At 32.0% G+C, this 118,195-nt stretch overlaps 13 protein-coding genes, 2 long non-coding RNA genes, 1 other non-coding gene and 2 pseudogenes across 26 annotated transcripts in view; 9 read left to right on the top strand and 9 right to left on the bottom strand.

Annotated features, from left to right (window-relative positions):
* Positions 1 to 4,633, bottom strand: part of LOC114408653 (J domain-containing protein required for chloroplast accumulation response 1-like) — an 8,195-nt gene extending 3,562 nt beyond the window's left edge. The window contains exons 1-3 of the mRNA XM_028371781.1: positions 4,008 to 4,633; positions 388 to 1,016; positions 1 to 258 (exon numbers count right to left, since the gene is read on the bottom strand). The exon at positions 1 to 258 is cut by the window's left edge and continues 71 nt beyond it. Coding sequence (XP_028227582.1) covers positions 1 to 258; positions 388 to 1,016; positions 4,008 to 4,426 — 1,306 coding nt within the window. The 5' untranslated portion in view covers positions 4,427 to 4,633. The remainder of the gene's footprint in view (positions 259 to 387; positions 1,017 to 4,007) is intronic.
* A 418-nt stretch (positions 4,634 to 5,051) lies between these two features.
* On the top strand, positions 5,052 to 6,067 carry LOC114408654. The gene is made up of 2 exons (XR_003665923.1): positions 5,052 to 5,381; positions 5,450 to 6,067. It is a non-coding gene; the product is annotated as an uncharacterized LOC114408654 (long non-coding RNA).
* Positions 6,068 to 15,227: 9,160 nt separating this feature from the next.
* LOC114408652 lies at positions 15,228 to 18,556 on the bottom strand (annotated as a pseudogene).
* An 8,216-nt stretch (positions 18,557 to 26,772) lies between these two features.
* LOC114408651 lies at positions 26,773 to 35,726 on the bottom strand. Of its 3 annotated transcripts, none has more exons than XM_028371778.1 (16): positions 35,537 to 35,722; positions 34,633 to 34,841; positions 33,950 to 34,086; positions 33,766 to 33,876; positions 33,540 to 33,641; positions 33,330 to 33,438; positions 33,033 to 33,233; positions 32,267 to 32,435; positions 32,094 to 32,175; positions 31,911 to 32,004; positions 31,518 to 31,614; positions 30,628 to 30,721; positions 29,733 to 29,805; positions 27,857 to 28,030; positions 27,618 to 27,740; positions 26,773 to 27,414 (listed from the first exon to the last, which is right to left on the bottom strand). In XM_028371778.1, the coding sequence occupies exons 1-16, from the start codon at positions 35,547 to 35,549 to the stop codon at positions 27,253 to 27,255; spliced, it is 1,950 nt and encodes a 649-aa protein (XP_028227579.1). In that variant the 5' UTR covers positions 35,550 to 35,722; the 3' UTR covers positions 26,773 to 27,252. The 3 variants fall into 3 exon arrangements, with proteins under 3 accessions (XP_028227579.1, XP_028227581.1, XP_028227580.1); XM_028371780.1 differs by having other exon boundaries at positions 35,416 to 35,537; XM_028371779.1 differs by having other exon boundaries at positions 27,392 to 27,504; positions 35,537 to 35,726.
* A 677-nt stretch (positions 35,727 to 36,403) lies between these two features.
* LOC114408650 (glutamic acid-rich protein-like) lies at positions 36,404 to 41,181 on the bottom strand. The gene is made up of 11 exons (XM_028371776.1): positions 40,509 to 41,181; positions 40,359 to 40,413; positions 40,159 to 40,258; positions 39,913 to 40,063; positions 39,446 to 39,499; positions 39,221 to 39,363; positions 38,242 to 38,809; positions 37,948 to 38,059; positions 37,789 to 37,838; positions 37,379 to 37,522; positions 36,404 to 36,825 (listed from the first exon to the last, which is right to left on the bottom strand). Exons 1-11 carry the CDS (start codon positions 41,052 to 41,054, stop codon positions 36,583 to 36,585), a joined length of 2,166 nt encoding a protein of 721 aa, XP_028227577.1. The 5' UTR covers positions 41,055 to 41,181; the 3' UTR covers positions 36,404 to 36,582.
* Positions 41,182 to 42,968: 1,787 nt separating this feature from the next.
* Positions 42,969 to 43,748, bottom strand: LOC114408302 (transcription repressor OFP7-like). Its single transcript, XM_028371334.1, has one exon. It carries the CDS (start codon positions 43,746 to 43,748, stop codon positions 42,969 to 42,971), a length of 780 nt encoding a protein of 259 aa, XP_028227135.1.
* Positions 43,749 to 47,750: 4,002 nt separating this feature from the next.
* On the top strand, positions 47,751 to 50,263 carry LOC114408649. Its single transcript, XM_028371775.1, has 2 exons — positions 47,751 to 49,216; positions 49,402 to 50,263. The coding sequence occupies exons 1-2, from the start codon at positions 48,971 to 48,973 to the stop codon at positions 49,504 to 49,506; spliced, it is 351 nt and encodes a 116-aa protein (XP_028227576.1). The 5' UTR covers positions 47,751 to 48,970; the 3' UTR covers positions 49,507 to 50,263.
* A 4,018-nt stretch (positions 50,264 to 54,281) lies between these two features.
* LOC114410981 lies at positions 54,282 to 54,371 on the top strand. Its single transcript, XR_003666370.1, has one exon. It is a non-coding gene; the product is annotated as a small nucleolar RNA R16 (small nucleolar RNA).
* Positions 54,372 to 56,927: 2,556 nt separating this feature from the next.
* LOC114408648 lies at positions 56,928 to 58,057 on the top strand. 2 transcript variants are annotated; one of them, XM_028371774.1, is made up of 3 exons: positions 56,928 to 57,399; positions 57,490 to 57,705; positions 57,796 to 58,057. In XM_028371774.1, exons 1-3 carry the CDS (start codon positions 57,202 to 57,204, stop codon positions 57,847 to 57,849), a joined length of 468 nt encoding a protein of 155 aa, XP_028227575.1. In that variant the 5' UTR covers positions 56,928 to 57,201; the 3' UTR covers positions 57,850 to 58,057. The 2 variants fall into 2 exon arrangements, with proteins under 2 accessions (XP_028227575.1, XP_028227574.1); XM_028371773.1 differs by having other exon boundaries at positions 57,096 to 57,399; positions 57,766 to 58,057.
* A 586-nt stretch (positions 58,058 to 58,643) lies between these two features.
* On the bottom strand, positions 58,644 to 67,718 carry LOC114408647. Of its 2 annotated transcripts, none has more exons than XM_028371772.1 (9): positions 67,494 to 67,718; positions 65,928 to 66,016; positions 64,854 to 65,771; positions 64,642 to 64,771; positions 63,226 to 64,011; positions 60,326 to 63,026; positions 59,636 to 59,829; positions 59,495 to 59,554; positions 58,644 to 59,346 (listed from the first exon to the last, which is right to left on the bottom strand). In XM_028371772.1, exons 1-9 carry the CDS (start codon positions 67,561 to 67,563, stop codon positions 58,982 to 58,984), a joined length of 5,313 nt encoding a protein of 1,770 aa, XP_028227573.1. In that variant the 5' UTR covers positions 67,564 to 67,718; the 3' UTR covers positions 58,644 to 58,981. The 2 variants fall into 2 exon arrangements, with proteins under 2 accessions (XP_028227573.1, XP_028227572.1); XM_028371771.1 differs by having other exon boundaries at positions 60,326 to 63,074; positions 67,494 to 67,717.
* Positions 67,719 to 70,015: 2,297 nt separating this feature from the next.
* Positions 70,016 to 78,670, bottom strand: LOC114408646 (glucose-6-phosphate isomerase, cytosolic). The gene is made up of 23 exons (XM_028371770.1): positions 78,494 to 78,670; positions 78,323 to 78,399; positions 78,138 to 78,219; positions 77,976 to 78,023; positions 77,303 to 77,458; positions 77,122 to 77,218; positions 76,906 to 76,948; positions 76,669 to 76,736; positions 76,502 to 76,586; positions 76,188 to 76,236; positions 75,669 to 75,741; positions 75,509 to 75,569; positions 75,060 to 75,126; positions 74,214 to 74,270; positions 74,058 to 74,111; positions 73,846 to 73,974; positions 73,100 to 73,163; positions 72,927 to 73,000; positions 72,640 to 72,693; positions 72,476 to 72,544; positions 71,526 to 71,615; positions 71,262 to 71,369; positions 70,016 to 70,509 (listed from the first exon to the last, which is right to left on the bottom strand). The coding sequence occupies exons 1-23, from the start codon at positions 78,542 to 78,544 to the stop codon at positions 70,459 to 70,461; spliced, it is 1,707 nt and encodes a 568-aa protein (XP_028227571.1). The 5' UTR covers positions 78,545 to 78,670; the 3' UTR covers positions 70,016 to 70,458.
* A 1,988-nt stretch (positions 78,671 to 80,658) lies between these two features.
* Positions 80,659 to 83,474, top strand: LOC114408645 (annotated as a pseudogene).
* Positions 83,475 to 84,878: 1,404 nt separating this feature from the next.
* LOC114408644 lies at positions 84,879 to 89,606 on the top strand. Its single transcript, XR_003665922.1, has 2 exons — positions 84,879 to 85,139; positions 88,931 to 89,606. It is a non-coding gene; the product is annotated as an uncharacterized LOC114408644 (long non-coding RNA).
* LOC114408643 lies at positions 85,144 to 86,579 on the top strand. The gene has a single exon (XM_028371768.1). It carries the CDS (start codon positions 85,778 to 85,780, stop codon positions 86,150 to 86,152), a length of 375 nt encoding a protein of 124 aa, XP_028227569.1. The 5' UTR covers positions 85,144 to 85,777; the 3' UTR covers positions 86,153 to 86,579.
* A 585-nt stretch (positions 89,607 to 90,191) lies between the features above and the next one.
* On the bottom strand, positions 90,192 to 94,619 carry LOC114408642 (DUF21 domain-containing protein At1g47330-like). Of its 2 annotated transcripts, XM_028371766.1 has the most exons (12): positions 94,318 to 94,619; positions 94,130 to 94,206; positions 93,965 to 94,048; positions 93,764 to 93,877; positions 93,425 to 93,511; positions 93,046 to 93,185; positions 92,873 to 92,960; positions 92,165 to 92,238; positions 91,837 to 92,021; positions 91,308 to 91,519; positions 90,782 to 90,828; positions 90,192 to 90,607 (listed from the first exon to the last, which is right to left on the bottom strand). In XM_028371766.1, exons 1-12 carry the CDS (start codon positions 94,493 to 94,495, stop codon positions 90,430 to 90,432), a joined length of 1,464 nt encoding a protein of 487 aa, XP_028227567.1. In that variant the 5' UTR covers positions 94,496 to 94,619; the 3' UTR covers positions 90,192 to 90,429. The 2 variants fall into 2 exon arrangements, with proteins under 2 accessions (XP_028227567.1, XP_028227568.1); XM_028371767.1 differs by lacking the exons at positions 90,192 to 90,607; positions 90,782 to 90,828; positions 91,308 to 91,519 and adding an exon at positions 91,527 to 91,653.
* Positions 94,620 to 99,970: 5,351 nt separating this feature from the next.
* LOC114408640 (putative S-adenosyl-L-methionine-dependent methyltransferase Mb1758c) lies at positions 99,971 to 102,004 on the top strand. The gene is made up of 2 exons (XM_028371760.1): positions 99,971 to 100,525; positions 101,107 to 102,004. Exons 1-2 carry the CDS (start codon positions 100,135 to 100,137, stop codon positions 101,757 to 101,759), a joined length of 1,044 nt encoding a protein of 347 aa, XP_028227561.1. The 5' UTR covers positions 99,971 to 100,134; the 3' UTR covers positions 101,760 to 102,004.
* A 911-nt stretch (positions 102,005 to 102,915) lies between these two features.
* On the bottom strand, positions 102,916 to 107,237 carry LOC114408641. 4 transcript variants are annotated; one of them, XM_028371765.1, is made up of 7 exons: positions 106,920 to 107,237; positions 106,732 to 106,839; positions 106,527 to 106,657; positions 105,900 to 106,000; positions 104,459 to 104,572; positions 103,699 to 103,844; positions 102,916 to 103,396 (listed from the first exon to the last, which is right to left on the bottom strand). In XM_028371765.1, exons 1-5 carry the CDS (start codon positions 107,119 to 107,121, stop codon positions 104,509 to 104,511), a joined length of 606 nt encoding a protein of 201 aa, XP_028227566.1. In that variant the 5' UTR covers positions 107,122 to 107,237; the 3' UTR covers positions 102,916 to 103,396; positions 103,699 to 103,844; positions 104,459 to 104,508. The 4 variants fall into 4 exon arrangements, with proteins under 4 accessions (XP_028227566.1, XP_028227564.1, XP_028227565.1 ...); XM_028371763.1 differs by having other exon boundaries at positions 104,513 to 104,572; positions 106,926 to 107,237; XM_028371764.1 differs by having other exon boundaries at positions 104,513 to 104,572; positions 106,732 to 106,836; positions 106,926 to 107,237.
* A 3,990-nt stretch (positions 107,238 to 111,227) lies between these two features.
* On the top strand, positions 111,228 to 117,837 carry LOC114408639 (5'-nucleotidase domain-containing protein 4-like). Of its 3 annotated transcripts, none has more exons than XM_028371759.1 (18): positions 111,629 to 111,764; positions 111,960 to 112,024; positions 112,201 to 112,517; positions 112,737 to 112,814; positions 112,937 to 113,157; positions 113,474 to 113,566; positions 113,757 to 113,840; positions 114,204 to 114,314; positions 114,728 to 114,833; positions 114,904 to 114,966; positions 115,066 to 115,119; positions 115,307 to 115,364; positions 115,650 to 115,726; positions 115,898 to 115,968; positions 116,051 to 116,111; positions 116,192 to 116,251; positions 116,372 to 116,434; positions 117,353 to 117,837. In XM_028371759.1, the coding sequence occupies exons 3-18, from the start codon at positions 112,233 to 112,235 to the stop codon at positions 117,488 to 117,490; spliced, it is 1,623 nt and encodes a 540-aa protein (XP_028227560.1). In that variant the 5' UTR covers positions 111,629 to 111,764; positions 111,960 to 112,024; positions 112,201 to 112,232; the 3' UTR covers positions 117,491 to 117,837. The 3 variants fall into 3 exon arrangements, with proteins under 3 accessions (XP_028227558.1, XP_028227560.1, XP_028227559.1); XM_028371758.1 differs by having other exon boundaries at positions 111,631 to 111,764; positions 111,839 to 112,024; XM_028371757.1 differs by lacking the exon at positions 111,960 to 112,024 and having other exon boundaries at positions 111,228 to 111,764.
* Positions 117,838 to 118,195: the final 358 nt, after the last annotated feature.

Genomic DNA, 118,195 nt, shown 5'->3' with positions numbered 1-118,195 from the left:
TGGGTTTATTTACAGCTTCTTGGTTGAAAATTCGAGCAAATTCTTTGACCTTTCCTTTCACTAGGCCTTTCCCCAAATTTTCGCCTAAGCTTACCGAACCCTGGGAAGTGGCTTTGCTACGTCCTACATCTCTCAAGGGAACTGCCTTTTCTTCTTGTTTCATTGGATTCACGGTAACATCAAAAACAGCAGACGACTTTTTTGTGCTTTTCATCATCCTGTTTTCTTCTCTCTCCCTTGTAATCATCTCATCATTATCTGACATATGAAATGAAGGACAGTATCACAGGCTGGTAAGGTAGTAATGTGTGTGTAAACATACATATATATAATGTAGAGAGAGGGAAGGAGAGAGAATGAAATGCTAAAGAGTGAAGATGGCTTCACCTTGTTTCTTATCACTTTCTTTGAACAGAAACTGTAATGGTTTGGGCTCAAGCTTCTTATCACTTGTAGAACGAATACTTGATTCTACTTCTCTAGTGTCACGTGAGATAGAACTAGCAGGAACATCTTTACTAACAGTTTGAGGGCTGGTTGATGTATCTAATTGAGTTTTGGCAGAAACTATTTGTTCTACAATCTGATTGGAATCTTGTTTTCTATTGTATTCTATAGGATTCTGTGTGGTAATTTCACTGACTATCCATTCCTTAGCACCTGAGCATCTCTCAAGTTTAGCCTTATCTTTATTCCTTGAGTTTCTCTCTGTCCTAAGAGGCATCACCATTGGCACCCCTTTACTTGCCCATTTGTATATTGAGAAATGGAACTGGCCATTACTAGCACTAGGCAAAACTTCACTAATAGATATGTCTTGTTTCATAATGCTTCCTTTGTCTGTTTTATCAAATGTGCTCGAGTTTGAAAACTCCTGTGATAAAAGACTTTGTCGGTAAGGTTTTAATCCATTTGAAGCAACAATGCCATCGTTGATGTTGTTGAGGAGGTTCCTACTCCTAGTGGGGGAACCAAATGTTGGAAGGTCCGCTCCATTTGTCAATTTGGCAGGAAGGCTGGTCAGTTGAAAGTGGTAGGAGTAAGCATCAGCGGCAAATTGAAGATGAACAAGAACAAATCATTAATGAATTGCTTGGACATTCGGAGCAACTAAACCATGAATTTCCCACCTTAATATGTCATGTGTAACTAAAAAGTCAATCATAGAGTAAATAATTTAATGTTCCAATCATGTTTGGGTTTGAAATAATCCGATTAGTTCATCAAACAAGTAACATATCAACTTTACCATTGGTGTTAATGTTTATATTTAAACTTTTCAATTGTAATAATATGATTAGTTCATCACACAAGTAACATATTTATCAACTTTCTCATTGGTGTCAATGTTTGTATTTAAACTTTTAATTGTGAGCATTTTATTTCTGACGTGGGTTCTTACTTCCTATGATGTTTCTATCAGACCTAACTCGTGGATGTCCATATATAAATATAAATGCGTATATAAAGTGTCTAGATCAATCTTTATTGATATGATGTTATGTAACATAATATATCTACACACGTGTGTGAGTTAATTTATAGAAAGTTCGGTGGGGTGTAAATTTCTCGTGAAAAGCCTCTCTTACTCTCTTTTTTCCCAGAATGTCTCTTGCTCACTTCTTTCTCATTTCAATTTATAGTATTTTATCTAACTCAGTTTTTTAATTTTATTGATTCGAATAATTCTTTTGAATTTTAATTTTAAATCCCTTCACATTCCCATGAGACTATTGCTTACTTTTGATAAATTTCAATGCTTTTTGTTTTAGAGTTAATTTTCAATGCTAATCTGTTCATCTCTTCTATCATTAAAGAGACTTACGGGTAAACACAAATTTTGTGGGTTATAATAACTGAAATGCCCTGTTTTATTTTATTTTTGAAGCAGTTGAAATGTCCTATTATGCAGTATAGGCGTGAATCAGAACTTGTTATATCTAGATTGATGGAATGAAATGAGAGAAAATAAAATGAAATAGAATATTATGAAATAAAAATTTATTACATTATTTAAATTGTGAAATGTGAATGGCACTGTGGATATTATATTTTTAAAATTAATCAAGTAAAATTACTATAAAAAACTAATTTTGGCTACAAAAAAAATACGATTTTAAATATCACCAATAGTTAAATATGCAAAAGGATAAAAATATTTCTTAGATATTTAGATAAAGATAATTAATCTGATTTAAAATGTACTTTTTTTTTGTATTTGGTACATAACAACATTGAAGATGTACTCTTAAATGATTTTAATCACTAAAATAGTATCATTTTTTGAAAAATATATGAGATATTTTATTGTTCAGCAAAAAATTGGAGTTTCATTACCTTAATCTATATACTTGAAGTAAAGGATTGAAAAAAAGTATTTTGTTAATGTTTTTTATTCATGAGAGAAGTAAAATTTACTTAAATTTTATTTATTACAGAAGTTTAAAGATCATGTTAAAATATTTTATGCTAACGTATGATGTAAAATATGTATTTTAAAATAATCCATAATTATAAATATTTTATTAATTATGATATAATTATTAATACTCTTAAACTTTGCATTAGCATTTTACATCTATTTATAGATAAATTATTTTCTTATTATTATTATTATTATTATTATGTTTTTATCTTATATTTATTATATTTTTATAATAATATTTTGTTTATTAAATTTACAAAAAAATAAAAATAAAAATAGTTTTATTAATTTAATTTAATTTAACTTTACAATAATGCATAGACAATACAAACTAAGATTCTAACTTATTAATACAAATTCGGTTAACAAATTTTTATTAAAAAATAAATGATCATACAATACAAAAATAGTTATAACTTATAAATACATTTATGATATGAACAGACAATTCTAAAAAAGCTTTTCACACAATTGGCTCAATTTATTAATAAAAACTTATTTGATAGTATAATAATGAATTAGTCCATTTAATGTTTAAAAGTTAAATTTTTAATTAACAATCTCAAGAAAGTGATAAAGAGGAAGTATTTAATATTTTCAATAGAACAAAAACTTGATAGGTAAAACCAATATAACTTTTCTTCAGATCCATGATTGATTTAAAATCATGATAAAATATCAGTTAACTTAATTCTATATAAATATTTACATATTTAATTTTCTGTTGAGTATTTAATTTGATATTAAAACAACGTTAAATAGTTTTTACTTTTTAGATCAAATCAACTTATTAGTCTTATGGTATATTTAATATAGAAAATGAGAACGTCGTTGGTTGACAATGAAATATCGAATCAATTTACTAATCCATGCTTTCGTGAAAGTCTCACTTATCAAGAAAGTTTAACTAAGAAAGTTTATCCCTAAGGAAATCATTAGCATCTCAGTTTATTTTATTTAGTTCGTAAGAATCAAATATAAATATTAAAAGATTTATAATTAATTGAGTTAAACATCTTGCTCATCTAAGCTCAGTAAGCATAGAAATAAAGTCAGTTTAGCTCAATTGGCTTTCTTATAGCTATACTAGGAACCCAAGCCTACCTCTTTTGGTTGAAGTTCTTAGCAAAGATTATAAAAATAATATACTAAAGTTTATTATTAACTTTCTTTTAAAATAAAAGATGTAAGCATAAATCAAACCAATTTTATAAAATTAATTTTGTATGCACTCGATTAAACACACACGTGTATATATATATATATATATATATATATATATATATATATTTTTTTTTTCTATTTTCTTTTGCTTTCTGTTTAAACACATATAGCATTACATACGTGTTCGGCTAAATACTAATTTTAGAAAATTAATAATAAGTTATAGAATTGGCGGAACAGATACTAATTTTGATAAAATAGTAAAAAGTATTTTGATATCTGAAAAAGTAGAGTAATTACTATTTAATATATTAAAAGTAAAAAATGAAAGGAGTTTCATGTTTTATTTTACGTTTGTTTTTAAAAATTGAAGCAAAGTGAACCTAATGCTAAGTAGTTAGGTGGGAAAGAAGAAAACCTGAAGGTTGCAGGGAGAGAGCCAAAAACGGGATCAGCCGCAGGAGGCAGAGGGCTGGATACTCGGGACAACGCGAAAGCGTCCCCAACGCGCTTCTTTGGCGTGGAACACACGCTCGCTGATTCCTCCCCTCCGAATATGTCATCGAAGAAGTCGCTGTGATTACGTCTCCGGTTTCCACTATCCTCCCCAAACACCGGTTTCTCACGCTCCGGCGGCCACCTACACCAACCTCTTTCCTCTTCACTAAACTCACCCACACTCTGCCGCACTTCATTCACCGACGACCGCCGCGGCGGCCCCCCAAACACGTCGGTGAAATCAACCTCCAAGTTCGACCCTTGAATTAGAGAATTATTATTGTCATTACTATACCCTAAAAGAATGCTCTCTCGTTGAGAAGAATAAAACCGCTCCATTGAAGAACGATTCACACTTGAAAGCTGGCGGGAAAGGCAACTAACTATATATTGAAGTGGAGTGCAGAGTTATGCGTTTGTGAGATGGAAGGGGAATTTTTTAGAGGAAGTTGGACTTGTAGGGTGGAGGAGGGAAATCTAATAGCAATTCTGAAGCCACAAATTATGAGTGAATGTGGATTGGCTGCGAGAATTTCAAACGAACAAATCAAAAGTGGTGATGGCGATAACCCACGCGCTCCACTCCATGTTTTGGATTGGCCATAATTTTATGTGGTACTAATTAAATACCATGTCTAAACTATGATGACATGTCCCAAGACATTTCTACTTTTGTCTTTTTCTTTGACATTTGCATTTATCAACCCAAACTAAAACATTACAACTAAAAAGTATTCATTCTGACCCCTTTTATTATAAGATTAAATTAGAAGCTTGATTTGATGTTTCTTTTATGAGAACCAATTTATAATATTTATAACAAAAACATTACAACTAAAAATTCTCATTAATTTAAGAATTACTTATGAAAATTAATCAACAATATAAAAATCTCTATGTGAAAATTAAACTCATACTGTGATATTACTTGCCAAATACTACAGGAAGATGCTGACACGTTGTAAATGGTCCACTGCACTGGTCCCCTTCGTATTTGGATAATTGTTCGGTTGCTTCTGGGTTCGTCGTTGAGCAGGAAAATGGGACAATAAGGCATAAGCAATCAAAAAAAGGAAATGGCATCACAATTAACGTTGCAGTTGCAGTTGCAGAGCAGAGGGTTGGTGCCTGATCTGGTACGATTTGGCGCTTTTCTAAAACATGTTTTCGCATTGCCTAGTCTCGCCTTTAAGAAACAAATTTCATGTATAAGAAAAAAGAAAAAAAGAAACAAATTTCAAAACACGGGAAATTTTAAGAATTCGGAACAGCTATCTGAAGTTCTGAACAGAAGGTAACTATTTTTTTTTTCTTTGTTAACAGTATCACATTTTTTTTATTCATAATCACCATACGCTGCAGGAGGACAAAAGGGTACATAGAGAGAGACACGGAAGACATGTTAGGCATCCTCAGACCTGGGTATCAAACTACAATCGAAGTATCATCAAGCTTGTCCCGCTTCATGAATCATGAGCAGCAGTGGAAAGGTGCTTGTTTGATGGTCTTTATGCGCCTAATTGCATGTTACGTCCGTTTAGTTTAGACAGTGTGTAAACACATTAGTGTGGCTATTGTTTGAGGTTGCTCTGGACCGGACCTGATTAAGCAAGCATGGGTTGAACCAAATCCGGAACATATCGTTATTATACAGGTTGTCAAACAATGCATCAATCCGTCCCAATTTTAACATTGGAAGGCAATTTGAACCCTGCACCTCCCCTTTTGAATCTTTCACCTCCTGATTTTTTAATATCCCCAAATTACACTTTTCATATTATACCTTTTCTGATTTTTGTGTTGACTCCCCCATTGATTTCTTTCAACTTCACAACTCCAGAGAGGTTGGCTCGACATGCAGGTGTGTTTTCTCTCATGTTTTTTTTTATTAAACTTTTGTTTCATGGACAATCCTTTCTGTAAGGGGAACAATGACAATCATATTCGAAACAGTTATTCTAAAAGCTTTTATTTTGATTATGGAATGATTGTTATGAAACACAATTTTCGGTTTGGAATAGGGGTGTTTCATAATAGTAAAACAAAGCTTCTGAAATACTTATTCTGAAAATATGTATATTTGTTTCGAAACATGCAATCTAGAATGTTGATAGCATTTTTTGGAACACTCATTTCAGAAACATATTTTATATTATTAGAAAGGCGAATCTGAAACTCAATCTGTTTTCTAAAATGTTCATTCCATAAGCTGGAATAGGAATAAGTGTTCCAAAAATCTATTGAATAGCTCTTCTAGGAAGTAAAAATTACCTTCTATAATGATCACTCCAGAATGAGAGTTCCTAGTAAGAAAACTATTTTTGTCCCCACAATAAAATAAGAAGTATATGATACAAGTTAAGAGGAGCAAGATTTAAATGCTGATAGCAAGATGGAGCAACCGGTGTTATAAAAAGTAAAAACCTGTCATGAACAAGGCAACCCATCTAAACATTTAGCAAAAAGCAAAGGACCACATGCATAGCCCAACCAAATACTCAACAAGTTATTTTCCAATCTTATTACCAAAAATAATTATTAATCTTTAAATGACCGATAACAACAGTCAATGTGTAATTCTCCAGGGAAATAAAACAAGATGCATATTAGGCAGAATGTAATAATAATCATCTAAATTTGGACATCTTAATTAAGGGTATTTTGGGTTCAATAACATTAAATATTGTTTAATTAGTTTAAATTTGATTATATTTTAGTTAATTAGGATGTTTTTTTTCCTTCTTTTTATATTTGAATCTAGAGGAGTATTTTAGATAAACATGTTTGAAAAACTAAAAATCATATTGAAAGTAATCTAAATGAAAATATATTGAAAGATAAAACCAAAGATTGAACAAAAGTTAATTAAAACACGATTAATTCAATCACATAATATACCATTTATTTATTTAAAATTAAAAGTAATATATGTTATTCAACAATATTTCTACAAAAAATCAAATGATTGGTGCTATCATCAATTTAAAAGAATATTAAGTATGATTAATTATGATAGTTGGATAAAGTAATCTTATATTTAAAAACTTCAAATAAAATTATAATAATTTTAATATTTTTATGAATTTAAAAGACTTTAAGTTACCCTCTAAATTTAGATAAACATTAGTTCTTGTCATTTTTTTGTGTACAATAATGGTACTAAAAGTTAAAATCTACTACCTCACTTGGATGCAGGGCGGTTTTGATGTACTGTTTGTGCAACATTTTGATATGCAATGCTTGATCATGTAGGTTTATGTATTAAATTTCAAATGCAAGTGGTCTCGTCCCATTTAGAGTTTTCTATAATTTCTCTAGGGTGTAGGAAAGTTTTGATACCACTAGATCGACCCTGGGTTATTAGTTTTTGTCCTTTGGTATTCAAGTTGAATTTTTTTCCTTTTAATTATTTTTTCTTATTTTTTTATGTTTATTGAATCTGAGAGTAATCATTTAAACAAGAATGATATGGTCGAAATATGATAGTTAACGTTATTAACTGATTAAACGGTTGGATTGTGTGAATTATATTAACGTCGTACACCAATATTAAGTTTATTTGGGTAAAGGTGAACTCTAATTTCTTGAATAAAATTTTGTGTTTGAACTTTGGATGAACAAAAACTTCTCAATACATATAATTCAGAAACAAACCCTCAAATTCTGAAAACATGTATGTTTAAGAAATTTAATTATCTATCCATTGTGTTAAATATTGTTGGTAATAGGTATGATTTATAGATGAATTTTAATTTTTTAGACATGATAATTCTTTTAAAAAAAACATGATAATAATATTTTTTCCTTTTTTATTATTTTAACAATAAACCCAATAATCCAACCTCAATTGATCTGGTTGTGTCAGGTAAAATTGATACCTAAAATTAGAATATCTCGAATGAGCCTAAAACCAATTTTTTATGGGCTTTGTTTCATAGTTTTTTCAAACCCGATCTGATATAATCCAATCCATGGTTTTTTAGTTTTTTGTTTTTCCCATGTTGGTCTAGTATCTTTTTATCTGTTTGGATATAAGCTTCTCTAGAAGCACTTCTAAAAGAAGAAAATAAAAAGAAAAAAATGAAATAAGATTCTCAATTAGTTAAAATGAGTTTTCCATTAATTAATTTGTAGATGTCATTTCATCTTTTAGAGAAGTTATATTGGTAAACTTCTAAAAATTAACTCATGAAGAGCTTATTTTTCTTATGAAAAAGTTCATCTCATTTTTTTTCTTTTTATTTTTTTCTTTTAGAAGTGTTTCTAAAGAAGCTTACCCAAACAGACCTCATATGCATTGCAGCTAGTTGCATATATTAGGATGCTGGAATCCTTGTTGGCTAGCTTTTAGTTCATATGATGTGTTTCGGGCATCATGTAATCCAACAGGGGATGTTTTGTAGGTGGGAAAGGTACTAAGATCTTGTATATGTTTTGCTGAGCACTTCTCGTGCTGTTAATAGTGATCTTTTCTTTGCCGATAAAAAAAAACCCTACTAAGTTAACTCATCTTGCTACCGACACAACATAATGTGGTTCATTTCATATATGACAGCCACAGGTTGATTTAATTGCTTTTGAAAACGGGTTGAAAAAAATTCAACTTATCATAAAATATCAGTACTCTAACAAGTTAACTAATCTTTGGTACCGACCCAGCATAATGTGGTTCATGACATGTTGATTGGATTTTGAAAATGGGTCGAAAAATTTAGCTCATCATATATTTATGACAAATTGGTAAACCAACTTTCTTAAACGATAAAATGAAGAGGAATTAGAAAATATAAAATATGTATTTTTTTTAAGTGAATAAAACGAAAGATGGGAGTATAAATGTGAGTAGAGATTAAAAAAAGGTTACAAATTAATTTTCATACTTAGAATTTTATAATATAAGAATTAGGGGTGGACCTTTAATCGATCAACATAGTGCATGTTTGATTTTATATCCATTATCTATGTTCTTATTTGATTTTCATTTATTTTTACGAAAAAGAATGGGTTACACACGTTATATATATATATATATATATATATATATATATATATTCAAACACACGATTATTTATTTTACTAGAATTCTCCAATTAAGTGGGACAAGTGAGTTGACATATGCTGCTCAACTTGTTAAAAATTCAAATAAATTGACTTGGATAATTAAACTCATACACTTTTAAGAAAGAGATGAGCTAAACTTAACTTTGTTAGTGAGTAAATTTGATTTAAAACCTTTTACATTCATAAACAAAGGACCTCACTAACTATTTATAGTTTAATAGTCTTACATAATGAAGTTTTTTTGTGACTCTTATCAAAATAAGTGTCATAAAAAGTAAATAAAAAAATTAAGGTTATGTTTGTAAAAGTAGAAAAATTAACTGAAAGTAAAATATTTAACTGGTAGTTAAAAGTTGTTACTTGAAAATTGGAAATCATTGAACTATTTTATTGACTTATATATAAGAATTTGCTAAAATAAAATGATCTTACATTTGATGATAAATATATGAACATATTTATATAAATTTTAATTTATAGATGAAAATATATTTATTGGAAATTATAATATTAGTTCTTTTAATTACTTTTTAACTAATATTTTAATTTAAAGTTCAATTATAATTTTTAATTCGATTATTTTTTATTTTTGTGCATTATACTATTAAATTAACCTCATATTATATTAAAATATTCTCAACTAAGTTTAAAATGAAATAAAAATAATATTCACTCAAAACAATCACTAACAAGACCCTTAAAATAAAAAATTTGCATTGTTCATTCGTTTCGAACTTGTCTCATCTTCAAAATTGTCGGAGACAAGTTTGAAAGTTGCATTGCATTATTTAGGTTCGTACAAATGCAGAAGCCGGACCCGCTGCAGAATTGACTACCGCCACCGCCACCCTATCCATTTCCAAGCATTTAATGATGCCAACCATACAAATGCAAATTTGAAAAAGAAATTAAACCTAGCTATTATTCGGTTCAGACTTGTCTTCAAGGTTTTTTTTTCAATATTAATTAAAATATTATAATTTTATTTTTTTAAAACAAATTATTGTGAAATTATATTAAAAGCAACGATGAAGTGTGTTAATAACGATTTTTCATAAAAACGTTATTTTCAATATTTAACCAGTGTATTATTTCTATACTTTTCTTCTAAGCCATGTTTCGATTAAGTAAAAATTAAGCAAGGGAGAATGAAATAATTAATATAATTAGTTTATATTGTTTGAAATTAAAAATATAAAACGTAAATTTATTTATTATGGATTTAAATTCCCTTTATTCTTTTAATTTGTTATGTTGATCACACTTTCGATTATAATATATATAACTAAATATATTTATATTAAATTATTGTTCTTTGAAATGTTAAATTTTTATTATAATTTAATTTAATAATATTTAACATTAAAATACCATCCCATATTTTCTTTCACCAGTTATACACTATTTCATCTAAAGACAACCCAAACACGAACTCTGTCCCGACCCGTAATATTTTTACATTGTCTTTTGATAAAATTCAGGTAAGAACTTGAGCAACCGGGATGCAAAACAATATGTTATTCCTAGTTTGGTGAGCACCAACACTACAACATTTTTGCAGAACAATATGTTATTTTACAATGTCGTTTGAATTTATTTCAAAGGAAATGAGTGTAATTTTTTGTTGTTGTTTAATTTCAATTCATAATCTCTTGCAATTCCCTTTTTTGTTTATTTCATTTTATTTATCAATTGACTTGTTACCTTTTATTTGTGACTTTAGTTATATAAATATCAAAGACAGGTAATTTAGGTTAAGTATCATTCTTCAACTAAACTCGTTAGATTATCGATCACCACTCGATAGATGTTTGTGGGATGGAAATATTTTTGCTTAATAAGATCGATTATATAAATTTAATAAGATCGTTTATTTTGGATTTGTATCTAACTTTATAATTAGAGTAGAGTATTAACCTTTTTTAAATAATTAGAGCAGAGCAGAGTATTAATTACCTAGTTTGCGTAGATTCGATTTGCGTTGGTACTGTATAAGTTTTAGTTGGAATAAATTCATACTAAATAACAAAACACATGGACTCTTATTAAAACAGCAAAGCTTACCAAAATCATTTGAGCAAATTACATATGCATCTTATGAGATTAATGCTTATTATACTTAATTTTATGGATCATTTTTTTATCATATACAAGATTTTCTTGCATTTTTATCATCCATTACATTTTGATTCTCAAACCCATTAACACGATCAAAGATAGCAAGAAAAAAGAAAAAAAAGTGAGGATCTAGCGACATTACCATCACATCCTCAACCCCAATGAAGGTGTCATTGTCGTACTCGACGAAACAATTGTGATTTGTGAAGTTGCAACACGTCGTCGCAAGAGGTGAAGCAGAGGTTGTTGAGCTGGTGATCGCATGTGATACGCAATGAGAGCACTAGTCGTTGGCAAGGTCATCATGACACTAAAAGAGGCCGCAGACAACGTCGAAAGAGGCGGGGACGGTGAAGTTATTGTGATTGGTAAAGGTGACAGAGATGACGAGAGAGGTGAGGAGTGAGTTTACAATGATTTCATAGGGGAAATCATACGTGAAGTTGGGTTGGAAGTAGACTTGCATGAAAGTAATAGGAGTTCTTAGAATATTTCACAAAAAATTAACACAGTTAGTAATGATAATTGTTCAAGGGAAACAAAATAAAGATAATTTTAGAAACAGGATGTAAGTGTAATAAGTGTTAACATTAGAGAGTGCAAGTGTAATTTGCTCAAAACATTTAATTCTTGGTTCGAGGAATTGTTAATATTTTCTGAAAAAAAAAGTAATTATCAATATTTTATTGAGTTTTGTCAACGTGATTATTAACTATATATGTTAAGAAATTAAAAAAAAAGTTAATGTAATTATACATATATGTGATATTTAAAAATTAAAAAAATATTATTTAAATAATTAAAATAATAATATATGTTATTTCTACTTCTTAACATATGATTCAAAACATATTATAAAAATGTTTTTATTTGTTTATAAGAAAATGATAGTAAATAAGAATATTATAATAAATATTATGGATACCTTAAAAAAAATATTATGGATGAAACCGTGACACACACGAAGTGACATAAGCTTTTTGGTAATGTAATGGAACTATAAAATCCGAAAAATAATCTAATAAGTATTTAAATAAAAATATCTAAATATCTTTTTTTAAGTAAAAAAGAGATTAAATTATTTTAATATATTAGATTTTTATTTTTATTTTAAAAAATATTAATATAATAATATATTAGATCAGTTAAAGATAATTATAATTAAAGATAATAAAAATAGTAAATAAATAAAGTTTGATTAAATAAATTTCAAATTACATACAATTTTTATATAAGAGTAGACAATTATTTCTCTTAGAGTTATACACATAAACGGTCTCTCTTAGTATTAGTTGGTTGTTAAAAAACCGAGAAAAAATAAAGTTGAAAAATTCTTTTGACGCGATTAGTAGAAGAAAAGAAAAATAACGAAGAACATGAATTTTTTACTTAAAGAGGTGAAAAAAATACTCATCTTTTAAAACTTTGATGGTATGATTGTTAGAGAATGAATTTCGTATTCTGATATAAAATTCGAGATCAATAAAATTCTAGCTATTAGAGATTTCGAATATTTCCTATTACGACTAAGTTACCTTTTTAGCAGAGTTTGGTTATCATGATAATTATTGTTTGCTACTCTTTCTTGTACATGAATTGTTAGCAAAAGAATTATGAGTTTTTCTTGTTATAAATACAAAGATTTTGATGAAAGGGAAATGGTATTTGAGTGAATTATTATATCTATTCTTTTTTTATATCTTTATATAATCATAGATAGGTAGAATGCATTGTTCACACAATAAACTGCTTATGAGGATCCTGTACGATATTGATATATATGACAAGAATTCAATAACTTTGATACATGCAAAGTTTTTAAAAATTTATTTGATAATTATCTAGAATGATAGTTGATAGTTATACGTGCCTTAGACATTATTTTTTGGGAAGTGGTGACTATATATTATATTATAAGAATTGATCATGAGATACCTCTATATGGGATAAGGATGTGATTTGTTATAGATACCTCAATCTAAGATGAAAAAGAGATTTTGAATACCTCCATTTATGACAGGAAAGACAGTAAAATTTCATTGCATGAAATATAAGCTCATAGACCCTTAGAAAAATCTAAGATCTAGACTGATTCTAGGAAATAAAGAATTGAGTCTTGTGATTCTTGGAATCACTAAGTTTTGTCTATTATATTTATTTGAATGCATTGAGGTGTTGTTATTTATTTAAATATTTTATTTACTCAAAATTTCATGAATTTTGGTTGTTTTAATATGATTTTTATTGGTGTGTAAATATATACATATATGATCTTATTTTAAATTCATTACAGATAACATGATTGGTCTTTTGGATTAACGCGCCTCAGAATAATAATATTTACGAACTTCTATTAGTTGTTTTATTCGTTGGGACTATCATTTCATTATAAGTGTTGTTTGTAGAGCACATATATAAAGTTATCGAGTTTGAGGAGACTTCAAAACACAATTTTCTTAATTATATTTATTTTTGTTCGATTAATACTTCAGGATATGATGCCAGATATAACCACTTTTAGTATATTTTTTATATTCATTTAGTTTAGATATCCATACTTTAAGAATAATATTTTTACTTCTGTAAAAAAATTATTTATTTGACTTTACTTATTATACATGATATATTTTTAGATTATTATAATTTTGAGATTTTATTTTTTTTTCAGTGATGGTAAATGGTAAACAACCTTACACATACTAACAACCAATTAAATTAAGAAAGTGATATTGTTTGAATTTTGAAATTTTTTTGCTTCCACTAAACGAGTGAACTACAATTAAAATCCTCTCCAAGCATGATATGTAAAGATCTAAGGGTAGTTATACGCTGATTGTCAACCGTTGGAAATTTATATTTTCTAATTTAATGTGGGTTGATATTTTAATTACAATTATACTTGTTATCTACATTTAGTCGGTTACATTTTAAGTGAACTAGTTAGACTACAAAACATCAAACATGTGATATGAGAATGGTTGAGAAAAAATTATGAAATCATCGGCTCTCTCATTCGTGACCTTGGTTCAAGTTTTTCACACTAGTAAGGTGATCAATAGTTATGGATCTAATTATATGTTTTAATTCTTAATAATTTAACATGTAGTAGATGCTAATTAGAAAAATCCTGAATTGTTTTAAGATGTAAAAATATAAATTTCTGATTTCTGCATATAAAAAAAAGAATTACAAATAAAGATTAAAAAAATTCCAACAACCACAACAGTTATGCTGATCAGACATAGTTGAGAGGGGTGTGTTGCTAAAGTTTCAAGAGACACGATTCCATGGCACGTGTGGACTTTACAGATCGTGACTTTTAGCAATGATGAAATATGGGTTAGATATTTGTTTGAGCATGGAGGTTGATTTGAAAAACAAGAAGATCATCATGGTGGTTAATGGTTCAACAAATTCGTTATTATAAAATGTTTTATAAGATTATTGGAGTAAAAGCAAATGATCAAATTAATGATATTCGACCAAGAGAACGTTCAAATGAAAAATTCAACCAAAATAGAGAAAAAATAATGATGCACAAGGTTGTACAAAGATGCAACAAGAATAAAAAATAGTAAAGAAAATAAAAATAACTAATTAGAATAAGCTTTAAATTCAATAAACGTCATATAAAACACCTGGTAAGTTGAATGCAGAAGTGATAACGAAAATTCGGAGAAAAAACTTAGATTAACGTAAATAAAAATATATAAATTAAACTTAAGAGATGAAAACAGTCTTTTTTTTACGTTTTAATTAATTTTTGGCAAAAATACTTTTTATTTTTTTATTTTATTTTAAAAACAAACTAAATATAAAATAGGACAATACTTTATTTCCGATTCCAATTTTTTTTTATAAAGATTTCCGATTCCAATTTAATTAAACGCTCCCCAAATAAAAGATATGTTCTAGCTCTAGTCGCGGTAAAATTCAACATGGGATAATAAATAAAGTAAGATAAAAAATAAAAAACGGCAGTGGCCAACTGGCCATATCTACATTTTGATAACAGCATGAGCACACTTATTACAGAAAAAAGAAAAAGTAAAAAGACATTCTAATTTTATACATATAAATATTCAAAAGGTAGATTCTAACACATTATACATGTAACTTTATCCTATCATTTTCTGCATAGCGATAATTTTAGAGTTGGCTGATTTACCCGTCACAAAAATTCCGGGAGTGGCCAAAATTAAAGACTGAAACTGAACCGCTTTGTTGCGCAGATGCAACTAATTAAGGGCGCGTTTGTTTATCCGTTTGAGCAGAGCATTGGAAGCAACTGAAAAACAAACACACATTAAGCATTACCCAGTTTTCTACCGGTGAACTCCTCCTTCACCGGGTGAATCAAAGTTTCCTCCAAAAGAAGTGAGTAAAGCAGAGAGACCACCCCTGCTTCCTCCGCCACCGATGCTCAGACCAAGAAGATCACGGGTCATGGGCTGGCCCACAAATGGGGTAGAAGGGGCCATCATCACATCTGGCACACTTCCACTCCCACAGAGAAGCCCAAGCCCAAGGTTATCCACCACTGGATGATTCTCTTGCTTCACTTGTCCGTTCCATTGTAGTGTTGTGGTTGCATTAATGTTAAAACCCTCGTCTTTACCGAAGGATGATGATGATGATGTTGTTGTTGCTAAGCCTAGGCCACGAAGAAGGGATGCATTTGAAGCACCCATTTGCGCTGCCTTCTGGAGTGTGCAGTGGCAGATAGTGCAGGTTGGGGTGATGCAGTGTAATGAAGAGGGTCATTGTTGGAGAGATAGAGTGGTGTGGAGAGGGAGAGGGACGTGGATTCTCTCATAATGGTATTGGGGTTCTGCGAGCGAGCCAAGTTTGAGATGAGGTTGGTGAAAGAGGAAGTTGAATTTGATGGTGATTGTGGAGTTGATGGTGTTGTTGGGGACGGTGCCAACACACTAGCAAAAACAGTGGTGCAAGTAGTCGAATTGGAAGGGGTGCTGCTGCTGCTTGTCACGAAACACGCTGTTGCGTTTGGAGACGTCGGTGACAGCTTCGTTGATGGGTTTTCCGGAATTTCTAGTGCCAATGTCGAAAAAGGTAAACAAAGGTGAAAAAAAAAAAGAAGAAAAAGTTCGAGAGCATAAAACAAGGAAAAAGACATTGTCAGACATATAATGCACCAATCAAAAACAGAGTTACAAAAAAAAAAAGTAGGAAGCTGTTCATATGATTATATAATACTAGTAATTAAATATAACCTGAAACAGAGTTAAAAAGCTTGAAATTTAATATGTATGGAGCAAAAAGGAATGCAATAATAGAGGTCTTTCTTGTTATTCGCATCTTCAACTTCAAAGCTAGTTTTCTCCGCCCTAACGAACAAAAAGCTATACCCCTTATACATATAAATATACACGAATAAATACAGCTTTAGTGCCTGGTTACTAAGAATTTGAACGTTGAACAGTGATTTAACCTTGGCATATTGTGTATCAACAACGTGAGTAGCATTAATTTTTGCAAATGAAATTAAAGTTAATAATATTAACTTTCAAAGAAATCATGTTTTAACGAACATATTTGTATTTTATTATACTACAAAAGTAATTTTCTTTTGTTGTCCAAATAAAATTCATTTTTGTAGAGAAAATTTCAGATATAATTAATGTTTAAATCTAATTTCTCTTAAAAAATTAATTATTAATCTCAGTAGATAGATCTCTTCCCTATCTCTTCTGAAGAGTGCAGGCCACAGCGAATCGACCCTTTAATGGTATTGGAACTACCAACTACGACTTGTCGAGTTTTCGGACAAGCAGAAGAAAACCAAAAAAACTAAGCTGCATCGGAACGAGACAAAAAACACATCCTCCAAATTCAAATCATGCCTACGTCATGAGTATAACTTATAACCTCCATTTTATTTATATAATTAAAAAGTTGACGAAAGTCGAAAACGTATCTGAGAAATTCACGCAGCTTGAACCTATGAAAAATACGAAACGAAATAATTAATAGTAATACCTGAGCTCTGAATGGACAAAGTTGGAGGCACCACAGACGCGGAGGGAGTAAGTGGAGGCGTAGGCGGCGAAGAAGCCTCAACCACTTTGCTATTGCTACCACCTTGGCCTTGGGCCTGGGCCTGGGCCCTCGCGCTCTCTTGCGCTAAGACATCGCAAAATGCTCTGTGCGTGATGAAACTATCCCTCCTTTAAGAAAGATACACGTATGTATTACTATTAGCTACATCACATTATACATTGAAGAGAAAATAAATAAAAGAGAAGCAATGAAGTATTTTCATTATTATTTTGATTTTGATTTCGATACCTAGAGAACAAGGTTCCGCAGTCGCATCGGTATTCTCTGCTGCCGCAAGTTTTCATATGAGCCTTCCAATCGGAGTGTACGGCGTATTTCTTAGAACAGCGTTCGCATTGCCACTTTTTCTCACCGTGTTTTCTGCAGAAGTGCTTCTTGATGCCGGTGAGGTCGCCGAGCGCCCTTGCGGGGTTGTGGTGGACGCAGGAAGGTTCGGGACACACGTAAGCTTTCTTCCGCGGCTCTGTGCTCCCTCGCTGCCGCAGCTTCCACGGCAAGTTGTGGCCACGCCGGTGAAGCTGTAGGTTCTGGTCGCGCTGGAAGCCTTTGTTGCAGATCTCGCACACGAAACGGTTCGTCGCCAACAGCGTCTTCGGTGACAAAGCAATCACTTCAGCATCTGGATCTGAAAAAAAACAAACGCAAAGTCCAAAATAATTAAGTACTAACATTCATTCAATAATAAAGAATATTCATAAAGTCACACAAACTTAAAAGAAACCGGGATATATTAATTATGGACAATAAATAAAATGGAAGTGTGTTTAAATGCAAAAAAAAATAAAATATACCTGGCATTCCAGGGAGGCTTCGTTTCCTTTTGGGAGGTAGCAGTGGTTGAGGTGTGATTTCTAACGCTGGAGAATGTGTCAATGGTGAAGGATTCTGAGGTTCCGTCATGGTTTATTCAATGAAACTTGCTATCGTGAACTGAACTCCTCTATGTGATTGTTTTTAATTATTTGCTCCCTTTAGTGGGAGTAGGGATTTGGATTTTGGGGAAAATGGATTGGTTTGTAGTTTGTAGAGTGAAAGATGAAAGATGCTCCTCTTTCCAATAAAACGGCGATTCAACGTTCTCGGCCGGTGTGTGTACGACGGTCCTATTAGGCGGCGCGGTGGAGCAAGTTAGAGTGCAGAGAGAGAGAAATTATTTCAAACGAGGATGATATATGTCATATGTAGTATTGGAAAATATACTAACCAGGCTAAAGCGGCACAAGCTAACCATGGTTAAGTTACGAAGGAGACAGAACTGCTCAGAAGGTTTATATATATAAACTTTAACCAATGTCCTTACTTCATTAGTTAAAGGAATTAATAATATTTTTATCATTAAAAATATATAAAAGAATTACGATTTAACGTATTAGTGATTTTTTTTAATAAAGATGTTTTACTGTTATTAATATTTATCTTAAAAAAATAGAGTGAGGATATAACGTAGGCGCCAAGTTTTCCGTTGCAAATAAATAATGCGAATCTCACCGTCCACGTGTTAGAAGAACCGGGTTCATGGCCTTTGTCGGGAGCAAAACCATCGGGCGGTGCTTGTCGTGTAGTCCAGTTAGTAACCTTATTTATTTATTTTATTTATTAGTATTTATTTTATTATCTCAAATTAAATACACGCACAGTTAGGAATAAAAATCAACATCATCGAATATTTGCCAATAAATTTTCTACAAATTGAATTTGGAGAACTCAAAAAATATTTGAAATTAAAGAAAAAATATTTTTTTTTTCTCTATCTCCCTATTAATAATAATGCAGGAGCATGTAATAAGAGACTCGTGTTTATGTTTGAGTATCCACATTTTAAATTATTTAAATGCCTCAAATTATACGTAAAGTAATTTGTCATAAAAATATATGCCAATTTTTTTCTTTTTTTACTTTTTAAAAATATATTTTAATAAATATTTATAAATGTCACGAATATTAAAAAAATTTATAATACTCGTTTAATGAGCATTATGTCAATGTAAGATGAATTTTCATCCAACAGAACAGATGACGAAGGAACTATTTGTGTCTGACTCATGCCATTATCATTCCTATGCATAGTAATCAATTTAATATATCGAATCATTGGAGATAATTCAATTAAAAACTTTTTTAAAGTGCTGTTAATTTTAAGCTTTTAATTTACAAATAAAATTTATTTAAAATATATTATGTGAGCATTCAATATATTAATGTATGTTTGGATTGACGATAACAAAATTAATTTTAAATAAAATTGATTTTAATAGAGGTAGAAGTTACTTGTATTTGTTTCACCTCCATCATAATTTTTTTCATCATAATTAATTCTATCATAATTTTAAAAATAATTCAAAAACATCTAACATTTGATCAAAATCAAAGTTAATTTACTTTACCATAATCTATCATAATTTTAGAGACAGCACACTTATTGTAATAAGAAAATCGACTATGGCATCAGACTCTATGTAGTATTAAAATTCACCGAGTAAAGACGACAATGGTAGTCACGTGCAAAAATTCTTAAACAATTTATGGTACGTGGAGGAAAACATTTACAAAGAAAACTATATAAATTGTTGAGTGTTTACAGGTGTAAATAGAAGTGAGTTAGGTATAACTATTTTGAATAATTCACGCGTTTATCATAGGTAAAGTTTTATGTCACTCATTAGTGATAGGTAATTATTTTCATTCCGTGGGTAAGTGGTCAAAGAGCACAACTGATCGTATTAGTGTCAAAATCCGCTCAACTGTAATTGGTGCTTTTATAACGAAATAGACTTCAACCAAAATTAATGTGTCATGATCCATAATGTCAAGATAAAGCATTATGTTATATTGCATTTTTTTTAATCCAAAATGCCCGATAAATGAGGTGACATTGGGAGAGTTTCATGTTTCTCATGAGTGACTTTGTGAGGATTCCCATGTTTGGATAAGTGATCGTAGAGCACAAGTGATCGTGTTGGTATCAAAATTCACTCAAGTCGGATTAGCATTCTTGAAAGATAGTAGACTTTGACAAAATTAATGTCATGATAAATAATGCCAAGATAAAAGCATTACGTGAGATTGTGTTGTTTTTTTTATCCAAAGAGTGGTAGATAAGGTGACATTGGGATAGTTTCATGTTTCCCGTGAGGATTCTCGTGTCGTGGGAATGTTGGTGTCAAAATATGCTCGACTGTGATTAATGTTTTTGTAAGATAATAGACTTCTATAAAATTAATGTCATGATCCATAATGTCAAGATAAAGCATTTCGCAAGATTGAGCTCTTTTTTAAATCCAAAAAGGTGGTAGATTAGGTGACGCAGGGAGAGTTTCATCATGTTCCTCTTGAGTTCTGATCAATAATGTCAAGATAAAACATTACGCAAGATTGTGCTATTTTTTAAATCCAAAAAGGTGGTAGATAAGGTGACGTTGGGAGAGTTTCATGTTCCTCATGAGGATTCCCATGTTGTGGGTAAGTGGTCATAAAGCACAAGTGATTGTGTTGGTGTCAAAATTTGCTCAATTGTGATTAGCTTTCTCGTGAGATAGTAGACTTCAACAAAATTAATATGTCATGTTCAATAATACCAAGATAAAGCTCAAATGTGAGATTGCGTTATTTTTTTTTATCCAAAAAGGTGGTAGATAAGGTTACAATGGGGGAGTTTCATGTTTCTCGTTACTAATATGTGAGGATTCCCACATTGTGAATAAATGGTTATAAAACACAAGTAATTGTATTTGTGTTAAGATTCATTCAATTGTGATCAACGTTCTTGTAAGATGCCACAATAGAGCATTATGTTGGATTTTTTTTAATCCAAAAAAGTGATTAATCATGAGACATTGGAAAAGTTTAATGTCCCTTGTCAGTGATACACCAGGATTCTCATATATTGCAATTATATAGTCATAAAGTACAAGTGGTCATGTGGGTGTCAAGATTCACTCATTTGTTATTATTGTTTTTGTAAAAAGTAGACTTTAACAAAATTAATGTGTCATGATCAATACATGTCAAGATTGAGCATTATTTTGACTTGTATTTTTTATTGAAAAAAGTGATAGATGAAAAGATACTTCCAATATTATTATATAGGCATAAATAATATGTTGGGATGGTCAATATTAACTCATTAAAAAAATTATCATACAAATCTAAATCACAAGTAATTTTATCTAATTGTAACTACTAAACTAATTTTAGTAGATTTCTTTAAGGAGAATTGTCTACTAATTTTTTTTTCAATGGCTTTAAAAAATCAAATTCGCATCCATAAAAAAAAAGTAAACTTTGAATACTTGACTAATTGTATCAAGCCAAATTTACATCCAATTGTATATGCATTTATACCAAATTGTAATTGAGCCTCAACCAATAGGAGGATCATGTTAAGTTGGGAATAAATCCAAAGTCGATTCAGAACATTATAATGTTTTATCATGATTAAAATAAAAGGGAATTAAAATATATTATTGTCATGATAATAAGAATGATATGATAAAAAAAAATGAGTATAAATAAAATTATGGGATACGTAAAACGTAAATTGCCAAGGTGAAGGGCGTTTTGGTCTTCTTGCATGCATACGTACAATTAAGCTTCACTGGCCTGCACTGCACCACACTCCAGATTTCAGAGTTAAATATTGTCACTGGGACCCGCCAACTGGAAAGTCCAGCCTCAGACGTGGAATTAGGCATACAATTGCAAAGCATATCCAACACGCTTCAAATGGATTTCTAGCTCTACCGCGTCAGCATTTCAACATTATTTTATTTTTTAAAAATAATTACTTTTATTTTTAAATATGTAATTAATTGACAAATGTGAAAGATAAAAATACAAAATTTAATCCTTAAAAGTGTAAAAAATACGACAGATATATTTGACCGTTAACTTTCATCTATCACTATTAATAAAATAGTCTATGTAACATAAAAGGATAAATTTATAATTAAAATGATTGTTGATGTGATCATCTCTAATTGCTAGTATAAGAACATATTTATTATATAATATTTTTTTTATTTTTTGTCTTCTCGCTCCGCTGAAAAATATATCCTTAAAAGATAAAATGTAAAATTTATTTTTCAAAAGCGTAAAAAGAACAATAAATATATGATTGGATTTTTTTTTTGTTAGCCTTGTTGGATCATATGTATGGGAATTTTTTAGGTGGTTAATAGGCTTAGATTCCGTCTTGATTCTAGATAAATGGGACTAAAAACCAAGTCTAGTGCATTATAAGTTCATAACTTGAAGGCACGGTTATGCCAAAAAAAATCTAAATACATAAAAGCAATCCATTTAAATGGTTTGATTTTATATTTAAATTTAATTTTTTAGATTTTAAATTTGATCCAATTAATTGGATATTTGTTTAGATTTTAAAATTCAATCCAATTTTTTAGACTATGATAATTAGGATTTTTTGATCAACTTTGATAGGAGTTATTTTTTGTCATGTTGTCTGGAGTTTTTTTAGCCGACATCAACCGATGATGTTTTTAAGTCGTCATAGCTGATGTCAGTCAAAATATTTCTCAATTGACGTTGACTCAAAAAATCCTGATTGACAATAGCAAAAAAACTAGCTGACATTAAACAAAATAAATAGGCATGATCGATGTCTACCAACAAACTCTAGCCAACGTTAACAAAAATATTCTTAATTGACATCGATCAAAAAAACCTAGTCGATACTAACAAAAAAATAGTTTCAACCAGTATTTGTAAAAAAATCTTAACTGACGTTGACCAAAAAATAATCCTGACTAATGTTGGCCAAAAAAATCACCGACCAATGTCACAAAAAAAAATTTAGCCGATATCGATAAAAAAAACCCTAACCGACATTGACAAAAATAGTCATAGTCGACGTTGACTAAAAAACTCCTAATTGGTGTTGGCAAAAAAATATCACCAATTGGCATTGATAAAAAAAAATCCTAACCGACCTTGACAAAAAAAAATAATCCTACTTGAGATCGGCAAAAAATTTTTTGACTAATGTCGACCGAAAAATACATTAGCAAAAAAATATTCTTGGTTGTCATCGATCTAAAGATGATTGGGCCAATGCCAATTAAAAATTGACTCAATTGAGGTAGACCAAAAATACCTTAATCAAGATCCATAGAAAATAATTATGTTTAGATTGGTTGAAAATAGCTTTAATTGAAATCGATCAAAAACTACATTAATCAATATCAATCAAAAATTATCTCAATTAAGTTTGGACAAAAATAATTTTTTATTTGAAAAAGTGGATTTAAAATGTATCCAAAAATCCAAATTATTTTTTTCACAAAATATGGATCTCAATTTAAAATGCAATCCATTTAATCGAACCCGGATTGGATTTTCCATGTCCACCCCTACTTGAAGAGGTTGATTAAGTAGAGCAACTTAGCAAGACATACTATCATACGTGAAATAAGTTGTAGGTTTGAGTGTTGCAAATATAGCAATTAAGATTCATCTTTTAAGAGATTTGGCTTCAGTGAACGTAAGCATAAAAGAACAGATATTTTAAAATCCTGAACAAGTTCATAAAAAAAATCATAAATAACGAAAAAATAAACGATTAAAATTATGATTAAAAATGTTCATATAAAAAAATGTCTACAAAATTCAATATCCTGAAATGATCTTCAACTCCAAGCTTAGCCCCAAAGTCAGCACAGGAATTCCTTTGACAAAGGGTATGCTCATTGCTGACTTGAATGTTATGATTCATGAATATTCGTAAAGATGAAGTTCGTTCACAACAAAACAGTCTTCTTACAATCACATTAAATCCAAGCTCCCAAACAAAATTTATAACCGTAAATTAATTTTATTCATATGATAGATAACATCTTTAAATCAAACAATTAAATGTCGGGAAATCTTGATTAAAGATGGTTGGAGTATGTACTGTAATTGATATACATACTTAATGAACTATATTAGTTTATAAATCCAAAATCGTATCAGCTAAATTTAGTAGCCATCATGAGGAGAGTGGGCCTTGGCACTTGGCATTTGGCATCAATGAGAAAAGGGTTGAAGAGCATTACCAAAAAGATAATCAAAATTGAAATGATTTGTCACGGCCATTTTTTCTTTTTTCTTTTTGACATTATGCAATCTGCAAGCAAGCGTAGGGTCCCAAAAACCCACCACACCTTACAGCTGGTCTCATCGTCCCATCACCTCTCTCTCCCTCCCTCTCGATCTCTAAATATATATAGATGAAAAAAAATTAAATTATATAAATATGATTCATATTTATTATTATATTTTTTAATATTATTTTTTAATTTATTAGCAGATAATAAAAAAAAAATTATGCATAGAATTAAGCCATTCATCCACAACTATAAAAGAAAATAGCAATCATTTAAACAACCAAAATTTAAAAGATATCTACAAATTTAGTAAACTATTTATCATGTTGAATTTAGACGTAATGTAAATATGATTATTTTCTTATTGTATATTTATATATATTTAAATAGATTATTATTTTAAGTTTTTTTAAATGACTTAAAATTAATCTTTCAATTAATTATGATTTTGAATTATGTTAACTCAAGTTATTTAACAAATAGACAAAATGTTAAGTTAAACAGAACTAGATTCCGTTTGCTTAAGCAAGAAACACTTCTTGTTTAAGTCTCCTGGATGAAAAAGAAACATAAATAAGAGAAGAAAGATCACTACATATATTTAATTAAATTTTTTGATAAAAATTAATCATCAACAAAATTAATAAATATTTTAATGAATATCATGGTGATAAAAAAATGTAGTAAAGTCATACATGTTTTCATTTCTAATCATATATTAGAGATAAAGATAATGTTTGACTTTAGATTAATGCTAGAATTTAAGATGGCTATAAATGATTAAAAATTAAGATATTAAATTAAATATTTATTTTGTAATATTTTTACTTTTTATTTTGTAATATTTAAAAACTTCTTAAATAAAATTCATTTACAGAATTTTATAAATGTGGGCTAAATTTTGTTATGCTTCATGAATATGCATTTTTTATTTGTTTAATTTAAAAAAAATACAGTGTACACTATATAAGTATTCATGTCAAATTATTTTATTTATTTTTGTAAAAGAAAATGATTTTTTATTTATTATTGAATGACTTCAATAGTTAATGGGCTTATAATAATGGGTGGACTAATTTTTACAAAAATAAGTAAAAAATGAAATTTAAATTTTAAAAACTATAATAAATGCATATACGTAACACAAACGTTATCTGAACCGTAATGTTTTTCATATTATTGCCGTATTTATCTTTAATTTTAATTAATTGTACTTGACAGACAGTTGTAGCCTGTAGGTATGTAAGAAGCGAAAAAATAGCTTTCCAAGTGGAAAACAATTGGAGTTCTGAAATTATAGTATGGTATACTGTAGATGTCTTTCTTTGGACTTTTGGTTCCTCTGTTTCACACACCAAAAAATAATTCATAAATGCAAATAATAATTAACACGGTTAAAGTTTAAAACTGTAATAAATTTATTGAAAATTAGAAAATTTTGAGTAAATCTTATTAATTAAGGGTTAAACCCACATAATTTTATATATTTTTTTTACAAATTTTAATAAATAGGAAAATATGTTAAAAAGAATGTAGTAATGTTAGGTTTGCTAACATTTCTCTATCTTCGTATACAACCCCCACCCCCTCATATTCTTATCCATTTCATCACAAACAAAATCACATTCTTATCCATTCATAACATGTTACATGGCTCGATGTCATGTTCTCACCTTTACCGAGACAGGAGCAAGCGCAAAATTCCTTCAGTCTTGTTCTTCACCAATATTCTGATAAACCTTTGAAAGACCCGTTTAAAATTAATCCACAGGATTTCCTTACTCTAATCGCTGAAAAGACTTGTAATGTTTTCCATCAAAATTTTCAATAAAATGGTATGTGAAATTATTTTTTTGAAATTTTACGATAGATATTCAATCATTTATTATTAAAAGAAAATGCCTACTTACAATCATTTAAATAAAATGAAAACTGATAATAAGAATATAAAAATAAAAGAATCGATCTAATTTTATTCTAATCTTTAACCCAATTGTCACCCTCCATTAAATATCTAGCTCGAAGGCAATCAATTTATACCGTTCTTATTAAGGATAAGACTTTTAAGAACAACTTTGTTACATTTTTGCCATCAATTTTTTCAATAAAATGATGTATTTTTTTTAAAAAAATTTGCAATGCACATTTAATAAGTTATTTACTATTAAAAGAATTCCTACATATCATTTAATTAAAATGAAAATTTTAATAGTAAAAATATGAAACTTTTTATCCAAATTTATCCTAGTTTAACCTTATTAAGGCCCCTGCATAAAAGATCTAGCTCGAAGGCAATCAATTTATACCGTCTTCCGCCCCAAATTTAAAAGAAATCAACATCCGATGTACCAAGTATAGACGAACTATATCTAGGTAAAGATTGCTAACATGGTCTTCAACATTCTCTTCAATATTACTACTACTCTAGTTCAACTAGTTTACAGTATTACTCCTCTCGCGCATCAACCATGTTAAAGTAGTAAGTCTCCGAAATAAACGATCCTCACACTGCAACATTAACTCTAATTGATTATGATCCTATGTACGGTTGAAGGGCACATTTCAGCATGAACAACAGATTTCTCATCTAACTACGTTTCAGATACTATATATATATATATCACTGTCACATTCCATATCTACACAGTTCAAATTGTGCAGCATTTGGGTGATATTCCACGGATCTCACTCGATTACTGTCAATTGTCGCATCTTTGAAAGTTAGATGCTGAAGCCTGAATTTTTTAGCTGTCAACAAATGAACCACTCGACCAAAATGCACAGCATCTATAACATATCAATTCATGAACGGCAGGCATTAAATATTTGTCCTCTCATTGCATCAATTGGCATGTGCTCAAATGTGTAACGCTCAGGACCAAAGTACACTCCCATTCTTTCTAAAAGTGCAATACTCTCGTCCCTACCGTATCTTGAAGCATATAGTCTCAGGTACTCAGTGTCCTAAATAGAGGCACGGAAAACAGAATCTACGATCAGAATGCAAAGGAGAACCACTTGCAACTTATGCCAGCACATGACATGAATATAAATCTTCAGGAAAGAAACAGAGATGGGAAAACCATGTAAATAAGACTACTATTCTTCAAAATACAAATATGTTGAGAATAACTTGCAAAATTAAGAAGAAAAGATAAATGTTCTACCTGCAAGCCATTAAGTATGCGCTCTAGTCTAAGAGAAGCCACTGGCTGATGAGAAGTTGAGAACACCTCACCAGGATAGTATAGAACTCCATCTCCAGGGGGAAGACCATGCCTGAATTTTATCTGTGTCCACAAAATTATTTTGATTGTCAGAAAATAATCAAAATATCAATGCAGTATAACAAGTTCTACCAGCCCCATTCTTTTTAGAAGATAGCATAAACAAGCTATACAATCACCTCTGCACTGGCTACAGTTGCCTTCTCATAGCAGTTGGCTCCCCAGTACAAAAATCCTGTGCCACCCTCTTTCCACACACGCCACATGACGGCACGGTGTTGGGTACCTCGCATTCCAAGATGCCAATTTGGATGAGGATCTGATGGTCCCATACAGACATATGTCCACCACTCCTGTAAAAAATACCACCTGCCCCTAATGAGCAAATAAGAGTATATGCACCAGCACAACATTACTATGCATATTATAATGCATAGCTTGCTATTCTTCGGGTCTAGGATATTCCATTACACACACAAACATCAAACATTTCTTCTATTCAGCTCTCAGAATCTTTTTTAAAGAGAAATACTGAATAAATATTCGGTGTAACAGATTGACTATTTCAGCAATAAGTACACCCATTTATAATGATTTACAATTTTAATCCATTGCTGATGAATATCACCCTCTTTAGCAAAAAAATGTCTAAGAGGAAAAATGTTGAAATTGCATCAACGTAATCATATTGACTATTGAGAATCAAAGAAAATGGGAGCTCATGCTCAACTAAATAACTCAAATCCTCCAAGGCTTTGCTAGGCAGTGTGAATGCCTAATTTGTCTGAGCTACTTAGTAAATAAAAACACGTTCAAATATTTAATAAATCAATATTTATCTTAGAGTATTGTAGAAATTATCTCTTAGGATTATTTTTTATTTTTTTAGTTAATATTTCGTGATTTGTTTACTTTTTTACTTAGAATTATTTCTTAGTTTCCATGTTTTATAATGCCTTGTGATTTGTTTACTTGCTTGCTTAGGACATTTTTTTATAGCAAAAAGAGGATCAAGAGAGAAAGGAAGGGAACAATAGAAAAAACACAAATTGAAGTTGAATAAAAAGGAGATAGTTCAGAATAAGAAGATAGGAAGTTCAACAGTGATCAAGGATCAAGTCAGAAGAGGACAAAAAGAATTACCCAGAGCTCACAACAAATAAGACACGTTCATAACTTAACACAATCAAATAGAATATATTACATTGTCAAATTTTCTTCTTTTTTTTTACCTCATTTTTTCTTCTCCCGGTCAACTCTCCTCTCTGCCACATCATCACCTAGCCTGTTATTCTAATGCTTTCTTTCTCTATGTGATTAGATTTAAGTCCATGTTATTGGTTTATTTTAATCAATTGTTAAAATTAGCTCACTTTATTTGTTTCTAAATATGATTGAAGACACAAAAGACTAATTTAAAATTTATATAATTTTGAAACTAATTAAAATAAAATATTTTAAAATAGAAATAGAAAAAAAAGTCAAAATTAAGTATACCAAAATTCATTGATTCCATATACATAATAAATACAAAAACTAAATTGTTTTTAAATAAAAATGGATTATCAGGAGCAACTTTCAAAATTACAAATTAGGTTGTCAGATCTACTTTTAGTTTGATTATCATAAGCAACTTTTAAAGTTAAAAGTAGATTGTTAGAATGTTAGTAATATAACTGTTTTGGATCTATTAGTACTTTTTGTCTTTAGTTAATGCGAGTAACTTACAATTTTGGATCAGGTCAAGGTCATAATAATAAGTATAAGAATCTATCCAAAAACGTTGATGCCTAGTGCTGTTTCCAAAATCCAGAGCATGACAGACACAACAGGGAAAAACAACCATGAAAGAAACATAGAGCTGAGCCTCATGTAAACAGGTAGACTTAGGTCATTATTATGAAAGATCATATACCCAATAAAAATGCATACTTGTGTTTATGAGATTTGTTCAACCAACATTGATGAGGAACAATAAATATCAACAGCTTCAGCAGAAATTTAATGCACAAACCAAATAACAAATACAGAAAAACAATAAAATTATAATATTACCTCGCCATTCTCTGGTTGTAATTCAGCAATAATATCCTTAACCAGGTCCTCTTGATTGCCCAGAACCCACTCACTGCAAAGGCACATTCAATTTCTTAGCATGCTTAATGATAGAAGACTTCTGTTTTTCTTCCTTCCCTATTTTATTTTCACCATTGTAAAAATGATTTTTTCCAGGGCACATAAAATGAGACTTGAGAAATAAGCCCCATCAAGGTGTCCAAAAAATAACACACTAATTCGGTAACCTAACTGAAATTCAACTCACTTTTAAGTAATGCAAATGGATATGAAGGGATCCACATAACAAAAGCTTCAAAATACAAATGTGGTCAATGAAAATGGAGAAGGGTTGTCTCTGGTCCTCTAGAAGGCACAAAACCTCTCACCCAAACAACAAAACACAACCAATTTACACAACAAAGTCCTTCAACAAAAAATAGTAATCTGTTTTTAATGAAAGAACATCTTAGTGTCATTGACTATAAATAGAGATCCTGAAAATTGATTCACCAAGTAATCCCATAAATTGAGATTCCGAATATTGCTTCACCATAAATTGAGTAATCCCATGAGACCTCAAAATGACAGTCCTTATGTCCTAAAGTAGGTCAAAAACCAAATAATAAAATCGACACAGAAAATCCTAAAAAAATCATAATGAAACACGATAAAAATTATGGTCTTCTAAGTGATGACATGGTCATTAAAAATTTATGTCAATAACATGAAATAACTTGAAGAAATGGAAAGAAAAAAAGAAAACTTTCAGTATTTCTTTTTCCATACCCTTGGTCAAAAATAGGCAAAGCCAAGCAAAAAGTAAATCGCTCAAAGTTACATGATAAATAAAGTGTACTAAACTTAGGTATACAGTTAATGTAGAGAATAATACCTAGTACAATAAATTTGATTATGAGGACGCAGAAAACTTGGAACTTTTACAAAAGCGTCAAATGGAGTAGGTGCGAGAGGTGCATCATTTGGTCCTACATAAAACAAGAATCATACAATAAGATAATTACATTAGGACAAAAGAATAATCAACTACAGAAGTTAAACTGAATGGACTAGGTGGAGAAAGCTGAGTAGTTTGAATTAATGGAGTCATCAAATATTATATGAATTAATTGTGGAAGCATGTCCTACAAATACAATCATTGGAAACATACAGCAAAAGCAATAATGAACAAAGCAAATTTGTGATTGGTATCATATAAACAGAGTCACAGATATAGATTGAGTTATTTATTTTCCATGCTCACAGTCACACAACACTGGGTGTAATACTGGTAAGTTCAATCTGACTGATGTCAGAATTTGCCAACTGAGAAGATTTAGCGACAGCTAAAATACCCCAAGGCCGTGCCAGCAAAAAATTATACCATATTACCTAAAATCTTATTATAAGGTTAAATTTGCCAAAAGTGAGAAAATATGTTTTTTCATATAGTAAATTAGTAATATATAGGAACAAAGATGGGAAATGTTTAGCAAAAAGAAACCGAAGTCATGGCCCCGGCAAAACTATTCTTAGATCAAATAACTATAAAGAGCACCTGGATGAAACCAGTTCCAACTATCCAATTAACTAATTTAGGATATGATTACAGTCAGCAAATACAACCATGTGAAAAACTTGAAGTCATTCTGAACAGTGCATTTGCTAAATAAACCATAGCCATTGCCAAGATGAGAAACAACCAAAAGACATCATAAGGGAGAGATTATCATGTAGTCTACACAGAGATTAGGTTAGGGTAATTTAAGGTAGCTAACACATACCACAATAGTAAGTAGTTAAAATACGAGCATCTGGAGCATAAGCATGAATCTCACTGGCCATATTTCGAACAGAATCATATTGTTCCAAATTCAGTGGCTGGAAAAAATATGAAAGTAAATCAGCTTATCAGGGTCATAACAAACTGGATCTGGTTCATGGTTATACTAACCACACATGACAGTAAAATATAATGAAGCTATTAAAAAAATTATTTACCAGGAAAGCATGAAAACAATTAACCAATGACTACTGCAAGAGTCACTTGACTGATTTTTTTTTTTTTAAAGTAGCACTATCCAATCCAGAGATAGAATAAAGGTAGAACTAAACTAAGATGTCATCCTAGGGAAGAATTTTCATATTATTGCAAATGATAGCACACATGTTTATACCTCATCCCACAAGTAAAAGTAAGCTTTCCTCCAGTGATTCTTGGTCCTCAATATCTCAACTTGTTTCTGCAAGTAATCCTCCGCCGAATTGTTACTGTGGCACATCAACAGGTGGGTTGAATTTCATCAGTTTTCATCGCAAATATACCTGATAGAAGCGAACGGGGACAACTGACTGTATACCCGGAGACTACTTGTTTATATGGTACAGCATATGCTGCCAACCGTGGATCTGAAAAATATTCATCCGACTTTGGATGATCCGCTACAATGTCAAGAAGAGGAGAATTTTCAGCAATGCTATTAATTCTTCTTTTGGAGTTGATTTTGTCAAACTTATTGCCTCAAAAAAATACCTGGCCATGGAGATGTGTACGTCAAAACACGCATACCATCAGCCCATTTACAAAAATAAGGGCTGATTCTATACTGAAGAAGCCATTTGAAATGCTGATCCAATGCTTCATACCACTCAGCTGTCCCTTGTTGAACACCAAAGCGATCCTCAATTACAGTATCAGATATCTAGTGTATAGTAAAGGAAACAAAATAGTGTGCAACAAATAAACTTTCCTAATTTCACAAAGATATAGATCCAAAGTGCATCAGTGAATGGAAAATGTGAAATATGCAGAGCACTAATCGAACAAAAAGCAGCAATATCATGATTCAGTCAGAGTTTGTTTGAAGTAACTAAGTTGGCGCTTGGTTTAAGTGCTTATTTTCTGTTTTCATTTTCAAATTTTAAAGATTTAGAAAACATGTATAGAGAAAAAAGTACTCTAAGGTGTCACTGCGTTTTCACTTCTTCAAAAAAACTAAAAATGATGATTTGTTGTTTTCAGCTTTGGATCTGTTTTTGAAAATATTTTCAGAGAAAATGTTTTCTAAATTTAAAAAAAAAATGTATTTTCACTCTAATTTTCTATTTTCTTTGAAAATGAAAACAGAAAACACTCAAATCAACCGTCACCTAAGTAAGCCATAAATTATTTAGCATTTTAATGACCCAACTGAGACAATATAAATACCAGTTACATTTTCTACAACTACAAGCATTAAAAAAAAAATCAAATCAAATGGATTTACTTGTTTGACATTTAATGTATGGGAAGAGGATACACCAAATACAGCAGGGAGCGAAGGAGTTTCAGGAAGTACAAATTCCCAAACAGTCAGATTTAACTTCATCCGTAAAGAGAGACTTGAAATGGCATCCTCATCCATTACGTCTACTGGTCCATTATCTGAAAAGAATTCAGAAAATGATGGAGACAGAAGAATCCTTCTCAAAGATGTAGTTGTAGATTTCACCCTTTCAACCTAAAAAAGAGATGCTTAAATAAAAAAACCCATAATAATATCAAGGTCAGTGAGAGTATCAAAATGAGGAACACTGATTGAGAAAACAAAACCCACCACTTCATCTAATGGTTTTCCATCAATGGGCTCAACAATGTCAAGACATCCCTTTAGGTCCCTATACAGCTGATGTTTCTCAACCTTGCTTATACTTTGAACAGGAGATCTGTGCAGTGGTTAAAATTGACAAAGTCAATAAACAGAAGTTGTAAATTATGTCTTACACAAAATAGGAAATAACAGAATCATTAACAGAAAAAGGCTCACTCTGCATCTGATTTTATAGCAGTAATGACAATCTCTCCTTCATATTGTCCTGGAGGTTGAGAACTTGGAACGTCAATGGATATCCAAAGAGCGGTAGTCTCCCTGAAGAAGCAAATGAATGCCAAAAACAGAGTGAAAACTGAAAAGTAGTCAACCGTCCAGCAACATGCAGACACAGCACTAGAACTCAAGAAGAAAACATTAAGAAAGTTAATCAGACAAGTACCCAGGAAATAGGTTTATTTGACTGACTGGAAGATCAACGGGAACAAGAGCATCAGGTACACCTAAAATGGGCACCACCCGCCGCAACAGCAGTGATTGCCCAACAATCAGTCTGCCAAAATTGATGTCAGCATAAAATGGAAGTAAATCACGTATTTGTTCCATACAATATGACAAACTCCAACCTGTCTCCAGATGTGGAACATAGGTCACTACACTGAATCTGCACAGTCCCTGCAACACTAGAACCACCCCATGAAACCTTTGGTCGGATAGCTATTTGCACACTCTCCCTCTCATTTCTAGCAGCCAGCAGGTTTATCTACAAGATAAAGCAAAAACTTTAATGTCAGAAGCCAAATAGCAAATGTTTCAGGATTCATAATTTCTTCAGTCCAATATGATTCTACAACTTTTTTATACATAAACTCCACCCACAAATCTAAGATGGTTCCAAAAGTGAAAGTCGTAAGTGCATCAAACTCGTGAAATATTCCATCCATATCCCCAACTCATTAGAATTAAAAATTGGCATGCCAAACTCTTGCATCAATTAACCATATAATAGCAAACCATTTTGAGGCATGCATCAAGTGCGGTTAAGCATGTAATTGTGCAACTATGAAGGCAAAAGTCAATTTACAAGTAGATATCACACGTAACAAATTGTGAGATAAAAAAAATTTCAATTATTACTTGTGCAGTTACTATTCATAAACAACAAACACTAGCAAGGTCATGCTGACAGAAAACATGTAATTATGTACATTATAGCATGTTACAAATTATAGAAATAAAACACAATAAGATTACTAGAAGATGAATAGGAATATAGACCACCAAAATGAGATACGACAAAAATACTAACAGGCTCCAAATGTCTGGGCATATCTTGAGGTCCAACATTTGCTGTGTTTGGCATGCACCATACATGCACTAAATCCTTAGTTGGAATTTCTGTGGGGTCAATTGGTCCCTTGACATTCAAGCCATGTGTGCCACCATCATTCCACCCATAAGCCGTACCACCTCCTGCAACACCTTCAACAGGTGGCACAACCACATCTTGAGGATTTCCTGCCAATTGCATCGACCAGTTAAATTGTAACACCCCAGAAGTCATTTAAAGATCAATGTACACTCCACAATTTTTTGTTTAAAACAGAACAGCCCCTAAAAGTCCACTGGATCCATTCCTCAAACAGGTCAAAATAATACAATTTTTCAACTACCACTGAACCAGGTGAAAGACAGCAGCTAGCCAATTGACACAAGATACACTATGTGAAACTCATTAAATGCATGTTTGGAAAAACGTCCAAAGGGCATAGACATACGTCAATTGCAGCCTTTGATTCAAAAGCTAAAATGACTAGCATTAACAGGGACGCGCATTTAGGACATGGCGGTCGCAGTTCCAAACAGGATATAAGATTTGTACAGTTCTACTCACACGTGATCCATATCAAAGTAAAAAGAAAAGTAATCGAAAGGGGCGGGGGAGCAAGGTTGCACATAAACAAAACTTTCAAGCCTCTCACAGAAGTCATACACACAACTCCTAACTCACATCACACAAATTCAGTTCAAGTTACTTTCAGAACAAAGCAATTTCTTCGCACAAATTGAAGCGTAGGGAACGAGAACTCACAACAGGCGAAACCAGCAAGGTTTTGTGGTTAGATTCGAGTTGTAAACATTAAAAGATTTGCGAAACGGAGTAACTGTGAATTGCGAGAGTGAAAGAGAAGAAAAGGAGTGTGAGGACAAACCGGAGTTGTCCATAACGGAGTCGGTGGAGTTTGTTCCACTGCTACGGCGGAGAAATGATCGCGTTTTGTTTTGTTTTGTTTGAGAGTAAGGAAGATTTTTCTTTGTTTTGTTGGCAATTCAGATATTAGAAGGAAGGAAGGCAGAGGAAGGGAAACAATGTTAATAGTGTGACTAGTAACTACTTCAGGTTAATGCTTTACGCACTCTTTCGCTTTTCTTACTTTAACATTTTATCAGTGAAATTCATTCGTCTTATTCTCACCTGATTGTCTTTCTATTTTTATTTTTTTATCTCTCTTCTTTTCACTCAATTCGTCCCAAAATAACTACGTACTCTTTATCAATACCACTACTACATTACGATATCACTTTGGTTAAGGTTTTTTTTGGACAAAATTTGCAATAAGTTAGTTATCTTTTAGTTGTTTTTCATTAATTGAAAATTTACTGTGTAATAAAAAACGATAATATCATTACTAAAATTCAGAAATTAATTATTATACCTTTTATTTTTTAAAAAAAGTGGAGCCAAGTATTAGTTAAATAATATTTAAGGAAAGTAATGGACAACGTTTGATTTTAATAATATTTATTGAAAGTAATTACTAATTAGTTCCTTAAATAAAGTCCGTACTTTAAAAAGTGATAATTTTTTTTGGAAAAAAAACAAATAAAAATTACTTAAATATTTTATCCACAATTAAAAAATATTGAAGTATATTCTTTCATGTTATTGACTTCTTTGATTGTAAAATTATAATTAATCCGCAACTGTGCACCTATATTCGCATAAGGCAGTTGCTGCAACTTTTTTTTACCTTCCGGATTAACCAATCCATTTACATTCTGGATTAGTGACTTCTATATAAATGGAAAATAAAATATTCTTTCAAGAGTAGACAAAAAAACAATGTTACTTGACTCTTCACATACACATACGCCACCAAAGATATATATTTTTTTCGATTATTTCAAGGATCGAAATAAATTAGATAATAATTGATGAAGGTTTAAGGTTTAACCATACAAATATGGCCAAAACTTATCAAACTCTTGCCTCCGCCTTGGTTGGCTTCTTCATTAACTTGAATGCATCAAATATTGATGTCTTTGGTTGAACGTTGGCATTCTGGAAACTGTGATCTGCATGATGTGAAGACTTCCTTAATATATCCAAAAGCGACACATTTGACTCCTTAGATGCAGAATTCATGGTGGTGTTTTTGTTCTGCGTATTTCTTTGAAACTTGGCAGAAGCCGCTTTTGGTGGTTGACTCTCCGTTTGAATCTGTTAAGTTCATCAGGAAAGGAACACATTACCCACATTGCCAAATTGACAAAGAAGCAAATACGGCAATGTCAAGTGTCAACCATCAAGCACATAATGTCTCTTCTAAATCAACGAAGTGAGGACGATTAAAACGTGCACGCTTATTATCATCACTATTATCAAGTCCACTCAACATTACTAATGTTCTGCTAATTGCTAAATATAGATGCAAAACAAAGGTATTGTAAAATATTCTTCTTTTCATATGATGAGTCATTGGTGGAATGTTGAGCCTCATAGTAAAAATATTTGGAAGAGTAGTTGATATGCATCATTGAAAAAAACCATCCTATAATCCAATCATGCATGGTTATATTATTAAAAAAAATAGCTTAAATATAATTATTATTATTATTACTATAGTCAAACTTTTAATTATATATGTCAAATGATTTTACACTCATTAGTTTCAAATCATCTCTCTGAAGTCCAAAATGGCAACGATTTTTCAAAGAGCACAAAAAGATTTATGGTGTACTGCGCTAGCTTTATGATTTCAGATAGTTGTTACCGTATCTAAAGAATCCTCTGAGATCAATATTGAACTCCTGCTGTTGCTGTCATCTCGCCCAAATATATATGATCGGACCTTGCATGATCCCTGCTTTTGAGAAGTAGGCATAAAACGATCTGAAGCCCTTCCAACAAAAGATGACTGCAACATTTACAATACAATAAAAGAACTAAGCAATGACACCTTATATATAGCTGAAGATATTGACGAAAACACATTCCTGCGATTCAAGTATATCGTTGAAAATGCTCAGATAAGTATCTAAACAGAGTATGACTCACAGCAAATGTTTTTTATAGTTTTGCTGGGTAAAGGGGTGTTTAATAAGTAAAATAGCTTTCTCTCCAAAAAAAAAAAAAGTAAAATAGCTTCATTTGTTCCACATCTAGCAGTTTAAGCTAACCAACCTTTGATGATATATTTATGTTCTGTCCAATGCTTGGCATAGCAAAGATGGCTGCAGCATAAATTAATGACAAACCGTTAGTATTCTCACAACCTAGAAGCATGATTAGCACAGATTTTGCTCACTGCAATGAGGTGTAAGTGAAATTAATAGATCTTACAAGTAGTTTTTCCTTTTCTCTTGGTATCAGGCACGTTTAATTTCTTTATGAGACTGAAAACTTCCCTGCTATTTTCGTCCTCAGCTGGTGAAAAGAATTTAGCTTTCTCTTCCTGTTGTACATTACAATATTTAGATCAGTTCCTATTTGATCACATGAGCATCTCAGTACACACAGATGGAAATGCAACGAACTTCAGTAAATAAGCAATAGTAAGCTTCAGCAGACATTTTATAGAAGAGATAATACACTTCAGTATACATTTATTAAGGTTGCTTAGAAGTGAGAACTCACAGTTTTATAATAGAGGGATTGTCTAGCTAGCTTGTCCTCAGTTTCTTCATCATCAGATGATACATATTTATCATCTTTATCTGAAAACATCTGTGGGATCATCTGCTTCACCTTTTTCAGAGTGGTCTTCAGACTTTCTGATGGTGCTGCGTATTCTTCAACTTCATCATCATTTTCAGTTTCTCTGCTTTCCTCATCTTCCTCTTCAGTTGATGGTGTTTCATTCAATTTTGAACCACCATAGAATTTCTGACGTAGATTATCCACTCCAGCTGCATCCCGTTGCTCATGCCACTGCTGGTGGAGTTGCTCACGCTTTTCTCTATCATCTGGCTTTTCTTCATATTGAGTTGCAATCATGTCATCTTCCTCAATATCATCATCATCTTCACCTTCATCATCTTGGAAACGCTGTAGGTCATTATCACTGTCATCTTCCTCTTCAGCTTCTTCATCAACAAAAGCCCTAACAGGGTCACCATCTGGTGATAAAGTCAAGTCAACTGATACATGTACGTGTGGCTCTATGTTCTCCTTGTCATTGTCCTCCTCCTCCTCATTGGAAGAGCTGGAAAAAAGCAGTTGTCATTTTATTTTGTTTTTTTATTTTTAGAACAAGGAGAAGCAGAAGTGACCACTAATCGGTCCTTTGCCATAACAAAATTAAAAAGTCATGATTTGTCGAAGAAAAGGATCCACAGGTCATCATTACATATCAATTAGAAGCTTTCACGTCTTAACAAGAGTTTGCAAACATAAGAACACCACATTGTTATTTGAATTATTCCTATGTACTTGTTTTGAACACAAAACAACTAGATAGTTAAGATAAGCTCAGCGTAGAATGCTAGTTTCATAGTAGTATTAGAAACACTCACAGGTGGTTATAATGCACAATTGAATATTGAAATTGAACACGATGAATTGTCAGCAGAAGCAAATATATAAAAAAAACAAAAAGAAAATATTAAACACTTACACGTCATCATCAGGAGGAGCAGAATCAAGTTTCAAGTTCATTGCAAGCATTGACGGGGCAAACACTTCTTCTGAAGGGTTGTTAGACTTGTCATTTACAGCCTCATCTTTAGTATCGCTTCTTTCAGAATCAGTGTAGAGTTCCTAGAAAGTACAGCCAGACAAGCAATAAATATAGAATATCTACGGTTAAGGCAAGCATCTTGGTAAATGGCTGGCGGAAAACCTGAGTATCACCAATAGGAGCTCGAAATGCATGCTCAGATTCTGAATCCTTGGCCTGAAAACTCAACAGATACAGTGAATTAGATGGCAATGGTATCTCAACATGAGGGAAACACATATAAGATAAACTAACTAAATATTAGAACAGTTTAGAATTTCAAATGTTCCAATTTACACAATTTTATTGAATTTATTTAATCAATGATAAAAAAAATAGTTACAGCAGATACAAATACCACCCTCAAAGCACATCACCAATACTTTTTTGGTGTACAATGGCAACAAAGTTTGAATCTACAACTTTGTGCAAACTAACCAAACCCCACTACTAGACTAATTCTAGTGGGTTACTAGACCAAAACTAATGCATTACATTTTCTGCTGTTTTTGAACTGAAGAAAATACCTAATGGCATTGTAAAATCAAAATGGAATATTACCTCCCAATAAAATACACAATTTGACTTACCATGGGAGAAGGAATGCTCTCAGAGTTAGAATTAGCTGCAGCATCATTAGATTCTTCACCAATATGTGACGTGCCCAAATTACATTTAGTGGCTGCATGGCAAGAAGCTGGTGTTTCTTCCGGTTCAGCCTTTTCTACATTATCAGCAGATCTGCAAACCAAGTACACATGAGTATGTTTTCTAAGGTTTTTTTTTTGAAAAAAAATAAAGCCTGCTAAGCAAAATCTTAACGCAAATCAACCCACTTCTTTAAAATCTCCAATTTCCGCTGCCGAATTTTCTCCAATATCGAAGAAATTGGCTTCTGAACCAGAGGAGCAGGTTTAAAAGCCGCATCTCTAGTTTCTATTCAAACCACGGTGAACTATTAGGGTTAGAAAAAACTCGAGAAAAAAAAAAAAAAACTAGATCGACCATCGAATAGAGCTTAAAAAAATATTCATACCTCGAAGAAGTCTCTGAGACTCCGCTTGAAGCTGTTTCAGAGTATCTCGTCGTTCCTGTTAGATCACAGAATCCACAAATTGGTAAATCCAAATCCAGATACATCAAAATTCAGAACAATTTAACAGAATGTACATATGCAGTTATGCACCTTCTCGGCCTTTCTCTTATTGGTGGCAGATACTTTAGGCTTCTTCTCGCTGCTGTCACCGTCGTCATTGATTCTCTTCTTCTTCTCGTTCTTCTCTGGCAAGTCATCTAAACCTCGTCGTTTCCTCTCTACTTCATCAGTATTCAAATCCCTGATTTCTTCGTAGGTCTTCAGATCTCTAACTTCTTCAGTCTCCTCTACAACCTTCCCTAGTTCCTCACCGAAGGAATCAAAATCCAGAACCCTCTTCGCGCCCAAACCATCGTCGTCGACGGTTACACCTTTCGGAGTGTCAGATTGAGGGTTCGGGTTCGGGCTCGGGCTCGGGCTTGGGCTTGGGCTTGGGGTCAAAGTTTCAAATTCGGGCCCAGATTCGCCGTTTGGCTCCGTCAAGTGTTCTTCGCCGTTTCCCGATACGGAAAAATTGGGAGGAGAGATAGGAGGGTGAGAAGGTTCGGGAACCCTAGCTGCTTTCTTCAAACGCTTGAGCTTTCGTTCTTGGACGGGAGAAGGAGGCAAAAGCTCGAAGTCGTCGTCGCTCTCCATGGCTGATTCTGAATTGAATTTGGGTTTGATTTTCGCTTTGGAAACCAACGCCGCTAGCCTCGGGCTATTAAGAACGGATCGTTACATCAGTGTAACCTAGAGAAATGGCGGCAAATGCTTTCGAAATTTTGGGGTAAACGCGCCAAGGGGCATCGCTTTTGTAACTCTTTTTTTTATTATTATTTAGTAGTTACTTAAATTAAATTATTAAGTACGGCCTGAACTATTTAGAAATATTTATGATGGAATGAAATTGTTAAAAAAACATATTGTGATTTTCAAAATTCTAAAGACTTTGTTAAAGAAAATTTACATGATCAATAATTCAATTACAAAAAAAATTAAAAATCTATTTGGAATTTCTTAAATAGTTTATGGACAAACTTAATAATTTACTTATTTTTCCTTTTCTTTTACTGAGTTTGATTTTCGATTTTCATGTGTTTACATTTTTGCCTCTAAAATTATTGAAATTTGACTCAACTTTACAATTTTTCTTAATAATTAGGATCCAATTATACAATTTTGAGAGAAAAAAAGAAAGCAGATAATCCAATTATTTTATATGTCTTGATTATGCTTAAATGTTTAAAATCTAGATAAATACTAATTTAGTCCTTTTATTTATTTATTTTATTCAATTTGGTCTCTCTTATAAAGATATAATTCAATTCCTTATTTTTCAAAATTTGGTCTCTCCTATAATAAATATATAATTCAATTCCTTATTTTTCAAAATGCTTCAATGTAATCTTTTTTTACTCATTTTAGTCTCATATTTTTAAAAATACTTCAATTTAGTTTCTTATATTTTAAAAAATACTTTAATGCATTGGTCTCAGTTGGAAAAAAAGTTATACGTTGAATTATTTTTTAAATACAGAAGGTACTAAATTAAAACTTTCATAAAAAGAGAAACCAAATTAGATAAATAAGTAAAGAGATTAAATTAATAATTTAACCTTAAAAATAATATTACCAAGTTTGAAAACACGCACAAAGAGCTAAGTAATCAAATCTAAAAATCAAATTCAACCATTACGGTTCATAATGAATGACTCTTGCAAAAATTTTACTTTCTAAGCTCCTAATTATTCGATATAGTCAACAAATTTTATTGTTACTTATTATTAATTAATTTTTTATTAAAATATTTTTATTTATTTTAATTTATAATTAAATATTACTTTAAATTATTACTTTCTTTTTCCTGTAAAGATCAGAGAAAATGAATAGACTTTCATTAATGTTAATAACAAATTTTAAAAAATATTACGATAAAGACAAATTTAATCCTAATACCTAAATTGATTAATTTTTCTAATAAACATAATTTAATCAGTTATATCTGAAATAGGAAGGAAGAAAGTATATCATATTATCCAATGACTTAGAAGAACATTGTTATTTAGACATCTCATAATTTTAAATATTTCATATATCATTCATTAACATTTCTATTTACATCATATCAACTATTATATTTATATTTTTCTATTTTTTCTCTCTTCTTCACGGGCTGTTGAATAACATTTCAAATGTTATTAATATGTATTTTTCCTTTTAAAGAATTAAAGAGAACGTCATCACTACTACATCATAATATTTTTTTTCCCAAGAAAAATCCAAATTATACATGATGCACTAACAAGCTCCCTTTGTCAGTTCTCACATAGGACAATACACATCAAAAGCAAAGAATAATTATGTATACATAATTATTTTCTCCAACAAATATGTTATTAACATTGATACTTTCTCACAATAATCTTTCTTTCTATCCTATCATATCATAATCTGAAATAAACTAGAGGTGTAACAAATAATTTTTTGAAATGAAATCAAAATTAAATGAAACCAAACTATCCCAAGATTCGCACATTCACATAAAAAGCACCCAAAAAAAAACACGATTTACTTTTCCAGATCTGTTTGGAGATTTTTCATTGACGTAGGGTTCCAAAAGAACATTTGTTGCCAAATCTCCATGAAAGCCCGCACAATAACTGCATGATGACTCCGAGAGTTCAAAGCCAAGAAACACTGCAAAAGCTGCTCCAAATCTTCGGCCTCAGACATCTCCATCTCCGTTATCATCTCCATCATCGATTTCTTGAAGTCTTCATAAGGATCCTTTGACTTCTTCACTACCGCAAAACTCTCCCTCACCTTCCCCTCCACACTTTTCCGTGTCACCGTCGTCTTCTTCACCTCCGCTCCTCTCCGTTTCTCCGAACTCTGAAACCTCACACTCCGAACCTTCTTTACGCTGCTCATCTTCCTTCTCTGGCTGCTACTACCAGTACTTAGCTCCTTCTCCTCGCCGAGACAAAACTCGTCGGAGAAACTTGTCATGCAAGAAATCAGAGTCTCGCTCTCCTCTTCCTCGATGTTGTCGATTCGAAAATCGCTTCGCCTCGACGGAACGCTGGACGTGCTTTTCCGGCCTCTGATGGATTTCAGTTTCTTCAAACTCTGCTTGTCATGGCACATTTTGCATCCCTGCGCGATGGACGTTATCTTTGACGGTGACGGAGAAGGAATGCTTGGATGTCTCGTGTGACGCGCGTTGTGGTTAACGGGAGAAAGACGGTATATGGCAGGAACGGGATTTCCAGGGAAAGAGGAAGGGTCTTTTGAGCGACACATTTGAAATGAAGGGATATTGAACTTCAATTTGAAGCGTTTGGCCATGATGTGGTAATTAAGCTAATTAAGAAGATGGCACAAATTAAACACTTTAGGGTCAAGAATATATTTATAGGGAGAAATAAAATACAAGAATGGCCGGCATGTATGGAGTATGATTAACTATTAATTAAAGTGGGACCCAAATTCTATTCGTGAGAATATGATGATGGTCTCTGACTGAATCCAAGTAATTAACCTAACCTTAGAATTCCATCGCAATGTGCTGTGAAGTAGGGGTCCAGTTACACAATGAAGACACACACATAATTGCCATAATATTACGTTCGCAGAAACAAAGGGATTAGCATCATTACTATATATTATACACTTATTGTCGACAATTGAAAACTTAGTATGCAAAATGTTATGCGAAAGGTGTTGGTACGTGGTGTAATCAACGCCGAATGAATTTAACATTTTTAAATGGATTAAGGTTTATAATCACTCCCTAGCTTTTGTTATATTCTAATGTCAAACTTCTTTGTAAATATTTATAGAAAAAAAAATATAAAATGAATTAATCTTTTTTATAATTAGATAAAATTAATTTATGTATGTTAGTTTCTTGGAAAAGTTAGGTGAAAATACATTTATAAAAGTTGAAGTACATCACTTAATTATAATTCATAGAAAAAAATATAAGAAAAATAATTATATCCTCACTGTGTAAAAAGTTTTACTTTTATTTATAAGTTTGTCGACTTCTAAAATTATTCAAATAATATTTTGTTATTGAATGACAATTTAAAATTATTTTACATTCTCAATATATAAAGGGATAAGTAATATTTTATTCTATTGAAAAAAATTATTTAATACTTTTATTGTTTTCTCTGGGATAAGTAATAAGATACGTAAGACTTTTGAGTTTAAATCATAAATTATTTTATGATTTTATTTTCACCAAAGTTGTAAATTTTTTTATAAATTTTTAATTTTTTTAAATACAACTTCAAAATCATATTTTTGATAGAATTTATGATTTAGAAGTTATATATATTTTTTATCTAAATTAATATTTTTATATATTTTTTATATTGTTTTATTTAAATCAAGCACTAATAAAATAAAACTAAGGCTGTTGTTATATATACGACTTTAAAGTTGAACTCGTGGGAATATATTATAATTAGGAAAAAATATAGAAAATTAATAAAATAATATAAAAAGCAAAAAAAAATATTAAATAAAAATAATATAAAAAATATTAAATAAAAATAAAACTGAAAAAAATGTAAAATGATTTAAAAAAATCATGAAATATTCCATTACTTATCACTTTTTAAATATTTATTTAAAATTTATCTCTATTAATAGTTTAAAAAAATTACTCCTCAACGATCATGTCACGTCACGTGATGTCTCCAATATTATATGAAAGGCTCAATCTTGATGGAAAGCAAAACAAGGCGGGTCCAGCAATACATTGACCAGTTCAACACAGCATATCCCCAACCGCAAAAGAATGAATCCATCCAATGTCCCCTTATCATCACTCTTCAACCTCTCTCTATATATTTTTATGAATAAAGCACTTACATTTCGACGTACTGGGATGGCATTATATTTTGGCACCATAGCTCCCACCAGGTGCACAATGGGACAAAAATTCGCAGACTTAGTAACCAAATGGGGTCCGACGTATCATACTTCATACCTGGACAAATGGACAAGGATTTCCAAACAACACTGAAATTTTATGCCTTGCCACACTCTTGGGGTAATTTTGTTGACTCAGTCCACACCTGTTTGCCTCATGGAAAGAAATTATATTATTTTAGAGATAATTAATTAAAACACGTCTTCAGTAGTGTGTATTTATATTAGTTTATTTTACATTTTCAGAAACATTTTGATAGAAATATCTAATAAATTATTCATTTACGTTAACCAATTTTTTAAACAATCATTTGAAAAAGAAAACACAATTATTTCTCATAATTTTTTCTCACATACAACTGCTACTCACTTCCAAACAAGTGAAAAATCCACCTGACTTAGGAAGCTTTCGGCCTTTGCACTGCATGCATGTGGTCTTATCCACATTCGGTATTTAAATATTTCTTATACTTTCTCTTTTATTATTTTATACAAATCAACAATATATGTTATACCTTTGGTACATTTATGTTAATTATTGAACGGATTTTTGAGGTGACGAACAATGGATCACTACGTGGAATTTTTTTATTTGTCAAAATCCAACTCATGCACGATTTTTAACCATTTGAGTCAAATCTTTGATAACTATGGATACTAATGAGAGTAATATTAGGAAAAAAAGTTACATATCTAATAATTTAGGTTCTATTTTTGGTGATTTTTACTTTTAAGATTTAAAATTTTAAAAGCCAAAACTTCAGTTTTTAATTTTTAGTTTCGAAGACTATAAGTATATCCAAATTTGCTAGGCAGAGATTAATTTTACTCACGGCGCATAACAATTGTTCATTCAATAAAATTTTGAACACAAAAAAAATCAAATACAAGTTCTCTTGCTAAATAAATTATTCTCTTATATGTAAATGTAATAGATCTTACATCATTGTATGATTGCATCAAAAGGAGTTTTTGATTTTCAATAGGGGTGACAAGTAGACAAATCTATCCTATCCTACCATTAACCCACTAGAAATAAGTTGGCCTACCCCGCCTCACATAAAGAAAAATGGGTTAAGAATTGAAGTTCACTCCATTTACACTTAGATTTGCGGATTAGCCCGTCAAAAACAAAAGAAAAAGAACAAATAAATAATAAATATATTTTAATTATTTTTATCTTTTATGAATATTAACAATAAATATTTACTAAAAATTAAATGTATTATCTTAAATTTTAAATAATAATAATAATTTATTTAGACAAAACATTAAATTAAATATATTTTTTAGGAAAAAAACAAGTTGATAATTCATCCCTTCCCACTTTTTCCTCAACCTCTTTTTTTAGGGTCAAAATGGAATGGTTTAAGTGGGTTGTAGCATGAAAACCTCAACCCAACTCGTTAGAAAAGCAATTCAAAAAAGGTTGATTTGACATGTCCAATCTATTTTGTCATTCCTAATTTTTTCCAATCTAATATATATAATAAAAATTATATTTAATTATTTTGCAGGTCCCATACTTTTACAAAAAATCCAATTAGGTCTTGAACTTTTTTCTTTTAATCGTGTTCTAGTACTTTTTTTTTAATTGAGTCCTCTATCTAATTGTCATTATGGAAAAATAATAACAAACACCTCATTAGAGGTGTAATTGATAGACCGGTGCTTTTAGAGTGTGTTATGATTATGGCTAAGTAAATGATGATAAATTTCTATCTCTGCATATCTATTCAACACAAATATTCCTTCACAAGTCCCTCATGCATTGTCACTTTCTCCATTTTAACCAACAATGTATACTTAGAATGAAAAACATGGAGAGTGATGTGTAGTTAAATTTGAAATGTAACCGTCATAAGAAACTTAAACTGAAGTTATAAAATTAAAAATTAATTATAACTTTAAAAAGTTACCAAAATATTCCCTTAAGCTTTGATATTACTCATTGAAGCATGATCATATTTTTCTCTTGAAATACATAAAGAATTGGGACACAATCTATATTATTTTTAAATATATAATCATGTAAATGGTGTAAAAGTAAAATTTCATTATATTCACACGTAAGGAAACAATTTATTTAAGATAAGAATTTATGTTTGATTTTCATCATAAATAAATTTATTTGGACCTACAATAATTATATATTATGAGTGAGATTAATCTTTGATACAGTGGATTGAAAGACATTCATAATTCTTCATCCAAAACTAAAAAATATATAATCAGGCATGTGCAAAAATAATTAAAAAATATATAAAGAAAGAAGACACTATCATCCTTTTTGTGCATGCTAAATTTACTTAGAAAAGAGAAAAGTAGAAAACTATATATATATATATATATATATATATGTTGCCAAAGGCACCTAGCACGTACCTAGGCCCCACGGGCAAGGAACGGCTAGGAAAGAAAACGCAAGACCTCGCTGTGTGTTTTGCTTCCCCTTTCGCTAGGAACACAATTCCATAGACACAAAATCATTTGGTCTTAGCAAATTAACCCTAAGCCTTTCCAGGCACAGGGGGTGCCCACTGCCCAGAAAGAGGAAGGGTTCCGTTTTTCTCAAAAGGATTCCTTTCCTTCTTTCTTCGTCATTTATTTATATATATTATTCATTTAACTGGGCCAAATTAATATTAGTATTCCTTCCAAATTAACCACGAGGAAGTTGTGTCCTAATTTTGACAAGGAAGATGGGTTGGATACGGTCCTTGAGGTGCCAATTCCTGAGGAAATGCTGATCAGCATGGGCACCAATGGGTTCAATAGTTGGCAGAACCTGCGAACTCTCATGAATGCTCAATTTGTTGATAAGTCTTCCGGTCTCTCAACACCATCAAACAATGAATTCATGGTGTTGCTTAAGCTTGTGGGTGCTCCCCTTATTCCTCTTCAGGTTCCATCAGACCATACTTTGACTCGCCCCCTCAAAGATTGTTCCATTGTAAGCCTTACCAATCATCTATATATTAATTTCTCTTTGAATTTAAGTTGAATAATTCTTCTTTGAATTAAACAAGAATATAAGAGGGGCGAGTCTCATAAAAAATTACAAAAATCCTCTTCTATATTATTTCCATCCTTCATAACAAACACAACCTTATAACATATAAATCTATAACGGTGATGAATAACTCATATAAACTACATCACGCAATTATAGTTTGTGTCTTGGTTAATTCTCTATACATATGAACCTTGAGTATGTAAGTATGTTTTTAATGTAAAAACATTTAGGTAATTTTTATAAGAGTGATGTTACATTGTGTTATGAGAAATGTATCACGAAGTTCTGTACCGAACATATTACTTTTTTTATTAGTTAAAAGTTAAATAAATAAATAAAATTAGAAAGAGAGTTTTTAACATAAATTATGGGTTACCGTTCATTTACCGTTTGATAAATTTCCTCAAGTGAAAACTAACAATATAGAGAGGGTGTTAGAATTGTGAATTACCTGCTTTGTTGTTGTTCTTTCCTGAATTAGTTAACAATAGTTTCATTAATTAAATAAAATGGGGAGGCATGCCGAGAGATTCTACTGCAAAGTACATAGTTCAGCAGTACGTGGCGGCGACGGGAGGAGTAGCTGCATTGAATTCACTGGAAAGCATGTATGCAATGGGATGAGAATATACTTCAAGGTGATGAATACGATGATAGCGTTCAATCAAGAGGCAAAACTGAAGTTGGAGGCTTTGTGTTATGGCAGAAGAACCCTGATCTATGGTGCTTGGAATTGGTTGTTTCCGGTTTCAAGGTCGGTGCTGGCATTAACGGTAAGCTAGCTTGGAACCACTCTTCTTCTCAACCTTTTCATGCTAACAAAGGCCCTTCTAGACCCCTTCGCCGCTTCTTTCAGGTAAATAATAATATGCATATATATACTTAAAATTTAATTCTTCCACTTTCATATAAGATATCTTCTTCTTACATGATATGTCCTGGTTCACTCATAACATAACTATTAAAATGAAATATTCACTTGATCAAAAAATTATAATTATTAACAAAATTAATCATGTGTGTGCCTTTTATTATGATCAGGGACTGGACTCAAGTTACAAACGTCTTCAAGCACAGAGCACGTCTAATACAGAAATTGTAATGCACACAATATTGGGCTACTTCGGCCAACGCACGGGCTACTAGTCAAATTTGAGGACACCAAGTTGGTGAAAATGAAGGCCTTTAAAGGAAAAGGGTCAGTGTTTTGGGAAACAAGCATCGAGTCCATGATTGATGATTATAGATACATAGACGGCATTAACATAGCGCACGGTGGGAGGACAATTGCCACGCTTTATAGGTACGGTGTGGCGCATAATCACAAACATATGATTGAGGAAACATGGACGATTGAAGAGGTTGATTTTAACATTGTTGGGTTATCTATGGATTGCTTTCTGCCTCCCTCCGGTGGAGAGCGAGAGCACGAAGGTGCAGAGCAAGCATGGGATAGGATTTTGCTTCGGTTTTCCTTGTTTTGCTCCCCTCAGCCATAGGAAGTGTGAATACAGCATAGACATGAATGGTTTAGCATCCGTGATGCGCAAACACTCCAATGCTTAAGTCAGTATGCAATATGCATAAGAGGAGAATGAACAAGAATGAGAGTAGAAAAATAGGATTCATACAGGAGGTGCCTATTTATATACTTGAGTTTGGGCGGAAAAATTAATTAGGCAACTAAGGTGACCCATGTCGCACATCATGTCAGTGCACCATAGTTTTCGATTTACCAGTCTAGCTGAAATAGATAATATGGGAGATCCCGTTCTAGATTTAACCAAGATACTATTCCAAAACAGGTTGATTCAAAATTTTTGTTTTGAAATAACTAAATAACCTGTCAATTGGAATTTAGAAATTGTAATTTGATTACTGAGTTGAGGATTTCAATTGAATCGAAGAACGAACGCGTAAAATTTATAAATACTAACTCTTTAAAAATATTAACTCAATTGCTCATCCTATGTTTCACTTATAAATGGGATTGGAGGTAGTATTTTTTATGTTAAGAAAATAATAAAAATAATAGCCTTGAATTCGTTAAATCAAATTTATAATAATAATGATGTGACACAACATATGCTTTTTCTTTGAAAGTGACACAACATAAGCTGTATGTGGTAACAAGCAGGAAAAACTAAAGCATAAAAAAATATCGAGCATTAAACTAGTGGTATGAAATCTCAAAAACTGTATATAATATGTGGAATACCAGCTTTGGAAATCAAGCTATATGTGGTGTTCTAAGTTTACCCCTCTCATCTTCATTCATCCATCTCATATTTACCATAGCCAGTTGCTGTATCGGACTCAAACAATTATGAAGAAATAAATCTAACTTCTAATTACAGTATTAAACGCAGCAAAAATCAACAAGAAAAATATAGCACCATGATTGAACTGAGTCCAAACCTGACACTTTCTCGATGCTGCCAAATGTTCAGGTTTTATAAGCAATGGAATTGTAAGGAAGCAGTGTATACAAAGTAAAAATCAAGCAACCAGATATTCACATATATTAAGAAGTCTAGAAAAAAGGGTTTCGTGCACTTTGACACTCATATACAGCTAGTCATTTCAAGTAACTCTATTATCACTTTGCCATCATTGATTTCTTGAGTAATCCCGCAAAATAACTTTAATAATTAATGACACCACACAATCCCACAAAAGAAGAACCTAGTGATCAAAGAAAGATCCATATTTATCTGTTTGATTCATAACGAGTTGTCCCACAAATTAAAAAATTATATATCAGAAAAAAGAAGAAGGAAAAAGCAACAAATTGTCGTGAAAAAGAGGCATAAGGTGCCACAAAGGAGTTGCCAAGTGAAAGTTGACTTACCAGATAACTTAATGGTAAATGTTTTGTTCTTAAAAGTAATTAAAGGGCTCAAGATAATGAATCTAAAAGCAGAATCTGCATATCGGTAATTGAATTCCAACAGCTTCTAGAGCCAAGTCTTATATATAAATATTTTCTTTTGCTATTTTGTTTCTATATTTTAACAAAAATTGTCCATGCATGGATGGCTGCAAAAACAGCCAAGTCTTAAAGTGTGAAGGCATTTAGACTTTCATATAGTAGTTACAATAACATGATATGTGAATAAGCTAGGTACAAAATTTATCTTCAATTTGACATCAAGACATAAAAGCCAAGATGTAATCCTCCTTCTCCTTCAATGGAAGAGCTTTTAGAATCACTAATTTATCGGGATTTTCTGTCAACCAATCAATTACTTTATATCGATTAGCACTATGAAGATTGAGTATATTCTTCAACTCATTCAGCACTTCATGTACAACTTCTTGAGCATCTTCTATCTCCATCTCCTCTTTAGTTACATGTAGTTATACTAATTTTTTCAATGACTCGGCCACTACTTTCATTAACAACAATACTAACAACAATAAATATTGTTTGCTCATCAAGTTCTTCCTCCTCTTCTTTTACCTCTTGTACGAATTCTTTCAATGACTTAGTCACTTCTTTCATTAAGAAAATTATCCTCTTTTTATCTCTATTCTTGCACCCAAAAGTCATTACACCAAAAAGTATATCAACAGCACAAGCAACAACGGATATTGCTTGCTCCTCTAGTTCTTCCATCTCTTCTTTGTTTCTTTTATGTTTTCTTGAAGTAATTAAAGCATTACTAGTGACCATTTCTTGACTATTCATAACATACAGCACAATATTAATAGCCATTAACAATTCATAGCATATTCAAAAGAATAGATAGACGAGACCACACTTGCAGTTGTTATTATAAATTGACACATAGCAACACACAAAAATTATCAATATAAAAGAGTCTCAATTGTTGCTGGCTGCTCACAATATATTTGTAAGAATACAATTCAACAATTATGGCTATTAAAGGAGGGAGTAGTTGTTTAAATTGAGACTTAACTCTTGGTTAGTGGAGTTATAATTTAATCGGAAAATTATGGTATGTAGTTTATGAGAAGAGAGATGGAAATGCGGCTAGGAGCAAAGAGGAAACAATGGTTAGGAAGTATAACAAAATGTACATGTGAAAGTGATAGTCAAGAATTAGAGAAGACATGTGCAATGATGGAAGAGTGATCAGGTCGCTTAAGCCTAGGCACAATGGCAAGTCAGGTGTTCAAATTAAACAATTTCCAATAAAATAATTTCAACTTTTCGTAAGACCTAAAAGAGTCACGGACTTTTATATTCTTGAAAGAAACTGGCATAGACACTCCCCACTGGGTACATTGACCGTGTCATTTTTTTCCTGCGCAAATCTTACAATAATGCTCTCACAATCACAATGTGAAGAGGGGATAGTTGCAGATACAGTTCTTCAAATTCATTTCCAGTTCCTCTTATGTTACTAGAACATATACATGTTAGAGGTATTTTGATGAGAATCCCAAAGCTGTCCAAATACAGGAACCTAAAACAGTCAGAAAATACCTTCCAATAAATGATATCAGTCATATTTGACAAGACTCAAGTGAAGATGAATGAAAGCCTACAATTACTCCTAAGAATCTTGATTGTTGAAGACCCAACTTAATTTGAAGGTTCATGTCAAATATTTTTCTATTTTTTTGTCATTTTAATTAAATAAAATTGATGTTTTTTCAGCTGCACCTCAACTACACTATATGTATTCAACTCATTTTCAAGAAAAGAGACTTTTGACATTTTTGAGAAAATACGTGTGTATTTTACTTTGTGAGATTTTTTTTTTTTTGGATTTCTTGTTGAACCAATATCAGATTTATCAAAGTTAGAATTCTTGTGGTTCCATATGAAGTTGCATCATTTGATTCCTTGACTTGTACCAAACGACGATCTCCTTCTAATAAGAATCACATCATATTTGAAAGTGGAAAAAGAATTTATCAAATGTGCGAGTCCAAAGATAAAAATATAAATATGATGGCAAAAAGGATGAGAAAAATATATGATAAGTACTTGGAAAATCTCAGTGGTCTAAACATGTTATTGTTAATTGCTGTTGTGTTTGATCCACGATACAAAATGGAATATGCAAATTGGTCGATCAATCAGAGTTTTTAACCTGACAAGGCAACTAATTTGAAAGAGAAGCTTGGATCTTGTTTGAAGTCACTTTTTGAAGAATATAATGGTCCAAATGGAGGGTCTCCGAGTGGTTCACAAAAAACATAATTTAATGAAGAAGGCAATGATGATCCATATAATTGGAATAAATTTTTACAATCAACTGGGTGCAAATCAAATGCCAAATCTGAGCTAGATAAGTATTTGGAGAAATCCATAGAGACCTCTTCAGATTTGGATGTCTTAAATTGGTGGAAGTTCAATTCAAACCGATTTCCGATCCTTGCAAACATTGCTAGAGAGGTGTTGGCCATACTAGTCTCCGCAGTAGCCACAGAACATGTAATTAATATCGGACGAAGGGTGCTTCATTCTTATCATAGTTCCTTGACACCTAAAATGTTGGAAGCACATGTCTGCTTACAAAATTGGCTAAAAGGAGCACCTTCCTCATTATTTTCAAATGAAGATTTTGAGGTTTTAAAAATTGAGCAAGGTAAGATAACATGATGTTTATTTTTGGATGTTATCACTTTTAATCTTATGATTTGATGGGAAATCAGATGTTCTTCTTTTTTGTAGACATGGTTTCCCAACAAGATGTTGCTGGTTCAGCCTCTTAGTCTTGATGATTGATTGAAGGGGAACTTGTTAAGTGGTTTTAGGATCGCCTTGTTTTGGCTATGCAAGGCTCATTGCTTTTCTAGTTATAAATTTCATAGATTGATGTCAATTTGCTAACTTTGTAACTGTTATACTGGGAAGCACGCTTTGTCTTTTCATGACTCAAGCTGTGATAAGTTTTAATCTAACCCCAAATTCTTTGTTCAAGACTATGATAAAAGTGACAAGAGATGGCAAATGATGTTAAAAACTTAAATTTTTTAATCCTTACGCTGAGTTCTGTGAAGACTAAAAACTTCACTTATTGTCTGATGCCTTCCCTGCCAACTGTATCAATTTTCAAATTTAGCATAACAATTGTGTTGATTGTCTGCAAGTATCTATTTGTGAGATGCAACAATAGAGTATAAGGCTTTCTTTTTGATGGGGGTGGGTGGGGCCGTGGGGGAATGTGTGATGTCTTACACTTTGTCTATGTATGCCTTTGAGTTTTACCTGATAGTTATGATTGTGGTTCTGCCTTCTCGTATACGAAACTACAGTGCCCTTTAAACTCCAATTCATAATTATAACCAGTTAATTCTTATGAATTTATTTACTTCTATTAGTTAATTTGTAAGTAAATTCTTTTTTTATACTGACTTTATAAAATTTAAGTAAACTCGTTAGATTATCGAATTTATCACCGAATTAGCAAATTAAAAAAAAATAGACAAAAATATAAATAATGTTGGGTTATTTATTATCTGGTTAGTATTCAGCATACTTCAGTGTATTATTTTCAAATAAATTTTTTTTATCTTTAATAATATCAAATCTTTTTTCTCTAATAACATTAAGTTCTCGGTTATAAAGATTTATTATTATTATAAAATCCGTAAATTATTATCAATTGACTTATTTATTTAAATATTATGAAATTTATAATTTATTGTTTTATTTTATTATATTATTAAAATATTTAATTAATATGTTATTTATAAATAATTTATTATTATTTTTATATGAATTAGACTCTTACTCTATGAGTCTGAGTTCACAAGTCGGAGTCCACCATCCTTCACTAACACCATCGTCAGTGCAATCCAGCGTTCTTGCAGGCAGATCATAACTCAGCGTCCTAGTTGCAGTCTCGGAGACCTCGCACCAAACCACGCCGTCGCAACTCGCACATACGCACCAGGTTTTTTTTTTCTTTTTCCTTTTGTTTCTATGTGCGTTGGGTTCGAAGTTCGAACCCCTGTTTCCATGTGCGTTGGGTAGTGGGGGGTAACTTAGGTTTGTTACCCTAAATGAATATGATAATTTTTCTTTATAGTATAGTCAGTTTTCAATTGATTATTTTCTTAGCATATTATTCAATCTCTATTAATTAATTAAGAAGTGTGATTGGATGATTATGTGTGGTGGTTATTGCAAAAATTTCTTTCGTGTAGGGCTCTAGCCTTTGTTATCCATATCAAAGGTAACAAGTTACAAAATAATGTAGCACTTGATATTTAATTGTTTATCAAGTTTTTGAGGTCGTTTCTCTATTAATGTGCAAGATTCTTAGTGCATGTTGAGGATTCATTGTTTATCTCTAATGGTTTTTTTTTTTGTTGAGGTTTTGTTTGTTTTTCTATTTTTTCTAATGCACCACCAGTCTACCATTTTCTGGAACCAAACCTTGGTGCAGAAAATCTGGCAAATAGGACAATTAAAAAGTATGCACTTCCTCGCTCGTTTTGTTATATTAGGCAACTTTGCTTTATTTAATCACACGAATCTTGTCTTTATGTTACTCCAAAAATGTATTAGCCCAATTTATCAGTTTGTCCCCCCTTAATAGTTAATTGTCAACTTCTACAAGGTGTTTGATTTCAACTGCTCACAAAATCGTTGACATTTGACATATGACGAGTACAACTGCAGGTCTACATTATACTGCAATGTTTATGGTTTAATTTATATTTCCAGGGAAGAGCATGTCTGTTCTTATTCTGCTTGTTCTATTGCTACTTCCTGTCAATGGAATGGCTTTGCAGTGATTTTGAATGTTGAGGGGAAAATATACATGAGATGCTAAGGTTTTCATGTTTGTTTAGATGAAGTGGAGCGCAATCCTGAGGAATGATATCTGCATTGTAATTTCGAGGTACGGATTGCAATGTGCTGATTTAATGGAAGTCATAGGGGAGGGATCTAGAGTGAGTTTTGTATACATATTTAAATCTTTTTATGTAAAATATGAAACTTGCAAGTTGCAAGTTGCAAATTCAATTTATGATTATCTTAATGATTCCAATTGTACGTTAACATATATTGGATAAATTCAATTTAACATAAAATATATTTTTTAAAAATATTAAGTATATTTTGTTATAAATATCTGATTTATCTAAAATTTAGTATCTAAAATGACTGAGTTAATATCAAAATATGCAGCAGTTGGATTAAATCATGCTTAGTTCTTAAAAAAAAAATTCCTCTAATGTGTAGCATTTTTTAAGGTTATATTATATGTTCGTATATTTTAATTTTACAACTGGAATGTCAAATCTGAATAATAAAGTAAATAATCAATGACACGGTGGTTGGCGAGTGTGAACATAACGAGTTATTCCTTGAATTTGGGTTTCGTTTTCCAGCGTGGGTCGTCAAATGGAGAAGAGCAGATGAAAAATATCCATGTCTGACTTGCGACTTTTCATCAGATTATTCCAAGTGCCAAACCCACTAACCTCTTCCCACTACGACTTTGCTACTAAAACATGTTGCAATTATTATTAGAAGAAAAATGCTAACCACTGCTCTAGCCCTAATTCTAAGTGCATTAGTTAAAGAAATTAAAATAAAATATTTTTATTCAGAGAAAAAATTGTCAAGAATTTTTTTTATGCTCCTATAATTTACTCATTAAATATTTTTTAATTCCTTAATTAATGTTTTAAGGATATTGATTATTAAAACTATTATTATTATTATTATTATTATTATTATTACTTCACCACCGTCCTGCCTATAATCCACACCTTAGTTACCAACCAATACCCACTTTGTTTTCGTGGCTTCGTTCTATACCAAAACCACTTTCCAAAGAAATATAAAACAAAGTAGAAGTAGTAGTAGTAAGTACTATCCATCACACCTCAGGTTTAACCAAAAGCATGAGAAAGAGAGGGAGCCATGAATATGATGGTGATTCTGGAAACACCAACAGCAAGAGGCACTTGTTGTTATGGATCTTAGCTGCGGTTATCCTCATTGCTCTTTGGTCCATGTTTGCTGGCTCCGTCACCCTCAAATGGTCCTTGAGCAACAACGATGACTTGGATTCTACCATTCTTGAAGACCTCGATGTGCTGGTACGTATGAATATTACAATCAAGAGATGTAATAAATGATATTGTATGAATGAATAACACACACACACATATATATATGTTGGAAAATAGGAAGTGGAAGAGAGAGAGAAGGTGGTGAGGCACATGTGGGATTTGTACAGTCACACGAACACGAAGTCCGTTGGATTACCCAAGTTTTGGTGGGAAGCTTTTGAAGCTGCTTACCAGCAATTGGTGAGTGATGTCCCTGCCGTCCGAGACGCCGCCGTTTCAGAAATTGCCAAGATGTCTCTGCGATCTCTTCCTATTCAAATTCAATCACACTCGGTATAACCAATATACTCCTTTACTATGTATAATAATATCTATGCCTCTCACTTAAATCAGGTTTTCTCTTTTCATGATGAGCATGTGCAGAGCATCACGGCTTCAAGAAAAATAAAGCAAGCAAAGAGTAGGACAGGACAGTGACCAATAACTAGAATCTTTCGTTTTGCTTGTATACTGTTGGGCTAGCTGCTTTCACAGTGAAGCAAGCATTCCAAATAGTAATTGCCTTATAATCTTACCTCCCAAATGAATAATAAATATCTTCATAGGTTTCAGGATTGAAAGCAAAGTACTTGCGTAATTCTTTACCAGTGCTTTAAGGGGCAGCTATTGATCATATTTTTGTGTATATCGCATTAGTGTTGTCATGCATTTACCAAACATCTAAAATTTCTTATGCTTAATCGTCACAAGCGAACATTCTATATCCATCTCTCAAACCCGAGAGGAGAAGCATATGAGAAAAATTCTGCATTAAGAATAATGGGAAAATGACCTGAAGATACTGTTTGAAAAATATTCATTTTCTAGTTTTTATTATTTTCAATCATACAAGAAAAAAAAATTTCATTTTAATAAGAAAATAACAAATGAACATGCTATAAAGTTGCCCATTCTAATATCAACTATCAAGTACTTAATGGACGAGAAAAGGGATTCTCACGACATTAATCAGTTTACATGCTGATCTGTTTACATGAATTAAGATAAATTATACTGATCTGTTTACATGCTTCCACAAATTTCATCAGCCTGCCTATCTGTCATTTTAGGGTGTAACCAAGAAAACACCCGAAGACCAATTTAGCAATCACAAATAAAACATCTCAATGAAACATTTTCTATACGTGCTATTAGAGATTAAACTTTGTCGATATCAACTATGTTTTGCATTTTTGCAAGCAATTGTAACTCCAACCATTACTACAAAAATATTATAAAAAAAAGTTAATATAAAAATAGAAACATAACAGTTTTCCAGTAAGGCCTTTACATGCAACAGACTCTGCCTACGAATCAATTAGCTTGCTTACAAAAGATAAACAGCAAATTAATTGAATCAAGTTAAGGCTGACAGAAGATTATGTTTGTCAGCGTCATCAAACGTCAAAATTTTCAACATTTAAGACAACAAAACTGATTGAGCAGATACAACTGATGCTGCTACTGTTAGTGTTAAAAAGTTAAATAAATAAATAACAGAAAATACATTTACAAAATACAAAGTATGGCCAAAAAATATTTACACATTCGGCAATAAACTGTGTTAATATTAGTCTTCTACCGTCTGGATCTCACCCATCATGATCCTGTTACTCACGACATTGAATCCCAAAACTGAAGAGCTGACCTTTTTTCCTTTCTTGCCGCCTTTCTTCTTTCCAACTTTTGAGAAGGATCCATCAGTGTAACCTAGCTCCTGTACATCCGTATTTGCAGATATCATGCCTCCAGCAGCTTTCTGATCATTCCCAGTTTGAAAAGCTATTTCCAAAACATCTGATGGTAGCAAGTCCATGTAATTGAGGAATTTATCAATGAATTCACGATCAGGGTCATATGATCCCAGGTTTTCTGTGAGAAACATCTCTGCTTCAGATCTTGTCTGCTTCAAGCAAAACTCAAGGAAACTTGTATCTGCCACCCCAAAAATAGTCAAAATGACATTAAATACAAAGTTCAAGATAATGTGACCAGTAAATTCAGACGAGTATTGAATTGTTCTTTAGGGGACAATAACATTGGTGAAATATAGCATGAATAGCAAATCTGAAATCATAAATACCTTTTGTCCCAACAAGCCTCACACATTCATTCTCACACCAGACTCTGAAGTCCATGGCTTCTGAAATTTATAGAAGGAAGAAAGTCACTATTTAAACTATCATCAATGACCCAATCAAAAGGATGAGCAAAATATCTTTACCAGAATTCTTGGTCATGGCATTTTTTTTCAGTTTTAGCAGCTTTTGAGAAGAGGCAGGTGATGATGATAGAGATTGCTCAGTTGGTTTGCCACTCCCAGATTTTTGTTGACTCAATGATCCAGGTGAATTACCATTCATGGGAACACTTTTAGAACCCCAGCTCCCCAGGCTAGCAAGCTGAGGGAAACCTGACCTGCTTACAAAGAACATAATAAAACATCGAATCAACTTTATCATCAAAACAGGATTATTAAGGAAACAATAAGTCAGCCACCTACTGTTTCGTAGTTACTTTTAAATGCTACAACTGCTCTAATATAGGACTATCAAGTATTCCAAGTTGGTTGTCCCAGATCTTAAAAGAATCAATCAACACTTAGTTTTTCAGAACTTTTTGTGATGTCCTAGTACTATTTAATGCTCTGAGGCCACTATACAAGGAATGGTGTTAATTTGATGTTATAAAGACTGAAATTTTGTTGTCCAGTCACAAAAGCATGTCCTTTCTTACATCCATTGTTATGAACTTGGCCAGATAGTTGCAATGTAGAACAAAGTCTGGTAGCTTACACACAAAACATGTAAAATTAACAGATGCCAAAACTAACAATTTCAGTTTAGGAAGTAAGATAAGTCGAGCCAATATATAAAGCAGAATCATAGGCACAATGAAGAGACAGAATTCATACTGCTTATTTTCTTGCTTAGATTGCTCGACTGGACCCCAAAACAAATCATCATCCCCTCTGTATTTTGACAGAGAAGCTTGGGAGTTTATCTGGCTAGAAGGTGCAGTTTTTGATGGAGATGAAGCTGAAATTGGGCGTGAAGAACCACTATTCCGTGCAGCTTGGGCAGGCTGTGATTTTTGAGGGGTAGGCAGTTGGTTTGGTAGTACTGCATAGGACTTCTTCTCCTGCTCCTTTAAAATGTCCCTTAATGATGTTGGTTTAGGAATCCTAGCAGAATCGGTAGTCCATGCTGGAGGAGGAGATGGGCTTGTTGTCTCTCCTTTCCAAAGAACAAAATCTCCCAAAGAGGGTCCTGAAGGAACGGAAGGCAGTAGTTCTTTCTCCTGCTGAACAGAACGGGAGCTTTTTACCTTTTCAATGTGGCTTGAACTTATGGGCACTTCATTAGAAGCAACTGGCATTGAAACCTTAGCTCCCGAACTCTTCAACTTCGCAGATTTTTTCCGGCTTCTTTTAGTGTCTTTAGCTTCAATAAAGTCTCCATCATCTACTGGTTCTGAGTGAACAGCTATATTTTGTGGGGGGAGCATACTGTCTGGAACCTTGTCATCTCTTTCACTAGATTTGGGTACAAGATCTTCTGCCAATAGATCATGTAATGGGCTTTTCTTGCTTTTACTATTTTGAGATTTTTCAGCTTTAGCCAGATATTCAGTATTTTCTGCTTCTCTGTTACTATCACTAGACACCTTCATAGAGTCTGGATTGGCCACAACTCCAACCCAGGGAGTTGAGCTCATGGAATTGACAGGAGTAGCAACCTCAGATACAAGCTTTTCTGTCTGTACCTTTTTTTGTTCTTCCAATTGAATTTCTAAGAGAGATTTTGCCTTGAAACCAGGAGCAGGTTTCCAAGCTCTCACTGAAGGTAATTCAGTATTCTGTGTGGCAACAGAACTGACTGCCTTCAACTCATTCTCAATAACTGTTTCAGTGTTGCTTCCTTGAATGTTAGTAGGGAGACCACTACCTTCTTGATGATCATCTGTTTCTGCAGTAGCAGTTGCAGATTGTTTACCCTTATCCATTGTTTGTTGCAGACATGTTTCATGAGCTGGTTCACCCTTGTTGGCTTCACTATAATTTGACTCCCAAGATTCTGACTTCTTTGACTGCTGCAAAATCACATTTTTTAGCAATCCCTTAACCTTATCAGAAGACTGAGATTTAGAAGATTTTTGCTTCTTAGATTTCTTCTCAGTAGTCTTTTTGGGTTCATGTACTTCAACACTTCTTACATCCACCACAGAGGGCCTTCCACCCTGCTGCTCTTCAAGACTATCTGAGTTAATCTCTAAATCTTCACTCAGTTGACTAACTAGTGGTAACTCGGTACCACAAGATCCAGCTGAAGACATAGCAACAACAGGTGCAACACACTGTATCGGCTGAGAATTCTCACCAGACTCAGAAGTTGCACTTACAAGAGTATCATCATCCCTACAAGTATTGTCTGGCATCTGCTCCAAGGTTTTGGCAGTATAGTTAGAAAAAGGAAGAAGTTTCTGGGCAATGGCAGGTTCCTCTTTAGCTCTGTTCTGCTCAAGCAATAGTGAGCCTTCAACAGAAGCTGATACAGGCAATGCTTCCTTCTGGTAATTGTCATTAATTTGCTCAGGAAGTGTAGCACTCCAGCTTTTCTGATGACTAATATTCTCAAATAATTGGTCAGACATCTGGGCAGAAGATTCACTGCTTATATTATAGCTAGTGTCCTGGCTTACTTGCAGAGGCAAATCCAAAGAATTAGTAGTAAGCTCACCCTGAACAGTGGGAATTGGTGTCTGAGAGCTCATGGGAAAAATCTCTTTCGGTTGTTGAATTTGAGAAAGATTCACATGCAAATTCCCAAGGGGTATTCCACCTCCCTGCAGCTGTTGATGAGATAAATTGCCAAAGCGCTGGTGAGACTGATGCTCCTGAAGCACTTGAGAAAGCAGCTGCTGTTGTTGGCGCAATAACAGCTGTTGCTCCTCCTGCTGTTGTTGTTGGCGTAATAACAGCTGTTGCTCCTCCTGCTGCTGTTGCTGCTTCAGCAATAGAAGTTTATCTATCAAAGGCATTGGTTGTGAAGGAGCCGCTGCTGCCTGAGAATGCAACTGCAGCAAGTGTTGCTGCTGCAACATATTCAACATTTGGGGATCTTGGGATAATCCAGAAGAAAGCAACTTCTCTGCAGTCAAAATACTAGACGGAATATCTGAAGTTTGAGCAATTAAGTTATTTAAGGGCAATTGGTTCGGTGTTTGGAATCTTTGTTGTTGAATTCCAAATGGCATTTGAACATAATTTTGATCATGATGCAAGTCAGTCTTATTCTGAAGGGGATCCAATCCACCTTGCAAAGGAAAATTTAGCCATCCAGCAATGCCACTATTTAAGCCTGTGGACGACCTATCAGATAATCCTTGGATTATTGACATCAATTCGGAATTTTGGGACTGAAGCTGACGAGAATTGTCACTCAAAGAAGACAAGATATTTGAATGTGGTGATGCATCTGGAAAAATATCTGATTTTGGTGGAAGGGATCCTGCATCCCTTCCTGGCCAGTATGGATAAGCATTGGGCAAGGATCTTTGACGTTCAAGTGCCATTCTCTTGGCCAGCAAGTGAAGGTTGTTTCCGCTATCTACTCCTGATGGGCCCAAATTACCATAATTATTACCAAGAAACCCTTGTAAACCTAAAAATACATATCATGGATAGAGTAAAATCAGACCATCTCAAAACATAATCTACACCGTATATATAAAAGATATCATGAAGAGGAATGATAATGCATGGCAGTACATTTATGTTTATAAAATAGAAAACAAAAAAATAACATCATTAACCTTCTGATAATGTGAGACTATCAAGTGGGGAACTGCTCTTGGTACCAGACATGAGTGACTCCAAAAACCTATTTTCAGCTTCTGTACTAGAACTCCTATGCATAGAATCATTTCTCATCATCTCAATCTCACTTAAACCAGAATGCATATTCCCAAAGGTACTGGAATATTGCCGACCAGGTGTCTCTGTAGAGTCAAGTTTTGCTGCAGAAAATCCAGGTGGTGGTCGAGCCTTAGCTCGTAAATGGGGCATGGCATCACCAAGTTGTAACCATGGTGAGTCAAATGCTGCATTTTCCAGACGAACAGGTAAATCTATACCAAAGTATCCAGCCTCAAACCAACTAATAATATCAATTCCTTTAAATGGGCCCTGAATGCGACCCTGAGGATCTTTATAGAGGAGCGATAACTCCTCTGGACAAATCTGTTGAACTTTCCTAGATTCAAATTCACTGTCCAAAGTGCCAGATAGCTGCCTCTTAATGGGATCTCCACCATCGTGCCACTTAGCCACATCTCTGGTTTCAGATAAATAATCCAAATTACGCTCCCACTGAGCATGAGTATCTTTTGGCTGGTGTGACCAGCTCATATCAGAGTTTCTTGATTTGATATCACTGGACACATCTCTGCTATCATGCATGAGTGTGCCCGCATGTTCACCCAGTGGCGTGCCAAGCCATGTAGCACCATGATGAACAGAATGACTTTCTTCAAAGGTTGATTCCCTATTACTAGGCACCTCATCAGCCATTCTGTAAGAATCATTATCTTCAACTCTATCTGAAAAGATACAGTATTAGAAAAACTCCTAGAGACAGAAAAATTAATCTTCCTAGCTGTTAAATGTAGCAAAGTATAGTGCATTTAGGTACCGAGAAAATTAGTCTGGTTACACATGAAAATTGAAACAAAATAAGGGATGTAGACAATGTGTAAAATTTGGAGAGGGGGCAAGCAAGAACCACTAATAAAGATATAGTACAACCATGCAAATAATTATACTCATTACTTAATATTGATATTAAAAACAAAACATTCTAGGCTCCAAACAATTTACACTACAACTAAAAAGCAATATAAAAGATCACCTACAAAATCCAGATGGAAACAAAACTTACATCATGGTCGTGTAAGTTGGTAATAAAAATACGAAATTCTGAAGGTTTCATTCATTTAGTTTTCCATTAGCAACATGTTCATTTCTCAACCACTTAGAGGATGTCTTAGGATCCTTATTGTTTTCAATTTTTTAGATAGCTAAAAATGTGTTATTGCTTTTAATTAGAAAAGCCTTTTGAGAAATTCATGAGACCACTTTCAAATGATCAGAAACTCCCTGCCAAAGCAATCAGATTATAAAAGAAACTAATGCACTACCACACTATCTGTAAACTTCTATTCTTAATGTACCTTGGAAAGATGCTTTTACAAGCTTCATTTGTCTTGAATGCGTAAATTCTGTCGAGTTCAGTCCATCTTTTGGCACCTGAGGTGCACTGCTACTAATTATTTCCCCTTTGTCAATATCCTTTAATACAGACTGTTCAAACGGAAAAACAATGTAATAAACCACTAGAGATGACAGTGGCATCTAGAACAAAATATACAGTAACATCAATTACCAGTTCCTCCGAATTTGGTGCGCCAAGAGCTAGAGGCTCCAATGGTTCATCCTGAGTAACAGAAGGTACCTGCACAAATTCCACTAGTTTTCTACTTGTATGCATATCAGCAACTCTGTACACATCAAGCAAATTTGCCCTACTATATCTAAAGGGATGAGCTTCTCCCTGTTCACTTTCAACTTTATCCAATAAAGTTCCAGGGTATTGAGAATGCATATATGTGCTATTAATGGAGCTACCACCAGAGCTAAGCCGAGCACGCCCGAAAGCAATGCCTGGAGTTGTATCTTCCCCACGGCCCCGCCGATATGACAATGCAGACACTTGTTTGTTTGGCATCACATTCTGGTGGTGGGTAGGCTCTACCCTTCCACGGCTTTGTGAGGAGTTGGGCCTCCATGGCCGATAATGATCCCCTTCCTTTTCATCCTTAACAAGATTGGAAATGTTAGACAAACCTTTGTCTACATGCAGATCACTATCTTTACCAGGGTCGTTCCATTTTTCACAAAGACCTTCTGGCGCCTTATCATCAGGACCCCAGCGTGTGTTCCACTTACTCTCACGCCGCTGTTCAAAGTTTGTATCTCTATTGCTTGAACCATTCCATCTATCAGATGTGGCACGACGTGCTTCTCCAAAGTGCCTCATGGATACATTTTCAGTCCACCGATCCATTCTCTGAGTGTCACTTAGGTTTTTATCTCCATTCCTCCAACGATCCTTGTGTATGGAAGACTTAGTATCTCTCTCTTCATCGCGCCAACGATCACGGCGTCCACTTTCGGAGTCAAGCATGGATGGCCGAAAGACATCCTTTCGCTTATGGCCATCATTCGCATCCTCTCCATCTCCAGATGTCTTAACAGTCTCTGAGCGATTGCCATTTGGTGGAGTTGAGATTACATGGTTTTCCTGAGTAATGAGAAATAGAGAAAAGAAGTGGGTTTTGAAACAATTATAAATTATTTATAGATTGATAGGTGCCAAAAATCTGATTACAACATATACATTTTACAGGAGTGCAAACAGACAAAAATAAAAAACCAGTAGTAAGTAATCATTACACACCACAGTTCCTATTGCAGGTTTACTCTCCCCTGGCTTTGGCAGAAGCCACTGTGGTGAGAGTGGAATTGGATTGTCAGGGCCATGAAAATCTGCAAAAAAATGAGGATATGCTTACTAAAAAAGAATTGAAAAATGTTAACCAATCTCAAAATTTTCCCAAAGCAGAACCTAGGAACAGTGAATTATTGATGTAAGTTTAACAACAGACATGAAGAGCACATAAGATAGAAGCAAAACTTAATATGCTTTTGACCAGTTAAAAAATAGAACACTATTTGTAAAACTCCTTTGTTCTAAAAAGTAAAAAAAAATCAGCAATTGGCATAAGCAATTAAATATTTTTTTTATCATCCGCTGTTCTTTGAAGTTGAACATTTAGTAGATAGAAAGCACACGCAGACCAAGAAAAGTAAAGATGCGCAGACCATCATTATGTATGTATGTTTGTATGTATTGATGGTCTCTCACAATAAGAAGCTACAATAAATGTTATATTAAAAAATGAATACATGAAAAGAAATCAACCCTTTCTAAGAGTTTTTTGTGTGCACTTCTAACTGAAAGGACAAATCCATCACACGTCTGATTATGTTGACTGCATTAAGAGTTATTGCTAGTAGAAAATGCCAGTGTAAAAAATACAAGGGGCAGCAGAGATAAAGATACACAAATTTGCAAATAAGCAACCAGACGAATCTAAAATCAGTGTCAGAAATTATGCATATCTAGTCTGTAACCTCAAAGTTGGAGAGAAAGCTAACACATGTGCAAATGTCTGACGACCTCTAATTCATATTGTATTGTGATATTATACAAGTGTAGACAGAATTTCAATTAGTTAAAAAGCCAGTACTCCATCATCACCTCCCGTGGAGTGGGGCAGCTCTATACCTCAGTATATCAAACCAAATCTGACAAAATCCAAAGGCAACACCATAATATGCATCAGGGAAGACTTGATCCACATTCAAGAAGAAGCTACAAATAGTGGCTTCTGTGATTTTCTTCACGATTGACGCAAAAATATGGGGAGACTTGCATTTCCAATGTATCACCAAACACACATAATAGTGTTGCCTATTTAGGTAAAAATTACTTAACAGTTACAGTAAACGAAGATCTAACACTTTCAAATTTCAAACATCATGAAACCAAAGTTTCCCAGGATAAAAGACACATTTTTATTTCAAAAGGCAATAACGTTTAGTGCAGTACGAAGATCTAAACTTCTATTTCTCAAGTTCACAAAGAAATCCAAACAACTGAACAATAAAAACCACTAGCACAGACAAATAATTAAGCCTTGTCTGTTCACTGTTTTCAAACTTCAAAGAGCAAGAAATAAGCGGAATGCAGAGCAATTCATCAATGCCACCTCCGAACTCAAAATCGAGACCTAAAATTAATCAAACGGACTTCGAAATGAGTTAACCACTCGGAGACGAAGCAAAACCTTAAGCTCAAACAGAGAAATGAAGTGGCTGGCGTAACCTAATAAGAATAGCGAAAGTGGCGGAACGACGCTAGGGTTTAGGAGAATCGAAAAATAGAGGCAAGAGAAGGGACCTTTGGAGATCGGAAAGGGAGGTGCGGCGGAGATGTGGAGGCGAGTGGTGGCGGAGGCACGGTCAGCCATGGTTGATCGGCGAGTCTCTCTGATGATTGCGATTGAACCAACAACGGTGTGAGGTGAGTGAGGGGAACCGAAACGAGGGGCGAGAGGGGTGAATATAGGTTAAGCCTCAAATGGAAGATAAATGTTGGGTGCACGTTAGCATGCTGCGACCCACAGGCTCACGTTAGCGGGCGAACCCCCTTGTGGGGTTTAGTTCCCTCACTTGTGATGCTGGGAAATAAATATTTACGCGCTGTTAGCGGTGCGTGCATGCCACGCTGATGATCCTTGCTGGAGGTGTTGTTCACGCTGACTGATGAGCCCGAAGGATTTTGTGCTTACCTCGTAGTATCTTTTTTCGTTTACGTGTCGCGTCATGACCGAAACGTCCCTCGCTGAAGTCGTTTCGTTGATATGTTAAAAGTTGGCCTAAAATACAACTTTGATGTTTTTTCTTTTTTCTTTTTTGGAATCCTGTTAAGAAGTTCTTTTCGTCCAAATCAATAATAATTTTTTGTTAAAGACTGGAAATGCATATAACATGAGTATTTTTTTCTTCCAACACTATTTGTTACACATATAAGGGTCAGTCTAGTATTTGAGCTCTTCTCAGAGGGACAAAAATCGTGCCAAAAGTTATTGGTTCTACTATCATATTTTTATAATTTAATTTTATCTTATCCGCAAATTTGATCATCTCATTTTAAAATAAATATATTTAATCTTTTAATTTTCAAAAATATGTAATTTTGATTTCATTTTTAATTTTCCTTATACTTTATAAAATTGATTTGTGTAATTGTGTGTGTTAATATGACACACTTGTTCTTTTTTTTTTTTATAGTGCATAAATAGAATCAATATTGATTACAATAATCAATCAATTACTGATTTATAGAAAATAAAATATATGACTATTGTCTAATAATAAATATAAGATAATAATATATCTCACATTTTCCAAACTTGTTATAAATATGGTCTACACAACAAGCTTTGAGGGGTTTAATGAACATGTCTACAAATTGGTCTTTAAAATTGACAAAATCAGTAGTAATTTTTCCTAGCAGTATCTTCTCTCTCACAAAGTGACAATCGATCTCTGTATATTTGGTTTGCTCATAGAAAATTGGATTTAATGCTATGAAGAGAGTAGTGGCTTGAGTGTCTCCAAATTTGAGTTGTTGGAGAAGTTGTTTAAGTCATGTGATCTCGCAATAGGCCACAACCATCGCACAGTGTTCAACTTCAACACTAGATTTGGTAACTGTGTTTTACTTCTCCATGAGATCATATTCCCTCTAATAAGAACACAATAACTAGTAATGGATCTTTTATCTAATAGTGACCCTGCCCAATCAACGTTAGAATAGGAAATGATCTTGATATTGCCTTTGTTTTCATACAACATTCAATGACCAGGTGCATTCTTGATGTATCGGAAGATCCTTGTGACAACATTCCAATAGCTATCACAGGAAGCATTCAAGAATTGTGTGTAAATCAAGACAGAGAAAGTAATCACTCTGTATTTTTTTCATATACTTTAATTAATTAAAGTATTTTTTTAATGGTTCTTTAAATAAATATGTTAGAACTAGGTTCAATTACATCAAAATTAAAAACAAAGCACATGCAAAATTGAATATTTGATCAAAATTACTATTTTCTTTATTCTTATTTGTAAGATTTAGTTACCTTTTAGGATTAAGAAAAATGATTAATTTAATTGATAATAATAAATTTATCTTAAAATTATATCTTTTTCCAAAACTACACATGTGGTTAATACTTTTCTTTCTTTTTTTATGAACTTTTCTCACTCTTTTAATTAATTGTTTCCAGTACAATTAATTTAAAATATTTTAATTCAAAAATAATTAATTCAAGAAATTATATGAATTGTATTTTATGAAAGGAAACAAGTAACATTTTTAATTGGGATCTTACAGATAGAAACAAAGGAAGTAATTTTTAATAATTTGGAGACTAAAATTAATTGCAGATTAGACAAAATTGGGGTCCAAAGTTATATTTTAATGTTTTAAGTACATACGAAAAATACAAATGAATCTAATTGCACATTTTTACCAAAGTTACATTTTAATGTTTTAAGTACATACGAAAGAATCTTACATAGTGAAAAGTAAATGAAGACTTTCAATTTAAAAAATAGACATGAAAATAAACAACATAATTTTTCATAGGTGGTAAGAATATTTTGACTATTTTTAAATTAAGGATTGAATATTAGATGTACTATTCACTCCATGTATTCATCCTCAAGGATTGATTTTTTTTTTCTATTAATCGTTATGGAAAAACTTATCCAAATACATCAGAAAGAATGAACACAATGCCCAGGTTTTAGAATTCTAGCATTTTAGAAGTTAAAAGGGTTAAAAAAAAAAAATCAAAATGTAGGCCTAACAGCATAATGTTAAGACACCCCCTTGTGCTTATAGTATTAGAATGATATTAAAAACATGTTCATCTTGAGCTCAAAATGACTGAATATCTACCAAACCAAGATGTGTCTACAAGTCAACAGCACAGTACATAAGCTCCACACACACACACACACACAAAAAAAAACTAGATTCCAAAACGTTTTTTACTTTCCAGCAGGACAACACAACGCCGATAGAAAAGGATGATCAAGACATCAAGTATCCTGCTAAACCAGTTTTTTTTAAAAAAACAATGAGGATATCGAAACATGTCAGAGGACAAGCTCCAAACAAAATTTAGAATCCAAAATGCTTTCCACTTTTCAGCAGAACATAACTCAACGGCAAGAGAAAAGGATAACCAAGTATCGTGCTAAACCAGTTAATAAACATGTCCGTGGTCATGCTATACAAGACCAGATTATTTTCTTCTTAATCATCAAAATAACAATCTGCAAAAAGGTGCTTAGATCTTCGGTAAAACAGTTGGCAGATCCGCTGGGACATCTGAACTTGCCTGCCACGAGAATAAAAAGTTTTGCCATTAATTATACTGGCAATCTATATAGATTAGATCAGTAACAAGTGAATTCAGTAATCTACTACCATTAAGCATAAAGATGGTGATACCATTCTCTATCGGTTTGTATTATTTACCAGCCAAAAAATTCCATATAACAGACACTTTAAATGTAGTGGCAGTGGGTTTAGTTTGTCAGTCAGTAATAAGACTAAGATACCAAGTAGATAGCATTAACCTTTTTCAGGAATAATATTTTTAATATGGGTTTTCTACTGCATGCCTTATGTGTTTTCAGCACATGACAAGAAAACATTAAATACATTCTATTAAATTATTTTAAGTATATATTAAATGACCTTATGTATTTTCAATAATACTTTATTTTCCAAAAGAAAGAACTTTCTTTGTGACTTCTTATCCAGATGTGGCTAGATAAGAAATCAAATAACAAGGCTTTTATTCAGGCCATAAAATAGAACTCCAAGCCTGGCCCTAACCTATTTTATATTTAAATAAGCCAGACTAGCCTGAACAAAGAGAAGCCCAGATGGGTTGGACAAAAATAGTTGGAATTAATTCAGGCCTATAATTAGAGCCCAAACCCAATGTTTTAGCAAGCCTAATTGGGCCAGCTCATTTTACCACCTCTTATCATGTGTTCATAAGCACACAATAGAAAAACAATTAAAATATTTCATTACAAAAAATATAAAGTTCTCTTTTTCCTTCCTTTTTAAGCAGGATACCTGAAGATATCTTGTCAACATTGTTGTAGTACTGAAATTAAAGCCCTGAACTGGTTCTCCTTTAGTACGAGATGCATTAAGTTGCTTTCTGACTTGAGTAGCCAGTGACTGCAATATCATTAAATATGATGAGAATGAACCAAGAAAAAGAAGAAAAAAGAAAACTAAGACTGAAATTGCACACATATTTCTCAGACAAGAGTTGGAAGTCTGTTAGAAATTTCTTAGATAGCAACAAAATAACACCACTTCTCTAAAACATACCTTCCCCAGCTCTACTCCCCACTGATCAAAAGAATTGATTCCCCAAATGAAACCCTCTACAGCAATTCTGTGTTCATAGATTGCCAACAACTGAAGAACATAGAGCAACAAGAAATTAGGACGAGTAAAGTAATTTTCATAGACCCTCATGCAAGAAAGCATACACCAACTTTGACGAGTGATCAGATCATGAAAAACAAAAACTGACAAATCAGTCTTCATCATGAGAAAGGTAAGTGACTTGTGTAGAATATACAACTTGATCATGGAAGACCCACATATGGAACCTTTATATTCTATCAATAACTGCATACAAAAACTGAAGCAATGGAGAAAGCAATAGGAACACAAGGAAAAGTTAATGAAGACTATTTGCCAGACAGATATATTTTGCTGCAGTTATTCTGATACTGGGCTAAACTGTCAAAATATTATGAACAATGAAGGAATAATAGACAATAAAGAACAAAACTAAAACACTCCCTACAATCTTTCCAAAGTAAATGCTTCTTTCTCATATTAAATCTCCAGTGTGAATATGACAAATAGTTTTTCAAGAGAGCAAAAATAAACTAAATGCCCAAGAGGAAAATATTATTGGCCACTGAACTCAAGGTTACAGTTTGGTATTTATAGACTAGACTGTTAGTTATGACAGCTGTCAACAACTGTCATTAACTAACACACTAGTATTAACTAGAGTAAGCTACCCGAGAGTGCAGTTGAATAACTGCTACTCTCTTACAATACTCTAATACCCATCCATATTTCAACAATTTGAATATAAAATATATTATTGTGCATAACTCTCATATGCCATAACTCATAACTACCTAATTTTCCAGCCAAACATGCTGAAGAAAACAAGTAACTGACACAATTAAAACTTCCGCAAACAGGAATTAACCATTTCCCTCTAATTACTAATTACAACCTTGTGAACTTCATACCTGCCCAATATTATAAGCATTCAATGATGGAAGCAGTAGGCTGAGAGAAGGTCGATTGCCGCTGAATGTCTGTAGATTTTGTTATAAAAAAATAAAAATTGAGCTAAGGACTAAGGATTCAACTATTAAATCTGTAAGTTGCAGGGAAGAAGAATGAATATCACCTTGTGAGGAATAAGGTGTGGGGAAACATTCTCCTTTTGTAGCTGCTCAGCTGTCTACAAGATTTTGATAGATGGTCATATTCCTTATGATAAATCAAGAGAAGACTACCATAAAATCTAGTTTACAAGATGAGAAAAATAGCTTTTTCTATAAGTTTGGTGCTGTCCTAACCTGCATCTCAGTTACCGCAAGTCGGTAACATTGACAGATTTTATTACTGAGTTATAGTCTTAATTCACTTTTATCTGAAATATAATTTAGAAGAATAGTGCAAAGACAAATGTACCTTCCCATATGCAAGGGCATCAGACTGTGCAAAATAGTTGGACATTAGCTCATCATGGTTACTCACCACTTCACCTGGTTATAAATTGTATTGCTCAAATATTATCAGAGAACTGACTTCAAACAAGAAAACTACCATGATGAAACTTGATATTGTTAATTTGTACTCCTTACCTTTTAGAAAGACAGGTTGCTGACTTTTCACAACTCCAATAAAATCACAAGGAATTACACGCCCCTAAAAGTAAGAAGATACAAATTTCTCAACAAAAGCATAGTTCGTAAATATTTATATTTTTCATACCTTCAAAATATTAAATCAAAGAAAGCAAAGCTAGCTACTTAAAATTCCAATAGAGGCAGCAAGAAGAAAATCAGATTTTAAACTGCTAAAATCTAAATACCTACTGTTGGTCGTACTATGTTAATTAATAGGCCAATAACACAGCAGAAAATTCAGGTCATCAGCTATGAAAAAAATTGATCTAGAAGAAATGTGCTCTTGGACTTTAAATATCCTAGAGAAAAACTCTAATTAGAGATAACCATAAACCATTATATCATAGCATAGTTGTGCTGATATTGATTTGAAGGACAAAGGAAGGGTAAAATTACACATGCAGTTTCTTCCAAATTTATGCTGATATCAAACTCTCTAATTTATCTCAAGGATTAGAATCCAAAACCAGTAAAAATTGGGATTGAAATATCAACCACAACATGCAATTGTAGACATTATTTCATTAAAATGATTTTTAAAACCAAAAACTTTCAGTACAGTAGTAGCGTAGGATTTTGACATTATCAATTTTAACATTGTAAACCCTTTAGACAAGTAGCATTTTCAAGTAAATTTTTTCACAAAAGTTCATTAAATATTCTAAAAGTTCAAACACCCTATTATAGTCCAAGTACATCACCTGATGTATGAGCTGATAAAAGCTATGCTGCCCATTAGTTCCAGGTTCACCAAAATCAATTTCACCAGCCTCAAATGGTAGAGGGACGCCATCAATCGAGACACCCTTTCCATTACTCTCCATGCTAACCTAATGCAAAAAATTTTAAAAAAATATATATTATAAGAACAAAAAGAAAATAATATTCAAGCACAATGCTGCAACAAGCTTGCCTGTTGAATGTGTGGGGCAAACTTCTCCAGAGCTTGACTATAAGGTAAGATGGCCTGTAAGAGTGTACCAAACATTTCATTTTTTGAACAAGGCCAGTTTAGATCAAAGAAACCTATTAAATATTTCTGAAGAGAACAGGCCAAATAAGTACTCACTCTGGCAGGATATCCAAGAAATGTAACATTCCATATGCTCAACAAACCCAGAAGCACCTGGAGTACTCATAAAATGTAATTGAGAATCTCATCATGTATTTGACAAAAGTACAAAACATCTTAAATACAAGAGAACCTAAGGTCCCTGAACCAAGGGGTCTGAAAAATTGCAACGAACCAAATTCCTACCCATCCCCACAATTTCATCTATTTTTTCCAAAAAAAAGGAATATATTAAGGAATATATTAAGAGAGAAAAGGTCCAGAGCTAGGGAATTGGTAATGCTCCAAAGAGTGAAAGAAACAAGGGAGGAAAAGAGAGGAAATAACAGCTAGAAGGAGCTTCCCATTTCCTCATTAAATCTGTCAGAAATCAACATTTCTTTTGATTTAAAATCTGCCAAATTCCTATACATACTCAGATACTTTTTTTCCATTCCTAAAAAGGAATATGTTGAGAGAAGAATAGTCCAAAGGTAAGGGATCGGTTGTTCTCCTAACAGCAAAAGAACCATGGGGGAAAAAACAGAATAAAGCTGAAAGAAGCTCCCATATCCTATTTATAACTGTAAAAAATTAATATTAGTTTTGATTAATAATTGAAGACATATCAATAAAAAAATATTTGAAGCATTTAATTTACAAAAATAATAGATCCATATGAAACTTTCAAACTCAAAATTAATACTGTTATAGAATATAAAACTATCTGTTCTGAGATTCCTTCACAATATTGGAAGGATAACCAGTATGCAGTATGACAAACTAAAAAAAATGCTTCAACATGAAGAGATCCGCATGTACAATCATACTCAAAAGCATATAAGGTTAGCAAAGGGCACTTACAGGTATATTGCTTTCAAATGGCTGCGAATAGAAATGTTGATCAATGCTTGAAGCCCCCCTTAAGAACCTTTGAGGAAAAAGACACCATAAAAAAGAAAACATAGAAGTATGTGTCTCAATTTGTTACCTAAGGGATATTTAAAACTAAGTTGTATTTTATAACCAGTGTCAATATTATGCAGAAAATATCTCATTCAGGAAAGGTCACGAAATAGCATATATATCAAAAGAATTCTTATCTACATCCTTCATGTAATCTATGAAGTTAATTATTTCCTTAAAGGAAGAAGGTGAAGCATAATAAAGCCAGTCCAACCTATTCTAGGGTGCAATAGACAAGAAGCACCTAAAGTTGAGTCAAACCACAACAAATTAAACTATTTCTAGGAACATTCTCCTCTAGAAGAGGTGCCTAAAGATTAGAATTATACTAATAATAAAGGACTTACTTCTCTATCACAGAGAAACCGTATTGTAGAGATAATGGCAAAATTCCAACAGCACTGCAAACTGCAAGCCGCATTTCAAGTCATCATAATCAAATCTGTTGAAAACTTCAAATGTTCTTTAACAGTAGCAAGAGGGGGAAATAGAAGAAACATTACTCACCACTATACCGACCACCGACCCAATCCCAAAATGCAAAAGCATTTTTAGGATCAATACCAAACTTTTCCACAAGCTGCATCATGAATGAAAGAAAAAAGAAAAAACGTTAGAGATACAGCCATATTTATAAAAAGAAAATGCATGTTTTAAGATTTTTTTTTTCTTATTAAAGAAAAAACAAAAATGTAAAAATAATACCAAAGAAATTTGAACTTAAAGAACTTCACCATTCTGTAATCTGTCCTTGTTACAGTTATATTATTCAATTATTATCTGTTATTGCGCAACTCTTTGGTAGAGATAAATCCACCAATCATACACAATTGAGCAAAACGTTTTAATAGCACAAGTGATGGCAAACAATGCAGAGTTAAGGATTTAACAAAGCAAGTTAGCTACATGTATCAGGACAAACAGTTGTGATCAATCATAAACCGTCATGATTCATTAATGAACAAAGAGTTAGACATTGAAGAAAGCTCAATCAAATGATGCCAGAAAAAGGAAAATATGGTATACCGTGAGATTTGTGCTAACAGCCACCATATGCTTTGCAACTGCAGAGGGCCTGTAAGTAATGATATCATGAGACAGTCTTCAATTCATCATCAAAGTCCATTTTGAATATTGTCCATTCTCTATCCTTTGAAAAATCGCCGAATATATTTAGAAGGTGGGGGCCAGGGGTTGGGGAGTATATTACAACAATTCAGGAAGTATAAGTTTCAAATCCAGTTCTTCAAGTTTCCACATAAAAAGAAAGAAAACTACAGAACCCCCAACCAATGCCTACACTACTATCCTTGAAGAACTACTCTTAATATTGTACTTACCCAAGTGCTGATGAAATCCATTCTCTAAGAGTTCGAGCATTCAGCATAGTCTCAGCAGTTGTAAAAGTCTTTGAAACAACCACAACTGCAATTATTACAAACAACAATTAGACATACAAGATAAGCCTCCACATCTATATATTCATCTGTTATATATGATGATTTACCAAGTGTTGTTTCAGGATTTAATCCTGTGATATTTCTAGCCACGTCAATAGGATCAACATTTGCAAGACTGCAGATAGAATCAAATACAAGATGAGATTGATTTTATGGAAATGGTACAGCCAGCTTCTAGACATGTAGCTATAGTAAGCTAGATTCAGAAAAACAAATATCATACAGTTGCTGTCAACTAATCCTTACAATCACATTTGCAGACTTCACTAACATTAGATACTTACAAGCGCAGCTGACGACCCCTTGCAGATTCAACAGCTTCGGGGTCTGCAAGATGATTATATAAATATATATTCAGCAATTTTACTCGCTGTCAACTAAGGACAGTGGTTCTGCAAATTACTACGTGTGTGTGCACACACATGTATTATGTATCGACACAAATAAAAGGCCAATTCTGGTGGAATTGCTACTAAAGAGACTAGCAATAATCATCCAACCTGTTTGAAGTGCAGTGTGTACAAACAGTGGACCTAAGAAGCTTCCCCCAATACCAATTGCAACAACGTCCTTCAAAGCCTTTCCTGTAGCACCAACCTTTTAAAAAAAGGCTTAGTAATTAATAACCTCTAGTTCAAATGGTCAAAAAAATCCACACAGAATATTGGAGTAGCACATTACCCAAGAACCATTGCGAATCTGCTCAGAGAACTCCTGGATCTTGTCAAGAACTTTCCAAACTTCAGGGACAACATTCTGCCCATCACTCTGTATGACAGCATCCCTTGAAGCTCGAAGAGCGACATGAAGCACTGATCTATTTTCTGTGCTATTTATCTGATAGTGAATCCAACATTACCCAAAGATGATAAACATCAACATCATAAAAAAAATTGCAGTAAATATTGTATGCATTGACAAAGTAAAGAGTTTGGGGAGTGCTAGCAACACATTCTATTATTAGTTAAAGTTTATTAAAAATTACAAAAAACAGGAGGCAGAATCATTAATTAAGACATGGGACCCACAAAAAATTGTAATTGCCAATAAATTTCGGTCAACAATTGAGGGTGTGTGTTCAAAATAGTGTGTTGCTAGCATTTCTCAAAGAGTTTTTGTATTGTCATCTAATCACAAACTGTCAGGTAAGATGAGTACTAAGTTGGTTGACTTTTACAATAACCATACATTAATAATCATGTCAACTATGATTTCTGATTGGATGACTTGAGAGTGTAAAACACTGACATGCATAAAAATTAAACTCAAAAAATTAACACAAGGTAATAATGGCATCGGGAGTGTGTTCATGTGAGTGCAGTAATGAACTGTTAGTTTGTAAACAATGGCTTACATGTTCCCCACTGTACATGCGGATAATCTTTTCTTTGAGCGATGCAGCCTACAAAACATTAACACCAGAAACAATAATCGGAATTATAAAAGTCCTTTTCGTGTTTTACCGATTGATAAAAAAAAAAGGGAAAAAATCAGGCACGAATGAGAAACTAGCAACCTCCGCTAATTCAAATAGCTTCTGGATAGTTTCAGGAGTGGCTTGTTGCCTTGAATAGTCCAACAGAATGTCATCGAATTCACTAAATAGCATACAAAATCATAAACTTCAATTTCCATCGCATTGCAAATAAGAATTGAAATTTAGGAATCGAGCATGAATAATATAATGATAATATTGCTTACACGAGCATGGACTGGCACCGCTTATCATCGCTCAATAGATCGCGAAGATGTGTTTTATTGATGTCCTCCACATGTGCCTGCTCAAAGTCGAAACGCGTCGCGTTTAATAGAAAATTCGGATTCACGGTAAGAAATACTAACAATAACGTGGATCCGATTCCGTTGCGTTACCTTGAGGTCCTTCCATTGCTGGGTGTCGGAGATGAGAGCGGAGGATGCCATGAGTGAGTGACTCGCTTTGTGCGTTGGATGTAAGTCGGAGCCCAGTGGCAAAGGTTACAACTTACACCTTGACGGAATAAAAGTACAAAATATTTGTTAAAAATATAAAAATTATTTCACATTTATTTTTAAAATATTCTAGTACTTTTTTCAAAACAAAAAGAAGGGAAACACTGGGATAAGCGGGAGAGAACATCCTAAATAGGTTGTGAAACCCTCACTCCCAACAAACCAAACAGCACCCCCTAAAATATTCTAGTACTTGTTGTAAGCAACTGTGGGGAAAGAAAAACACTTGTCTAGTTGTCTACATTTTTTATTTATTTTTTAGAATTAGACTTTAAATGCAGTTAGTTTGTTTTTTTTTTTTTTTTGTATACACTTATGCATGACAACGAGTCTCGCACAGGTGACACATGTCTAAATCTATCTTGATTTTGACTGAAAAAAATTGAGATGTTTGGGTTCAGGTATCCCGTTTGAATTATTCCTAAATATACTTCTTCTTTATATTTTAAGAAATCAATAAATTTTAACTTTCACGTAATGTGACTTTAAAGGGAGACGTGCATAGACGCGCCCCTAACAAATGCTAAGAAACAACTCAATCTTTGAAAGTATGTGATAAGTTCCTGGTTACATATTAAACAAGGATAAATGAATTTTAAGTGGGTGAGAAAAAGCACAATGCTCCTTTCTAAATAACTGTTTATACATGAGTCTGTTATTCTTTTCTTTCTAAGGCAAATAGCTAAATTTATTTTTGGAAGGATGAGATAATAATAAATTATTTAATGAAAAATTTAAATTTAGTTATAAAAAATGTAAAAATTATAACAAATTAATTTTTGAGGCAATTTAATGTTAAATTCATCCTAAAAAATATAACTTATTGTCAAATTGATCTTTAAACATTACAATAAAAATGATCTCACAAATTTAACGACAATATTAATTTGTCATTTTTATAGAGATTTAATTTGTATTTCTCATCTCATAAACTAAATTTATTATCATTTTACACTATTGGAGATAAAATTTAACTACTTATCGTTTTTTTTATTGAAGATGCTCTTTTGCATTTAATAAAGACAAACAGGAAGACGTTTTAGTCTCAACAAAAATATTTTCTCCTCAGCTATATATTTTTTTATTGAAGATCAAAGAACTGAGTAAAAGATGCATATGAATTGCATTCTTTCGTGAACTATTGGACAATACTGAATTGTAATTTTAACTTTCATATTTCTTGTATTTGAAGTTTTGAAATTTTGTGCTAAAGTTTTATACTCTTATGAATTGAATTCTTTTTGTAGAAATGTGTTTGTTTTTTGCGGAAGTTCGATGGGACTTAATAACAAAAAATATGTGTGTTTTTAACCTTGTGTGAAGACTATGTTGGTGTAAGCATAGAGAGACACTTCAGAATACTTGTTGAGGTATTAGTGGAAATCCTTCGGGTAAAAAGGGAAACTCTTAGTATCCGTGAGCTAGGAAGCTAAGATGGATACTTATTCAGTTCAGATGATTACCAACTGATAGTTAGGTTCCAACATGAAAATCATGAAGTCATTAGGATTTTATTGTGTTCAATGATTAAGAAGGAACTTGGAGTCTTTTCAAGGTACTTATAGAGTATTAGCAAGAGGATGTATTATGTAATGAGTGTGAACATCTAAAAAATTTGTGAAAGAATTGTATCACAATTAATACTTTGTAGGATAAATTATGTTTTTCAATTTATGATTTTTAGGTAATACTTAATTTTTACGAATTAATTTTGATCAATTTAATTCTTAAATCTTATAAAAGTGATAATTTTTGTCTCTCTTCATAATGAAAGCATTGTCTACAATGAGAAACAAAAATCATTATTTTTATAAAATTCAGAGACTAAATTTATCAAAATTACTAATACTAATATTCAGGAAAAATCACATATTTTTGTTCTTGTGAACCCATCCCGAAATAGATACATAACTTAATTAAAATAAAAGTGACTTTCACATGATATCCCCATGCTTTGGTAAATAAAAGAGATTCAGAATTGTAAACTTGTAATTAAGTTACGAGTATGCTTACACATGATATCCACAGGCGTCGCTAAGTACAACCTTTAATTTCAAGTACATTTTTATGTAAATAATTGCCATGAACCGATTTGGTAGCTGGAACCATTTTTTTTTTCCTTTTTCTCTCCCTTCCCTATTCAAAGAGTAATTGTTTTGTGTGACGTGTTTTTTGTTCAATCGCTTATAATTATGTTGCTTCTCTCTTCAGTCTTCGTAGTTTGATGGCTTCCACACACAAACACACTATTGGATGAGACCCCTATCCTGTTTCTGCGTTTCAACTTCTTCCTTTGCAGGTTAATTTACGTTCAATTTCCAATGTCGTTTGTTTTTCCCTGATCTTTGATAATGCGAAATTGATATTTTTTGTTCCCTTTTCTTCACCTCTTATGAGAATCTGTTGTAACTTGTAACGCAGAGAAAATGTTCCTACTCCTTAATTATTATCTCCGTGTCTCTGTATTTGTTTATTTTTTTATGTCACTTTCAGAATCGGTTGTGTCAAATCATTAAGCGTTTCCGAGTAGCGGGAATTTTCGGTCGCAATGTTTCAGCGCAGGAGCAATTCGCAGCCTGGACAGGGAAGAGAGGAGCATTATAACGAATCGAAGGTAACGATTTTTTTTTTTTTTTGCTAAGCATTTTGTTTGGTTTAATAGGGTGGTTGAGTTGTTGTATATATTCTGAATATTATTATTGGCAGATTAAAGAGGTGAAGGATGCAACTGGGCCCTCAGCTGGACGAAGCTAGAAGTACTGAAGTGATAATTGTTTGAGGAGATATCTGGAAGCTCGTAATTGGAATGCGGACAAGTCGAAGAAGATGTTGGAGGACACACTCAAGTGGAGATCAACGTATAAGCCTGAGGATATTCGCTGGGTAAGTTTTGCTTTGTTATCATTTGGTGTGAGATGCTGTGATTATTAAGGTAATGAAAGAAAAAGTTTCAGGATGAGATTGTGGTGGAAGGGGAGACAGGGAAGTTGTACAGAGCTAGTGTTCATGACCGTGAAGGAAGGATAGTCCTTGTATTGAGGCCTGGAATGCAGGTACCATGGGTTGGTTTGGACGTTTTATGTTTAACTTTATTTCGTGAAAAATATTTACTGTGGACTAAGGTGTAAGTGCTTTTTGCTTTCCAAATCAATCAAATCATTGGGGAAATTCTTATATTTTACTAGGAGTAAGAGATTTTTCTTACTCCTTACCGCTAGATATGTGCTTACATGCCCACATCTGCGATATTGATGGCTCACATGGCTAGGATGTAAATGGTTTTGGTATACTTAAATTCAACAAAATAAAAAACAGTAAAATAAGGGAAATTAGTACAATAAAATATCTTCCAAATATATTTTTCTGCCTTTTTAAACTTTTCTAATTGAACTTTTTAAACTTTTAGTGTCCGCGTGATTGTTTTCCTGTAGAGTGAAATTGAATGAAAGTTTTTAAAATTGTGTCTCATATTTTCATACACTACTTTAATATAGATATTTTTTTCTTAATTCCATTCTCTTTCACTCAATCTATCCACCTTTAGTATCATCTAAAACTATAGTTTAAAAATTGAGTAAATAGTGTATAGGTTAGAGTTTTTATATGTATATTCAATGGTATATATAACAATGTTAATTTTTACAATAAGTATTTTAAATTATACTAATAATAATTTTTATTTGTTGACCGTGTAAACTTTTTTTTATCTAAACTCTTTAAAAGTTCACACAAAATTGTTTTCATTTCATTTTGTTTTCAAAGTCAATATTAAGAGTTCAAAAATAGTTGTTGTTGTTGAGAGTAAAGAAAGAAAATTATACGCAAAATTCATTTATATTAAAATGGATTAAAATATAGTCCATGTTAAGGACTAAAGTATTTTTTAGAAATAGAAGAAATGGCTAGGTTACTTTTTGTTTTTTCTTGGGTATTGAAATTGAAAACTAATGTGTTAGTGGTTGTTGCTGAACACATCTTCAAAAGAGAATCAGATGCGACATCTGGTGTATATGCTGGAAAATGCTATGCTTAACCTTCCACATGGTCAAGAACAAATGTCATGGTTGATAGACTTCACTGAGTGGTCGTTTAGAAATAGTGTGCCCATTAAATCAGCCAAAGAGACCATTAACACCTACAGAATCACTACCCTGAGAGACTTGCCATAGCTTTTCTTTACAACCCCCCTCGGGTTTTTGAAGCATTTTGGAAGGTTTGCTTTCTTTGTGCTAGCATTTCAAAAACCATTCTTGTCTCATGGGCCACGAAAATCAACATCATGAATAAATTACAAGCATAATTTGAAAAAATAAAGAGGCATGTCTTGTACACCACTATACTAATCCCATTTAAGTACTATGATGTTACCTGTTTTATTATTATTATTATGCAGATAGTCTCAAGTTCATGTTGGATAAGAAGACAATTCAGAAGGTGAAGTTCGTCTACCCCAACAACAAAGATAGCGTGGAGCTGATGAAATGTTATTAAGATGAGGAAAATCTTCCCATAAAATTTGGAGGAAAAGGGATACTGAACTATAACCATGAGGAGTTCTCCATATTAATGGCTCAAGCTACGTTGGTAAGGGTCTTTCTGGAGCAGAGTTAGCCCCAGAGTCAGCTTCCTTTGAACCTGGGGAGATATGATTGTAATTGTATGAGCTATGAACATCAACAATAGTCAAATTTGTTAACTTTGATTCTCTGTAAGGATTTACTTCGTTCCTTATATTGAGAGAGTAAACTTGTTCCTGAGCTATGCTGATTTTTTTAAAACATGGCAATGTAGTGGTAGAGTAGTAGTTCATTACAATAATACTTACTGAGGTATGAAACAAACCATTTCGTCATTTTCCAAATACTTGTCTTTGCTTCACAGAAAAGCATTCATCTACATGAAAATACATGTCTTACAAATGTGTTCTGTGCAATCCACAGAATCATACGATTACATCAATGTCGTTCTATCCTATTGGCAAAAACAAAACATCTATGACGGCAAAAACAGATAAAGGGGAGAGAAGTTAGGGCGTTTTAGAGTTAGCAAAAGCCGGTAGCTGAACAAAGATAACTACCAAGGTACAACAAACAGTTGTTTTCCAAATATAGGGGTAGAGATTCCAAAGGGAATTATAATTTTTAGGATTATTTTTAGTCCTCGTCCGTTCGATAAAAATTAATAAATAATAGGTTTCGTTCTCTATTATAGGCAATTTTAACATTGAGGAGGGTCAATGTCACTGCTTTTTATTTTTAAAATTTAGAGACCTTTGATAATTAATTAAAGTTGAAATTTGATAATTACAACCAAATTTTACCAAAAGTTAAAAAATATCTTACTCTAATTTTTATGAGCTATTGTTTGGCATGAGTGTAATAACAAACACAATCAAGTCAACTCCTATACTTAGGCTAGTCATGACATCTTAGGGACTCAGGGTAGAATACTAATTAGGGACCTTATATATAAATATTAAAAAATATAAGTATATATTGCATAAAAATAAATACACAATTTCATTAAAACAATGTGTTTTCTTACATTAAATAAATAATAATTTTAATAAATCTAAAGGAAAATATCATATTTTTATTTAATTTACTTACATTACATCTTATCATCTATCAATCATTTAGCTTATATCTTTAAAATAAGTATTCATACACAAATATTTATCATTTAGTTTTTATCTCTAAAATAATTATTCATACACAAATATTTATATATAAGTGTAACTCTATAAAAAAATATACAATATTATATATATTTTGAATAATTTTTCTATAATAATTTTATACAGCTAATAAGTTGGTTCAAGTGATATTAAATTCGATCTTCTTAAGTAAGGTTTAAAATTTGAGTATTTGTGAATGAAAAAAAAATTAATTAAAAAAAATAATTTCATTAAAAATGATGAGTCAAATTTTTCAATAAATGTTAATCATCGATAAAATCAATGGATAATTTATATATAACATGATTAAAAAAATAATAAGTTTATACAATTATTCATTTTAAATGTTTAAATGGTTAAAAAAATTAGTCATTAAATAGGACGGGGTCAGGAATGTTGACCCTGTACTTGTACTGTAGCTGGCTTTTACCCGAGGCAACAAGTCCATAACTCCATATTCAGTGTAACAGTGTTACCAAGAGCTTAAACTTACACAGACACAAATTGATCAACGGTAACTGATTGATGCTTTGCTTAGGATGTAACGAAGGGTAAAAAATGATAATGGAAAAACAGAAGAAACAGCAACAAGTAAAAAAGCCCGATGAGTGAGGACGCGAAACCCGGGAAGCGACACAAGTGGTCAGACTGCACTGCAACACTCGGTCTGAGACTAACCAACCCTTACCCCACTCCCACTTTGCTTTGGTCCACGCCCCCAACTAACCATGGTTAGTTTATCCAGTCAGTCAGTCAAACTCAAACACCCAACACCTCCCTTTTTAAACCCTCCTCTTGCACCACATCCCATTCTTTATTATTACAGAACACAGAAGAATTTTAGTTCGAGTGAGTGATGATACGTTAATATCTATATTTTTTTGAATATTTAACAAATACCTGTTTTTTCTTTTTATCTCTCTTTATATCATGTTTATAATACTTGTATTTTTTTTTTAATCTTATTTGTGTTTTTTTCATCAAGTGTCCATTCACATATTGAGTGTTGATGTATAATTTTTCTACTAGTATATTTATCTATATGTATGTGTGTACATGGGAACGGCAAAGATTGGACTGAATGAACAAACAGAGAGGGAGAAGATCATAGATTATTTAAACGGCTCTTGAGTTTTTCTGAATTGTTTATTCCATTGAATGAAGGACCCTAGTTATTAATTTTATATTCCACTATATAGTTCAGAAGAGAAGGGTGCTTGTTTATTTTCATAATAATAATGTTTCCAGAATCTGGATTCTGGTCAAAGATATATCACAGACCACTACTTGCTCTTCACATATTCAGATAGAGAGAGAGAGAGAGAGAGAGGAAGGTTTTGCTTCTTAGTACTAGTACTTTTTAGTATTTTTTATGTTGTCTTCCCCTAGGTTTAATGATGTATGAAAATTTGATGATTTAGAGATATTATCGGTGACAGAGTGGTTGGAAGTGGTTGCTATTATTATTGTTTGATAGAGAAGTATTTATGGGGAAAAAGAAGCGCCAAAAAACGAAGGAACTTTCGGTAGCGATAGCTGAGGCTTCATCCAAAGGAGGTGACACCCAACAACAACAACAACAGCAACCACAACCTCAGCCTCCTCGAAAAAGAGGAAGACCTCGTAAGGTTGTTGTTGTAGAAACGGAAAGCGAACTGAAAAAAGTGGAACCAAAAGAGGAACCAGAAGCTTTTACTTGTTCAGCAACGAAGAAAGAACAACAACATGGGAAGCAACAAGAGGAGTTAACATCAGAATCGGTGGCATGCAAAAGAATCACAAAGGAAGAGATTCAAATCCCAAAAGGGGAACCGTCGAGAAGCAGGGCGAGGAGGAAAAGCAAACCCAGAAAAAGCACTTAAGAATCATTGATTGCTTTTTTTAATCTTCCTTTTTTTTTATCTTTTTATGATTAATTCCTTTCCCTTTCCAGAACAAAGTAATAGAAAGAAACCATTGGGCAATCAGAATGAATATTCTTGGGTTAGGTTCTTCGGCTTGTCATCTTTTATAAGGATTGATGACATCGAAAACGCAAGCATCCAAAGAACTTTTTCTTCAGGTTCTCTCAGCTTGTCTACTCCCTGTTTTAATAGGGTTATATATATATGGTCCACGAGAGAACTTGAATACATCAATGTTTCATTCACATGCAGGAAAAAAAAAAAGTTTGGGTAAAGCTTAATTAATTAATTATAAAGCTAAGGCTTTGCTGTATGTATTGCTTTAACTATATGTGTGTTGTGATTTTGTGAATTAATATGATAATGATTACTATTATTGGGTGTTTTTCTTGATCTCCCAGTGCTCGCCTTTTACCCTCTCTTGATCTTTAATCGCTGTACTATTAGTCTATTACAATATAATTCTTGGATGTACTTTGATTGTTACTAAATATCGTTGTCTCTTAATAGTGAAAATATTGCTTCATTGTTTCTTTTTCCCTTTCTCTCAATTCTTAGCTGTAGCTAGCTTGTTTTCTCATAGGTTTCGATACACATAACGTTTCTTGCTTATTTTATGCGGGGATCATTCGTTTCAAACAACGAGATAGAGAAATATAAAAAATTAGTAATATTAATCATCATTATTATACACTACTTTCTTTTTTCTTCATCTCACTTTTTATTATGTATTTTGTTGTACATATATGGAAAACATATCGTGAATCCATGATCATGAAGCTAAAGAGTGTGTACTGTGAATGATGCGGGGGAAAGGAAGATACAGCGACAAGCAGGAAAATTGGGGGCAAACGGGGATGATACTTGATTAGGGAACAGGGAAATGCAGATTCTCCTATTGAGAAAATTATATATATATATATATATATATATATATATATATATATATATATATATATATATATATATGTATATGTGTGTGTGTGTGTGTGTGTGTGTGTGTGAAGGAATTAAACTAAATAAGTTACACCTTTAAAGTTATTTTTTATTATCGTTATTTATTTCTTTAAAATCTAATATGAATAATTAATCTTAATTATTATATTTTAAGAAAACAAATATTGAGTTTCTCTTTAAAAAAATTAAATATCAAATTATAGAAAGTTTGTTTCTTTAGTTAATTTCAGGGTCCAACAGTCACTAACTCAGGGTCTAAATATTTTTTAGTTATATATTTTATTATTTAATGTGTATAATTATTTTTAGGGTTAAGATTTTATATCACTTGTAAAGAATCTATATGCAGAAGGGTAATGCTACATGAAGAAGTTCACTGTCTATTCTACTCAAGATTAAGATAAAATAAACGACTAAGAAAAATACTAACAAAACACTCAAATATACTTTTTTTAATACTACATACAGAAGGGTAATGCACATTTATCTGTCATAGTTGCTTTGTAGTATTTTGAGAAAGTTGTCCCATCTTGTAGTTGCAGGGGTCATTGAGAAGATGCAAGTCATTATAGAGTTGTGTATTAAAATAACTGTAATTAAGCTATTCTTTACATAAGATGTAGATAGATGTATTCAAGCCTGAGCAAGGTGATTAAAAGGAATGCAAGAAATTTCTTAAGGATGGCAAGAGCACATTTGACAGCATGTCAAATATGATCCTTCTGCAGTGTATGCTAGCTATTACTTGGTATCTGTATAATGAATAGCTTTAGATAATGAGTGATCTTTTGAGATGAAATTCAACCTTCCCAAGCTTGCACATTTATCTTGACGGTATAGTACATTCTCAATATATAATTTGGATGCTGGGAATAAAAAAATATTTTAAAGTATTCTTCTATTAATTAATATTTTCTTTTAAAAGGAAATGGTGGAGGGAAAGGCAAAGCAGAGCAATTATATACCAAAATTTCACTAGCTGTTTATAGCTGTATCCAATCTTCACATTGTGTGCCTCATACAGAGCAACCTACACATTTAATTTGCTATGCTAAGAATTTGCCATCCTTTTTACTGATAATTTCTAATCTTTTTAGCAAATTCTGTTGTACATTGAACCTTCTGCTGCTAATGCATTCCACATTTCCACTTACCTATAAAGAGGGCGAGTGTTGATTCTCTGTTGGCACATGTACTTCGGTATAATTAGGGATATAGATGACAATGTATGACTTTTGTTTTTTGGAATATATTTTGGTTGAATAAACTACCTAATTGCATCCCACAAGCCAGCACCATTGATATCAAGTAACTGAGTACATTTGCTTATTTTGACATGCTTTGATATCTGCCACCAAGTTAGGATACATTTTTATTATAGAAAATGTTGGATATTTTCTGCTTTCAATAATGATTTTGCATGCTTCTAAATGTATCCTAACTTACCCCATTTGTGCAATTCATATGCATATTCAAGTCCCAGGCTGCTTAAAATAATCAGCAAAATGCCAAAATGGATTTCAAATATTGTAATTACAATGAGATTGTTTCATCAAATGTCATCTATTACTTATTTCTACTTATACTGTTATAAAGCAATCTTATAATGCAGCAGAAGAATTTTAAGCCACATGATTCAACTCTAGGAATACTTTCAATCACTTGCAACAAATCTTAATTTTCCATTTTCCTTTTGATTTCCTAATCTTTCTAATTTTGTTAGGCACGGTTCTATGCATTTAATGTTGTTTGCTAACACAATATTTATATATTTGGCAGGTGAACTATGATTACCATTATAAGGAAAGCACATGTTGCTATTTCCTTCATAGACTCAACTACTGTGTAAATTTGTTCTATTGTTCTCAATCTCTACTAAGCAATAATAAACTTTTTAACATGAAAACATCCTATTTAATGAAAAGAGCGTATTGATGTTACATGTTGGATCCTCCTCACCTAATAAGGTGTTTCAGGATGGTTGGAGCTGGAGAGGATTAACAAATGAAGGATATACTGTGTGTAATACATATGCACTTCTGCATAATAATCTCTTATCACTGAATTCTGATTTGCTGAAAATTTTGTGGAGTGTAGAGGCTCCGTCTAAGGTGTGCTCTTTTGGATGGAGGGTTGTTTTGGATAAGATTTAGACACAAGATGGGTTGTTAAAGAGGAATGTTATACATGGAGCAGATGCTTCAATCTGCTGCTTCTATCATCAGCATCTTGAGACATTTGTGCTCCTTTTTTTGGGTGTAGTTTCTCATACAATGTATGGCAACTGTGTTATGAATGGATTGACACACAACAACCTTTGCATATGGACTGTAAGTAACATTATATATATATTGCAAAGTAGCATTGGACATTTGCTTAGGCAACACTACAATTCATCTTATAACACAAGTGCCAATATTATGTTTAATCCACGCCAACTTATTGCATTATGAAATAGGTATACACTTTAAAATAATTATAATTCAATATTGTCAATTCTTAATATATTCTAAATTCATATTTATAGTATTTTAATATTTTAATTTCTATTTTATCATTGACTAAATGTACTCCTATCAATTAGGGGGACAAGTTTGATATGTTCCACAAAATCAAACTGAATCTTCATTATATGCTATTAATTATCTTCTATTTAGGATTTTTAAATAATAGTTTGTAATATAGTAAATTTGAATTCCATTTATGACTAATGTGCTTTCGTATGATATCCTGTTTTCTAATGCTAAAATTTGTATCATATTTACTCATTCAAAACTTATTTGTTTACTGCTATACTCTCAATTTACAAAACGTTTTTTCAATCAAATCTTATACTATTTACACATTAACAAATGCGTGCAACCAGTCAAGTGATCCGTGCGAAGGCATAAGTATTGTACTGCTATACTCTCAATTTACAAAACATTTTTTAATCAAATCTTATACCATTTACACATTAACAAATGCGCGCAACCAGTTAAGTTAAGTGACTCATGCGAAGGCATAGGTATTGTACTAGTTTTTTTAAAAAAAGAAAAAAGAAAAGAAAAGAAGTGGATGTGATATTAAAAAGTGAAAAATTTTGATTACACTTTCATTAAAAGTGAAACCAAAATGAATCATTCTGTTTTGTCTGGCAAGCCACACGCTACCGCAGTGTTCCTCTATATTAATTTATTAACATAATATCATACAGGGAATTTTTTACAAGAAGCTATATACTGCTCTGCCTTTTCAACAGAAACACAAACCTATGTCTTTCTCTTATTCCTTATGAATTATCGATTCCTTAGTGACTCACTTTCTGAGATTAGATCAATTGTGGTAGGTGAGCCCGTTGCAGAAGTAGCTGTAGAAATTGAATTAGTTGGTGTGTGTCCTTGAACTGCTTGTGAAGGCAGCAACATATTTGCATCAGGAGCCTTCTCCTTAGAAGCATTCATGTTAACTTTTATCCTGCATTTGCAATAACTCAATTTAGCATTATTCTTCATACAATAAGCAAACAATGTTCTATTGCTGTGCACTAAACCAAATACCAAGGAGACATTTAGTCAGCTTGCAACAAAATGATCTAACAAAACTGTTGGGCTTCAGATGGCAATTAAGAGGAAACAGTTGAAAACTTACTTGTTATGGATATTGACATATTCATCAGTTTCATCTAGTATCTCCTCCTGAAATACACAGATTTAATGAAGATAGATCAACATATGCAACTAAATTAAAAGGCAATAGAAGCATAAGTGCAACCTGTAGTTGCATTCATAACAATAATAATATATGAAGCTAAAAGCCCTAGCAACAAAACAACCAATTCTAGCAATTTGAAACATCTACACGTAACAGAGAAGTACTTCTGCAGAAGTCAAATCAAGCACTTCTTTCTTCAACGACTATAACTATAAAAATAACACTTAATCATCCATACTGAGTGCAAATATGGAAGAAACATTGGATGGGGAATTATGCAATGGGCAAAAATTAACATATGGAAAATATAGAATGAATAAGCGAAAGACGGAGTTCATCGTGTCAGAGACAGCTAGAGTTGCACCATCAGTACTAAGAAGAAGAGTATCAAAACAAACATACAGGACTAAATAATTTGAGCCCATACTACTAATTCTAAGTATAATGCATTAAATCTTCTAACCTGAAGAAGCTCTTCAATGACATCCTCCATTGTAATAACACCAACAACCACTTCATTGGGAGGAAACACTGGCAGGGGAGAATTATCAAGGTCCAGGATGCAATATGAACAACCTCTATGTCGCTTTTTAAAAGCAGGAGTTGCTGGTGGACTTTTCTTTGCTTGCTGAGCACCATCTGTAGTCAAAGAATAATGCGACTCCAATTTCTCACCTATATATGTGGCAACAGTGAGCATATGTCTAAATATACAGATAGAAAACCACAAACGTGTGAAGTAAAGCCACATGGTGCTGAAAATGACCTTCACAAAAGGAAACACAAATGACAATTGCTGGGTACCAAAGCTTCATAAAATAATCAGTAAGGTCAGCAAACAGGAGGAATGATGACACTTTCAAGGGAACTAAAGAACAATTTAGCATATACTGCTTTATGAGTTTGATAAATTGCTAACCATACATAATACTTCGATAGCATGCACTCTACAAAATGAAACTTATTCTAGTTTTATTTAAATAAATCACTACCTTTATCCAAGGATGTCTTCTCTCCTTTATTCTTACGCTTGTCCTTAAGATCAAGTAGTTCCCCATCTTTAACTTTTTTTGGGGCTTCATTTTTATCATTTAGGTCCCTATACACAACTGCAATATGACTGTGACCCTTCTGAAATTCGTTCAGTATATCGTACAGAGGCATGTTCTCTGAAACACTGCAGATGAAGAGGAAAAAGCGATTACCTTGTAATACCAGCATATCAACAACATACAAACAGAAAAAAAAATGTTGATACATATACGATCAAGTTCACAGGTAAGGATAATGTATCTCAACTCATGTATGAAAAAGAATTACCGAGGAATTTTTCTGATGAGCATTTTTCTTAGGGGAACTGCAGCCTTTGAATCAACCATAAAGAGATTTTTAACCTGCACATATAAGTGAACAAAACATTAACTAACAATGAATGAGTGACATAAAAGTGGATACCTGGTGGGATAAGGCTATTGTTTGTTATAATTGAGTGACATAATAGCGGATAGAAAGTGATGGAGTTCCTTTTTTTACTATTTATCATGCAACAAATCTATTTTATTTCAAAGTGACTTGAAAGTAACCCTCTGCTACAGTTCGGGTATACCCTTCTCACAATATCAGATCCACAATCTATTACTTGGTATATCATAAACAATAACCTTAATCAGGATATGATAGAAGGTTTCAAGCTTGACATCAATCTTTGTAAACTTTTTCCTTCAGGATCAAATTTATATTTTTTTTTATGCATTTCATTCAAACAATTTTAAATTTATAACAGTGGGCAGAAAAAAAATCAATCCATAGCATTATTAATCCCCACAAACATTATTCATTACATATTATAGCAACATACAAACAATTCAAAGTATTAGTCTTTAGAGTAAATTGATGTTGAGAATAAATGAGATATTCTCCAACTTAAAAAAGAAGATAAATAACTATGATAATAGACATTATCATTGAGATAAGAATTCTACAATCCTGTGTATCTATTTACAAAATCTGAAACGGAAGAAAAATTACCAGAACAAGTCCAATAATATTGGTTTTTTCTCCTGCATAAACTGGAACTCTACTATGACCAATTGTCATTATTGAATTCAGTGTCTCCCTTCAGCGCAGACACAGAGGGCAGGGTTAGTACAAAAGAAGCGATAAGATTAGTGGAGAGAACAATAAAGAATTCACAAACCCACAAATTTAGAGTTGCATCCAGATCAAGGGAAAATGCCTTTGATATGGGAGTCATGGCATCTTTTGCAGTCTTTTCTGTCAAGTCAAGTGCACCAGTTATGATGGTTGTCTCGTCATGAGTTAAATCTCCTCCTTTACCAGCCTAGAAAAGAAAACAACCGTATAGCCATGTTACATCAAAGCACAAACCAGAGCCATATTGAAAGAACTGAAACACAAGTACTAGAAGCACATCTTAAAGCATTCAAATGAATATAAAGAAAATAGTTTTCTTAATCCTCAAAAACATGTGTATATATATATATATATATATATATATATATATATATATATATATATATATATATATATATATATATATATATATATCTACCACAATACCTCATTTCCATGAAAATTCACAAAAGTCTTGAGCTCTGCCCTCTTTAAAAGGGCAGCATGTCCTTTACCCAACATCCAATCAAGAACCTGAAAATATTACAATCTCCATCAGTTTTTTTACATTTACTAATCTTACTTTTTTTTTTGTTTGTTCCCACAGGTATTCTTTTTTGGAGACAATCTTGTCTGAGACACTACTGTCAAACACTAAATATGAACACCTCTCCGACAATTATTCAAACCTTGATTTGTTACGTTTAGGAAGACTAATAACCACTCTCACTAAACTTACCCTGTGTTGATAGTAATCATACATATATATTGACATTATAAGCATACCTTGCTGATAGGATAAGAAAGCGGGAAGAAAACTATAAGAAGAACCCGAACAAGTGGAGCCAGCGTGGCTCCAACCGTCAATCCATATCTTGTACAAATTGCTTGGGGCAATATCTGCACCAACCATGGAACGAAGAACCTCATAAAACATTATTATTCATGTTGTTTCGCTGATAACACGAAAATCAATAAATAAATTACCTCTCCAAACATGAGGATGAGCGTGACCGAAATCAAGATTGCCGCAGCGGGATGCACCAGTGAATCAAGAAAAATGGGAAGAGCCTAAAACAGAAACATGCCAAAACAAAATAAAATAAAATGATTAATTAATTAAACCAAGAAGGGTTGAGAAAATAACAAGACCTCCATGGCTAAGGAGTTTCCAATTAAAAGCGTGCAAAGCAGAAGATGCTGGTTCTTAACAACCGGATAAATTTTCGCTGCAAAAAGAAAAGAAAAGAAAAGAAAAGAAAAACAAAGAGTAAGAAGCAGAGAATTTAAATAATTGGAAGGAAAAAAAAGGGGGATGATACTATGATAGTATTACTAACAAGCGTGGATGCGATCCTGAGGACGACCAGATTTGATGAGAACTTCGAGGTCGACGAGTCCCAAAGACATGAGTCCGAGAGTGAGACCAGCCATTAGTCCCGCGAAGCAGACCAAACCTATGATCACCAAAACGTACAGTGAAAACTTTGTTCCACAGCACGGTATCTCCGCCGCCATCTCTCTCTTTCTTAAGACACAACAACTTCTTCGTTGTTCTCTTTCTCTTATTTTAAGGTCCGATGTTAGGTGATTCTCATGCGATCACGCTTTTGGATTCCTTCCGCTTCTTAATTCTTATTCTTATTCTTACTACTACGATATTAAAATTTATATAAATAATAAATAGTAATAATGATGAAAATACCTAATTCTCTCTCTCTCTCTCTCTATAATTGTGGGGCTCACTCCTGTCACTTTTCTCCTGCTTTTACCTCCTCTTCTGCCGCCAAGCTTCTGTCATAATTTTAAATAAATAAAAGTTTAGGGACTGTTGAGTCTCAAAAATTCATCAGCTTCACGATAAACCTCATGTTCCATGAATGCTTATAAACATGCTTACTAATTACCTATTAATAGGATGCTTACATTTTATAATGAGACTTAAACTCACGTTGACATATTTATAAAATATAAGTCCGTTTCTTATTAATTGGATTAATGTTATTTGACAAATTTTATTCTTAATTCGAGTGTTGTAATATAAGATAATATGTTGAGAATCTGTCATTCCCACTAAAAATTAATTTCATAACTAATTTAATTTCTAAAATATATATTGGGTGTCATTAGAGAGTGTAAAATTCTGACTACGCTGATATATAGAAACAGAGAAGATAAATATGTGAAAAAAACTGTTCAATCCCTATAATTAAGTTAATTACTACAAATATTCCAAAATATAAGTTAATGAGTTTATATGCTTTTTTTTAACATAATGAGTTTATACGTGGTAAGTTTGCATTAAGAAAGGAAAGAAATCTCAACATTATTGTTGCGCGCTTGTCAGAGTTGTAAGCATCAATTATCTCATTACTAATTAATGGCTAATGCTCTTCCAACGCATAAAGCACTTGACTAATCTGCTTTTTTTTTTTTTTAATGAAACCAGTAAGAATATTAAATTCATATTTTATAATTTATTAAAATATTTTTTTATATTGTTTAAATTTTTAATATATTATTAATTATTTAGTTTAAATTTTAATAAATGAAAATTAGTATATATGTCAATAAATAATTTATATCGTTCTTAAGTATTATAATTAATTTAATTCATTTAAGATTCTATTTGAAATAAATAAATAAATATAAATTTTGTATTAATTGAATTGTATAAAATTTATATTAATTAAATTATTTGAAAAGAATGAAAATGAAGATGTCCCTTCACATCATCTCATAAAATAAAATTTTCTTATATATGCATATAAGAGTAGGTAGATAGTAAAATATAGAAGATTAAACTATTTATTTTACAAAAATGTTATTTGGTGCGAACCTTGTTTTTCAGTTAAAATGTATTTTATGTTTTTTCTTAATGTTTTTAATTGTATTTATTTTTAAAAAATTATATTAAAGCACAATAAGTCAATAATCGTTCGTGCGCTTTCGTGTTTACGCTTTACGCTGTTCGTACTGAATAACGGTGCTCTTTATTTTATGTTTAAAATTTTACTTTAAGTTTTAGTTCACATATATAAAAAATGAGAAAAAAAATATTATGTATTGAGATTTTAAAACAATTTTATATTATTATTTAACCATGATATACTATATAATGTAAATATGTTAATTTTTATAATTATAATCAAATGATAATATAAAATTATTTTATATATATATCATTAAACTCTAAAAATTGTAAGCTTTATCTTCTATACTTTAATACTTGTATAAAAGTTAAATTTTGATAATGTTTTTTGGTAGTATAAATTTTGATGCTTAGCATTTTTTTTCCTGAATTGCTTAGCATTAACATCAGAGAAGAATGTTTAACATTGTAAGATTACTGTAAATTTTCTTACGGGATTAATCATTATAAGAAAGTGAGATTAAGACTTACAATTTTTTTATTACAAGACTAAAATTTTAAATAAAAACTAAGTAAATAGTTTGACTTTTATGAATTAACTCGTAGATATGTAATTAAGTGAGGAAGAAAATTACAAAAGAATAAAATAGAAAGAACATGATCAAATTATATTATTTTATAAATGCAATTTTTATCGATTTAATCAATCAAGATCATTTCTATCAATTTTTATTAAAATTGAACAACAACAATAAAATAATTAAATAATTTATATTTTAATATATTTAAAATATTTATATTATGTTGATTTTAATTTATATAAATAAGATAATAAATGTAATATGAAATTTTGTATATATAATTTATGTAAAATAAAATTTTAACACAACAGTAAATTTTAAAAAACATTATTTAATTAAAAATAATAAAATAATATGATAATTATTAAAATTATATCAATATATTTTATTCTCCTTATATATTAATATTATAATTTTTTTAATCCATAAAAATCAAAGAAAATTATCAAAATATTTATAACACTTACTCATCATTTTTAATCAATCAAATTATATCATTTGATATTAATATAAATATTATACTGAGTAAAGTTACATTTTAGAGGTATAGTTAATTTTTTTATACTAACCTTGGGATAATATTTCTGCAAAGTGGATCCGGTGGATAAGTATTTCTTGGCTTCTGCGTCATCTTTTCTTTTTTTTACATTAAATATTTGGATGAGATGGAAGGACGGTTTTGCGTATCTGTTTGTCCATTTGTCTTTCTTTAACGAAATTAAAATTCCCCGCTGGTTGGTTTTGGTATAGATGGATCGTGGAATGGAATCCAATTGATTTGTGCGTCATGATTCACCAAAAAAGTTATGTGTATATAATTAGTTACTAGCACTACATTCGTGCATTATACAGCATATCAATTAATGTTTTTATATATTATTTATTAAATTGCATTATCAATCAATTTAAAACACTTATATAAAATGGTATAACTCACATATAACTAATAACCTTATCTATTAAATAATATATAATTAAAGAGTTTGATCTTCAAGGCCATATATAAGAAAAAACTTTTATTATAAGAGATTAATCTTTTAAATAAATAACAATGGATTTGTTTAAACTCATTTGTTAAAAAAATTATTTAATAAAATAAGTAATTTTTTAAATTTTTTATGTGTTTATTTAAATTAATTTTTTATTATAATTAAATCATATTTATTTCTTAAAAAATTACTTTTCAAAATTATTTTTTAGAAACATTTTTTTTAAACAAATTAACCCAATATCTTTATATATTATATATTAGTCCTTGACTTCCAATTTGAGATACCATATGTAAACAAATTATTAGAAATTAATTTAAATATAACTTTAAAATATTTATCAATAAGAGTCAACTATCTTAACACACTTGTTAACATATTGGACGATAGTTTAAAAAACATTATATTGTAAATGCATTCTAACTAAATTTTACTAATCATATAAAGAAAATTAGAAAAAATGAAAAAATATTATTAAGACTATAAAAAAATTAGTGTCTTCAATGAGATTGAAAAAAATAAAATTCCTACCAAATGTTGGGCTTGATGAAAAGCAGTATCTATAACGTTAATAATCTATAATCTATAACTATTAATAATGATAATTACACATATTTTTTAGACAATTTTATCCTCTATCAATTTTTTTAACAACTGCCCCACTACTTTTTAGTTAATTAGTTTCTTTTCTTACTTTTTTTAAACTTCTAAACCTTTCTTTATTTTATTTTTATTTAAAATATATAGAGAGGCAGTCTTCCTCTAGAATAAAATAAAATGAATATTGGTTATTGTTGTTTGAAATGTTTAAAATAACAAAATAAAAATATATTTTATTCTTTTTCATTTAATACTTTTTTTACTCAATTTGAGACAATAGTTTAGAAATAAAAATGTCATTTTTTTTATCACAAAATGTCTTTTTTTGATGTATTTATCATAAAAATATCTAAATAATGGCAAAAAAAATATTTCATAATACAATTTATAATGTTTTGTTAGTTAGTTTGGTTTATGAAGGAAAGGTAAAAGAAAAAAAAAAGAAAAAAAAGAAAATAGGAAGTGAGATGATTTTTTAAGTTGTTTGGTTATTATATAAAAATTACACAAATATTGTAACTAAAAGCTAAGATGTATAATAAATAAGAATATTTATGTCTTTAGATACATTCAAGTTTTGTCTTGTTATCTTTCCCTCCAAATTGGGAGAAAGAAATATTTGATTGGATTGTATGAATTCTTTTCTCTTTCTCTCTTATTTTTTTTATACCAAATAAGGGAAAATTTCTTGATAAATATATATTTTTTTCCTTCCCTAATTTCATACATAGGCTTAGTCATCACTTGATTGGCATGTTGAAGATTCGTTTTAATTCCGGTGAGTCGACACCAGTGGATACAAAACAACTTGCCTACACTCACAGTGAGTGAATATATTCTATAGCTTACGGGTATTTATCAAAGTGAATAGACGCAACAATGTAAGTGACACTTAACAGTTAACAAGCAACTGTCAAGAACTTGACGGTGATCGATTAGAAATTTTGAAAGAGCTTCACGGAGGACACCATCATTCCCTCTTTAAGGAAGCTCTGCATGCATAACATTACGCATTTAACTTACCAAACACTTTCATAACCCGGTACAAAGAAATCGGTAATTACATTTTTTCGACGTCTTAGGATTGCATGATGTAGTAGTAAATACTTTAAATTGGTTCTTAAAAGAACACGTGGGTCAGTTTGATACTTCAAAAAATAGTTTTTAGTATGTTGAAATTATAATATGAAATGTTTTAATCTTATCATTTAATATTTTACATTATTTTCTAATTATAAATTATCATTACTATGAATTTTAAAATAATTTAATAATTTTTAATTGAATAAAAATATAAAACTAATCTCACAGGCAAGCGAGATAAGGGTAAATGCCGTGCCGACTACCGCCCTACAACGCATGAAGACGTGGCCTCCTCCTAGTTCAACAAATAGTACTTGTAACTTGCAAGTTCCATGGTCCCACGTAGTAGGTATTTTAGGAACGAAAAAGAAGAAAAAAAATGGTGCCACAATTACTACATATAGTACATCGACAATTAATGTGCAGGATTTTGTAATTAATATATACAGTGTAAACATAATAATACAAATAACTCTAAGAAAATACCTTTAAACATATATCAATTATTGTTTTTTTTATTAATTTATGGTTTTTATTTTTAAAAAATAACGAAAAATCAAACCGGTGATAAATAAATCATTAATCAATAAGTTCGAACAAGCAAATTGATGTTTCAATTGGATTGATAATAATAATAATTCACAGTTTAATAGTTTATCTTTGGTTACAAAGCAAAGCCAAGGAGCTGCATGGTATTTTATAATTATGTACTGAAGAACTCAGTCCATTGTTGTTGTTGTTATCCAAGTTGAGGCAGCCACATCTACAGCATTAGTAATTTTTTAGTGGGAACCACGGAATGTGACTTTTGTACTTGAAAAATGACAGGGAAATTAAGAAAGGGTCGGGTGGGTTATGTAATTGTGGTAGTCGTGGACTGCATTGTTGCCTTGCCTTTCATTAACGCTAGAAGCTAGGCGTGTGGTTCTCTTTTCCTTATCCCTACCCGAAACCTCTCTATATATAAAACAACAATGTATTATCCTCTTCACAAACTCTTATTAATCCCTTAATTTTGTGTAACACACAATCATGTCAGATAAAGAAGTAGTAGTAAATGGGTTATCTGAGGACCAAGCATGGCAAGAGCTCAAGTTTCCAGAGTTGTTGAACAGTGATGCTGTTAGAGAAATCCATGCAACTATTGAAAAAGAATGGGATTTTCTTCAAAGGTCAGCTTGCCAAACCGCTGCGGGAAGGGCTCTGTGGAAGCATGCCATCCATGATCCACTGGCTGACGTGCTGGCAGGAGAGACTTACTTGAGAAACCTCCATGAAAAGATCAAGAAAGACATTCTCAACAATGCTCGCGAAACTTCCGGAGTCATTCTCGCGGTTCGAACCCTTTGGTTTGATTCTAGACTAGAAGATGCCCTTAATTCCATTGATGGCAGACAAGCACAGGTTGTTCTCCTTGGTGCAGGTTTGTCAACAACACTCGGCTACACATTGATTTAATTTAATTTTTCCTAAACAACTTTCATCTTTTTATTTTTTTTCTTTTTTCTTTCATTGAGATGTGAATCTGCTAAGTTACTCAGAATAAGTGATTCTGTTGCCTAAGACAATAACAGCATTGTGCTGCCTAAAAAATTAGGACGTTTGAGTGAATTACGCCTTCAGGATCACGTTACAAGATATTTAAATGCCAACTTCTTGATTTTGACGAACTATATTTCTTATATCATCACTAGCCATTTTTGGACCACTATCTATCTATCTATCTAACCAGTAGCTAAACATAATCAATGACATGACAACATAGTGCATCTGCCCATATTTTTATTCTTTGTTAACACGCCTTTTCCCAGATAATTACTTCGCAATGCAAATTCCTAAGGACCCATATAAAGAGAAAAGGAAGGAGGGGCGGGAGAGCCGAAAGAGGGTAAAAAATGAACTATCCATGCCAAAAAGAATTATATTGAGTCGAGTTAATTCTATATATTCGTAATTTTCTCGCACAAAAATTATATATTGACAGGCTTGCAACTTCTAATGTAGGAATGGACACGAGAGCATATCGTTTGAGTTGCTTGAAGGACAGCGATGTCTTTGAGGTTGACTTTCCACAAGTATTGGATGTAAAAACCACTATTTTACAAGCGGCTAAGGACTCCTCAAACGACTGCCAGCATATAATGTCCAAAGCCAAATCCTTAACCAGAGTAGCAGCTGACATAAGAGAAAGTGACTGGTTGGAAAAGCTTGAGATTGCAGGGTACTTGCCTCAGAAGAACACTGTTTGGATTCTAGAAGGCATCCTTTATTACCTCACCCAATCCCACGCCATGCAAGTGCTGAGGATTTTGGCTAACAAATGCGCCCTAACCCACACAGTCCTCTTAGCAGACTTCATGAATAAGCCATCTACCACTCTATCCAATTCAGCTTTCCAATTTTATAGCGATTGGCCAGACCAACTCTTGCCATCCATTGGCTTCAATCATGTAAAACTTTCGCAAATTGGAGACCCAGATGCTCATTTTGGCCTCTTGAATGATCCCTTAAATCTCTTCAACAAGCTCCGCAGCTTGCCAAGATCGTTACAAACCAATCCAGACGATGGAACGCCATGCTGTCGATTGTACTTGGTGGAAGCTTCTGGTTCACCTGACCAAAATGCTTCAAATAATGGACCAATCACTCAGACCTGATTCGTATAATCTGGTCTCCAATTCACGTCTACTCATAGTCTTGTCTAGATGCGTCCACATTAATTGTATTGTACAATAGCACATGGAAAGTAGGTATCTAATTTTAATTTGCAAATTCGTCCAACAATTGTTGGCCCATATGATGTCGCTCGTATAATTTCTACAAAGTCAGCAAAGTGCAAATAGCTATAAATAACCTCAAGACCAAAAGTAATTATTTCAGCCTTTTTCTCTTTCCAGTTCTTGATGGAAGAATTCTACTTAATGATGAAAATAATGCAGGTAAATATATAATGCATTTATTAATATCCTTAATTTAGTGTTACTATTTAACCCGTAAACCTTGGGCCAACCATTACTCCAGCCCCGAACTCTTCAAACTTCCGTTTTTTTTGTTGTTTTTTTGTACAAAGGAATTAAAGACAAATACTAAAAGATTTACAATAAATCTTAGCTTAACTAACAGTTGGATTCCCTCACTTCTTAAACCTTCCCGTTTGACAAAGCCCATTTTGGTTTCTTCCAAAGATTAAATCAAAATCCGTTTAAACAACAAAACCCCATAAACCAGACTAATGTCCAATTTAAAAGAAAAAACAAATAAAATAATGTTCAGAGCATTTTTTAAAAGAAAAAACTGCAAAATCATTTAAATTTTAAGATTCAATTGTTATATTATATTTCCAGTTTCAACTCATTTCTAAGTGTGGTTTTTATAAACTTAGAATTTAATGCCTACTATCAAACTTAATGTGTTGTGGTATTACTTGATCAGAAATGTGTTGTGTGTGTGAGGTTTGGGAAGTAGATGTGGTGTGGGTGGCATTTAAAAAAAAGCATTTATTACTTCTCTCCCATTCACAGTCTGAAAGTACAAGAAGATCTTAAGCAACCAAAACCTCCTCCCTCATTGAAAGAGAAGTCTCTTTCAACAATGCAGACACATATTTTGAGACTTGCAGGAGGAGTATCTATAATCTAAAGATAAGAAAAACATCAAAAGAAAAAGAAATAACTTAACAGGGTGAAGATAGCATCAACAAAAATGTACCATCTAAATTATGTACAAATACAAAATATAGCATCAATCAACAAATATTATTTCCGCTTAAAATCACAACATACCATAAAAAAAGTGACAAATTCAGAATCCAAATTAGAACAGTAATAATCGTATAGTATGCATTTGTTTGATCCCTTTTGTTGACAACAGGAAATTCCTCATACATTTCCAAACAAATAGGGAAACAGTCATAATTTAAGGAGAATGTAAAAATACATATATTTTTTGGCTGATTTTAAGAAATCATTCCAGAACATCCTAGCATTTACCTTTGTTTAAGAAATTACCAAAGTTTATTAGTTATTACATATTCAGTATGTGCAAATTATGAACACACCCTGTAATATCAAAAGGATACAGCTATCAAGAGCCTGTTCAATTCCTCTGTGAAATGATTCAGAGGATTGAATGCATTGAAAAAGAATATCAGATACATATTGACAGAGTACTTACAGATTTTAGATTGAGATAACTAATAAGAAGTAATTTAAGTAAGGCAAAAGCATAGTTTGATATTCCCGGCAGACAGCACACTGGTGATAACAGAAAATTTGTGATTACACCAATAGATTCCCTGAGAAACATGTGAAAGTATTAGCAAAGGAATAACACCCAAAACCTGATTCAGACAGTAAGTAAGGAAGCCAACAGTTTAAAGTCAAAACTGGATTCAGGTCTATTAGTTAGTGAAATTAAACACTAAAATTGTTAGATTTTAGAAAGTGCGATCTGTTATTGAAGTTTAATTCTATAGACACTGTCAACCTTTCACGTTATGGTAATGTTGACAGTAACTAAAAGTTTAAAAAATCAAAGGAAAGTAGGCAATAGGCAGGCAAAATGGAATGCTCAAAGGATATAGACAGGAGCACATACTTGCATGATTTTTAATGATCAACTTTCCACATCAAAAAGTAAGCTAGGTTATCCTTTACAGTTAGGTTTCAAGGCAATCCCTGATTCCCAGCTCAAATTTGTCAAGATCAGATATGGTATCTGATACAGCATCAGCTATCTTTTTCCTGGGGAAAAAGAATGATTTTAGCGGCAAGCCATTGATATGATAATTTAGGTAACAAACACCAGAATAATAAATATGAGCATCACAAATTAAAGCAAGCAACAATAACTTACAAAGCTAAAACTTGAGTCGTTATTACTTTAAAAAGTAGAAACAAAATCGAAACCAAGACAGGCAACTAAATCAAGAGGAAAAACACATATATAAATCCATGTGTCAGGACATAAAAGTGTTCTCTATAATTAAAGGGTAGCGAAACGACACTTTTATAATTGAATCCATATCATCGAAACCAAGACAGGCAACTAAATCAAGAGGAAAAACACATATATAAATCCATGTGCCAGGACATAAAAGTGTTCTCTATAATTAAAGGGTAGCGAAAGGACACTTTTATAATTGAATCCATATCAAGCCACTAAAAAGAATTATAAGTTCACTACACGTCACAGAACTTCAGGTACCTCTCATTCATAGAGAAATTGATCTTTAGTTAGGCATAACATGAAATATAATTGTAACAAAGCAATATGAAGATTGTCCATTGGTAGTCAACACTACTATTTTGGGGGTGGGGGTGCAATGAACTAGGTTCAATTCTTTCACAAATAATACCATAAAGAATTTTCTTCAAAAGATGTCTTCCTAGATATTCCTGTAAGCAACTACCTATCTGATGCAAGTTGAATGTTGGTTTTACTTGCCATCCCACTGACAGAGGTGAAAGATCTGCATGATAAGAAGCAATGTAGTAAACAATCATTCACCATTAGATGTAATCAAATTAGGTAAACTGCATGGATTTTGATTTCAAAGGAGTATTAAAAGGGAGGAAAAAAGGAGCGTGGATAACGATGCTTTAGGTGAAAGACAGAATGGAAACTTTGGAATTTACTATCAAGTATCAACTGTCAAGGACTAGCTCTCCTGAAAACTCATGAATAATTTCATTACATTTTTATCATACCCCATCACAGAATACTCACTTTGGCTCCAAGCGCAGATGCAAATGTAAAGGCCCGCACTTTTACCAAGTGGTACATTTCAACTGTATTAAAATGAATGGTAGAGGCAAGAATCAAACTATTGAACACTTGGTCTTAAATGCTCTGATATCATATCATATGAAAGACTAATTCTCCTAAAAGCTTGAGCTAATAGGCGAAGGCTCGTGAATGTCTTTATTAAATTTCTCAGTTATCAAGACACAAGAAAACCCCTTGGATAATATTCAAAACTGAAAATAGGAATCTCATTTCTATTTACACACAGCAGGCCCTTTTATAGGCATGATAAAACTAGATTGACCAGAAAATAATCCCTAGAAATTTTGTACCAAATAATATCCTTATAGGAACATAATAGTACCAGAATTGCAGTAAAATTATCGAAAATAACTAAATAGATGTTCTGAAACTAATTACTGCCAAAACTTCAACACAATAGTCAAATCCAAAAATATAATTATACTGGACATGCCTTTGTCCTGCATCATATTTGGTAAAAAAAAGAAAAAAGGTCAAAAGAATAAGTAGTCATTAACAATTTCTGACATGATACAAAATCTAAAATGTTGGGTATAAGATTCGTTCACATAAAGAATTAGATGCTGGAAACAAAATCTTCTAGATAATCGTGCATGGGAAAGAAATCATTTTGCCACTACATTGCACTTCAAAGTTCAAACTGCTCACTTCATTACAAACTATGAAGTGATATAATTAGAGCAGTCTGGACACCTAGACTTAACAAGAAATACAAAAATAATATTGTAAAATGGAACCCAAAATAATTCTGTTTGGGATCAGCCAGTTTCTTTAAAATTAAATAGAAAATTAAACTATTCATGTTCAAATACACCTTGTATATGTGCAGTAGGCATACATTATTCTCAAGTATAGAGGAGGCTTCCTACAATTTTTTGCCACTTGGAACCAATAGGACTCAACAAAATTAAATAATAATGATTAATGAATATAAAGAGAGAATTTGAGAGTCACAAGTTGGTGCAGTAGGATACAGCACAGTGTGCACACCAATGCTGGAAATTGGATACCTTATAAGATTATCTAGCAAAGCTTCAGCTTTCAACTTTACAGGATCCTTATTTCCAAGCAACGAAGCTGCATTCTTCACAATCAACCGAAACGTGCACACCTGTGCATAAAAAAGACAGTGGAGGTGAATTATGTCTCTATCAGAATGATTCTTGCACTTGAGCTAGCATGCTTTTTTGGGGGAAGGGACATGAAAAAGAAGAAAGCATCCGCCCATTTAACAGCCTATACAATATGCTAAAAGAAATGTCCCGTGTTGCACACGGAATCTATTATCACTAATCATTTGGTTTTGACAATATAAAGATATTTACAAGGTCAATCAATAAACACTGATAGAGAAAATAATATATGAACTAACAGTGTAAAAGTTTTTTATACTACCATGGTGATTTGTGGTTGAATGACTAAAACTGATTTATACTGTCAGGTTTGAACCTAAGATTATATAAAATATATTATTTATTTTTAAGAAAAGTGAGTCATCGATAGTATTTTGAACTTGTAAAAATGTGACAATTGACGCTCAATAACCGTCGTCGTTTTCCATTTTCCTATCCAAACCCTAATCAATGAAACAAGCGAGACATTCAAATTATGTAGGGCATTAGAGGGCGAACACAAACCTCTACTCCGGTGTTGGCTTGGAAAGTGACGAATGAGTTCCGGTCCTGTGGGACGCAATCCCTGGCAGCAGATATAAAGAGCTGCTGAATCTTCTCCAAATCCTCATCCGTATAAGCAGCGTCAGTTTCCGCTGCAAATGAAACCTAATTAAGATAAGAATCCATGAGCGCGAGAACTAGCGAGAAAAAAGAGAAAAAGACGTACTGAGCGTGAGATAGGCAGAGCGAAGGATTTGACGGGAGGCATCGATAGGGGCCAATAGGTACTTGGAGGCCTTCTTTTTTTGGTCTTTAAGCCAATTCTTCGGTCCTGCTGCGCAACAATATAAGGAATTAGGGTTTTCGCAAATACAGCAATGATAACACAGAGAATAATGTAAGAGTAGCGCGTACACATGCCAATTTCAATGGCGGAGGCTGGTGCTGAGAGGGAGAGGGAGAGGAAGGAAAGCAGAGCGATGCCTCTGCGAGAGAGAGTGGAAAATGGGGAAGGGGAGACGTTGCGTTTTGGAGGGAGTGAAGAGCGCGCGATAACTGTGGATAGGAAGGTGGCTGAGGAAGAACAAAAGGGGGAAACGACCGTTGACAATGGCATTGTTACTGCTTGCTTTTGCTCAGCTACGTTCGTTACCTTGCGCGGTTCGTTCGGGTGTTGCTTTGTTTCCTCTTCCGTTCTCTCTTACAATTTTCACACCGGAGAAATTAAGTCTAAATATTCATTTTATCCTTCAAGGTGTCTTGGAAAGATAAATTTGTCTTTTTCTTATAGATTATAAATTTAAATTTAGTCCCGGTCGTGTATAAAAATGCAAATGGATTCATTTTCTTATTAAATTTATGAAATTATTTTTTCGTCAAATTTAATATTTAATAAATAAATTGATAATAAATTATATTAAATTATAAAATTTATAGACTAATTTATTATTAAATTATTCACAATTCTAATTTGTAACACTTTTACATAATTAGTAATTAAATTTAAATTTTTATTTTTCAAGAATCAACTTATCCGCTTATCATTTTTACACTTTCTTTTTGGTATTCAAATAAATATTTACTAGGAAATTAATATTTTTTTTTCAGAGAGAGAAATAACATAAGTACTGTATTACTATAGGAGATGTAATTTTCTAACCCGTATTTTAAAGAAATGGGTTTTTATTACAAGAAGAAAGTTGATTTAAGTACACTAAATATTGTTATCTAATTGTAAAATATTGTGTATTCTTATTTAAGGCAGTTGATTTAAGTTACTTTAAAATGAATTAAGTCGGTTGACAATATACGATAGTTTGTCAAAAATAATTTTTTTAATATATTTTCTTATTATTTGTTAAAAAATATACAAAATTATAAACTATAAATAAAATATTTTTAAATAAAGAAAAATATTTTTACAATTTTATGATGTATAATAATTTTTTTAAAAAATATATCTTGATGCCTTACATTTCTTATTTGATAACTAACATATTCTTACATGCCTTATGCAATAAAATTAAAGTTGAAAAATGTATATTATGTAAAAAAAAAAAATGTATCGCCTCTGATCTTTCCTAAGGAGACCTTTGGTAATAAATAAGTTTTTTCATGCCGAAAATCATATTTTCTGAAAATGAATAAAAAAAATTTGGTTTATCATTAAAAAATTTTAAATAAATTTCTTAAGAATCAAAGAGTTACATATTTTTTAATGATTATTTTAATTATTTATCATATTATAAATTTAATCAAAAATAATATAACTTTTTACTATAATAAAAGAAAAATTAAACTATAAAAAAAAATTCACCTCATGAAAAAGTTTTCGTGGAAAACTAATTAAAAAATATTATTAGGAAAATCCTTTCAAAGGAATGTTATTTTTTTAAAGACATACCAAACACGAGAAATCAAGTTTTCTAGCTTATGATTCCCGGAAAATAAAAAATTTCTCTCCCACTAAACACCCCTAAGTGTATGATTTTGTGAGAAATTCACTTGACCAATCAAATAAGTCACCCTCCCTTGCCAATTTGATTGCCCATATCAACATTATATATGCTCAATCAAATTACCTCCAATGTTTATGAAACAATCATGACACAAATCTCACATCACATATCACACTCATAATCTTGCTATGAAATAAATGTTACGAAATAAGATTTCAACAAATAAATTGTGTAATGATTATCATATTGATCATTTTCAACGATTCATCAACTTCAATTTTTAAATTTTGAATTAAAGCGTGAAGTTAAATTTACTTATATGATTTATTTATGATCATTTTGGATTTTTCTAGTGTTTATCTCAATGCATTTTTTTAAGGGTTTGTAAGAACAACTAGCATCAATTGTGGGGACATAGGGCACCACATCCTTCGTCACTCACCCACACTCCATGGTGCAACCCCACAATGGTAGAGGTAGCAGGGATCTAAAGAAAATTCGACCTTTCTATTCACACACACCACCAGAAGTCAACTGCATATTATTAACCGTATTGTGCGTGGATAACAATACCCTTGCCGCATTAATTAGCAACCGTCCCTTATATTACAATCAGCAAGAGTAAAAGGAAAAAGAAAAGGAAAAGAAAAATTTACAGAACTAACTACGTGGAATTTCATCCTATTCTGACTAAAGAAACGTCAATATTTTGTATAAAATTTCATGCTTCTTTTGCGTTGAACATGATTGGCTAGCAAGATTGGTATTTACAGTATATGCATACGAAAATAATTTATAAAAGGAATCTATATACGTGATATTTCTTAGGAGTTTTAAGCAAAAAAATTTAATTACAATTTTTTTAAAAAAATATCAGAATTTATAATATACACATACAAAAATAATTTATAAAAGGAATCTATGCCCGTGATATCTTAAATAGTAGTTAGGTAAAAAGTTGTTGAACTATTAAGATATGATGAAACTATTTGTTTATTTACATCAAAATCCGATAATCTTGTATGGTTAGCTATTGGTGAGTTTGTTTAAATTTTAAAAAAATCAAATTTAAAATAAGCATTTTTAAAAAAAAATAAATATGATTTACTTCTTAAAATAAATAAAAATATTTTTTTAGGAAAAACAATTTACACAAACTCACTTAAAAAAATTATTTATTTTAATAAAATAATCACTTATTTCAACAAATAAATTTAAATAAACTTACCTATCGTCTAAAGTGACCTGCCATTGTGAATTTGCAGATTCAAATGTACTCCGAATTAAGTGGTCGTATTTTCACTTTTCTGGATCGTGACTAGGCAAATAAGACACCTAAGGCTGTTGCGAATTTTCAAATTCATTTTCCTACAATGTACTCTAAAAGTATCTAATTCCGTTGAATTTATTTTATAATTCTCTTTAAGCCTGAACGACAGATGTTGATCCTCTAAGGTTATGAGGAGAACTGTAAAAATCCCATCCATTGAATTTATTTTATAACATAATACGTTATTTTTAAAAATTAACTTTAACGGTCGGATTGATAACTGCACCCTGCAGTTTTTTTTTATTTTTAAATGTAAACTGTAGATTTATACGAATATTTGGACAACAATATTTCTTTATAAATTTATGCATGTGACGTATAGGATAGAAAATTGATGTTAAATATTTATTTTGATTAAACAAAAATGAAATTGATAGATTCCGTCACATTCACGTGGATAAAGCTAGTGGTGGTAATGAAAGGAAGAGGGAAATGAAAGAAAAGAAAGGTTGAGAAAATAAAGGATGGCATCATCTAATGATTCCGATCCTGTTCTGAGTATTGACAGAAACATCAAAAAGTGAGTTTTTTTTTTGTCTTTCAAATTTATCAGATAAGATTAAAATTTAAATTAATATCATAAAAAAGAGTAAGAAGTAGGATAATACATAACTTCTGAACGAACAAGTAGTAAATTGTTTTATGATTTGTTTTTTTTTCTTGGTTGAAATCATAAATTTTCTATTTTTTATTTTTTTAATACGACTTTAAAGTTATAAGATTTTTTTAAATTTTTTTTTACATGACTTTAATGTTATAACCGTTTTTTTATTGAAGTCCTAAATTATTTTAGTACTTTAATATTTTTTTTCATATTTTTTAAATCATAAATATTATAAGTTAATATCAACTAAAAAAATTAATATTATTTGATAAATTATAAGTTAATAATATTTATTAATATTGACAACAAAATATTTTAATATTTTTGTTAAATATGTAATATATTTTAATTTTTTTATTTGATTTTAAGTCTTTTGTATTATTTTTTAATTTATAAAACAAATAATAATATTTAACATTAATAAAAATATAAAAACATTAAATATGGAGAATATTAAATAAAACAATATAAAAAAATGTAAAAGTATTAAATAAAACAAAAAAGAAAACATACATTAATTCATTAAATAATTAAAATAAAAAATATTTATGATTTTTTAAAAAAAATTGAAGTTATAAAAAAAACCATTATTACTTTAAGTTGTGTGAAAAAATACTTTTAAGTCATATAAGAAAAACTCTTACAACTTTAAAATTATATTAAAAAATAAGAATTTTTTTACAACAATTTATGAATTTTAAATAAAAAGTGATAGATTACTTACGACTGGCCTTTTTCGAATATTAATTTGAATTTTACCCGATTTGGTAAATTTATTTTTTGAAAAAAAGACCCCTTTTTGGTTTGCTGGAGTATTGACTAACTATGGGAAATTGGGAACCAACCCAGAAAATTGTGGCCGGGCACTACTTATCCACGCCAGAAGCAGAAATGAGCAGAAGAGAATAATGCATAAACAAGCCTTGATACGTTCCCTCCATCATCTCAATTCTCAATTCACGAACCCTCGCATTTCTGGTGTTGCTATTATCGTGAAAAGAAAAAGGAACGGTAGGTGGCATTAGTAGCACTATGCTATTGAAATTTGAAAGGGGAACTAATTCCTTCCCCAATACGAATTGATCTAATCCAAATTCCGGGATAGGAATAATCCGTTTCCGAGAAATGCTAATTTGGCAAAGCTGCATTTTCGTTTGCGCCTCTGCAATTCCCGCAGCATCTGATTCCCTCACAATGTCCACCACGCCTATTTAATCGGCTCACGATGCGATTTCCCAAGAGGCACTTCTCCTTTTCTCTCTCCAACTTCTCTCCTCCTCTCCCACCTCTTTTCTCTCCTCGCCTTCTTTTTGTCTCTGGAATCGGCGCCAAACCTCCTCGCTCACTCGCCAACGCCACGTCACCAGGTTCGTTCCTTTTTCTTTCTCTCCCCAATCCGATTTCTTGTGCCCTAAGCCTTTCTCATTTCTCCTTTGTTTAGCCATTCGTTTTGCCAAGGTAGATGTAGCGAAAGCACGAGATACGGAGGGAAATAGAATATCATTAGATACTACTAGGAACTTAGAGGATTACTCTTCTTGATTCCGAAGTTAAATTTATAGGTGTTTCTTCAAGCCTAGAGTCGGAACATAGCCTCGTGCATTGCATGCTATATTTCTTTCACAAGGTAAGATGTCATAATTATTTTTCAGGGAAGGGCTTTTAGTTCTTTTGCATGTTTGTTTCAAATACTTGTGTTTAGAAAGTTATGGAACTCATTCAGTCAATCTATTTTTTTCCCCTGAAGATAGGTAACGTAATAGTTTCATTATTACTAAATTGCATTTGGATTAAATCTATCAGGAGTTAATCCGTTGTTGCATGCTCAATATTCAATGGATGGGAACCATGAAATTGATGTACATGATTCAAGATTGAGGGATTTGCCTGGCCGTGATGGCAGCAAACAGCCACGTGTATGGTCATCTCCTGAAAATGGAGTTAAAACTGAAATAGGCAAGCAGATATTTTGTAACCGGTCACTGAATATGAAGAACATTATTGCTGTGGGATTTGACATGGATTATACTCTGGCACAGTACAAGCCTGAAACCTTCGAATCTCTTGCTTATCAAGGCACAATCAAAAAGCTGGTTTATGATTTGGGATACCCTCGCGAGGTTTGTCCAATCAGTCTTATAGGATCTTCTACCATGTTTGGTTATTTTGTCTTCTTTTTAATGCATTAATAATAATGTAAGTGCTGGTGTAATAGGTGTGTTTGTGTAGATTTACTAACTTCCTCCTGGTTCATTTTGTTAAAGGATTTTGTTTGTTTGCATATTCTTTTCAGGTATAATTCTGTTGTATTTGGCTAAAACCTTTTTTCTATTCTGCAGTTACTAAATTGGTCTTTTAACTGGAAGTACATGGTCAGGGGCTTGGTTCTTGACAAAAAAAGAGGCAACATATTGAAGGTGTAGACTACATAAATGTTTTCTCGTCACCATTTTAACCATTGAAATAATCCATCAGCAGGTTGCATGTATTTTTTTTTCTTTTCATTTTCTCTGTTTGATTGTTGGCTGAATATATTTAGATGGATCGCCACAAGTATGTGAAAGTAGCCTATCATGGATTTAGAGAGTTATCAAAAGAAGATAAAGTTGGGACCTATGGAAATACTTTAGTACGTGATTCTTTTGATGAGCCAGACTATGCTCTAATTGATACACTCTTTTCACTTGCGGAAGCCTACTTGTTTGCTCAACTGGTTGATTTTAAGGATTGCAATCCTGACAAGATTCAGGAGGGTGTTGAGTGAGTCTTAATCTGGATTGCATAATTTTTCCTTTTGATAATTTTAAATGCCTTTTATTTTTATAACAATTAAATACTAGGACAAAGCAATTTTTGTTCATTCAAACACAAGGCAATCTTCGATAGTTTTTTGAAAGAATCTTTGTATGTTATCATTTTACCTCCCGGACAGATTTGGCCTCTTTATGTGTATGAACATACTTACCTACATGTGAGCTGTTTAGAAACCATCCAGCAGCCAGTAAAATGGCTAAAGCCTACATGTGAGCACACCATGATACATATATGATATATCCTTTAAATATTGTCCTTCCAGTTATGCTCGCATGTACAAAGATGTTCGAGCTGCAGTTGACTTGTGCCACCGTGATGGAACATTGAAGCAAATGGTTGCTATAGAACCAAAGCGGTATGGATATAAAATCACTAGCCTATCAAAGTTAGAAATGGACAAACACTTATTATGTTTGCAATGAGATATTAGACTTTTGATGTGCTAACTGTTTCTTTTAGAAGTTGCACTCTTAAATTCATATGTTGTCTATGAATTGTTAATGAACTTTCTCTGATTGTCATTTTTTCATTGAATTTTATCTCAGGTATATTAATGAAGACTCCTCAATAGTGCCCATGCTTGAAATGCTCAGAGACTCTGGACAAGCAACGTTTTTAGTGACAAATAGGTAGTTATGATTTTACCTAAACAGAGGGAAAACAGTTATGAGTAAATAATCAAACTATCCTGTGCTTTTTAATGATTGATGGAACAATCACTGTATGTTTGAAATACATTTTAGCACCTTTTTTTTAAACTAACATATAGTGCCAAGTGGGAAAGGCATGTTCTAAGATATCAAATGTACAAGAAAAGTAAAATAACGTGAGTTGAAAGATTATTAGATAAGGATTGAAAAATATTTTAAAAATTATAGTGAATTGATTTGACAGAAAATGTTGAAAAATGTTTTCTCATAGAATGCTAGTTGGTTTCATTCTCTATGGACATTTTAACTTGGATTTTTCACACTTTCGCATGTGATTTGCAGTTTATGGGACTATACAAACATTGTCATGAATTTCCTCTGTGGATCCAGTATGGCAGATGTCAGTAACAATTTCGGCTGGCTTCAATACTTTGATGTTGTTATCACTGGCAGGTCATGTTCTTCTTTTAGCATGTGTACCTAGTTATATATATTTGGCTTTATTGTTCTGCCTTGTAGTGAATTTTCCTCATACTATAATTCTTGGATTTGCATACTGCAAATCTTTCACAATAATGTTACATGCTGATTTACTTCGGTCCTTGTGCTGTGCATTGAATAGCATTTGCAATTTGTTTTTACCAGACTATAATACATGCCTTCCTCCCTTTTGTAGACACATCATGTATCACTCAGTATATGAACTCAACAATTTATTAGAAACATCCAACTTTAAACATATTTGTGATTCACTCTTGCAGTGTGTTTTCAATAGGAAAAGTTAGCTTTTGAGTTTCTTACAGCATTCAATTATATTGAAATTTATAGATTGCCATGCTAACCTGTTCAAGTCCACTATCCTACAGTGCAAAGCCAGGATTTTTTCATGAGGAAAATCGTGCCACCCTATTTGAGGTTGTGCCTGAGACTGGAATGCTACTCAATACAGATAATGGCTCTCCTATACCCCAGGTTAGCGCAATTGCACATCATTTTATTCATTTGTTTATATCTTGTATAAACATTTTATTTTTATTGTAAGGTGGGTAATACCTCAGCAAGGCTATTCACAGAAGCAAAGAATCATGCTTGTCCAGTTTTCCAGGTATAATCATTTTCAAAAATAAAATAAAAATAATTTTCTTTAGTTTTATTCAAAACAAGTTTAAGTGAATGTTTTGACAATCATCATTTTTTGTTGTAGGGAGGCAATGTTTCTCATCTGCATAAACTGCTTTCCATTGAATCAAGTTCACAGGTAATATTGTTTTTTGTTATGACTACACATATTTGTAACATGAACAAATGGTGGTTAGTCGTGTCATGGGGTTTCTATTTTAAATGGCTGATTATGTTTAAGTAGTTGTTGATTTAGGATTCAAGTACACTTGAGGATTGTCACTAAATTGAAGATTCATGTAAAAAATTGAATGATTTATATGCAGGTTCTCTATGTTGGGGATCACATTTATGGAGATATACTACGCAGCAAAAAGGTTCTTGGTATATCATTAATCCTTTTGACTATTCTGATAAATGGATTTTGCATTTGTATTGAATCTACCTGTAAATTTTGGTGATAAATGTGGTTATGATTGTAGGAGGGAAATAATAACTGGAAATGTAACTGAGAAAATAGACATTGATGGAATCTTTAATGAGTTGATAGAATAATTGTGTATGTGTAGAAACCAATCATGAACTACTCCTTTTGAAATTCATTTGTATGTCTGGATCTTGCTTTAAGAAACTTTAATTTGATTTTGATACGATGTGCTCAATGTGCAGGATGGAGAACAATGCTTGTAATCCCAGAGCTGGAGAAGGAGGTTAAACTACTCTGGGAATCTAGGGATTCCCGCAAGGTGCTTATTATTATTATTCATTAAAAATAAAAATTGAGAAAATTACTGGTTTAAGTCTCGTATCAAAGATTTTTCTGTGGACTTCTGGCATTTTAAATGAGATTGCTTCTGTGTACTTCTGACATTATAATTTGCATCTAGGGAGATTTTTACATGAATAGTCTTGTGCAGGAACTTCAATTCTTGAGGAGTGAGCGTGACTGCATTGAGGATGAAATACATCATTTGAAATGGTCTCTCAAGTTAGTATAACTCTAGACCTCCCTTACTAGTCCTGCTTTTTTGTCGGTTTAATTTCTTATAGACTAGTGCACTTTTTTTCAGATTCAAGAATCCAGATGCTGATTCCAAGCAGAAGTTATCTTCTGAACTTGATAAATTAAAGGTTTGACCCTAACGACTATTCTCATTCCATGAATGGAAGTCCAATTTTTTAGATATTTGATAACCGGCTTTTTGTGGCAGCTTGAAAGAGAGAGAGTGCGATTAAGTCATCAAGAAGCTCAGAAAAAATTACATCAAAGGGTAGAAAGTTCACCTGTAGATTATCTCCAGTTTCCTTTCTTCCTATTAGCACGGTACAATTACAATATATCTAATTTATGCTGTATACACAATGTTGATGTTTGCCATAAATCATTGTAGTTTCACGAGCCATGGGGACAGCTTATGAAAACTGGTTATCAGAATTCTCGCTTTGCTCATCAGGTAAAATGTGACTTTAATTATTTAGGTTCATGCCCCACTACCAGGCAAACGACCAAAAGGGTTTTTTTTTTTTTTCTTTTTCTTTCTCAATCTATTAAATGAGGATAAAATTTAAATTAATACCGGGAAAGTAGTAAGTAGTAAGGTAACCAATCTCTCTTGAATTTAAAGTCGTAAACTGTTTTATGATTTTTTTTTTCTTCCATTGAAATTGTAAAAAATTTTATGACTATAATTCTCAAGAGTTCTTTTTTCTTTTTGTATTTTTTTCATACGACTTTAAAGTTGTAATGGTTTTTTTTTATTTTACTGAAGTAGTAAATTATTTGAAGACTTCATTTTTTTTTTGCATATATTTTTTTTTTAAATCGTAAATAGTTTTTTATTTTAGTTATTTAATGAATTAAGGTATGCTTTTTTGTTTTATTTAATATTTTTTGTATATTATTTTATTTAATATATTTTATATATTTAATATTTTTTATTAATGTTAAAAATTATTATTTATTTTGTAAATTAAAAAATAATACAAAATACTTAAATTTAAGTAAAAATATTAAAATGTACTACATATTTGTTTATCAAATAATATTATTTTTTAATTTTTTTTTCTATTATTAAGTAAATTAGTAATTTTGTACACGAATATTAATTAATATTATTTGATAAATTATAAGTTAATATTATTTGTTAATATTGGTAATAAAACATTTTAATATTTTTGTTAAATAAATATGTAGTACAATTTAATATTTTTATTTAAATTTAAGTCTTTTTTCATTATTTTTTAATACACAAAACAAATAATAATCCTTGTGGTAAAAAAATATAGAAAATATTAAATAAAGTGCATATGTTTTTTCTTCTGATATCAAAATGATATTCTTCTGATGAGCTTGCGTTATATACATGATGCAGGTTGAGAGATTTGCTTGCCTTTATACTAGTCAAGTATCTAACCTGGGCTTATACTCTCCAGACAAGTATTACAGACCTAGTGAAGATTTCATGCAACATGAATTTGGCATTATGGCTTGTGAGACGCCAGACATTTAAGTTGAGGAATTTGGGGTAGTTTGGATTTGGAAACCGAATTGCCGAATTCTGCTCTGCCCAGTGTTCCTGGTTCTCATCTCCCTTCTCTGTTTTGTTGGCTTTGGACAGAGCTCCGTTTAGTAATTGATCTCTCCCCCTCCCCCCCAAAGAAAAGAAAAAGAAAAAATTGCTATATAGTATTATTTTTAACGTTTGCTACAGTGGGTAAAAAATACTAGATTTTAGCGTTGTATAGTTTCGTCGGGCACTTAACAAAAGTAATTCGTGCCACTAAGCAGCAGGAATTACACTAATTGAGTTTCATCCTTTAATGTTCGATTAGTATTCGGTTGCGCTTAATTCACTAATATTTTGACATTTTTAATTTATTTTCCCATAATTCTTTCAGGAATTAAAATCATATTAGATTGAAATATTAACATTAGTACGCCTTTTAAAAAAAACAAACATTACATTCGTACAAATGGAATTGGTTTAGAATTTTTCAAACAAGATCTTGATCGTAGATCTTTTGAATAATAAAAAATGGTTGAGAAAGAATATTTCTCTGAAGGTGATTTTCAATAGAGATTAGTTATTGATAAGTTGATAAGTAATATGGTGATAAAAAAAAGTGACAGTGAATAATGAGCTTTAATATAAAATTTTGTGAACACTAGATTTTTAATGTCATTGAAACAATGATTCGTGTAAAAAAATTTATGT

The sequence above is a fragment of the Glycine soja genome, chromosome 4 (assembly GCF_004193775.1).
Source record: "Glycine soja cultivar W05 chromosome 4, ASM419377v2, whole genome shotgun sequence".
Classification (NCBI taxonomy): domain Eukaryota; kingdom Viridiplantae; phylum Streptophyta; class Magnoliopsida; order Fabales; family Fabaceae; genus Glycine; species Glycine soja.
Note: the sequence above shows the minus strand (reverse complement) of the source record. Positions and strands in the feature narration are given on the sequence as shown.

What these genes read in the sequence shown, in the direction of transcription:
- LOC114408646 (XM_028371770.1), bottom strand. Translation starts at nt 78,544, where the DNA reads ATGGCATCCTCCGCTCTCATCTCCGACACCCAGCAATGGAAGGACCTC. An exon ending in GGTCGGTGGTCGGTATAGTG is followed by an intron (nt 75,570 to 75,668) that starts GTGAGTAATGTT and finishes TGCGGCTTGCAG; the next exon opens with TTTGCAGTGCTGTTGGAATT. An exon ending in GGGGAGTAGAGCTGGGGAAG is followed by an intron (nt 71,370 to 71,525) that starts GTATGTTTTAGA and finishes ATGATATTGCAG; the next exon opens with TCACTGGCTACTCAAGTCAG.
- LOC114408651 (XM_028371778.1), bottom strand. An exon ending in TGCCCAGACATTTGGAGCCT is followed by an intron (nt 34,087 to 34,632) that starts GTTAGTATTTTT and finishes TTTATCTTGTAG; the next exon opens with ATAAACCTGCTGGCTGCTAG. An exon ending in TACAACCAGAGAATGGCGAG is followed by an intron (nt 28,031 to 29,732) that starts GTAATATTATAA and finishes TATTTTTTACAG; the next exon opens with GAGTGGTGGACATATGTCTG.
- LOC114408648 (XM_028371773.1), top strand. Translation starts at nt 57,202, where the DNA reads ATGAGAAAGAGAGGGAGCCATGAATATGATGGTGATTCTGGAAACACC. An exon ending in TTGAAGACCTCGATGTGCTG is followed by an intron (nt 57,400 to 57,489) that starts GTACGTATGAAT and finishes GTTGGAAAATAG; the next exon opens with GAAGTGGAAGAGAGAGAGAA. An exon ending in TTCAAATTCAATCACACTCG is followed by an intron (nt 57,706 to 57,765) that starts GTATAACCAATA and finishes CACTTAAATCAG; the next exon opens with GTTTTCTCTTTTCATGATGA.
- LOC114408302 (XM_028371334.1), bottom strand. Translation starts at nt 43,748, where the DNA reads ATGGCCAAACGCTTCAAATTGAAGTTCAATATCCCTTCATTTCAAATG.
- LOC114408650 (XM_028371776.1), bottom strand. Translation starts at nt 41,054, where the DNA reads ATGGAGAGCGACGACGACTTCGAGCTTTTGCCTCCTTCTCCCGTCCAA. An exon ending in GCTCCTCCTGATGATGACGT is followed by an intron (nt 38,810 to 39,220) that starts GTAAGTGTTTAA and finishes GCTTTTTTCCAG; the next exon opens with CTCTTCCAATGAGGAGGAGG. An exon ending in AATCCCTCTATTATAAAACT is followed by an intron (nt 38,060 to 38,241) that starts GTGAGTTCTCAC and finishes AATGTACAACAG; the next exon opens with GAAGAGAAAGCTAAATTCTT.
- LOC114408649 (XM_028371775.1), top strand. Translation starts at nt 48,971, where the DNA reads ATGCAATGGGATGAGAATATACTTCAAGGTGATGAATACGATGATAGC. An exon ending in CCCTTCGCCGCTTCTTTCAG is followed by an intron (nt 49,217 to 49,401) that starts GTAAATAATAAT and finishes TATTATGATCAG; the next exon opens with GGACTGGACTCAAGTTACAA.
- LOC114408641 (XM_028371762.1), bottom strand. Translation starts at nt 107,121, where the DNA reads ATGCCATTGTCAACGGTCGTTTCCCCCTTTTGTTCTTCCTCAGCCACC. An exon ending in CGCCATTGAAATTGGCATGT is followed by an intron (nt 106,840 to 106,919) that starts GTACGCGCTACT and finishes ATTGTTGCGCAG; the next exon opens with CAGGACCGAAGAATTGGCTT. An exon ending in TTGCTAGATAATCTTATAAG is followed by an intron (nt 104,573 to 105,899) that starts GTATCCAATTTC and finishes CTTATCATGCAG; the next exon opens with ATCTTTCACCTCTGTCAGTG.
- LOC114408639 (XM_028371757.1), top strand. Translation starts at nt 111,623, where the DNA reads ATGCGATTTCCCAAGAGGCACTTCTCCTTTTCTCTCTCCAACTTCTCT. An exon ending in CGCCAACGCCACGTCACCAG is followed by an intron (nt 111,765 to 112,200) that starts GTTCGTTCCTTT and finishes TAAATCTATCAG; the next exon opens with GAGTTAATCCGTTGTTGCAT. An exon ending in GTTGCTATAGAACCAAAGCG is followed by an intron (nt 113,567 to 113,756) that starts GTATGGATATAA and finishes ATTTTATCTCAG; the next exon opens with GTATATTAATGAAGACTCCT.
- LOC114408643 (XM_028371768.1), top strand. Translation starts at nt 85,778, where the DNA reads ATGGGGAAAAAGAAGCGCCAAAAAACGAAGGAACTTTCGGTAGCGATA.
- LOC114408647 (XM_028371771.1), bottom strand. Translation starts at nt 67,563, where the DNA reads ATGGCTGACCGTGCCTCCGCCACCACTCGCCTCCACATCTCCGCCGCA. An exon ending in TGTAAAAGCATCTTTCCAAG is followed by an intron (nt 64,012 to 64,641) that starts GTACATTAAGAA and finishes GTATCTTTTCAG; the next exon opens with ATAGAGTTGAAGATAATGAT. An exon ending in TAGTCTCACATTATCAGAAG is followed by an intron (nt 63,075 to 63,225) that starts GTTAATGATGTT and finishes ATGTATTTTTAG; the next exon opens with GTTTACAAGGGTTTCTTGGT.
- LOC114408640 (XM_028371760.1), top strand. Translation starts at nt 100,135, where the DNA reads ATGTCAGATAAAGAAGTAGTAGTAAATGGGTTATCTGAGGACCAAGCA. An exon ending in GGTTGTTCTCCTTGGTGCAG is followed by an intron (nt 100,526 to 101,106) that starts GTTTGTCAACAA and finishes CTTCTAATGTAG; the next exon opens with GAATGGACACGAGAGCATAT.
- LOC114408642 (XM_028371766.1), bottom strand. Translation starts at nt 94,495, where the DNA reads ATGGCGGCGGAGATACCGTGCTGTGGAACAAAGTTTTCACTGTACGTT. An exon ending in TCATCCTCATGTTTGGAGAG is followed by an intron (nt 93,878 to 93,964) that starts GTAATTTATTTA and finishes TGGTTGGTGCAG; the next exon opens with ATATTGCCCCAAGCAATTTG. An exon ending in TATGTCAATATCCATAACAA is followed by an intron (nt 90,608 to 90,781) that starts GTAAGTTTTCAA and finishes TTGCAAATGCAG; the next exon opens with GATAAAAGTTAACATGAATG.